This window comes from Bos javanicus, chromosome 12, assembly GCF_032452875.1.
Source record: "Bos javanicus breed banteng chromosome 12, ARS-OSU_banteng_1.0, whole genome shotgun sequence".
In the NCBI taxonomy this organism is placed as follows: domain Eukaryota; kingdom Metazoa; phylum Chordata; class Mammalia; order Artiodactyla; family Bovidae; genus Bos; species Bos javanicus.
In genome coordinates this window covers 13,267,295-13,411,473 of record NC_083879.1, presented here as the reverse complement: position 1 = coordinate 13,411,473, position 144,179 = coordinate 13,267,295, and the positions used below count along the sequence as shown (strand labels likewise).

Here is a 144,179-nt window from a genome sequence, read left to right as displayed (position 1 = left end):
GTCCAGGCACCGAGGCCTGTCTGGTGGGAAGTGGGGCCCAGAAAAGACACAGACCCTCACAGCTTAACAGAGCAGCTCGCACTCCCACCAGTGCTCCCATTAACTGAACCCTGTGAGAAACCAGCTGATAAGAAACGGGGGCATGGCCTGCAGGAGGGGCTTCCCAGGTGGCACCAGCAGTAAAGAACCCACCTGATGATGCAGGAGACCTAAGAGATGCTGGTTCTATCCCTGGGTGGGGAAGATCCCCTGGAGGAGGGCAGCACAAGCCAATCCAGTAATCTTGCCTGGAGAACCCCGTGGACAGAGGAGCCCACGGGATATACTCTATAGGTTCACAAAGAGTCGGACACGAATGAGTGACTGAGCACTCACCTGGACTGCAGGGTCAGGGCCCTGGGGATACAGAGCAGAGCAGAGAACCAGTGAGGAATAAATCTGAGGACAAGCAAGCACCTTTATAGGTTATTGTAAGAATGAACACAGACCAGAAATTTCATAGGAGAGACCTTTGTAAACTGTTAAGCTCTGTAAACACGATCAGGTATTGATTCGTAAGATGCATTTCACTGAAAACACCAAACACATCTCTCCGCCTGATCTCCTCTAACATGACTTTTACTCGCCTTCCGCTTATTATTTTCTGCCCAGTCCTCTTGTTTCTAAGCACGTCGTCTCTCTTCTTGCATGACTCTGCTCCCTGAGGCCAAGTTCCTGGCTGATTCATCTTCATAGCCTTCCATATAGATTTCTTGTAGTAGATGCTTAAGTTTTGGAAGAAGGAAGGGGAGGTGGGAAGAAAGAAAAGAAATTTCAAAAAAAAAGGAGGAGGGACTTCTTTGGTCGTCCAGGGGGCTACATCTCCGCTCTTGCAATGCAGGGAGCCCAGGTTCAATCCCTGGTCAGAGAACTAGGTCCCTGCATGTTATAGCTAAGACCTGGCACAGTCAAATAAAAATACATAATTTTTAAAAAAGAAGAAAAAGGAAGAAAAGTGTGGAGGAGGAAAGAAACGTCATATCCCGAAATTAAACTTACAATATAAAAGATGACTCCCGTATGAATGGCACTGGGACAAAGATTCTTCATTACAGGGACCAACCCAAATGTTAGAGGCTGTTTAGCATCCTTGAGCCCCACCCATTAAGGGCTGCTCGTTTTCTCTCCTCCTGACAAACACATTTCAAACTGCCCCTGGGAGCTGGCTGTGCATACACTCCATCAGGCCTGGCCTCAGGATGGGCTTAGGCATCTCTTCTCCCAATGTCCCAATCCCTCATGCCTCCCTTTGACTTTGTTTTTTAAACTTCTTATATTATATTGGAGTATAGTTGATTAGCTATTAATCGATGGTTATTAGTTGATAACATCACCAACTCAATAAACCTGAGTTTGAGCAAACTTTGGGAGACAGTGCAGAACAGAGAAGCCTGGCATGCCAGCAGTCCCTGGGGTCGGACACAGCTTAACGACGGAACAAACACAACGACGTCATTGATTAACAATGCTGTGTTAGTTTCAAGTGTACAACAAGTGATTCAGTTATACACATCTATGCAGAGAATCTGTTCATTTTCAATTTCTTTTCCCAATTGTTACAGAATATTAACAGAGTTTCCTGTGCTATACAGCAAGTAGGTCCTTGTTGGTTATTAATTTTAAATAGAGCAGTGTGTACATGTCCACCCCAAACTCCCTCTCTCTTCCCTCCCCCTCCCCCCTGCACCCTCAACCCTAAGTTCATTTCTCCAAGTCTGAATCTGTTTCTGTTTCATAAATAAGTTCGTTTGTATCCTTTTTTTTAAAGATTCTGCATGTAAGCACTATCGCATGGTATTTCTCTTTTTCTGTCTGACTTACTTCACTCAGTATGTCACCCTAAGTTTGATCTTGCATTTGATTTTATGACAGAATTATTCATTATCATGTCAGTTGAGGGAGAGAGTGAATAAGTAAAGTGTAAGTGTTCTCAATCAATATTCATTACCTATATGCAGCCGTCAACTGAAAAAAAAAATTCACAACGTGAGGGTTGTGAGCCAAATTTTATCTGGGGCCTAATGAGGACTGTAGCCCGGGAGACAGCCTCTCAGAGAGCTCTGGGGCACTGCTCTGAAGAGGCGGCGGGGAGGCCAGCATATACATATATATATGTAAATTTAATGAAGGGGGGATACATACAGTCAAGCACACACTTGAGCAGAAAATTGCTGCTAGTCACAAGGAGGTTGCTATTAATCACATGGAGCAGATGTCTCCAGTAATGCCTGTAGTGCTTTTCTAGATAGAAGATGCAAGAAATTGGGTTCATAAAACTTTCTCCTGGAAATATCGAACTACCTGAAGTCCTGTCCTGCAAGTTTTTCCAGAGCACAGAGGGCCTCCTTTCTGACTTCTGCCCTGAACTCTTTTCAGAGTGTGCTCATGGTCACTGGCTGCGGTGACTAGAGAAAGAAACTTAATCCTTGTAGAACCAGATGGCGACTCACAACTTCTAGTCGGCACAAGAGACATAAAGTGAGCCAAAGAAAACTAGGAAAGTGAGTGCTGTCATAGCAGAATCGTTCAATTCAGACAAAACTAATTTCACTCTCCCCTTGGCACAGGGCCGTTCATTTATTCAATCAACAAACCTGTTAATCCATTACTGTAATAGGGTAATTATGTTCGATGCTGGATTGTTATTGTTGTTGTTCAGTCACTCAGTCATGTCCAACTCTCTGCAACCCCAAGGACTGCAGTACACCAGGCTCTCCTGTCCTTCACTACCTCCTGGAGCTTGCTCAAACTCATGTCCATCGAGTCAGTGATGCCATCCAACCATCTCATCCTCTGTCATCCCCTTCTCCTCCTGCCCTCAATCTTTCCCAGCATCAGGGTCTTTTCCAATGAGTCAGCTCTTTGCATCACGTGGCCAAAGTATTGGAGCTTCAGTATCAGTTCTTCCAATGAACATTCAGAGTTGATTTCCTTTAGGATTGAAACTGGTTTGATGTCTTTGCAATCCAAGGGACTCTCAAGAGTCTTATCCAGCTTCACAATTTGAAAGCATCAATTCTTTGGTGCTCAGCATTCTTTATTGTCCAACTCTCATATGCGCATATGATTACTGGAAAAAACCAAAGCTTTGACTATATGGACCTTTGTCAGCAAAGTGATGTCTGCTTTTTAGATGCTCGATATATGGAGATAAATAGGATACAGTCTCTGCCTGGAGTTTCTGATCCAGCGATGGAGACATTAAATCTATGTTAAAAGCTCTGATGGTGGCAAAGAGCCTTAAGGACATTCCAGACAAGTCACTGGGCTCCATTTCTTTATTCAGGGACGCTCTGAAAAGGCCTGGGCAATGACTGATCCAAGCTGTAGGCTTCTAGCAGCTTTCCATCCCATCCACGCAGTGACTCTGGGGTAGGGACAGAGAGAAGCTTGTAAGTTTCCTGAGGTCATGAGATACCTTAAGTCACAGGTTAAATTCAAGTCCTGGAACTGCAAAACCCAGAAATAAGCAGGCAGCTCGTACCAGAGCACAATCCATTTCATGACTTGACAAGATGATCTCTGTTTGTCTTCTCCACACGGCCAGCTGAAACATTAGCTTCTCTGTGGCTTAATCATGCAGTTGTTATTGCTGCTTTCCAAAATGAGGCATCACACGGATACACAAACACGTGTGCGGAAAGTATTTATGGCCTCTAACAATGAAATACATGTCAAAGCAAGCTCTCCCACTGAATGAATATACTTACAAGTGTCCCTCCACCCACCAATTGTTAAGAAATAAGGGTCCAGGAACGGCAACCTGACCCTACAGAGACGTATAAAATAAACAAAGTGAATTAGTCCTTGAAGATGAAAGGGTGTGTGCTTGGAAGTACTTAAATTTCCGCTCAAATTTCAGATTTCTCCTGCTTGAACTGTGGATGTTGAGTGTGATTCATCAGGGCCTCGCTCTTGTTTCAGGCTGCAGACATGCTGAGAAATGACCCAATAATCCCAGAGGAAGATGAGCCCATCCGTTCTCTGAATTCTCAGAAACTCAATACGTGTATCCACTAGGAGAAAAAGGTTGTAATAGCTCCTCACGGTGGCCCGTGGTGTCAGGAGTTTCCAGCCCAGGACTTGGGATCAACAGACACTGCGTCAATGACTTTGCCTATTAATTGATCTGGGGCCTTGCCCCTTACGGAGCTTTATGTGAACATCCCAGAGTCCACATAAAACAGGGAGCTGTGCACACGTGTGCATGTGTCTTCACGGGAAATTCTGTGATTCCCTCCTCTGCTACGAAGCCTGTATTTATAAACCCTTCAGGCATAAACAGAAAAGAAACTTCAAGTGAGACAATAAGAAATTTGAACTTATTCTGTAAACTGTAAAATGCATGCTAGTGATGGTTGTTAGTTACCATTTTCTTATTAGTGCCTGTTAAAAAATTCTCTGCTTGTCACTATCAGTTATCATGATCAACATATAAACAGCAGAATATTTTTTTAGTTAAGAAGCTGCAACTTGAGTTCCTCTAAGGGCAAAAGAGCTATCTTTGTTCAAGGAAAAAAAAAAAAAACTTGGAATATTCAGGGCAGAGGTAAAGCCTCAAGGATTTTGTCATAAGCAGACAGAGGGATAAAGGTAAGGGAAAAGGCAATCAGAAAAGAGAGACGAGGAGAGGGCTGGAGGCTAGGGACTGTGGAGTTCAAAGAACTTTTAAGAACTGGATGTATTATATTTTGATCTAAGTTGTGCAGCACTGTATTACAAATCCCTCTCCTTGCCCTACAACTTCAGAAAGCTGTCTGCCTACCCAACCTTAGAGATTAGAGGTATTTGGGAGAGCAAACACAGCAGGGCTGAGAACTTCCATGGTGGTCTAGTGGTTAAGACTCTGCATTTCCAATGCAGACGGCACGAGGTCAATCGTTGGTCGCAGACCCTGCATGCCAGATGGAGCAGCCAAAAAAAACAGGAAAGAAAGATAGAAAAGTGGGTGGCACCCAGAATGGGGTGGCTGTGTAGAAAACCACCAGGGAGCACGGGGCAGTGAGACAGCCCCTGGAACGGCCCCTGAACCACAGCAGAGCTGCAGGGCCAGGGCTGCCAGGGGAAAGGGGCGGAGCTAATGGCGACACCGCAGGTCTGGCCCTGTTCTGCATGCTTTGCTTGCAACAGCTCGTGAATCGTCACCCCAACTGTAAAAAAGAGCATGATTATGCCTAGTCTACAGATGAAGGAACAGAGGGGTTCAGTCACCTGCCCAGGATCACACAGGGAGTCACAGAGTACCCAGATGCAGGATCCGGGCACATGGACTCCTGGGTCCCTGCCTTTGCTCACTGTGCCCTGAAGCCAATGTCAATCACGACTCAAAAGTCAATAGGATGCCAGCTGACATCTGGGCTGCAAATTCCTTGTGACTGTTTTCAAACTGATTCAATCAAAGGTCGGGCCATGCTTAGATGGTGTCCTGAGTCTGCTGGCACTTCTGGAAACCAGATGTCAAGTCAGGCCTCCCCAACAAGCCCCAGGAGCCTGTGGGGGTGACAGTCCATTGGGATGACCTTTACATGAAGACCACGCAGCACTACCATTTCTGGGAGCCAGAGCAGAGTATGAGGGGGAACAGAGGAACAGATAGTGGCGCAGGAAAAAGGCAGACCAGACACAGAAAACTCTCGAGGAAGCCTGTTCACGTCTAACCTCCAAGGTGCAGGCCGTGTTCATAGTCAGCATGTCTTTTCTTGGCTGAGTAGGCTAGCCTGAGCAGGGTGGGTCCCCAGGGGCTTGGAGTGGTCAGTGGGGGCCTCTGCCTGTGCCCCGCAAACACCAGGGAGCAGGAAACAGATAGTGTCAGAGAGAGAAAGCGGAGTCAGGTCCGCAAAACAGTGAGGCTCTGAGGAGGGAAAATAAAGACAGAAGTGTGCGTGAACCTCGGGAGAGAGACCTGCAGAGAGCAAGGGCTGTCTGTGTTTGTGGCTCGAGCCCTGTGGCATAGGAAGCCTGGGCCAACTTAAGAGGCTCAGGCCCACAGTGACAGTGGCGATTCCATGGCTATAGTTGATTCTTCGGGAAGCTTGCCTTGCTCAGCCTTTGGGACGCTCAAGCTCTCCAGTGGAGACCCGTGGGTCTACACTGCTGCTTCCAGAGCAAATGTCCTCTGGAAATGAAACTTTCTTAAAGCCCCTTTAAGAATCCTGAGATGAAGAGAATTGGGAAGATGGAATCAGACTGCGCGGGAGGCAGGGAGGTGGCTTGACAAAGAAGTTATTTCAGGGCTGTGTGAAGGCCTAGGGTTCCCCAACACTTCCAACTTCCTCACTGGCACCTGAAGCTGCTCTCTCAGAGACGTCTCCTCTTCCCAGTGGCCTTCTTCATGGTCTTGAATGTATCAATCCCCCTGCTATGAACCTGTAGCCATAGCTTCCTGGTTACCCAGACATGGCTGGAATACGTGGAGTCTTTATGTGTATTCAGTGCTGGGGAGAGAGGCTAGAACACTGGATGTGAGGGACTGTTCTCCTCTTCTCCTTCACTGCCAATCCTTCCCATCCTAGGGAGCAATCAGAGGCCATCAAATAAGCAATACAAACTAATATGGGTTTAATGAAATGAGGGCCTTGGATTGACAGTATTTTGCCTTAAGGACTCTCTGGGCTCTGGCAGCATAATTTATTCATAACTTGCTACTCCCCAGGAAGTGAAAACAGATGGTTTATCTGTTTCCAAGTCGGAGGTTGAAGGACTAAGATCAATAAGCATGATCCCATGGCAAACACTGCCGTATGGTTCCACTCCAAATCCCACTTCCCTTTTGCCCGCCTCCCACTGTGAAGAGTGAAAATGCTAGAGACTCATGTCCCAAGCCTCCTTTGCAACGGAAGGTGCTGCTAAACGGAACTATGCTTGGAGGTATCTGGGAAGTATTTTCCCTTCCTGATCAAAGGAGGGAGGCCCACAGGGAGAACACTCTTATGTGACCCTACTTTCTGCCTTTTGTCCAGGATCGGGTGAGCAGGTGGTGGTGCCTAGAGCTGTGGCAGCCACGTTGTGGCCATGAGAAGGCCAGAGAAACATATGAGATGACAATCTGGTGTCTTTATGTCACAGAAATTCTAAACTTAGCCAGAAATCACCTACCTCCAGACTTTTTGGTGAGTAAATTAAAAACATACTTATTGCTTAAGCCCCTGCTATGTAGGTTTACTTTTACTTGTAACAAAACACATCCTTTTTAAATTTAGTGGCAGTATATACAGCAGCACAAGTAATATATTCAGTTCAGTTCAGTTCAGTCACTCAGTCGTGTCCGACTCCCTGTGACCTCATGAATTGCAGCATGCCAGGCCTCCCTGTTCATCACCAACTCCTGGAGTTCACTCAAACTCATGTCCATTAAGTCAGTGATGCCATCCAGCCATCTCATCCTCTGTCGTCCCCTTCTCCTCCTGCCCCCAATTCCTCCCAGCATCAGAGTCTTTTCCAATGAGTCAACTCTTCACATGAGGTGGCCAAAGTACTGGAGTTTCAGCTGTAGCATCATTCCTTTCAATGAACACCCAGGACTGATCTTCTTTAGGATGGACTGGTTGGATTTCCTTGCAATCCAAGGGACTCTCAAGAGTCTTCTCCAACACCATAGTTCAAAAACATCAATTCTTCGGTGCTCAGCTTTCTTCACAGTCCAACTCTCACATCCATACATGACCACTTGAAAAACCATAGCCTTGACTAGACAGACCTTTGTTAGGAAAGTAATGTCTCTGGTTTTGAATATGCTATCTAGGTTGGTCATAAATTTCCTTCCAAGGAGTAAGCGTCTTTTAATTTCATGGCTGCAGTCACCATCTGTAGTGATTTTGGAGCCCCCAAAAATAAAGTCTGACACTGCTTCCACTGTTTCCCCATCTACTTCCCATGAAGTGATGAGACCAGATGCCATGATCTTAGTTTTCTGAATGTTGAGCTTTAAGCCAACTTTTTCACTCTCTGCTTTCACTTTCATCAAGAGGCTCTTTAGTTCCTCTTCACTTTCTGCCATAAGGGTGGTGTCATCTGCATGTCTGAGGTTATTGATATTTCTCCCGGCAATCTTGATTCCAGCTTGTGCTTCTTCCAGCCCAGCGTTTCTCATGATATACTCTGCGTATAAGTTAAATAAGCAGAGCAACAATATACGGCCTTGACGTACTCCTTTTCCTATTTGGAACCAGTCTGCTGTTCCATGTCCAGTTCTAACTGATGCTTCCTGACCTGCATATAGGTTTCTCAAGAGGCAGGTCAGGTGGTCTGGTATCCCCATCTCTTTCAGAATTTTCCGCAGTTTATTGTGATCCACACAAAGGCTTTGGCATAGTCAATAATGCAGAAATAGATATTTTTCTGAAACTCTCTAGCTTTTTCAATGATCCAGCAGGAAGAAAATAAAAATAAGACTGTGAGCTTTAGTTCCACAAAGTTTCATAACTACTAGTTAAGAAATATATCATCTATTCACTCTCAAGTCAAACCCCAAATCACTGGTCTACCTGAAAATGCTAATTAAATGTCCAGTCCTATGCATTAGATCCAAAAGAGTGTGCTAGGCTTTGAGATGTTTTTCCAGCCTTAAAGGTGCTGAAGGCAAACATGGATGGATCTAGAGATTGTCATGTCGAGTGAGTTAAGTCAGACAGAGAAGGAGAAATATCATATGACTTCCCTTATATGTGGAATCAAAAAAGAAATGATACAAATGAATTTACTTATGAAACAGAAATTGACTCACAGACTGAGAGAATGAACTTAGAGTTGTGGAGGTGGGGGGCAGGGCTAGTTAGGGAGTTCGGGACAGTCATGCATACACTGCTATATTTAAAATGGACAGCCAACAGGGAGCTACTGCAGAGCACAGGGAACTCTGCTCCATGTTATCTGGCAGCCTGGATGGGAGGGGAATTTAGGTGAGAATGGATACATGTATATGTATGGCTGAGTCCCTTCGATGTTAATTGGCTACACTCCAATATAAAAGAGAAAACTGTAGAGAAAAAAGAAAAGAGGTGGAAAGCCATTTAAGAATTTAAATTAAATGGTGCTTTAACATGGGGTGTTTTTGTTCTGGCCTCGCCACACTTGCGGGTTCTCAGTTCTCTGACCAGGGATTGAACCCACGCCCTCTGCAGTGAAAGCTCAAAGTCCTAACCACTGACCTGCCAGGGAACTCCTTTTTCTGTGTATCTTAAAATGCTTATTATTGACTTAAGGCCAAGATTATTTAACTACCTTGGCAAGCTAGCAGTAGAATTGGGAGACTGGTGACAGGCTCTGAGATCTGTTCTAGAAAAGGATTCCTTCCCCAGATCTGACGGTTGTGAAAAATTCCCCAGGCCCCTGTGCTGTTTATCATCAGCAAACACTTGAGGATCCCTGACAGTGATCTGGATGTGGATCTGGGCTGGAAAGCAGTCTAGTGCTGTGCCTGTATCATAACAGATGTAATATATGCTGACTCACAGCATCAGCGCTTTATCAGGAATAAATGGAGAGTGATTCTGGGCTGAGAGGGTAAAGGGATCAGTTAATGGAAAAGAGAGCCTGCTTAGGCACATATTCTGAAAACTACAGACCAAGAGCCAGAAGAGGAGTACCAACCATGAATAATGAAATCACACATCCAGAGGTCCGGATGAAATCAGACATTCTGATGATTTCTTTTTAAGGAAAATCAAGGTTTCCGCCTGGTGCTGAAAACTTTGAAGATAAGTGCTCTGAAGGCAGAGCGAGGTTGCGATCCCATTCAGTGGAGTAAGGTGAACTTTCAAAACTGGGTTCATTTAAAAAGCATGCCCCAGAGTTTCCCACCAGCCAAGGAGGGTCGGAGTGGCTTTCCCTGCCTTTGAGGAACATTTTGATCTCCCATATTTGGTTGTTCCATGATGTCAGGGGGTTATAGAGACTGAGCTGGCCTTACCTGAAGACTTCATTGGGGACTTAAACATCCCAGTCCACATTCTAACCAAGAAAATTCCCACTGTGGCGAATATTCTCAGAAAAACACAACTAGTCCACCATCAGAGCCACAACCACGCCCTAGGAAGTACGTATCTGAGTTCCCACTCACTCCCCAATTCATTAGGCTGCACCCCACCTTCTATCCACCCTCAGCTCTAAATAATGACAGGTGGTGAGTGGGTGGGGAAGCGGGGAGACTCCCTGTCCAGGTGGGCCTGGTTCCATCCACGTTTAGCACGGGAAGTCCTACATCCAAGGCAGCTCCACCAGTCAGGGGTAAACTGGGATGACTGGTCCCCCACTGAGGTTCCCAGTACCCTCTGAGGGATGCTTGCTCTCTCAGCAGCTCTGGATGTGGGTTAGCCCCTGCTCTTCGAGAAGACTCTCTGCCCCCTTGGCTTCCATTTATTGTATTTAATTTGGGGCTGTGCTGGGTCTTCACTGCTGCATGCAGGCTTTCTCGAGTTGCACCAAGCAGGGGCTACTCACTAGCTGCAGTGCATGGGCTTCTCACTGTGCTGGCTCCTCTGGTTTGGAGCACAGGCTCTACAGCGCATGGGCTTAGCTGCCCAAGGCATGTGGGATCTTCCAAGGCCAGGGATTGAGCCAGCATCCCTGCGTTGCCAGGTGGGATTCCCAACCACTGGACCACAGAGAACCCCACCTTGGCTTTCTTTCCCCTTCCCTCTCTCCTATCTCCTTTCTTTACCTCTCATTTCTCTGCTGACACCTTCCTTCCAGCCTCTACAGTGTCAGTGCTTCTCACAGTTCTGTCCTTAGCTTGCCTTTTCTCTTCCCAACATGCTGGGTTGAATAGTGTCCCCCTAAATTTATATCCTCCCAGAACCTCAGAACATGACCTTGTTTGGAACTAGAGTTTTGGCAGATATAACTGGTTAAGTTAAAATTCTAGTTGCTCAGTCATATCCGACTCTCTGTGACCCCATGGACTGCAGCTTGCCAGGCTCCTCTGTCCATGGAATTCACCAGGCAAGTGAGTTGCAACTGGCTTCTGCAACGGAAGTTAAGATAAGGTTGTGGGCAAAGAATGTTGCCTGCCATCAAGCCATCAGCCACTGCTGATGGCCAGATGGTGCACCCTGAGGGGAATTCAGGATGGAGAAAAATAGGATACTGGCCCTAGAAAGTTAAGATGCATATCAAAGGAATAATTTCAGTGAACACAGACTCTGGCATCTTCCCACACACAGAAAAGCACTCAAACCATTAACTTGAGATGTCTGTTTTTTTGCAACTAGCATTAATCTTTTAATGTCCAACTACATGTTTTTTTCCGGCAAATATTCCTATATATCCTGGCTCCTTCCTTACCTCTGGGGAGCAGTTCCTTACAGCTGTCTGAGAGGCTGTCTCCCAACCTATAGTCCTCAGTATGGTCCCCAAATAACATACAATTTGCAGCTTTTAGGTTGTACATTTTTTTTTCAGTTGACTAGGAAGGATCTTAAATTCAGTATGATTAATGTCCTTATAAACAAGGAGACAACCCACAAAGACACGAAAGGAAGAAGGCCACATGACAAGTAGAGGCAGGGACTGCAGCAATGCCATTGCAAGCCAAGGAACACCAACATTGCCAGTGTTAAAACAACAGGCCCAAAATGGAGTCACTTATGCTCAGCTCCATGTCACTAAACTGAGATCTAATACTTACAGTTTCAGCCTCTTCCAGAGATGGAATTTTAAGCCAATCAGGAATCAGCTGTTCACTCCAGTGAGGTCTTCTGCTACATAGACACGTGCCTTCCCCTAAAGGACAGTAACCTTGCAACAACCTGCGGCTTCTTTGTCTCGTATAACCTCCTTGTTCCCACATCCTTCTGCCTATGAGTCTTCTATTTTGTACAGCTCCTCAGAGCTCCTTTCTGGGGTGCTGGTCAACTCATAAATCATTGACTACAGTCAATAAAGGTCTTTAAAGTTCAGTTTGTCTGAGTTTTTTTGTTTTTTGGGTTTTTTAGTACAGCAGCTATCAGAAGGTAGGAAGCAGCATGGAAGAATTCAGGAGTTCTCAGAGGGAACAAGGCCCTGGTAACAGCTTGATTGCAGACTTCTAGCCTCCTGAACTGTGTGGGGGCGGGGAGTTTCCACCTCTTGATGCCACTGAGTTTGATAATTTGTCACAGTAAACCTAGGAAACTTCACAGCCATCATCTTAAGTAATATAATTTAGTCGCTAAGGTTTCAAGCCCATCTATGTGTCTGTGACCTCTAGCTCTTAAGTGCCAGCTGGGAGCTCTCTGTCCCTGAGTTCTAGATCTGCTTTCCAAGCACCCACTTCAACAGCAGACACCCTGGATCTCTGTGTCCTGCATGCTCTGCCCTTGTAATGTGTCCAGCTTTGAATTGATCTCTGCCATGTGCCTGGTCTCCCTCGACACTTTCTTTTAACATTGGCCGTGCTGGGTCTTAGTTGTAGCATGCAGGGTCTTAGTTGCGGCAGGCAAACTCTTAGTTGCCGCATGTGGGATCTAGTCCCCTGACCAGGCATCTAACCCAGGCCCCCTGCAATGGCAGTCAGAAGTCTTAGCCACTGGACCACCAGGGAAGTCCCCAGTCCTCAATAACGTTTTTAATCTAGGTTAGTGGCATCACCAAAACCTGCCTCCCCAACCTTAAACCTTGATGTTACCCTTGATTATTCCTCCTCCCCCTCTCTCTACTGGAGGAGGAATGGCAGCCCACTCCAGTATTCTTGCCTGGAAAATCCCATGACAGAGGAGTCTGGAGGGCTGAAGTCCATGGGGTCTCCAGAGTCGGACACGACTGAGTGACTAAATCACTGCCACCTCCTCTCTCTACATTGCTGTTGTTTAGTCGCTCGGTTGTATCTGACTCTTTGTGACTCTGAAGCCCACCAGGCTCCCCTGTCCATGGTGTTTCCCAGACAAAAATTCTAGAGGGGGTTGCCATGCCCTTCTCCAGGGGACCTTCTCAACTCAGGGATCAAAACCATGTCTCCTGCATTTGCAGGCAAATTCTTTACCACTGAGCCACCTGGGAAGCACCTCTTTACACCGATCTTACCATTAAAACCTCACAATCCTACCTTGAAAGTCCCTCTCTGTAGACTGTTGAGTGAAGCGGAGGGTGTCCGGTCAGAACCCAAGTGACCACCACAGCTACATTTCAGATTTGTGTCTGATCTTGTCTGAGATCCTAGAGCGCCAGGCAGGTGGCCAAGATCCAGCAGGCACCAGTTTGGCTAAGAGGTTTGCATGACTTTGTGAGGGTATTCCTGGCTTACTTAGCCTGTGGGGCTTCCCAGGAGGCACAGCGGTAAAGAATCTGCCTCCCAATGCAAGAGACATGGGTTTGATCCCTGGGTCAGGCAGATCCCCTGGAGAAGGGCATGGCAGCCCAATCCAGTATTGTTGCCTGGAAAATTCCATGGACAGAGGAGCCAGGCAGGCCACAGTCCATGGAATCACAAAGAGTCAGACATGACTGAGCATGCACGCACGCACAATAGCCTGTGATTACAAAGCAAGGTCATATTTCCCTTTCAGAATCCAAATTCTTATTGCAGGAGACCTCATCCTGCTTGCCTGCAGGAAATGGTTCTTTCTCAAAGTGTCCTCCTGCCATTTCTAGAAGTCCCTAGAGGGTGTCTCATCTGTATTCACAAATCAAACTGGCACCTGCTGGCACCAGAATGTGCATTAGCCGGGGCCAGCTTGGCCATGTGTCAGAGGCCGTCAAAAACTAGCCTATACAAGAGAATAATTGACTCCCGTTGTTAAGAAGGAGGCGGAGGCTCTAAGCCTTAGCACCATCTTCTGAGAAACCTCCGCGTCATGAGAGCGAAGCAGAGGAAGAAGCAAATGCACAAGCTGAAGTGCCAAAGAAGAAAGATGAGGCAGAGGGCCAAGGAGACTTTATACCCACAGAAGCCACATGAACAGAAACAAGGGAAGCCAGAGGCCAGGGATGCTGGTACGAACTGTTGCATTATGGGGCTCCCCTGATGTCTCAGACAGTGAGGAATCTGCCTGCAATGCAGGAGACCCGGGTTCAATCCCTGGATCAGGAAGATCTCCTGGAGAAGGAAATGGCTACCCACTCCAGTATTCTTTCCTGGAGAATCCTGTGGACAGAGGAGTGTGACGGGCTACAGTGCATGAGGTCCCAAAGAGCCGGAAAAGACTGAAGCGACTTGGCATGCACACATGCATGCCTACAGTCTAGAACCTGTCTCAATGGGTTTGGAACATCTGGAGCTATTTTGATGGCCTCAACTGCCTTTGAGAGACCCACCTTGCTCATATCAAAGCGGTCCCTTTTGGTCCTTCACCCTGGCACTATGACATTCTGGACTGTTCTCAGCTGTGGCTGCATGGAACACACGTACAATGAACCATCTTTCTTGTAAGTCAGGAAGAAATGAGGAGGATGCTGAGGATTTTCATGTAACTGAAGTAGTAGTGGAGGCGGCCGGACCTAAAAGACCAAACCAACGCTCAGCGCCTCCACGACACTTCTTCTCTTCGCTGCTCTCATTCTCTCATTTCTGCTGTCTTTGCCCTCTTTTATGTACGGCCTCATTTTTCCTCTTCATCTGCATGGCCCAGAACAGAGCTACATGAGTCAACCCCACGGATTTATGTCTGTGTGCTTAGTTGCTCAGCCATGTGACTCTGTGGCCCTGCGGACTGCAGCGCATCAGGCGCCTCTGACCATGGGATTCTCCAGGCAAGAAGACTGGAGTGGGTTGCCATGCCCTCCTCCAGGGGATCTTCCCCACCCAGAGACAGAACCCAGGTCTCCCAACCCCAGGGACAGCCTCTGATTAACTCTGTATGGGTCTCAGATCCAAGCCTAGGCTGAGTGCTGTGTCCAGGGAGGGGGTGGGGGGCACATGGCCATTTCTGCAGCTTGGAGGCAAAGTCGGTACTGGGAGAAAGCGGGTGACAGCCTACTACAGCAGCTACCATGAGGCACCACACGTGTCTGCCTTTGGCATCCTCTCTTGGGTGTTTTTCTCCACCGCCTCTAAAGCCACAGGGAGGTAAAGCCGCATCACTGCCAATACCACTGGAGAACCAGGGCATACATAGCACTACTTAAGGTCCAGGGGACTGAGCGCAATGCCGAGAAGAGGGCATTCTTTTATGTGACAACTCAGTCTGCCCTCCAAGGACACCACAGTGAAGACGGCAGTTACATACAGCACAGGACGTGGGAGGAAGTAAGAGCTTGCCAGTGTCCAGGGTGTGGATCTACGGCCGGAGGAGGTGGAAGTCATTAGAACAAGGTCAAGGACCACGGGCCAAGGCTGTCCTCAAAAACAGCTGTTCAGGCAGCACCGTATGAGACAGAGAATTGGAAACTCAGAAGTCAAACCAGCAGGTTGAATCCTATTGGCCCACGAGTTCTTCTAAGAAGTTGGACTATGTGTGTGTGTGTGTGTGTGTGTGTGTATGTGTGTGTGTCTACTTACAGGAGTGGATAATCCAAGTAAGTAAGCCCATCAGCTCCAGGTGGATTCAAGATTCTGTAACGTTAGAATCTCTGGCTCTGGCTCTCCTTCTCACAGCACCACTGTGATGACTCCCCAGAAACACACTGTAATTGTATCATGCCATCCAGATATGCTGGGACGAGCATTTATGTGTCTGGACAGAAGTCAAGGGAGATTAAGAAGGGCTTATGCCAGAGGCAGCTTCCCTGACCAGCATAAGGAGGCAAGACGTGAGAGGAACTAGAAGGGGCTGGTCAAGTAAATAAATCCACAGCCAGACAACAGAACACGACACATAATTAGGAGTTAGGCTGCAGGGGAACATATAATGATACGGGACATGTCAACAACACAATATGAAAAGAGCAGGATATGAAAACTGAAGCAGCAGCATAATCCTAGGACTCTCAAATGTTTATTACGTTTTTGCATGCTTTTTTGTATCTATAGAATTTTTCTTTGGGGATTTCCCTGGCTGTCCAGTGGTTAGGGGGGCTTTCCAGGTGGCACAGTGGTAAAGAACCTGCCTGCTAATGCAGGAGACGCAGGAGATGTGGGTTCGATCCCTGACTCAGGAAGATCCCCTGGAGGAGGAAATGGCAACCCATTCCAGTATTCTTGCCTGGAAAACTTCATGGACAGAGAGCCTGGCGGGCTACAGTCCATGGGTTGTAAAGAGTCAGACACGACTGAGTGACTGCACACACACACACACACACACACACACACAGACTAGTGGTTAGGACTCCATGTGCCTAGGGATCAGGTTCAATCCCTGGTCCGGGAACTAAGATCCTGTAACCTGGATGGCACAGCCGAAAAATGAAACAAAAAAAATAAATAAAAATTTTCTTTGGACCTGGTTACTTGAAGAAGGATGAAATCTTGATTGGCACTATTTGGGAAAAAAATAACACTAAAGCTCAGAAAGATGTTTCTCAAGCTAGGAGATATTTTTAAAAATTATTCCTGCCCTTCCCATCCCCTGGCACTAAATCCAGTCCAAGAGTTATGCCTGAAAAGTCAAGTCTTTTTTCCCTTTCCTGCCCCTACTAATAGTTAGGGCCACCAGGGTCAGAAAGTCCCAGGGTGGAATGGGATATGGGACGGACACACACACACACACACACACATTGTAAAGAAAGAGGCATTTCATGGGGACTTGAGAAACAAACTCCTTAACTTAATGGTGTTCTATAAAAACTGATTACTGAAGAAAATAAATCATAACGAAAGCAACATGACAAAGGACGGCCATCTGTTGTGAACATCATAAAGGAGATTTCTGCTTGGGGAAGGAGGTCGAGCCTAATTATCTCTAAAGACTCTTCTGAAACTCAAATTCTCTGAAATAGTGAGCCCATAAAAAAGGAAGTACAGAGGGGAAAGGAAGAAAAACACTCCACTCTGCTTTGACATATATTCTGTGACTTCTGACACCCCTCTCAGGTTGGTAAACTGGCCCCCCTTTTTTAAGTTCCAAAAAAACATACGCAGTTATGTAGTCTGTTTCTCCTTGAAGAAAACCTGGCCATCACCCTGCTTCAGTCCCCTTCTCTCTCTCTCTCAGTCCCTTGGACGGTCCTGATGGCAAATTCCGCTCCCCCTTCTCTCTGCCAGCCAACCCAGCCTGATTTGCTGGTTGTTGTTCAGTCACTAAGTCATGTCTGACTCTGTGACCCCATGGAATGCAGCACACCAGGCTTCCCTGTCCTTCACCATCCCCCAGAGTTTGCTCACACTCATGTCCATTGAGTCGATGATGTCATCCAACCATCTCATCCTCCGTCTCCTCCTTCTCCTCTTGTCCTCAATCTTTCCCAGCATCAGGGTCTTTCCCAGTGAGCTGGCTCTTCACATCAGGTGGCCCAAACATCAGTCCCTCCATTCACCATGAACAAGTTGTGGTCCATGGAGGGGGTTTGTAGTATGACGCTTCTATTAACCACCAGATGCCTAAAGGAGCACGTTCTCTGAGCCTTTGAAAAGGGCTCAGCTTCACTCCTTCTCACTCCTGGACCCTGGTCCCCTGGAAAGTGAAAGTAGCGAAAGTGAAAGTCGCTCACCCGTGTCTGACTCTGTGACCCCATGGTATACAGTCAATGGAATTCTCCAGGCCAGAACACTGGAGTGGGTAGCCATTCCCTTCTCTAGAGGATCTTCCCAACCCAGGGATCGAACCCAGGTCTCCCTCATTGCAGGTGGATTCTTTACCAGCTGAACTACAAGGGAAGCCCAAACCAACAAGCCAGTCAGGAGCTCTGGTCCCCCGGGGGAGGAGTCAAGTTTCATGGAGCAGCTAGGGTTATCGTTTCATTGCCCAACACAACAGGAGAGTCATAGAGCACAGCTCAGGCTGGGGTGGTCGGGACTTCATGCAATGTGCGCCACCTACATATTTTAAGCCAATATGTTTACGTACGGTGGCATGGGTTTGAAGAGTTATTTATTAGATCTAAGATATTTTTTTCTGGCTTGTTTGAGCAAAAGGATGGAGGAAGAGGGAGCTGGTACCGGCTGACAGTGAACAGGCATATTTGAGGTGCTTATCTTACCTCATCTCAGGCTGCTCAAGAGCTGTATTTCATAGAGTGGGGTCTGAGTATCTTAGCTGCTTGAATATCTTGCCCAGGATTATGCAGCCTATAAGTGGCAAAGCCAGGGTGAGAACCAGAGTTGTCCATTCCTTGCGGTTTCTTTAAGCAACTGAAAAACTAAGATTTTGTTAACTGTTTCTCAGTGTCACATCATTTGGAAAAAAACAGGAATGAGTGGATGTGAAGGTCAGGCTTATGCCTCAACAATGTTTCAGTTTAAATTTCAAGTTACATGTAATTAAATTGTATAATTCAAAATATAATGATGCCACTGCATTAGCAAGATAGACACACTTAGTGATGCTTACTACTGAACACAAAAGAGCCATTTAATTTAAACAAGATAATTCAAACGTTTGCTTGCCTAAAGCTCATAAAATGCCATTTCATTAAATCATGTTTTCATTTATGTGACTGTTATATCAAAGCTATTTTAAGTTATAAAAGTTGGAATCGTATGGTGGGTTATTTTTAAATGATGAACATATAATGAAAAATACTTTTACGAATAAAATACACTTGGCTATATTAATTTATTAATTGATTTAATAAATGATGATTGAGCACCTGCTATGTTCTAGGTATGTAGGATATAGTAGATTTCTTCCACGGAGCAAGTGGAGGGAAACAGAAATTGTAGGAGGTTGAATAATGGCCCCCCAAAGATATCAGTTCCTAATCCCTAGACCAAAATATATGGCAAAGCAGTGGAGTGTCTTTCCTCATTTCCCTCTCTGTATGTTCCTTTTTTAATGGGCTCATTCTTTCATAAAATTTTCCGAGGAATCCTTAGAGATAATTAGGCTCAACCTCCTTCCACATGCAGAATTCTCCATGTAAATGTCACCTAACGTGGAAAGAATATCTTTGTGGATGTGATTAAGTTAATGGTGTTGACATGGGGAGATTATGTTGGATTATTAGAGTGGATCCCAAGTGCATTCACATGTTTTCTTCTAAGACAGAAGGAGAGGGAGATTCTGACGCTGTCACACAAAAGAGGAAGTAATACGATGGCACAGAGAGACGCTGGCCTTGAAGACTGGAGTGATATGGCCACGAGCCAAGGAATGCCAGCGGCCATCAGGAAGTGGAAGAGGCAAGAAGAGAGTCTCCCAGAATGAAACACTGGCATTTGCAGCAACATGAGTGGATCTAGAGATTATCCGACCAAGTGAAGACGGACGGGTCACGGTGGAGAGTTCTGACAAAACGTGGTCCACTGGAGAAGGCAATGGCAAACCACTTCAGGATTCTTGCCTTGAGAACGCCACAAACAGTATGAAGTAAGTGGGAAAGAGAAAGACGAATACCATGGGATATCACTTATACATAGACTCTAAACTATAACACAAATGAACTTATCAATGAAACAGAAACACATTCATAGACACAGAGAACAGACTTGTGGCTGCCAAGGGGAAAGGCGGGGTGGAGGAGGGATGGGCTAGAGTTTGGGATCAGCAGATGCAGGGATCAGCAGATAAACAACAGGGTCCTACCGTACAGCACCAGGAACTACATTCAATACCCTGTGATAAAGCTAGTGGAAAAGAAGATGGGAAAGAATCATATATAACTGAGTCCCTTGGCTGAAAGCAGAAATTAACATGTAAATCAACTATACTTCCCTTGCCTTTGGGCTTCACTGGTGGCTCATCAAATATATTTAAAAAAATAAATTTTAAAAAATAAGAAGGAAAGAACATAAATGGAAAAGTGATAAATACCTGCTTTAAAAAATTTTTCCAGGGACTTCCCTGGTGGTCCAGTGGCTGAGACTCTGTGCTCCCAATGCAGGGGGCCCGGGTTCAATCCCTGGTCAGGGAACTAGATCCCACAGGCTGTGACTAAAGGAGCCGGCATGCTGCAACCAAGACCTGGGGCAGCAAAAAATTAAAAAAAGAGTCAGGGCGGGGGGGCAGCAAAAAGAAAAAAAAGTGAGAAAGTTTCCCAAATAAACAAAAACAATGCATTTGTTAAAAAAAAAAAAAAAAAAAAAGAACAAGATTCTCCTCTAGAACCTCCAGAGGAATATGGCCCTGCCGGCTGACACCTTGACTGTGGCCCCAGGATGCTTTTGACACCTCGACTGTGGCCCCAGGATGCTTTTCTTGGATCTCCGTTCTGAATAACCATAAGAGAACACATTTCTGTGTCACCAGGAGTGGTCACTTGTTTCCATAGCGTTGGGAAGCCAATACATACCCACGCACGTGAACGTGATGACATTCGTGGCGACTGATGAGTTGAGAAATGTGATAAACGGAGGAATCCCTTCAGAGGACACAGCCCAGGCAGGCGGCTCCGCGGTGAGCATTGCAGCAGGGGCCTGCGAGCCTGGAGCAAGGCGGAGAGAGGCCGGCGGCCACGTGGAGGCTCACAGATGGGCGGGGCTCCGGCGGCGTAGGGGGCACGTGGCTCCAGCGTCATGGGGAGCACGTGCGGAGCCAGGGAGATGGAAGCCAGGCGGCCGGGGCACAGGGCTGTGAGACGCTGTCCGAGAGACTGTGGCCACTTCATGTAGGGTCTGCTGAACAGGGTAAGGAACCTGGGGTTTAGACTGATGAACTGTGAAGACTGGAAGATTTCAGAAGAGTGATGCGATGTGCTTTCCATAGTGTAGACATCACCATGTAGAGTGGATGGTGAGAGCAAGCAGAAAGGAGAGACAGCAGTGGGGTGACTATTGCAGGATTTCCCGGGCTGGGGGCAGAAATGCTAGTGGTGACCTCGGTGCCCCATCTAGCTCTGGAAGCCAGCTCCACCCCTGGGGGCCCCTATCTCAGTGCCGTTAGCACCGCTTCCAGAGACCCAGCCTCCTGCTATCATTACCATCTGGTGGCCTCTGATTCTGTGACAGCCCAACCATCTCTGCCTTTCTGGCGACCCCACTTTTGCTCTGGCTCTCCTTGTGGTTTGTCTAAATGAATAGATGACAGCCCCTGGTTGTATCTAGGTCTCCCTTTTGTTGTTGCTGTTCCATATTTCTGTAATTTTGTAGTTTCATGAATCCATATTTTTTAAATTGCCTTTTATTAGAGTATAGTTGCCTTAAAATGCTGTGTTAGTTTCTGCTGTGCAGCAAAGTGACTCAGCTATGTATACACATATATCCCCTCTTTTGTGGATTTCCTCCCCATTTAGGTCACAGCAGAGCACTGAGTAGAGTTCCCTGTGCTGTACAGTCAGTCCTCATTAGCAGGTCTCTTCCTTATTAGCTGGGTGACCTGGTAAATTACCAAACTTATCTGTTCCTCACTTTCACTATCTGTAAAATAGAGAAAACAGTCATCTCTTTTCACAGGAGTGTTGAGGGGATTACAGAAGGTAATGGACGCAAAGTGCTGAAAACCATGACTGTCTTCATAATTTTACTATTATGTCTTCTTCGTTACCACCATCAGCATCCTAATCTGCCCTCCTGGCCCACCTCCACACCGCTGCGGGATTAATCTCTAAAGGTCTGCTGGATCAGTGTGCTCTCTTCAGTAATCTTCCATCGCCGCGAGATGCCTTCCACAAGAAGCTGGAGCTGCACAGCCTGCCTTTCAGCCCTGGTCCTCTGTCAGTCTTCCCACCTCCCCACTTACTCCCTACACCCAGCCAAACGGTAAACCTCACGTTCCCCCTCACTTTCATTTAACCACACAGGCTAGATTTGCTTTTTCACTTCCGAGCCTCTGCTCCTGGGGTTTCTTCCGTCCCTCCTTCCCTCCCCAGGGTGCGTCCTCTGGTGCCTGCCTACATTCCATCAAAACTCAGTAACTTCTGTGCGCTTCTCAACCTTCTCTCCCTGAGTAAGCTCACTGATTTACATCTCTGTTGTTGCTCAATCGCATCTGACTCTTTGGGACCCCACGGGCCGCAGCACGCCAGGCTTCCTTGTCTGTAGGTTGAGGGTGCACCTGGAGAGCCTCCTTCCGACGAGCTCTCATTAGGAGAAAACCTGGATCAGAACACTTTAACCTGAGGCAGTGCACCGGGCCGGCTGCCACATCTTACGCCATGACAGTGAGCATCTCCCCGTGGCCTCTTGAAGGTCTCAGGGTCTTGGAGGGACAGGACAGTGAGTGTCCACTCTTCCTAAGAGTCAAGACCCAAAGCCAGCGATGGCAAACACACCCCTCTCCCCATGCAGGGTTCTAGAATGAGGTCATGTGCTCTCTGCGGAAAATCCAGACTTGTCTCACCAAGCAAACTTCATGTATGGCCTGCTGAGGTAGTCAGCCCACCCGCAGCTCCCCTGGGGCCACAGGGTGGAGTCCGTGGCCCACCCCACGCAGCAGCTGTGATGAAGAAGAAGCAAACATTGCTGCACACCTAGGCTAAGATGTGCGTTACCAGATTCTCAAAGTAACCCTCAGAAAGGCACAGTGCGGGCGTGGGGTCCCTGTGCTGAGACCTGGGAGGGTCACTGTAGGGATGGTTGGTGGGGGGGCAGGATTCAGGGCCAGAGCTAGGTGAGCGGGGGTGGGGAGGTGTGGCGGGACAATTCCCTCATGCAGGTCTGAAAGGTGTAGGAGAAAGAAATGTCTACCTGGAGTTTCAGCTCTAATCTTCTTTCTGTTGTTTTTCGGTCACTAAGTCATGTCTGACTCTTTGCAACCCCATGGACTGCAGCACACCAGGCTTCTCTGGCCTTCACTATCTCCCGGAGTTTGCTCAGACTCACGTCCATTGAGTCGGTGATGCCATCCAATTCAGAATATTCTGGAGGGTCTGTCTGGTCGTTGTTTGTCCTGCCTCTCTTCCAGGGCATTCTTAGCTGCACCGTCTATGGGGCTGCACAGAGTTGGACACGACTGAAGCGACTTCACAGCAGCAGCAGCACCCAAAGCTCATTTTCATGGAGGGAAGGAAATTTCCACCCCAAGATCAGAAGGAAGGATTGGGATGCAGAGTTTAGTTCCCTTTCTCATCATCTGGGCCCTTTGACCAAAGGAGGGGGCACTGACCTGATGGATGAGCAGAGAGAGAAATTCCTGGGCACACATCCCACATGCCCATGGGTGGGGGTGCTTCCCTTAAAAGTAGGGGACAGGTTCAGTCCCCCTCCTTCTCTCAGGCCAGTGGTCCATCGTGTTCCCAGGGGGTGGAGATGGGGGTCATAGACAAGCTTGCCTTTGGGGAGGGCCAGCCAGCTATCTGCCCTCTGAGTCTGTTCTCCTCCTCCTGTGAGTCACTGGGGAGGCTGGGCTGGCCCTAGTTCTAGGGGAGGGCGCAAAAGGGCACATGTTGGTCCTGGACACTCACACTGCTGCTGTCCAGAGTGACCCAGGAGCCCTGAACTTGTCACTGAGCCCTTGCTGGGCCCACAGTCAAGTAGATCTCACCTTCTGTATCCCCGGGTAGCAACCTATACCATCTCTGGAAAGGTTAGAACCCAAACGAGACCTCCACACTGTTAACCATTCAGGACAGAACTCCACGTATCTACATTGTCACCTGAGTTACTGGACTTCGTGGGGGCCGAAGCATCGAGGGGTCCAGGGAGAGGTGGATCTCGTCCAGCCCTTTGAGTAGGTGACTTCTGAGATTACCTGTTGACACAGATGCAGAGAAGAGACTCACGAATAGGAGATGGCAGGGAAAACTCCAGATCTGGGTGACAATGTGACTCAACTTCCTGATTGCCCTCCAAGGGTTGGCCAAGATGACCCTTAAGAACAGAAAACGAAGGGACACTTTCATACCTACACAATGCATCTAATCCCTTCTCTAGATCATAAACTCTTCATAATCTGGAGCTCTGTTTGACTTATCTTTGCATTCAACTGTGAAGCATTGAACCTGGCATAAGGTAAAAGTTAATACCTGGATTGAGTAAGATGTGTCTGTGGATGATAAACTTAAGGATGAGGCTGATGGTGCGCGCTCTCTCAGGGTCTAAAAAAAAGGAAATCTCCCAAAATGTCACTGCTGATCTCCTTTGACTAAGAAGTAAATGACAGCACCCAATGGAACCAGAATCTTTAAGTACAAAGAAGAGGTAAACTGTGAAAAGAAGGACAAAGTCATTAAAGGATTCGGGACCCTTTCTAACTCGTTTGTTTTTCTTTCTCTTATCTCCCATATATTTTCTTATACATCTTCAATAAGTGTTTGCAATATGGATCCTTATTAACCCTTTACTCTGCTGGTTTTGGTTCATTTAGGGACACACATGCAAACATATATATGCGATGGTCCCTCTCAACCAAGTATTGGAGAAGGCAATGGCAGCCCACTCCAGTACTCTTGCCTGGAAAATCCCATGGACGGAAGAGCCTGGTAGCTGCAGTCCATGGGGTCGCGAAGAGTCGGACATGACTGAAGCGACTTAGCGGCGGCAGTAGCAGCAACCGAGTATCTGCTAAATTGCTACTCAGAAACAAAGATCCAATGAGATTAATATCATACATCTCTTCCAAGGCACGGGGTCCTCCTGTTGTGGCCTCCTAGGTACCCAGGGGTTACCCAGATGCCAGCTGTTTCCCAGCCATTAAGAACCAGGTAAGTTAAATTGATGATCTGAGGTTCTGCCTCGGGGCATTAACCTCAGTCAATTATTGAAGTTACTGCTAGTTTTGAAGTAGTGTTTGCTTTAAATCTCCACTAATGTAAATCTCACAGGCAGGGAGGGTCCCTCAGCAGCCATTCTAGCTCCAGTGAGAAACCAGAAAAGATGCTAAGAAGTTAAAGAGGTGGTAAAGACCAAGGTCTCTTGTTTGACCAACACAGTAGTCATCTTCAACCTCAGGGACAAGACACAGACTTCTGTTTCACTCATTTCGTGGAGGAGCCACTACTTAGGGTTTCAAAGTATGGCATAATATTCATTTCTGCACATTGTAAATGAGATTATATAGTGTTATAAATAAAATACATACATCAATCTAGGCAGTCATTTCTCCCTTGTTAATTCTAACATTTTATTTGTATTTAATATACCACTGAGATCTAAACTCCTAAAATGTATTCATTCAACCCATATTTACTAGCGTGCTCTGTGATCTGTGTTAGGCAGTGGGCTCTGGGGATGCTTACGAGCTCCTAGACTCTTGAATGAGATCAAATTTGCTCACAAGTAAATGCAGTTGTGATTCTGCTGTACGGGCCATAAGGTCAAACCATTAGTTTGCCAGGGCTGCTGTAACAAGTACCACAAACTGGGAGGCTTAAAACAACAGAGGTTTGTTCTCTTAGAATTCTGCAGGCAGGAAGTCTAAACCCGAGGTTCCAGCAGGGCCGTGCTCTCTCTGAAGCCCCTTAGGGAGGGTCCATTTCTTTTTCTCCCTAATTTCTGTTTGCTGTCAGCCGTCCTCAGCACTCCTTAGCATGGAGGTGTGTTGCTCCAGGCTCTGCCTTTATCATTGCGTGGGGTTCTCCCTGCGTGTTTCTCTCCATACTTGGCTTTTTTGGAAGAACACCAGTCACAATAGGTTAGGGGCCCACCCTACTCCAGTATGACTCCATCTTAACTGATTTCATCTGCAATGACTCTTCTTTCCAAACAAGGTCACATCTGCGCCGGGGGGTTGGGACTTCAACACCCCTTTAGTGGGGGACACAGTTCAACAATAGCACAGGGATCTTTAAAGCTTGATGCACTCTTGTGAATGAGGGAAAAGCATTAAAACCTTCTGTGTGTGTGTGAATCAGGGCATAAAGGCAATCTGGCCCATCTTGCCAACAGGTCGGGATTCCCCACTGATTCTGGTGAGACCTCTGTCCTCTGAGCAGCAGGGAAGCCCTTCCAGAAAGCACTGGGGTCCACCCACTGGGACCATGGGCCCCTCTCCTCTCTCTCTCCTTTCTTCCTACATCTTATTTCAAACCCTCGAATGTACTCTTTCAACACTAACCCATCCTTTCCCAGGGGCCTTGAAACGTTCCAATTCCAGTAACTACTAATTTGAACAAAACTGTGTGAGGAAGCCTGTCGTGGGCAGGCTCCTCGGACAGGTGACTGCAGACAAGGAGGTTTCCTGTATGAACTAAAAGCTCACCCCCGCTCATGAGCACACCAAATCACAAATACCCGCCAAACAACCACTGGCACAAAAGATCAGAAGCTGCCCCCCAGAAGATATTCTATACCCAAAGACAACGCAGACATCTCTACAAGCTGGTGGGAGAGGTGCATGTGCCACCTCATCAGATTCTATGCCCCCCGGGTGGGTGGCCCACAAACTAGAAAACAATATCACAGAAGTTCTTCCACACAAGTGGGAACGCCGAGCCCCTCAAAAGGCTCCCCAGCTGAGGGCTCTGGCGTTGGGAGGACCTTCTAGGGGAGGGCCACCTTCAGGCTCAGAACTAGAGTTCTCCTTGAGGGAGAAGAGTTCATGAGATCGAGAATGAGAAAAGCCCTTTGTAAACTCTGATAACTAACAATGGGTTATTTTGATGATCTTCATGTCCTGTAGCACCTAGAACAGTGTGGTCATTACCAGCTAAAAGCTCCTGTTGAAATTCCCCACGAGGAACCAGTGGACAGTGAAGTTAGGACTCTGGCCACAGAGAGGGCCCTAAGAGCAGAGACCAAGAGCTCTGGTGGAAAAGCTCTCTAGCCTGCTCTCTGCTCCTGTCCCCACTCTCAGTTCAGCCTAAGTCATCACGTGTTTATGAATCTAACACATTAGTGTTTGAGAAGCAAAAACCAGAAAAGTGTTGACATCAGGATGATGATGTCCACGACTCCAAAGAGGAACATCAGGGCAGACACCACTTCCTACAGCCCTTATGCTGAGTGTGAGACCGCATCTTCAAGATAACCTCATAGTCACTCTCCGAATAGCACCTTCTCAAAATCTATGTGATAAGATACATGTATAAATACACACAGATAATATATAGATATAAATATAATGTATTTATAATATATATAGATAATATATAGCTATAGATAGAATTATAGAATATAGTTATATATTCAGTAACAATTATATGCAATTGTTATAATATGTATTATAAATATATTTAATATAATTTAATCTAATTTTATTATGCTATTATAATACACAATTTAATAGAAATGTTAGTATGATATAATATATATAAGTAATATATATTTATAAATTTATTATATATTATACTTTAAGTTCAGTTCAGTCGCTCAGTCATGTCTGACTCTTTGCGACCCCATGAATCACAGCACGCCAGGCCTCCCTGTCCATTACGAACTCCCAGAGTTCACTCAAACTCATGTCCATCAAGTCTGTGATGCCATCCAGCTATCTCATCCTCTGTTGTCCCCTTCTCCTCCTGCTCCCAATCCCTCCCAGCATCAGGGTCTTTTCCAATGAGTCAGCTCTTCGCATCAGGTGGCCAAAATATTGGAGTTTCAGCTTCAGCATCAGTCCCTTCAATGAACACCCAGGACTGATCTCTTTTAGGATGGACTGGTTGGATCTCCTTGCGGTCCAAGGGACTCTCAAGAGTCTTCTCCAACACCACAGTTCAAAAGCATCAATTCTTCAGTGCTCAGCTTTCTTCACAGTCCAACTCTCACATCCATACATGACCACTGGAAAAACCATAGCCTTGACTAGACGGACCTTTGTTGGCAAAGTAATATCTCTGCTTTTGAATATGCTATCTAGGTTGGTCATAACTTTCCTTCCAAGGAGTAAGCGTCTTTTAATTTCATGGCTGCAATTACCATCTGCAGTGATTTTGGAGCTCAAAAAAATAAAGTCTGACACTGTTTCCACTGTTTCCCCATCCATCTGCCATGAAGCGATGGGACCAGATGCCATGATCTTCATTTTCTGAATATTGAGCTTTAAGCCAACTTTTTCACTCTCCATTTTCACTTTCATCAAGAGGCTTTTGAGTTCCTCTTCACTTTCTGCCATAAGAGTGGTGTCATCTGCATATCTGAGGTTATTGATATTTCTCCCAGAAATCTTGATTCCAGCTTGTGCTTCTTCCAGCCCAGCGTTTCTCATGATGTACTCTGCATAGAAGTTAAATAAGCAGGATGACAATATACAGCCTTGACGTACTCCTTTTCCTATTTGGAACCAGTCTGTTGTTCCATGTCCAGTTCTAACTGTTGCTTCCTGACCTGCATATAGGTTTCTCAAGAGGCAGGTCAGACTATAATATAAAATTTAATACAATTTTATGATATGAACTTTTAATTTAATACTACTATTTTCTGGAGAATGGGTACACACTCCAGTGTTCTGGCCTGGAGAATTCCATGGACTGTATAGTCCATGGGGTCACAAACAGTCGGACATGACCGAGCGATTTTCACTCACTATAATTATATATATATATATATATTTTTTTCCAATTACTTTTTTTTCCTTTGGCCATGTTGAGTGGCTTGCAGGATCCTAGTTTCCTGACCGGGGATCAAACCTGGGCCCCAGTACTGGAAGTATGGAGTCCTAACCACTGGACCACCAGAGAATTCCCTCTTTTTCAATTTATAAAGTTTTTGCAGTGTGCATGGCCAAGCACATGGCAGTAACAGACTCATAACCAAGTTCTGCCCAGGGCCTGAAGCCCCCATGACCTCACAGCAAGGCTGTCCCAAAGCTTTCTCTAGTAAGGTGCTCAAACCACACTCAGCTGCCTGCCAAGCTCAGGCTTTCAGAAATGGCAAGTTGTGAAAAAGAAAGTCTGGGGCAGGATTAGTGTCCCTGGTCTTGACTGGAAGTTTCTTCAACATTACTTAGAAACTTCTTGAAGTTTCTCCAGTATTCCTTAGCCATATTTCACAGGCTAGCTTAAAAAATAAAGTCAAACCTCTCAAGGAAAACATAACATTCTCCCAAATACAAAACGTGTACAAAATATTAATCTCTGACTTTAATTGTTGGAAGTTCTTTCCCCCCCAGTAACTATCCATAAAGCCCTCAAGATGGGAATTAATAACCAATCTCCATTTCTTCCCAGCAGATTCCAGCACTTTATTTTAAAATTCTGAACCTTGCAGGGCCTCCACCCTAGCAACATACAGCATTAAACCAGCAGCAGCAGCAGTTCAAGCTTCAAACCCCTCACGCAGGATGTGGAGATAAATACATCCAAAACCTGCTCCGTGACGGATCCTACACAAGACCCCTGGAATAATCCATGCTGTCATTCTCAAGGTGGCCTCTAACAAAATTTATGTCCAGGCATAACAAGCTCATATTTTCTAATCCAAATTGCAGTGCAAGTCCAAAGAATGTATTCATTTGCATGAAATATTCTTTCCAAGAAGTTCCTCCCAGGTGTGGAATTTTAAATGTGCTTCTCTCAACAGGCAAGGCAGACAAATGGCTTTGGCTGGTCAAGGGTTATATTTCACACAACCAGGATATTTCAACGGTTTCTTATTTCATGGGATCAATAAACAGCCCGGCTCATATGCATAAACCTGTCTGAGCCTCACCAATGCTAACACAGGCCATTTCTTGAGCTTCTCCCAAGGTGGAGCCTTAAAAAATCCTGACACCACTGAAATATATACTGTAACGAAAACAATAAAAGGATGAAGATGAGAGAGACAAACTCAGCACTGGACGTGCCCTCAAGACAGTTGTTCAGTGCAGTTCAGGCTCCGCTTCTTGTGCAGAAGAAACACAGACCAAATTTAACTCTGTCAGCAAGAACAAGCCCCGACTTTTAACACAGTCATCTTTGCCCCAGATAGGACCTGAAAGAAAAACAGCCTGTGGGAGATGAATTAATGTGACAGGGCAATCACTGTTAGTCATAAAACCCCTTGAAGGACCTCGGATCTGCAGAAGAACACAAACGCCAGGAGCGTTTAAAGGCTGGATCTCCATATACACACTTCCTTCGTGTTTGAGCTCCCGGTGGCTAGGCTGGGAACGCATTCAACCTCTTAGCCAATACCTGTCCATGAACACCAGTTACCGGCTTCGTGGCCTGTTCATCCCCGAAGGGCCAGAGGACACGGGCACTCCCACATTTCCCTTGATAACCACATTTCCTTCTGGAAGCAGAATCAAGGGACGATGTACCATCTACTTCCTGAAAGAGGTTTTCTGGGAACATGTACTCTTTTCAAAAACAGGGTGACTTTCTAAGAAGTTCTTGTGAGAAGACAGGATCAGAGCCAATCTGCCATCCTCTTTCACTGGCATATTTTTCATTCTTCTCTGGACACTCCATCCCTGTATTGCTGTGACTGAAAACATTGGGTTGGCCAATAAGATGTTGTGGAAAAACCCCAACTTTTGGCCAACCCAATACATCAGCCTTAAGACCCTAAATCTGGGACGTGAGGCCTTCCATTGGGCTCACTCTGCCACTACCTTTCCATCAGATCACAAGGAAGGGCAGTTGAGAAGACCATCTTGGACTTCTGCAAATATATGCATCCTGGCATCCCTGCTGCTCCAACCTTTTGACCCCAGAAGATTCCTTTATCAGTACTGTGCTGTGCTTAGTTACTCAGTTGTGTCCGAGTCTTTGCGACCCCATGGACTGTAGCCCGCCAGGCTCCTCTGTCCATGGAATTCTCCAGGCAAAAACACTGGAGTGGGTTGCCATGCCCTCTTCCAGATCTTCCCAACCCAGGGATTGAACCCAGGTCTCCTGCATTACAGGCAGATTCTTTACCATTTGAGCCACCAGGGAAGCCCTTATCAGTGCTGGTGTTGGCCAGTTAGCTGAGTGACCATCGAAGACAGGAAAATAGAAAACTCAGTGTAAGAAAATAGATAGAGGAGTGCATAAGGCCATCAGTGACAAATGCCACACACCAACACAACAGCATTCTTGGACTCCCTAAACAAATGGGAAAAGGGAATTGGAAATAATAGTATCCAGCAGCAGATATTTACTGAGAGTCTACTGTGTGCCAAACAGTACTCTGGTCCCTCAATGTAGAGAGACACACACTTGATAGAAAGAAGGCTTTGACCTTGAGGACTTTGAGAATAAGTAGAAAGGTGGGTGTTTTTACAGCACAATGGCAGAGGCTCTGCAACACAGGCGGAACGGAAATCCTGTGAGAGCAGAGAGAAGTAGCTGAGGTTTTCCGAGCAACCAGAGAAAGGTTCTCCGAGGATGTTGATCAGTTACAATTTTTCTTTTTGGCCACACCCAGCAGCTTGCAGGATCCTTGTTCCCTGACCAGGGATCAAACCCAGGCCCACCGCAGGGAGAGCACCAAGTCCTAACCACTGGACCACCAGGTAATTCAGAATTTTCAAGGACAAGCTGGCCTGACAAACCAGCTGTGTGTGTATGCAGCTTAACCAGCTCCTTAAGCCAGCAGGAGTGTTACAAGTCAAACTGATCCGGGTTTAAACCAAGGCTCTGACCCACTGGCAGGCTTCCCTGGTGGCTCAGATGGTAAAATATCTGCCTGCAATGCAGGAGACATGGGTTCGATCCCTTGGTTGGGAAGATTCCTCTAGAGAAAGGAATGACTCCCCACTCCAGTATTCTTATCTGGAGAATTCTATGGACAGAGGAGCCTGGTGGGCCACAGTCCATCAGGTCACAGAGAGTCAGGACACGACTGAGTAACACTGACGCACTGGCAGGCTGTGTGGTCCTGAGCAAATCACTGAGCCTCAGTGAGTCCCTAGTTCTAAATCTGCACAATGAGGAGAATACTACCTCTCTCATAGAATTCTTCTAAGGATATGACCTCACAAAACGTACAAAATGCTGACTACAGAGTCCAACACATCTGAGCCTTTCAATGCAAATTCTATTGTTTTTTACTGTCTTTGTGTTTTGGTTCTTGAACTGAACGGATCACATTTAAAAGAGAGAGTCCCAAAGGAGAGAAGACCGCTAGAGATTTTTTTCCCCTCTCATTTTTGCATTAAAAAAAAAAGAAAAGAAAACAAAAACAAAGAACATGATGCAGCTCCCCAAGGCACTGCATTAGTAAAAGCAAAGAACTCGAACTCACTGCTCTTTCCTCTGAGCCTGTTAAGAGTCTAAGGGGTGTTTGAAGAGTTCTCCATGAAGAGGCAGCCTGCCACCAACATCTCATTTCACTATGCCTGATTGGGTGATGACAGCCCGCTTGTACAATCAATACTGATTTAGGATAGTAGACTGTGTATTCCCCACTCTGCACATCAGGACCCATATTGATCCTCAGGGCTGCCACTGTTTTGCTGGCAAAATCACGATTCCTATTCTATGCCTAGTGAGGCAGGTTTGGGGAGGCAGACGGGGGCCTGCTGGTAGTTCTCTGGGGCAACTCAGAGGCTGGAGCTATTAGTTGAGCCGGCACCGGGGGAGGCCAAGGAATCAGCTCCCCAGGGGCAGAGCTGCCCAGGCCAATTAGTGTAACAGGAGGGCACTCTGGCCTGGTGTCCATAGCATCGCAGAGCAGCATTGATTCAGCTTCACATCCTAGGCTTGATAGACTTAAATAAAAAGATACCGGATGTCAAGTTAAAATTTAATTTCATATAAAAAAATGAATTTTCTAAAGTGTAAGTATATCCCCAATATTGCATGAGACATAACACTGCACTATCCTAAAAACTGTCCATCGTCTATCTGAAATTTAAATGCACCTGTATTTAAGCCTCAAATATTTCGTGGGGCATATTTGTATTGAAAATTATTCACTGTTTATCTGAAATCCAAATTTAAGTGGGTCTCCTGTTATGTTACATCTGGCAGGGCTACCGCCTGCACATACTCAGGCATGAAGGAAACTGACAGGGCTCTGTCTGAAGCACCCTGCCATCTAAAGCAGTGAAGCACCCTCAGGAAAAAGTCCACACTTCTCCAGCTGGCACGCCAGGGGTTCCACGGTCTGGCTCACTCTTTGCCACCCTTTCCTCACTCTTTCCCAACAAGGCCCCTCCATTCCAGCTGAGATCGTCCTATTTCTGACCTCCGAAAGGGTCCAAAATGTCTTACCATCCCTCACTCAGGGACGAAGATTTGCAACGCCCTCCCAGCTCCTGTTCACAAACCCACATGGCCCCCCACGTCTCAGGACCCGCTCCGATTTCCCCTCTTCTCTAAGGATTCTAACCACACACATCCCGCCCCCCATAACCCCAAGGCAACGACTTCCTTCTTGACACTTGGTGCTTTCTCCTTCACTCATGTGGCCTTGGGTCACGTGGTAAGTTTCCCGTTTCCTGGCAAATGTGAAAAGATGGCTGTAATCTACAAGGTAAGACATGACTCAAGCCTTTCTTCTTCCGCGTCTGTTCTGCGCTCCCACGCGCCTGGCTGGTGGATCAAGTAATCCCAGGTTCCGTGGGGGCTCCCAAGATGCCACCACACGTGACTCCCAGGCTTGCAGCACGTGGGGGTCAGGGTGGGGCAGGGAGCCACGCTCAGCCCTCAAGTCTGAAAACGCCCGCCATCACCTAGTCCCGCCGTAGGAATGCGGATGAACACATTCATGTCGAGCTTTTACCGCCCTGCTCCAAAGGATCACCTTGGAGGAGCCTCCATCTTCAGAAGGAAACAAGAGCCCTTCCCAGTGCCCGTGGACCCTCCCTGGTCCCCCTCCTTCCCCTCTTTCTTGGGGCGTCTCCATTGCCAACCTTCACTCACGGCGGCGCCCCAGTGCATGCTTCCAACAACACAGCATGCACGCGCCCTCGCCGTGGTCTCCACCTTCGCTCTCCTTCTGCCTGAGCCATTCTCCGGTCTGGTACCCACACAGCTCAGTCTCCCCACTTTCAGGTCCTCACATAGTGTCACTTCAGCGAGGTGTGCACTGACCGCCTTGTTTATAACCGCAGGATACTCCCCAGAAACCTCCATCTCGGCTTTTTTCTCCTTGGCACTTATCATCAGGGAAAGTAAAGTCGCTTGGTCGTGTCCGACTCTGCGATCCCATGGACTGTAGTCTACCAGGCTTCTCTGTCCATGGGATTTTCCAGGCAAGAGTACTGGAGTGGGTTGCCATTTCCTTCTCCAGGGGATCTTCCTGACCCAGGGATCGAACCCAGGTCTCCTGCATTGCAGGCAGACGCTTTACCCTCTGAGCCACCAGGGAAGCCCTATCATCAGGGAATATATATACATATATATATATATATATATATATATATATATTTTTTTTTTTTTTTTTTTTACCAGCTTTTCTTTACTATCACTCTCCACACTGGAACATAAACTCCATGAGAACAGAGATGTTGTAATTTGTTTGTTTCACTGTTGTATTCCTAGTGTCCAAGAGATAATAGTCAATAAATATTTGAGTAAGTCTATTCCTGTGTATTACATTATACAAAAACTTATAAAAAAAAAACCTGTAACCCCACCTAGTTTATTTCGTGACATCCACAGAATGCCCCTCCCTCTAGGGGACTGTATTCTAGTGAATGAAGAATGGATGATCAAACAGACAAAGGGAGTGCCTCACTGTCCTAAATACATAACAGGTACTTAGTGAGTACTTGCTGATGGCATGAAAAAGGCAAATTCTAAAAATACATACCTCCTTAGAGAGAAGAGAATCCTGGAGAAAACCGTGCTGACCTCTGCAGCGGTGAAGACACCATGAGGAGTAACTTCCTCCCGGAGAGGTCGCCCGCCCCCTTTGCCACGTGCCCTTGACCAGAAGTGAACACGGAGCTTCAGCCTCTGGCCGCGGAGCAGAGTGAACAGGCCCCGATGGGGACTGAACCCAGACGGTGGCCTTATTAGCACCAGCTGCAAGCAACCAGCCCCACAGTGACTCTGCAACACAGGAAATCCTAGGATGCAGGGCCAGGAGCGTGAAGCAACTAGCACACCTGTAAACACTGAAATATTCACAGGAGACGCAGGTTGTAGCGAGACTGCAAGAGGAGGGCGCGGAGTGCCGGCGGGGCTCCGGCCTGCCTTCCTTGGCACCTGGGGGGCCCCGCCTCTGCGCGTGTTCAAGGCGGGCCTGAGGGCTCCCCGGTTGAGGACCAAGCAATCTGTGCAGTTTCGCTGCAGTTGCTGTTGTTCTGTTGACTATTAAAAGAAAGTTCTGTTTTAGGAGAAACACCTTGCAAACACCTTGGACGCTAGGAGACTTAATTTTCTCCCTGTTTGACCCTTAGCAGATGTATCAAAGGCTCTTTATTTCTTTTTGGTCTTTTTGGCCAAGCCTCACAGCATTTATGATTATAAGTGAGAAATATATTTAAGGGCCTAGATCTGATAGATAGAGTGCTGATGAACTATGGAATGAGGTTCGTGACATTGTACAGGAGACAGGGATCAAGACCATCCCCATGGAAAAGAAATGCAAAAAGGCAAAATGGTTGTCTGAGGATGCCTTACAAATAGCTGTGAAAAGAAGAGAAGTGAAAAGCAAAGGAGAAAAGGAAAGATATAAACATCTGAATGCAGAGTTCCAAAGAATAGCAAGAGATAAGAAAGCCTTCTTCAGTGATCAATGCAAAGAAATAGAGGAAAACAACAGAATGGGAAAGACTAGAGATCTCTTCAAGAAAATCAGAGATACCAAGGGAACATTTCATGCAAAGATGGGCTCAATAAAGGACAGAAATGGTATGGACCTAACAGAAGCAGAAGATATTAAGAAGAGATGGCAAAAATACACAGAAGAACTGTACAAAAAAGATCTTCACGACCCAGATAATCACGATGGTGTGATCACTCACCTAGAGCCAGACATCCTGGAATGTGAAGTCAAGTGGGCCTTAGAAAGCATCACTACGAACAAAGCTAGTGGAGGTGATAAAATTCCAGTTGAGCTATTCCAAATCCTGAAAGATGATGCTGTGAAAGTGCTGCACTCAATATGCCAGCAAATTTGGAAAACTCAGCAGTGGCCACAGGACTGGAAAAGGTCAGTTTTCATTCCAATCCCGAAGAAAGGCAATGCCAAAGAATGCTCAAACTACCGCACAGTTGCACTCATCTCACACGCTAGCAGTGTAATGCTCAAAATTCTCCAAGCCAGGCTTCAGCAATATGTGAACCGTGAACTTCCTGATGTTCAAGCTGGTTTTAGAAAAGGCAGAGGAACCAGAGATCAAATTGCCAACATCCGCTGGATCATGGAGAAAGCAAGAGAGTTCCAGAAAAACATCTATTTCTGCTTTATTGACTATGCCAAAGCCTTGGACTGTGTGGATCACAAGAAACTGTGGAAAATTCTGAAAGAGATGGGAATACCGGACCACCTGATCTGCCTCTTGAGAAATTTGTATGTGGGTCAGGTCAGGAAGCAACAGTTAGAACTGGACATGGGACAACAGACTGGTTCCAAATAGGAAAAGGAGTACGTCAAGGCTGTATATAGATAGTCATCCTGTTTACTTAACTTATATGCAGAGTACATCATGAGAAACGCTGGACTGGAAGAAACACAAGCTGGAATCAAGATTGCCGGGAGAAATATCAATAACTTCAGATATGCAGATGACACCACCCTTATGGCAGAAAGTGAAGAGGAACTAAAAAGCCTCTTGATGAAAGTGAAAATGGAGAGTGAAAAAGTTGGCTTAAAGCTCAACATTCAGAAAATGAAGATCATGGCATCCGGTCCCACCACTTCATGGGAAATAGATGGGGAAACAGTGGAAACAGTGTCAGACTTTATTTTTCTGGGCTCCAAAATCACTGCAGATGGTGACTGCAGCCATGAAAGTAAAAGATGCTTACTCCTTGGAAGGAAAGTTATGACCAACCTAGATAGCATATTCAAAAGCAGAGACATTACTTTGCCAACAAAGGTCTGTCTAGTCAAGGCTATGGTTTTTCCTGTGGTCATGTATGGATGTGAGAGTTGGACTATGAAGAAGGCTGAGTGCCAAAGAATTGATGCTTTTGAACTGTGGTGTTGGAGAAGACTCTTGAGAGTCCCTTGGACTGCTAGGAGATCCAACCAGGAGATCCAACCAGGCCATTCTGAAGGAGATCAGCCCTGGGATTTCTTTGGAAGGAATGATGCTAAAGCTGAAAGTCCAGTACTTTGGCCACCTCATGCGAAGAGTTGACTCATTGGAAAAGACTCTGATGCTGGGAGGGATTGGGGGCAGGAGGAGAAGGGGACGACAGAGGATGAGATGGCTGGATGGCATCACTGACTTGATGGATGTGAGTCTGAGTGAACTCCAGGAGTTGGTGATGGACAGGGAGGCCTGGCGTGCTGCAATTCATGGGGTCACAAAGAGTCGGACACGACTGAGCGACTGATCTGGTCTGATCTGATCACAGCATTTAGGATCTTCGTTCCCGGACCAGGGATGGAAGCTGTGCCCTCTGCAGTGGAAGTGGGCATCTTAACCACTGGACCACCAGGGAAGCCTCCCCATTACCCTATTTCTAAAAAGTGGTTAAGGCAACCTTCTTCAAACCTCAGCCTTGGCAGCCTCCCCAGGTGGCTCTGTAAAGTCAGGGATCATTTAGCAAGTGAAGGGGAGTCTTCAGATTCCCTCAGAGAGAAGGGCCATGCCCTTCACCACCCACTCCTTTGCCTATAAAGTGTTCAGAGAACCTTGCCCGACCCTGAATCTGATTCATCCAGGTGGTTTTCTTGGTACCCCCCCATACAGATCCAGAGGCGAGGATGACATTGCAGCTACTTTGTTTGGAAAGTGAAATCCTGGAGAGGTGGGAGTGAGAGGGCTAAAGGAGGACAAGGCAGGGAGGACAAGAAGCAGCGTGACACCAGGGTGCTGCCCTGCACACCGTTTCTCAGTGAGGGGCTGACTCTGGCTGCATCTTTGGAAATAAGGTGGTCACCAAGAGGGTCTTAGGAGGCCTGCAGGGTTTGTGTCCAGTACAGTGGGGATCTCAGAGTTCTTCCTACTTCCAAACTTAGGATAAAACTGCTATACAGAATACTTGTTGGGATCCGTTTGTCATGCCTTCTGGCTATGAGTTTCTTCATTTAACTGCAAATCAGGTCTGAGGTTCACCTAGAGTGATTCTGCCAGATGGCCACCCTTGCCCCCTTATGCCGCACATGATTTAGCTCTTTTAAGAAACCATTTTCCAGATCCCTCTTCCTTTGATCCAAGCAGAACCTTTTTTCCTTCCCTCCTACTTGCTCCTCAGCAGAGGACCAAAGGTCTCCAAGGTTCTAGTGAGGTCCTGGCTTCAACACTGTGGCTCTGAGTGATACACAAGCGTGGAGAAAGACCACTCAGCCTCTCAAGGGAGGAATTGCAATCGAGGTGGCTCCAGTGGGAAATGGATCCCAGCTGAGACAAGAGATGGGGAGAATTTGGCAGTGGCCTATCTAGGGCTGTGGTCTCTCCTCATCATAGCCTCCATGTTCCCCAAGGCTTGAGTGCCATGATGTTCACCAAAGTCTCTGACTAGAAGCCCAGTCCAGGGATTTCCCTGCTGGTCCAGTGGCTAAGACTGTGCTCCCAGTGCAGGGGACACAGGTTCAGTCCAGTAGAGGAACTAGATCCCACATGCTGCAACCAAAGAGCCCACAGTCCACAGCTAAGACCTGGAGCAGCCAAATAAATAAATATTAAAGAAAAAAAAGTCCAATCCAGAACTTTATCACAGCATCCCTGTGAGGGGCTGGTGAGATACTTCAGTGACATGGCAAGTCACTGATGTCCATGGTTCTCCAGAACATTAGATACAAGACAGAGGAGGTGGTTCCAGATCTATTTAGCAATTCCTTTCAAAAAGATGATGGTATATGCATGTTTTTCTGGAGAGCATATATATTTTCCTACCATTTTCTACAGACCATTTATTGCTTTGCACTGGATCACACCTAAGTAGGGGTGTGTCTGTATGGTGTGTGTGTGTTATTAGGGATTATGAGCTCAAATAATGAAGTGTTAAAGTGAAAGTGTTGTGTTTGACTCTTTGAGACTCCATGGATTGTAGCCTTCCAGGCTCCTCTGTCCATGGAATTCTCCAGGCAAGAATACTGGAGTGGGTTGACATTCCCTTCTCCAGGGGATCTTCCCAACCCAGGGACTAAACCTGGGTCTCCCACATTGCAGGTAGAGTCTCTACCAGCTGAGCCACCAGGGAAGCCCCTCAAATAATGAAGCAGGAATAAAATCTGAAAAAAAATTCTTTACCCTGGTCCCATGACAGCACAAAGCAAATCAATGCTGTAGGGTTATTTCAGAGGCAGCAGATGAACAGAAATCTCTCTGCCATCACCCTGTGCTCAGAAGACACGGGGACCCTTCCTGCCCTTTAACTCTTCTGCCTACAAGACCCATTATGATGCTTTTTTCAGGAGGAATGAGAAATTACTTTGGTTTCCCTGCATCTTGTTCTATTTTTATCTAAGTTTGAACTGTTCATTCAAAAATAGAAACAAAGGATCACACAAGATGCATGCAACTAGCTCTTAAACTTACCAGTGAAAAACTGGTTATGAAAGAGCTTAATGTTGTTATTCCAGAGAGAGAACCCTGGTTGCTATGGCGAGGAATCTTCTGTCAATCACCCAGATGAAGTTGGCTCCTCGCACAAGAAAAGCCTGTATTAGAGCTGCGGTTTGAATATATTTGCCACTGAGCTTTGACTCAAATGTTTAACTTAGTGGACAGGTCTGTGTTTTATCAATTGGAATACTGTAGACTTTAAGTGTAGGGCTTGTAGAATGCAGCTAAGTGAAACTGCAAGCTCTCAGAATGGGCAAGGTTAACTACCAGGCTAGGTATCATTTTCGGGGAGGGGAACAGGTTCGATCACTAGTCAGGGAACTAAGATCCCACAAGGCACCAACATGACCAAAAAGGATTTGGACAAGTATCAAGCTAACCATGACCAGCAAAGGAGAAGCTCCAAAGAGAACACTAGAATGTGTGGTGTGATTTGGTTTGTAAAATGGGAGTTCTTGATGGATTCCTTGATTGACTGATTTTTTGAAAAACTTTCAATGATTTTGATCTGTGGTGTTTACAGCTTAATGATCTGCCATTCTTGTTGAAATTTATTCAGGCAATAATCCACAAGAAATTGGTTGTTTTCAACCGTTTATGACTTGTTATTTAACATTTAACAGAATGGCTATTTATTTTGGAAACAACCAATTGTGAGAGGTTTATTGCTATTGTAAACCATAATCAACTGCTTGTATCATTACTAGTTTCGCAAGAGATAAAATGGGCAGCTGCAAGCGGAAAATTGTCAAGTAGCTTTAAACATTTGCATTTGTGATTGTACACGGGAGCTCCTTCACCTTGAAGTTCACCTGCGTTTACAGCAACACGGCAGTTGCCTTCAGTAGGAAATGTTCGGTGTTCTGCTTAAAATCGGATCCAAATAAGATAACACTCCTGAAGCTCTCTGCAATTTTTTTTCAATTACTTACATGAAAAAGGAAGACACAATTTGGATGAGCTAGGACAATGCTGTAGATTACATTTTGTTTATCCCAGTATCGCAGGAGGAATTGCGTTTCACTGCTTTTAGAGAAATCCAGCCAGTGGAGTCATTTATTCCACCGAAACCTCAGAGAGCTCCTTCTGTCACCAGGGTTTACTGTTTCAGCACTTGATGCTCTGCTCTAAGACTCACCGGCGGTGGACTAAGACCCAGAACGTGATTAGAGCTCTGAATGGCCCTTCAGCCCAGAGTCCCCAGGAGCATCTCATGGTGACCGTGATTTATAGAGGACACCAAGGTCATCAAAGCCATACAGATTCTCTTGGGCAAGCTTGGTCTGCGTGGTCTGGAATTTCTGGTGGTAACTATAGAGTCCTAGCGTTGACAGGGGTGTGGAGGGAATGACAGGGGCTGAAAACCCATCCCTAGTAAATGAGTATCTGGGCCCTGGTACAGTAAAACCAAGTCTGTGACAGTGTGCCAATCATGATGGCTCTCTGAGCCCCAGTTCCCACCTTTAAAGATGGAGATAATAGGGCTGCCCTGGTAGCTCAGTGGCAAACAATCCACCTGCCAATGCAGGAGAGACAGGTTCGATACCTGATCCAGGAAAATCCCACATACCTTGGAGCAACTAAGCCCGTGAGCCACAACTACTGAGCCTGTGCTCTAGACCCCAGGAGCAGCAACCACTGAAGCCCTCGTGCTGCAGAGGCCATGCTCTGGAACAAGAGAAGCCACTGCCATCAGAAGCCCGTGCGCCACAATTAGAGAGTAGCCTCTGCTTGCTGCAACTAGAGAAAAGCCATGAAGATCCAGCATAGCCAAAATAAATACATTAAAAAAATGGAGATAATAGTACAACCTCCCCTACTATAAAAAGGTTATCCCGAGAAACAAAGAGGGGAAGAATATATACCAAAAAACAGATAATGAGTGGGTTCAGATAAAGTGCAGCGCTTTCATTATAATCATTTTATTCTTAGTTATTTTGCATGCTTAAAAGCAGACTACATCTGTAAGACAGCTGCTGAGATTTTATTTCATTACCCTGGCTGTTCCAAAATTTGTCTTGCAAGACTTGCCAGGTGACTTTCTCACCACCAGTTTTTCCAGGCAGGACCCCGTATACTGTATTTGCTTTGTAGGGAAAAGGGCTGATAGAAGGAAGATGCAGTTTTATCTTGGGCCCAGGAACAAAGAATCCATTTACTGATGGGTGGCCCTGCCCTACGTCACCAACCAGTGTCTGGTGATGCTGTGGTGGAGGCCTGGGGGGCATGGTCCTTAGTAGCGGCTGCACTCCAGACCACAGCCCCTGGAGGGGTGGAGAGGATTCTAGGGACACAGAGAGCCCAAGACGAGGGAGAAGGGAGGGGCAGAAACACACGCACAGAAAGACAGAAACCTACAGAGAGAGCAGGGGGTGGAGAAAAAGCAGCTCTTCGGGTTTTCCCAGGAGACTGAGAGAGGCCCTGGTTCTTAGCTGCAGGACTCACCAGAAGGAAGGAGGGGGAGCCACAGAAAGACAGCTGGAGGGTGTCTTTGTTTGGGATAAAATTGCTGCAAAGGGCAAAGATGACAAGCCTGGAATTCTTTTTTTTTTTTTTTTGTCTCTCCAAATCCCTATGGCTTAAAGCCAAGAGGCCTAAAAGAGCCTGAGAAGGTTGGCAGCATCCTCAGGCAGGGAGTGTGCAGTGGAGGCTTAGCACAGCTCCCTGTGGGTAGAGGGCTGGGGGCTCTCAGGTGCCAGACAGGTCCCCAGGTCCAGAGCCTTCCCTTCCCTGCCCTACAGGAAGGGAGACCGAAGCCACAACATGAAGGGATGCCCAGGGTCCCCGATCTTTTATTATCCTGCAGATTTCCAGGGCAAAAAATAACAGTAATCGCCACCTCATACTTAGTATTTAGGTGCCAAAGTGAAATGAAAGTCACTCAGTCGTGTCCAACTCTTTGCAACCCCATGGACTATATACATTCCATGGAATTCTCCAGGCCAGCATACTGGAGTGGGTAGCCTATCCCTTCTCCAGAGGATCTTCCCAACCCAGGGATCAAACCCAGGTCTCCTGCATTGCAGGAGGATTTTTTTTACCAGCTGAGCTACTGGGGAAGCCCACATTTAGGTGCCAAAGACCATCCTAAATGTTTTCCTTGCATTATCTCACTTAGTCCTTATACAGTCCGTGAAAAGTCAAAGTGTTAGTTGCTCAGTCAGGTCTGACTCTTTGCAACCCTATGGACCATAGCTGGCCAGGCTCCTCGGTCCATGGCATCTTCCAGGCAAGAATATAGGAGTGGATTGCCATTGCCTCCTCCAGGGGATCTTCCCTACCCAGGGATTATACCTGGGTCTCCCACATTGCAGGCAGATTCTTTACCATCTGAGCCACCAGGGTGAATAGTGGATGTCACTATTTCACAGGGTGAAAGTCACTCAGTCGTGTCCACCTCTTTGCGACCCCGTGGCCTATACAGTCCATGGAATTCTCCAGGCTGGAATACTGAATTCTCCGGCTGTTGTGTTCTCCAGGGGGATCTTCCCAACTCAGGGATCGAACCCAGGTCTCCTGCATTGCAGGTGGATTCTTTACCAGGTGAGCCATCAGGGAAACCCCTACTGTATCCATGAATAGGTACTGGTATTGCCGTTTCACAGAAGGAATCACCTCTATCTGAACATTCTTAACCCCTCTGATATCTATAACAATATTTAAGGAATTTTAAAAGAAAAACATTCCCATAGCACCAAACATATGTCCCCTATTTTGCATAATTCGTTATAAGGAGCTCATATACTTTAGTCCCATCTTTTACACACCTGCACCATCACATCATCATCATCAGTGTCTCCCTCACCCCTTGGGTGAATGATGTCTGGGATGAAAATAATCTGACTGTCCTACATCAGGTCCCTTGGAGTTTGCATTAGATCCATGTCAACCCAGTGAATTTCGCTGGGTGCTTCCAGTATGCTGAGCACTATGCTAGGTCCTGGGTGAGCACATAGCCCCTGCCGCTAACACACGCTCTGCATCCCTTAGGCAGACTGTCCTGGCCTGGGCTGCAGAGCATGGTCCAGGTCCCGGAAAGACAAGGATGACGGTGAGGACTAGATGCAAACACTAGACACAAAAGCCTTCACTTTTGTTTCCCCTGAGTCAACCTAAAAAAGCAGTGTAAAGGGACACAAAATGAAGACACAGGAGAGTAAAGGGGGCTCCCCGTGTCGCCGAGGCTTCTCTCAGGGCACACCCAGGGCTTCCTGGTCCTGCCAGCTGGTGTGGATTTGAGGTCCATCAGGATGGAGAAGCATATGACTGCTGCTCCACTGCCTTTGTACTCTGACCATCAGCCACCAGAAAGGATGGGTGTGACCAAAGAAGGCAGTAGTCCTGCCACTGAGCCTGGAATTTCAAGGTTTTCAGCCAGTGTGGCTCAATGGAACTTTCTCTAATGTTGAAAATGTTCTCTCTTTGCTGTACAAAATGGTAGCCACGAGGTGAATGTGGCTACTGAATATTTGATACGTGGGTAGTGCACCTGTGTGGATCACAGCAAACTGTGGAAAGTTCTTAAAGAGATGGGAATACCAGATCACCTTACCTGTCTTCTGAGAAACCTGTATGTGAAGCAGCAGTTGGAACCGGACATGGAACAACAGACTGGTTCAAAATTGGGAAAGGAGTACATCGAGGCTGTATATTGTCACCCTGCTTATTTAACATATGCAGAGTATATCATGTGAAATGCTGGGATGGATGAAGCACAAGCTGGACCCAAGATTGCCAGGAGAAATATCAACAACCTCAGATATGCAGATGACACCACCCGAAAGTGAAGAGGAACTAAAGAGCCTCTTGATGAGGGTGAAGAGGAGAATGAAAAAGCTAGCTTGAAAATTAACATTGAAAAAATAAGACCATGGCATCTGGTCCCATCACTTCATGGCAACTAGATGGGGAAAAATTGAAAACACTGACAGATTTTATTTTCTCGGGCTCCAAAATCACTGCAGATGGTGACTGCCGCCATGAAATTAAAAGATGCTTGCTCCTTGGGAAGAAATGCTATGACAAACCTACACAGTGTATTAAAAAGCAGAGACATTACTTTGCTGACAATGTGAGAGTTGGATCATAAAGAAAGCTGAGCACCAAAGAATTGATGATTTCGACTAGTGGTGTTGGAGAAGACTCTTGAGAGTCCCTTGGACTGTAAGGAGATCCAACCAGTCCATCCTAAAGGAGATCAGCCCTGAGTATTCATTGGAAGCACTGTTGCTGAAGCTGAAGCTCTAATACTTTGGCCACCTGATGTGAGTGACTCATTAGAGAAGACCCTGATGCTGGGAAAGATTGAAGGCAGGAAGAGAAGGCGGCGACAGAACATGACATGGTTAGAGAACATCACTGACTCAATGAACATGAGTTTCAGCAAACTCCGGGAGACAGAGTAGGACAAGGAAGCCTGGTGTGCTGCAGTCCAGCGGGGTCTCAAAGAGTCAGACACTACTTAGCGACTGAACAACAATAACAGATTTTAATTTAATTGCATATGACTTAAGTTTCTATTTAAACGGCCACATGTAGCCGCTGCCTACCGTATTGGACAGCACAATTCCAGGCTTTGAGATTCCTGGAGGCCAGCACTCCCTCTGTCCCATTTGCCTGGCTGTGCCTCTCGGTCACTCTCCGTGGACAGACCTGGAATGTGTCCTTACGTGCTCGTGCAGCCCTGATTTTCGCAGCAGTTTGACTTCCCTTCCCTCTGTGCGTAGGTGGCGGGAGGCAGAGTAGAAGAGCTCTGTGTGTCAGGCAGGTTCTTTCTTTAACAACTGGAACCAACTCAGGCTGATCTAAGCAGAAAAGGAACTCATTACAGGGATATTGATGAGCGCACAGAATCATAGAGAAGGCAGAAGAGCCAGGTTTGGCATCCTGCAGCAAGCACCGTGGCTTGGATGGACTTGGAGGGGCGGCGGGTAGGGTGGGGGGGTGGGGTGGGGTAGTCACAGCCTCCATTACTGATGCTTCTGACATCAACCACCAGCTAGCACAGGCCAGCATGCCAGTGCTGCCCTCAGAAAGTTAGCCACTGCCAGTGCCCTCATTTGGGGGCAGGCTGGTGGAGGCTGGGTCATTTGCCCATCTGCTGGCTACAGGGGAGTCTGGCGAAGCAAGGGGTTGCCATTTGCAGTTTCTACAAAGGGAGGTAGGGTCCACCTCAGCTCAGGGAAGTCCACAAAGCTAAGAAGAGACTGAGATGCTTGGCGATGAAAAGAAATGAATATTCCTTCACGAACACCATGTGCCACTACAACACGTAACCAGATCTCCACTGAAGTCATCAAGATCTGCAATGACCCTGATTCAATGAATGAAGCCCATCTGTGAATCTAACCAAGCCAACACTGTACTGGCCGCCCAGCAGAACTACTTTCTCCAAAGGGCACTCAAGTGTGACGCCATGACTGAACAGGAAAGGATGCTGTACGACACAGCCCCGTGCAGTGTATGATGTCTTTTCTAAAGATGTTGTGGAGGACATTGTTCGCAACCCCTCAACAGAGCTGAGCTGGCTGCCATAAAGCTTAGGGTAGACGCAATGGCCCACCTGAACCTGAGTAGAAGAACGCACAGCATGGAATTTATGCACAAACTTCATTCTTTGTTTTTTCTTACCTAATCCCTATTTTCCTTTGATTTTGTCACCTAAAGTAAATGGTTTATTTTACATTTTAATTACACATTTGTAATCGACAGTATCTCCTTTTTGGAACATGTCAAAATACAAATACATATAATAATATGCACCCACACGGTTGCGCCAAGAGGTCATCTCACTGTGCTAAGGACACACGAAGAAGGGCCAGTGGGCTCTCCTGCAAAGCCAGAGGGGAGGCAGAGCTGGGAAAGCCCCAAAAAGGGGGCGCCCTTTGAAGGATGGAGAGGTACATCTATTGCTATTTAGTCGCTCAGTTGTGTCCAGCTCTTCTTCAGGCTCCTCTGTCCGTGGGATTTCTCAGGCAAGAATACTGGAGTGGATTGCTATTTCCGTCTCCAGGGAATCTTCCTGAGCCAGGGATGGAATCCACGTCCCTTCTGTCTCGTGCATCGCCTGCATTGGCAGGTGGATTCTTTACTGCTGAGCCACTGGAAAAGCCCCAGAGAGGTAGACATTTACTCGCAAAAAGGACAAGGCAAGGGAGAGCCTTTCAGGCTGCGTGAGCAAAACCAGTATTGAATTCTGGTTTTCAGCTCTTCTCAGCAATAGCTGGTGCAATCTGGAGGTGAGCTTTTCACACACAGGCTCCTGGATGGTTTCTCTGACTCACGTTCTTATCTTCCACAGCTTTCCTATTTCCCAGAGCGGGCTGGGAAAGGACTCCGAGGCTAAATGAAGAGGCTCTCCACTGGCCCTGCGTGGATCCCATCTGCCCATTTGGCTGCCATCCTCTTGACAAAGGTCTGGCACAGCAGCTCATGCCTTTCCACCAACTGCGGGTGGCTTTTTTCTTTTTTTCCCACTAACTCCCAAAGGAAACACCCAAATAAATCCGCCCTCTTTGGTTGATTGAGCAGCCAAAGGAGCTTTCTGGAGAACCAGTGGTGCCAGAAACCAATTTAATATCCTTGTTTGATAGGATGAAAGGGCACACAGATAAGGAAATAACAGATGCGGCCTTCAGGGGGCTTCAGGAGAGCTTTTGACTCTGCCCACGTGATGTTCCCACAGCAGAGCAAAGTGGCAGGGTCGGGGTGGAGTGAAATACGGAGGGAAGTCCGACTTCTTAGAATCTTGCTGTTTCCCACAGAGGCGCCATCAAACGGTAGCATTCTCTCTTGCCCCCAGACCTGATGCTGTCTCCTTTTAACACACAGTGTTTATCCTCTTTGCTGTGATACGTGCTTAAAAAATACTGTGGATCTGGAAATCCATCAAAGACGTCTAAAGAACGCCTGAAGATCTATAAGGCCTTTTCCAGTCCCAGCGCCAGCTTTTGAAGTCAATTTGTCACCACGCCTCCTGTTCGTTGCAATGGATGCGTCCTCTGGCGTCCTAAACGCAACATGACAAGTGACTAATGTCCTGAGAGGTGAGGCAGGTCCTTGGACTGTGATCAGGTTGGAATGAATGACCACCCCGAGGAGACGTAATAAAATTTCCAGCATCCAAGTTCTGGCCAGGACCTAAGGTTTTGAGAACTCAGGCTAAGAATTTTAAGGGCAAGTTTTGGGCTCAGCTGGGAATGTGCCCTGGGAGGCAGCAGGCTAAGGGGAAAGAGATCCAATTTCAAGGTTAAAACGCTGAGAAAAGTGCTTCAGCTCTTGAGTGCCCTCTTCCTGGATGAAATGGGGATAAAAATACCTAGCTCCCTGGTTTCTGTAAGGACTGAAGAGCTAATGAATATAGGAAATGTTTGGCACGACTCTCAGGCCAGTAACTGACAGCTATTAGTATTGTTGCCAAAATCTTGGCTCCCTGTCCACAAGTGCCAAACGGAAATAGGGAGACAGGATTTGGAGGAGATAGGAAGACTGGCTTTATTATTTTTGCCAGGCCAAAGGGAAACACGGCAGGCCAGTGCCTCAAGGACTGTGCAGCGCCCCCACCCCACTTTCTTGGGAACAGGGAGAGGTTTTATACCCTATTGAAGGCCTAGCTCTTGTTTTCTCTTGCAGAGTTTCAAAATGGTCACAGCTGGCATCAGATGAATCAGCAACTGCATCTTGTGTCCCTGAAGTTAGGAGCCCATGACCTTCTTTTGGAAATGCAGAATGCCACAAGAGAGTGTAGGGGGAAAGAGTGCCTGGTGCCGAGTGTCATCTATATGGGTCAGAGAGTAATTAGCTTTGTGAAGGACAAGTCCAGCTGCAAGCGTTTGTTAGTAACAGCTAAAGAATAACCAAGATTGTGTAACTCTTGTAGGCCTTTTTGGCTGTTACATGCCAAAAGCTGTTCACTCATTTGTGTTTTTGCTACAACAAATTCCTCCATGTTAGTGACTCCCTCCATATAATGGAGGAAAGGAAACAGGCATTGTTCTTGTCTGGCTGAAAACCAAATTTTCAGTTTTGCTCCTCTTGAGAAACATCAGCTGCGTGCTCCAGGTGCCCATCTGTCTCCCATATCAGCATTGTACTTTGCTTTGCCATAAACCTGGTCATAGGACTGTTTTTTTCCTTCTCTAAATTCTCTTGAATTTTCAGCTATTTCTCAGTATTGATAATCAGTTATTTTAGTAAAGCAATTCTAATTTTCATTATAATCTCATTATAAAATAGTATAATTTTTCTGATTTCCAATTGAGAGATCTATATATTTCTCCATAGGCATCTCCTGTACTATTTCTGCATATTTTTCCTTAGGCAAATTCCTAAGGCTCTATGTTAAGATGTACTGGAAGGAGCCTCAGAAAAAAATGAAAACAGTTGATATCAGGATGTTGGAATTACAGCTGACCTTTGAACAACATGGGTTTGAACTGCATGGATTGACTGTACATGGAATTTTTTCAATAGTAAGTACAGTGCTATGTCATCTGCAGTTGATTGAATTCAGAAATGCAGAACCGCTGACAGAGTGCTGACTATAAAGTTGTACAAGGATTTTCCACTGGAGGTGTGGTGGTGGATGGGGATTGGTGCCCAAGGCCCTCATTTTTTCAGTGGCCAACTGCATTGGTAATTTGTTAATCATTCTTTAAAAAAAAAAATCCATTTAGGGACTTCCTTGGTGGTCCAGCGGTTACGAATCTGCCTTGCAATGTAGGGGACACAGGCTGAATCCCTAGTCTGGGAACTAAGATCCCAACGTAGCAGAGGAACTGAGCCCACACGACTGCCACACTGCTGAGCCCCACTCTGGAGCCCGTGTGCCTCAACTCGAGAGCTCTCCTACTTCAACTACTACAGCCCACATGACGCCAGCTAGAGTCTCTGTGACGCAACAAAAGCTCCCACATGATGCCACAAGGATCCTGAGTGCCATAACTAAGATCTGACGCAGCCAAATTAAAAAAAAAAAAAAAATCCATTTATTTTTGTTGTAATGTCTTGAAAGAAAAAAACAGCAAAGCCAAAGAGAAAGGACAAAGAAAAATGGACATTTTTGGGAAAAGCTACCATGTAGACACTAGGCTGGTATATCACTATCTACAAAATCGTTAAACTCCCCAAATAACTCTTAGAAGTACATATTATACCCATTTTATGGGTCAGAAAACCAAAAGAGAGGCGACAAAACTTCCACCAGGTCACTCTGCTAACAGAATGTGGATCAGGGATTTACACGTAGGTCTCTGTGCTGCCGGAGAAGGCAATGGCACCCCACTCCAGTACTCTTGCCTGGAAAATCCCATGGATGGAGGAGCCTGGTAGGCTCCAGTCCATGGGGTCGCTAAGAGTCAGGCACGACTGAGCGACTTCACTTTCACTTTTCACTTTCATGCATTGGAGAAGGAAATGGCAACCCACTCCAGTGTTCTTGCCTGGAGAATCCCAGGGACTGGGGAGCCTGGTGGGCTGCTGTCTATGGGGTCGCACAGAGTTGGACACGACTGAAGTGACTTAGCAGCAGCAGCAGCAGCTCTGTGCTGCTTCTACATATTCCATGCTCCTCAGAGAACAGCAAATCCAAAGGGCCTCAGAAAAGGCTGTGTCTTGCCCAGGCACACAGCTCATTAGCTGCAGAGCTACAGGACCAGAACCCATGTCTCCAGCCCCCAGATAACAGGAACTCAGGTGTGTTCTTTGAGGAAAAATTGCCACCTTTAAATATATTTTTAAAGAAGAGAACACAAAATTCTCAAATAAATCTTGATGGGATAATGTAGGTTAGGCATGCAGTATTATCAGAAAATGCCCTGATAATAACAGATTTGTTGTCCTTGCCCCTCTGAAAGCACTTTGGATGGGTGAATGCAGGTTCCCAGGAGGCAGCACCATAAATATCAGCAGCAGGAAGAGCAACACCAGGTACGGTCATCCTCTGAACTCAGATCGCATTGGTAACACGTGTGGGTGTGTCTGCCTAACGGAGTGGGTGGAGGACCAGACCACTGATAACTCCCCGTCAAGTGAAAACAAGACATCTTCACACAGAGCCCAACGTGTTGCAGATCCCATTAGAGCAGTGCAGCTGGCTTGCAGCTGTTACCTGGCAGCTCCACACCTGGCTCTGTGAAACACACTAATTGGCATCAAGGTTTAGCCGGACACCTGATTGGCTGGGCTGCAAAGGAAAATTTTAAGCTCATCAGCGTGGTAGATTTGCAGCCTGGAACACATGCAGAGCATTCTATGCACAAGAGAGTCTGAGCTTAACATCAGCGAACTCATCCACTGAGCCCCAGAGAGAAAACTTAAAAATAATGCGGTATTACCCAAGACAGATTTCGGTGAATAGAAGAGCTCCCAGACCACCTGCAAAATGGAGCAAAGATTCATGCCTGGAGCTGGAAATAAAAAAATACCAGCCTCAAAGTCCATGCTATTAGGCCATGGGTGAGGCACCTTGCCCATTTACAAACGAGAAAGGTTCAATGCTCTGGTGACTCTGTGCAAAGGCAGAATGGTTCTTGGGTGAAAAATCAATGTTGCTGTTCCCTGCAAAAATATTACTAATGCCTTGAACAAACACGTCTCTCCAAAGAGTCCTGAACAGTCACTGCATTTCTCCTACTCGGTTCTCATCCCTTTTTCATTAGTCTTACCATCTCCCTCCATGGGCAGGCGAGCGGGAGGTCTTCCACGAGAAAGCAGGCGAGGCAGGCTGGGCCGCCAGGCTGGGCTCATGAACGGACCAGGAGGAATGTCACCCGGCTGCCCCAAGGCCGCGAGGGTCCTGAGGCATAACTGGTGCGAGAGTGAAAAAGAAAAAAGGCCAAGACCAGGAGAGGACAAAGCCGATGGGCTCATTAGGAGAGAGAGGGACGCTCGCTGCCACTGTGGATGTGTAACTCCCAGACAGCAAAGACCAAAAGCTGTCTTGGGCTGAGGCAGCCTTGGGAACGAGAAACAGTGTTGCTGGGGGTCAGATGGGGGACACACAGCCTAAAATTAAGCCGAGTCAACTGCCACACATCCCCTCACTGAATCCAGAAAGTCGAATCCTTATTGTAACTGAACACTAAAAATCGTTAAACCTCTTTCGGTTGATCGATTTGTCCCCTGAAGCCAATTTATACTATGGTAATTCCATCGCCGGCCCTGAATGGGGCTCTGAGCAATTACCACCTGACCTGCTGACCTCTGCTAACAAGGTATTCACGGCTCCAGATATTTCCAGCCAGTTTAGCCCAACTGTTCTTCTTTCCCCAGGCGTAACTGTCAGCCAGGCTATGGGAGGAAAACACCCTACTCCCTTGATATTAAGAAATACAAAAGGGAGGACTTCCCTGGTCGTCCAGTGGTTAAGACTTTGCCTTCCAAAGCACTGGGTGCAGGTTCGATCCCTGGTTGGGAAGCTCAGATCCCACATGCCTCACGGCCAAAAAAGCAAAACACAAGCAATATTGTAAAAATTTAATAAAGACTAAATTTCAAAAAAAAAAAAAAGAAAGAAACACAAGAGGCCATCAGACCTCTTGACACTGGACACCACTCAGAGCCCTAAGAGAAGAAGCTGTAACCGACAGCACATTATCCAGCCACAGACCAGACCCTGGGAACCCATCCTTTAGGCATTATTGCTCTGTTTAAACGGAGAAAGTGCAGGCAACCCACTCCAGTACTCTTGCCTGGAAAATCCCAGCGACAGAGGAGCCTGGTGGGCTGCCGCCTATGGGGTTGCACAGAGTCGGACATGACTGACACGACTTAGCAGCAGCAGCAGCAGCAGCAGCAGCAGCTCTGTTTAAAGAAATCAATCCAAAAAGGAAGATGGTGACACATTAAGATCTAATTTGTTTCGTATTTCCACAGAGTATATGGAGGACGTGGCTGCTTCACATACATCTTGAACAAAAATTCAAATTAATAATTTCATTATTTGCATATTTTCAGGTTTTCTCTGATTTTCCTCATCATTAAATTTCTTAACGTCGAATATCCCACACACCATCAGTATGCTTACAGTTCTCGTATCATGGTACTATGTACTCCATTATGTCTGTACGGGAAACTGATGTTCCATACATAAATCCCATCAGCACAGTCAAATATAACATGCTCACCGATTCCGCATATTGTGCTTAAATCACAGACTGCTGTGAAAACATATTCCTCCCTGACAAGACAGGATCCAAGGTTGCATTTGGCGGCAGGCACTCTCTTCGTGTTATGTTGGCCCAGCGCAGTCCATCCTCTTTCCTCCACTGGCCCAGCGAGGTCCGTCCTCTTTCCTCCACTGGCCCAGCGAGGTCCGTCCTCTTTCCTCCACTGGTTTGAAAACATGTCACAGGACCGTGTCTCACGACAATGTAAGACTCTTCCGGGGGTGTGTGTTAAGTGATGGCAACACACTCCAAAGGTCTAACTGGCCTTGGAAGAGAAGATAATTAAGCTGTGGCCATCCCCTGGGGGGTGTGTGTGTGTGTGTGTGTGTGCGCCATCCCCTGGGGGTGTGTGTGTGTGTGTGTGTGTGCGTGTGCGTGTGTGTGTGTGTGTCGGGAGAGGAGAAATAGGGAGCACACCTGTCTGGACTCTCCCCGTCAGACGCTGGAAACGGCCTCATCCTCCACTCACATCAAGTATGGGATCCTAGCGTGGGTGCAGACATATTCAGTAACACATGCCAGGGGTGGCAGTCGGGCCGTGTCAGCATTTCTATTACCAATGCCTGTGTTTAGAGCTCTTTATGCAGTCCAGAGTGCTGCAGGCCAAAGACTGACGTGAAGATGTGCCGTGTCTGCCGTGCGCTCAGTCGCGTCCGACTCTCTGTGACCCCGTGGACAGCAGCCCACCAGGCTCCTCTGTCCATGGGATTCTCCAGGCCAGAATACTGCAGTGGGTTGCCATGCCCTCCTCCAGAGGATCTTCCTGACCCAGGGACAGAACCTGCGTCTCGTGTCTCCTGCATTGGCAGGTGGGTTCTTTACCACTGCACCACCTGGGAAGCCTCGGACCAAAAAAAAAAAAACAAGGAAGCAGAAACTGCAAGGGAAGCCCATCTGCCTTATGAGGTGAGAGGTAAATACTAAAATTAGTTTTAAAGTAATGTGGGGCTGATTTCTGTGTTTTCCCTTGCCTGTTTTGGTATGAGAGGTGAAAACCCAAGTTTCACTCATGGCTTCTGAGAGAGTCCACAGGTCTATGACTTTGGTTTCCGATAGCTGCCTTTAGAAGTGAACCCATCAATACTGTGTTCTGAGAGATGATGGGCCCAGCATCTCCTGCAGCGGGGAGGGCTGGAAAGAAACTAGAGTAGGGTCTGTATGAGGGCTCATAGGGCAGATGAAGTTACATAACACATAGGTTAGTGTCTTTTCTTCAAGAGTTGTACGACAGAAAAGTTGAGTATAAATTCAATTTTAGCAAGTCAGATTTAATTGATTGTATTCAGAAAACAAAATAGATGAAACTATCTTACAGTTTATTCTTTATAATTTTAAAGCAAAACAAACATGGTAGTATTTATTATTAATTTACTTTCATATATCAGATTAAAAAAATCTGCTTACAAAGAGGAAAACAAGCCAACAAAAATGCAGTGAGTACAAAATGCAGTGAAATGGAATGCAAACTGAATAGCTAAGTACCAAGAAGCTGAGGGACAAAGCACAAATCAGATCCGAGGGGGTCAATGAGAGAAGGTTGCATTTCTGTGTACACACTGCTCTTTCTGAACACTGCCATCCAACATTCCAGGCCAGATGGGAGAGGCAGACTGTGCAAACAGAGTCCGACAGCTCACCGCAGGAAAAAAAATATTAGATATTTTCATCCTACTCCAGAGGCATGGAAGCCAAAATGTAAACAGTTTTAAAGTCAACTGTTGGTTATCCACATTCTAGAAGGAAAGAAGAAAGGCACTGATAATCTAAGAGCAGATAAATAGAAAGGAAAATGAGTTGGCTTTGGAATGCTCTTATTTTTTGAATGTAGGAATACCCATGTTCATGGAACTCACAAAGCTGCCATGAGTATTATAGTAATGAGGTGGTAGAAATCTCCTCTAGAAATTAAACTTTTTCACCATTTGATTAGAGCAGGTGAAAAGACAGAAAGTTAAGTGACAACCTTAAAGACCCAGTCAGATTGACGACTCAGGTTCTATGGGTCAACTCAACTCTTTGTGCAAAGTGTAATTTTGGAATTTGGCATAAAAGCATGGCATGAACCAATAACCCAGTCCACACTTGGGAATACAGGAAAGTAATTTTGAAAAGTTCTACTGAGCACTCAATTCCCTTTCAAGGTGTAAGTTATCTTTTTTTAGTTCAGTTGCCTCTCTAACCTTTTTTCATTGCCTTGCTACGTCTTTCAATAAATGCAGGCTTCTTATTCTCACCTGTATTATACTGAGCAATTTCTCCATTTCTCTTCTCTCCCCAAGGTCTGCTGCTTCACTTACGTAAGCTGTTTTCTGAACCTTGCTCTAGACATTCTCCTTGAAAGCTTTTGCCCATGAATGTTTCAAATAAAATATCAACAAAGATTCCTCCAGCCCCACTTTAAGTTAGAGAAGTACACACTGCTAAACTCTACAACTGAACTTTTCCTGTGAGTGGTTGGATGGACACCACAAGCTTCCAAGCCAAAATGAAGGACATTAACTACTCCCTGCTCATGCCAAGTGATGCTAGATCCATCCATAAGCCTGCTTCCCAAACTATAGCCCAAGGTCACAACCATCAAAAGATGAGCCAAGAGCTTCTCCAGGCCCTTCCTTCTACCATGATTCCCATTTACCTACAATTAGTGCAATGAACCCTTGGACAGCAAGGTCAATCCAGTCCATCCTAAAGGAAATCAACTCTGAATATTCACTGGAAGGACTGATGCTGAAGCTGAAGCTCCAATACTTTGGCCACCTGATGCAAAGAAAAAAGAAAAGACCCTGATGTTGGGAAAGACTGAGGGCAGGAGGAGAAGGGGGCGACAGAGGATGAAATGGTTGGATGGCATCGCTGCTCAATGGACATGAGTTTGAACAAACTCAGGGAGATAGTCAAGGACAGGGAAGCCTGGTGTGCTGCAGTTCATGAGGTTGCAGAGTAGGACATGACTGAGCGACTGAACAACACACGTGCTTCAGAGTCAAGCCAAAGTGGATTTGGATCCCAGTCTTACCATTTACTAGCTATGGATTCTTGGCAAAGCTCTTAAACACCTCTGAGCCTTTGTTTCTTCATCTCTAAAATGGGGATAATAAAAGTACCTATCTCTTAACAGGTGCTGTGAAAACAGAGAGACAGTGTGGGCAGGCTGCTTGGCACAACAGTTTCCGACTGTTGATTTAATTTTCCACGGGCATTCCCCACGCTCTAAATTGAGGTGAAGATTTGAAATTTATGGTCAACATCTAGCCTGAGTGATCCTATTCTGCCCATGTGAAATTAAACTTCCTCTTGATGTTGGATATTGCATATCTATATCTATATAATAGTCTGTTCAGACTTAAAATGTTGACCAGTGCTGCCAGGCACTGCTGAATAGAGCAGAGCAGGGCAGGGCTATTATGACAGGAAGAGAAATGAACAGTACTTAATGAACTTCCATTTCAATTGAGCAGGGTTTTTAATAAAAAAAAAAAAAAAAAAAGGAAAGCTTTTTATAAATTCTTTGCTCAGCAACAATAAAAAAAAGGAAAAGAGCACTCAGCTGGGAACAATAGCTACTCAGCTCATAAAAATCATTAGAAGGAACATTTTCTTTGTCTACCAAGTCCAGCAATTTCACTGGTGGGCAGTGATCCAGATCACTAAGATTCCACCTAAAAAATGAGCCCAGAGAATCTTCTCAAGTTTTCCAGCTAGTATATTAACTAATCTCCTAATGTGTCTAACTCCACCGTAAGTATAATTCTGTCTCATACTTCATGGTCTATTTTTGACAAGCAGATGATACTGACCTGGTGCTAACAGGACATGCCCTTTGGGCTGCCTTTCCATCAAGAGGGAGGCTTGGTGCTGGCACGTCTCCTGTACTCTGCTGCTAGCAAACCCTCCTGGCAGCCAGAGGCCTTTGTTCAGGAGGTGCTGGGCGAGGTGCAGAAGGCTTGTGGATGGCGTGGTTCCCACTGTGTGAAATGAGCTGGCCTCCTTGGGTACTTCACTTCTCACTGCAGCCTCTGGAGTTCATCCTAAGGGGGTGGAGTCATAGAAACTGTATTTTTGACATTAACAGCCTGGCTGATTCATCTTCCCCCACAATGTCATGAAGCTACCTTAAGCTAATCGCCAACTAATCGCCAAATGTGTTGCAGATTCAAGGTCCCCCATGACAACCAGAGGATTTCTATACTTGGGATAAAGTATGTTATTTCTTATGACCCTGCTGGGTAATCACAAACATACCCAATCATACAAGTCTTAGAATTTCTTAATTCAAAAGCATCGGGGGGTGGGGGGTGGGGCAGATTTCTCTAAGAACCTGTTCTTCCTTCTGTTTGAGAATCCAACACATTTTAAAAATGAGCCAATTTTGTATTTTCATTGCCTGATAAAGTAAATATTCTATTTGCTGAATAACCAAAATGCACTTCAAACCAAAACGAAATGATTGGAAAATTAAATAAAACAATGTCTCCCACAATGAACACACTTTTGTCTTTATTAAACTTCTACTTTTGACTTCAAGCTAGAGACTGGCACCATCAACCATACTATACATGGCATTCTGTGCCCCCTTTAGATAACTGTCCACTTGACTTACACTTTCTCTGGAATATGGGAAGTAACTGCTTTGTTTTCAAAAGGTCTTTCCTGCTCCCTCAGACTGCTTCTAAGATGTAAGAATAAACAAAAACTGCATCAACAAAGAACTTAATTAAGAAGAATCTGCAATAACAGCAAATATATAAAGGCAATACTTACTGAAGATTGGTAACCATTCAAGTAAGCTTTCTACAGATAATAAGGAGTTGATGATGGGTAGCCGCTTAGCCAATTTCATAAGTATTCTGGCATTTATAAGTATTCTGAGACTGACTACTGAATTAATATCTACCTAAAATAATAGTTGTATCACCTGAAACTACACCAGTTGGTTGAACTTAAATTCGATATTCCTGGAGAATTTTTTAAAGGCAAAGCCTTAGCTGATTTGATTGGGGCGGGGGGAGGGGGGGCGGTGAAAATCCAGACCTACTACATATTAAAAGTGATAACCGCTTGATGGTCACTAATTTTTTCACCATTCTCTGTATGTCTTCTCCTTTTGAATCTTGGGGGGCTCCATGAGTTTTCCATCAAAACTGCCAGTTTTCAGACTCAGGCTGAGTTTGAAGCTTCCTCTTCCTGTCTCTTAGACCCCAGCTGCTGTGATGCGATTAACACCTCTGTACAGGGGTGTGGAGGCTCCAGGCCGACACCCCCAGTTAACCTCCAAGCCAAAAGTTCCAGTGGATGCTTCATGAGTGGAGATGAACTGTCTCCACCATGCACTACTTAGATGGAAAATTCAAGAGTACAATCAGTGATTACTGGAACATATACCAAACCTTATTTCAAGGTATTCTCACAGAGGGGATACTGAAAGAAGCAATAATTGCATTTTTTGAGCATTTGCTATATGACTAAATGCTTTATTTATACAACCTTATTCCATATAACAACCTTTTTCAGTTCAGTTCAGTTGCTCAGTCGTGTCCGACTCTTTGCAACCCCATGAATCGCAGCATGCCAGGCCTCCCTGTCCAGCACCAACTCCCGGAGCTTACCCAAACTCACATCCATCGAGTTGGTGATGCCATCCAGCCATCTCATCCTCTGTCGTCCCCTTCTCCTCCTGCCCCCAACCCCTCCCAGCATCAGGGTCTTTTCCAATGAGTCAGCTCTTCGCATGAGGTGGCCAAAGTATTGGAGTTTCAGCTTCAGCATCAGTCCCTCCAATGAACACCCAGGACTGATCTCCTTTAGGATGGACTGGTTGGATCTCCTTGCAGTCCAAGGGACTCTCAAGAGTCTTCTCCAACACCACAGTTCAAAAGCATCAATTCTTCGGTGCTCAGCCTTCTTCACAGTCCAACTCTCACATCCATACATGACCACTGGAAAAACCATAGCCTTGACTAGATGGACCTTTTTAGATAGGGTTATTATTTTCTCTATTTTATAGATGAGGCAATTAAAGCCTTGCAGATTAATTGCCCCAGATTATGTGATAGGAGGATAGTACTTAAAACCAGGTGTCTGATTTTTGGGCACACACTCAACAGATAAATGAGAATAGAATGAAGGAAATTTCAAGCTAGTGCTGGGGACTTAAATTTTCATGAACACAGTGTGGACTAGAAAATGATGTCAACTAACAGGTATGTTCTGAGGGTACCCCAATATTGCATAACATAACTTTCAAAACTAGTGGTTACATTTTTTGAAGCATAGTATTCAAAAAACATTTTTTTTAGTACTTACAACTTTCTGATGTCTACAAAGTCCCAAGTGCTCCACTCTTAAGGAGGTTACAAAGACAAATGACAAGATTCTTGCTCTAAAGGTTCTTGTACTTTTGTAGAAGAAATAAGTCATGTCACACAAAGAGTTGTTTCACAAGTTACCAAATGTGAAGAATAAAGTGCTACGGGAATGTATTCGTTCATTTAACAAATATTTATTGAGTGTCAATGTAGCAGTGACCAAGACAGATACAATCCTTGTTCGCTGAGAGCTGACAATTCATGGGATTACTTTTGCTGGAAGCACCAGAAAAGGAGAGACAGACTTTTCAGCTTGGCCTTCAACTACCCCCAGGCTTTGAACACGTGGAGATCTGGGTATCAGGAGGGCACTCAAGGTACCGGGGCAGCAGTGGGCCAGAAAACATACTAAAGCACAAAAAACTGTGACACACAGGGGATTTTAAAGCGAGAGCCGTATTTCAGTGACCCTAAGAATCAATTTCAAGTCAGGCCATCCATTATTTCATGTACCAAAGGAAAACACGGTTAACATTTAGAGCAGTGGCTCTCTACCTGGGGCAATTTTGCCCTCCAAGGAACATTTGGCAACATCTAGATACATTTTCGGTTGTCACAACAGAGGGGGCGCTCCTGGCCTTTCGTAGGTGCAGGCAGGGATGTTGCTAATCATCCTACCATACACAGCAGAGCCCCCCACAAGCAGGAATCAGCAGCTCAATGAGTCAGTATCACCAATGCTGAGAACTCCCAACTACAGGATGTCGTAAAATGAAAGATGCCTCTAGACTATTACAAGAGCGTTTAAGACAGATGAAACGTGGTAGTTCTGTTTACCTGGGATGAGCCCAGCGTCGTAAAGCAGTACAAGAAATATGCTGGTATTCTGACTCTCTCTTTTCTCCCTTTTAGAAAAGTGATGATAACCAGGGGCTGTGTTGAGGGGGAAAAAAAAAAATAATTGAATGCACTGCACATTACAGGGCCAGCCCTTCCAGACTGTGTTCATCCGTTACTTTGGAGAAACCCTGCACTCCAATGAACTAATATACCCTATTTCTGCTAATTCTGACTCACCCATCATATGGTATATCTCATTGTTTTTAAAGCCCAGCTCTACGCTACTGATTCTATGACACGCCCCCCTGATGCCCAGTGTAAAATAGTCTTTTATTTTGAACTTCTTTGCCTATCATCTGTGCCTCTCTAATAGTACTCCTGTGGTTTATCTTTCCTCTAAATTCAAGTTCCTTTGGGTCACGATCTGTGCCTGGTTCACACCTGGAACTCCTGAGGACCCCTACAGTGCCTCACCCGCTACAGGTGGTAAATAAATATTTGTAGAATGCATAATTGAATAAGTACACAGCACCAGAAGACTATATAATTAAGTACGAATCCCTCAGACTTCTCCCAGCAATTTCCAGGCTTTCCTCACAGGGCTCATTCTGTAAACCTTTAATCATTTTAGCAGCTCTCCAAGTTCTCATGCTACAGCCGTGGGATCTCTGGGAGAGCAGCGTTCTTTCCTAACCACTGCTTTACAAAACACCCTTTAGTAAATTCCATCAAGCTTCAGTTCACTTTCCTGGGGTGGCAGTCAGGGTTTCGTCTCATAACATTTAAAGCACTTCACATAGGCAGAGTGCTAAATTCCTTTGAAGAAACAAGGGACAATGCAAGCATAAATATAAGCAGCAAAAAATTCTACACTCTTGCTCCCAAATTCCAATTATATTACTGATAATGATACTGCTGCAGGGGCTGGGGTCGGGGGAACTTAGTAGTAGAAGTCTTCAAATGTATGACTATCAGAGAGAGGAAGAAAATGAGGGGGAAAGATCAGTGCTAGAATTTCCATGTGCTCCTTTGAAAGCGAATACAAAGCTAGACTGTTCATCTTTTATTATCACATAGCTCAGACACGGAAGAAATGGCTGTGGTCAGTGCACATATGAAATTGTGAATGCCACGGTTTAGACTAATGTGCAGGACAGCTTTTATAAGGTCCCCCTTCTTCTCCCTCAGAGTGGTCCTTGAGCATCCATCAGTGTTTGGTGGTTGCTTCTAGCAGGTCTTTTGCTTCATTAATTTTGGTTGCTAAGTAAGGAGACCCACCTGAGAGGACAAAGAAAAGAAAATGGATTAAAGGACACTTCACTACTGACATTGTTTAAAGTCTCAAATAAAGAAAAACACTCAGTTAGATGTCTCTGATATTTTCCCACACATTCATGCCCCGACAAATTATTTTATAAGCTCTCTAGAAATCACAACAGTATAAATTAAACTCGTTCAATGAAGCACTACAGATACCTAACAGTCAAGGATAATCTCTGAGAAAAATAAACTTATGATCAGGAGTAATTTAAAACACACTCAAACATTTCACTGGTCAGACATTACCTTTCAAATGCCAAATATCTGACCAGAGAATTTTCTGAAGTGGATGGTTAGGTAAATAAAATAACAGTCCTTCTCCAAGATGTAATTTTTTCTGTTTGTTTTTAAGGAAAGAACATTCTTCTATGAAGGAAGTTATCTTTCTGAAGGAGGTGAAGCAATCCAAGGGTGCCTTCAAAGTTTTATCAAACCATACATTTTCATAAAAATAAGTTAAAAAGGCAACTATATACTACTCAGCTCTAAAAGTATTTCACTAATATTGGTCAATATTAGTAAATAATATGATAATAAATCAGTGATAATAAAAATAACGTTAAAGGGTATGCCCCCTGCTCTCTGACACAGTGCCATCAGAATACTTATGGAGCACAGACAGCGTCACTGCGCCTTAAATAAAATGAAGTCAGTTTTCATAATTCTTCACAATGAATTATTTCTAACTTGAAGAGCAAGAGGAAAACTGAGGTGAATTTCAAATTCAGAATCGTTATAAATGACAAACAGGAGCTCCCTTACATATAAAAATACTGGCCCCAAACTGTCACACTAAAAATATTTAAGCATCATACACCTTCTAACTTCTAGTCCTGAACACTTTCATGCTTAACACTCAAGCTAACAGTCCAGCTCACCAGTCTCTGTGTTTGTTTTTTATTTTTTATTCTCCCCCTTGAGTACAAATGATCCACAGCTGTTGAAAACATCTTAAGACCTGAGTGGTTCACAACAAACCACACACACACAAAACATCTAGACAGCAGTGGCGTATGCACTGTCCTGACTTTATCTGGGCCTTTTACTGATATCACACCACCCATTTGAGAAGGAAAAAGGAAGCAGGAAATGAATCAGCAATGGAAGGGTGGCACTCAAGGAGCTATAGTTAGCTTTCCACCCTTGAGGAGATCACTGACATTTTCACATCAAGATCTGAATTGTTATAAGCACTTACGGAATGAATATATCAGAGTGTCCTTGAATACACAGTAAGAATCAGAAATGAAACCAATGCAAGTTTCCATATGCGCTTGGTTATGAAATAAACTGATATCAGGATTATCTTTGAAAATGATCTCAGAATTAGGTAATGTCACTCTTGGTGATAAGCTGTTTCCATTTTTAGAGTTACCAAGGTAATGCCAGGCATCTTGTATACCCTCCACAAATATTAAAATATTAATTGAACTCAAACATAACCTTTAATTGATTGAAATGCATTCTGGATATTTCAATCATTGGCCATAATATGCTCAGTTAGCAGAAAGAAAAAAAAGAAATGCACAGCAAGATCGAAAGTCTCATTAAACATTATATTTATTGATGGCAATGCTAGAGGAAACGACTGACAGTTTACTCAGAACAACACTGAATTCCCCTCACCCTCTTAGTGAGAGGGACACTGGACTTTTCACTTACGTGCATGGCTGAAACTCTGGGTTCAGTTCTCATTCTACCCTTATTCTGTATTCCTAAAACTGGGCAAAGTTCCTAAGCCAAAAATTACAATTGCTATACTCCCTTTGGGGGCTTCCCTGGTGGCTCAGTAGAGTCCACCTGCAATGCAGGAGACCTGGGTTCGATCCCTGGGTCGGGAAGATCCCCTGGAGAGGGGAATGACAACCCACTCCAGTATGCTTGCCTGGAGAACTCCATGGACAGAGGAGCCACAGTCCACGGGGTCGCAAAGAGTCGGACATGACTGAGCAACCAACACAGGTGCACGCACACACATGTACATATTCCCACTGAACAGTGCTTGGTTCAAATCAGCATCTGTCAGTGGGAGGCACTCCTGTGAAATCTGGAAAGCGGAAAAGAGAAAGGCTTTCTTGCTGGGCCTCTTTTTACTGCCGCTAGCAAGCGGGATCGTGGTGCTGTGAGGGCAGCAACTACGCTTTTTGTACAGCCCTAGCGGTGGTCCCTGGGGTAGTCAGTGAGGAGCTCCTCTGACAGAGCAGCTCTGTAATTACCAGCGGAGCCACTTTTGCAAGCCAAGCCTAAAATTTACTCCTTTAGACCTCCCAACAATTTATAACCATTCATTTCCTGCACTAAGTGCTCTTCTGCTTAAAACACCTTGTTTCTGGCACTAAATCTCAACTGACAGAAAATATATAGGATACATATCCTTTATTTAATGGAAAAATACACTTTTGAATCTTTCAGTCCTGTTCAGATTTCTTGGATTCCATTTAATCAGAAAACTCACCCCCAAACTCGATCTCGGAACCTTTGTACTTTCACTATATGACTACTGGAGCTCTTCAGCTTTGGGCTTTCATGGACTATTAGGTTTTAGACCACCCCTCCCACTGATACCAACTAGAACACTTCAATACAATTCAAACACAGCAGTATGAAGGCACTGGAGGTCTACCAAGTCAGCCAGGACTTGAGTGTCAAGATCCTGGAGATAAGGAAATGTGCTGTGATCAGTCCAACATTCTGCGCTGCTTCTTGTCTTCAAAGAAATCAGACACAAAATAGTACATACGATACAATTCCACTTGCATGAAACACATCTACAGTGGGAGAACGTAGAATGGTGACTGCTCAAGATGGAGCAGAGACTAGCAATGAGAAAGAACACCAAGGAACCTTTTCAGCTTTGAAATGTTCTACGTCTTCATTATGCTAGTGTTACATGGGGGTATGTATTTGTCAAATCTCATCAAACCATGCATTTAAATATACATTTTATTGTATGCAAATTATATATCAATATGGTTGATGAATAAACTAACCAGCAAACTATATGTTGGTTACAAGATACCATCTTTTTTTTTTTTTGAGACAATCTTTCTAAAGCAATATAAAAAGGCATACACCAATGAAAGTAAAGTTGGCACTGGTATGCTAATTATCAGATGAAGTACACTTTAAGGCAAAATCCAACACTAGCAATAAAAGGGAGAAATTTCGAAGTGTTAAAAGGGCCAATCTTAAATTTGAATATATCTGATAACATATGATATGCAGATGATACCATCCTTATGGCAGAAAGTGAAGAACTAAAGAGCCTCTTGATGAAAGTGAAAGAGGAGAGTGAAAAAGTTGGCTTAAAGCTCAACATTCAGAAAACTAAGATCATGGTATCTGGTCCCATCACTTCGTGGCAAATAGATGGGGAAACAGTGGAAATAGCAGCTGACTTTATTTTCGGGGGCTCCAAAATCACTGCAGATGGTGACTGCAGCCATGAAATTAAAAGACGCTTACTCCTTGGAAGGAAAGTTATGACCAACCTAGACAGCATATTAAAAAGCAGAGATATTACTTTGTCAACAAAGGTCCATCTAGTGAAGGCTATGGTTTATCCAGTAGTCATGTATGCATGTGAGAGTTGGACTATAAAGAAAGCTGAGCGCCAAAGAACTGATGATTTTGAACTGTGGTGTTGGAGAAGACTCTTGAGAGTCCCTTGGACTGCAAGGACATCCAACCAGTCCATCCTAAAGGAAATCAGTCCTGGGTGTTCACTGATGTTGAAGCTGAAACCCTAATATTTTCGCCACCTGATACGAAGAGCTGACTCATTTGAAAAGACCCTCTTTCTAGGAGGGATTGGGGGCAGGAGGAGAAGGGGACGACAGGATGAGATGGTTGGATGGCATCACCGACTCAATGGACGTGAGTTTGAGTGAATTCCGGGAGCTGGTGATGGACAGGGAGGCCTGGCGTGCTGCGGCTCATGGGGTCGCAAAGAGTCGGACATGACTGAGTGACCGAACTGAACTGATAACATAGGTTTAAGATATATAAGAAAAACAAGGACAGAACTAAAGGGGGAAACACATGAATCCATAATCAATGAGAGATTTAATATACCTCTCTCAGTAATCCATGGAAGGGTTAGATAAAACGAAATACTGAACACACTTGATCTAAATGACATACAGAAAGCACTCCACCCTACAACTGCAGAGTGACCTCCATTTAAACAGCACACAGAACACTTACTGAAGTCAACATGTGCTGAGCTCTAAAGCAAGTTTCAACAAACTTCAAAGACTCAAATCACAATAAGCAGTGCTACCTGAATTCAGTTCCATGGATCAGTGCTGGGGTACAGGTGTTACTGAACCACAGTGAGAGTTACTGAACTAAACTAGGTTTAGAAACTGAGAGCAAGTGTTCAGCAAATACTACAGCCAAACATAATACCGTGCATCTGCAGATTCTAATGATGAAAAATTAGGGCTTAGATCTTGTATGTCTTTTTATTTCAATTTTATAATAAAATCATTTTTGTTATATTTTACAAAAGTTACCAGCCCAACAGAGATTGGGAAAACAAAAAACAAGTCCTCTATCAAGACAGTTTGAGAAGTACCGATACATGAATTAACAATGGTAGAATTAAGCTGAAAATCAATAATACAGATAGGGAATTACAATGTTTGGAAATTAATCAATATACTTGTAAATTACCTAAGCATCAAGGAAAATATCACAACAGAAATTAGCATTCAAGATAATTAACCAAGCCAAAGGTTAGATTTCTGAGAAAAACTAATTAAGTTCCTAGCAATGCATTTAAAATTTAAATGAAATAAATTCTAAGAAAAATAATGTATCAAGATAAAATGATACAAGAAGAAATGGAAAAATCAAGAGAATTGTAACTATTTAAGAAACTGAATCTGTAACTAAAAACCTTCCCACAGATAAGAATTCTGGCCAGGATAGGTGTATCAGTAAATTTTTCTGAAAAAAATAGGAGAAAAAGAAAACATTTTAATTCTTTTTATGAGCAGCATTCTTTGAGACAAACTCTGATAAAAAATATATCACAAGATAAACACAGATGCAAAAGCAAATATCAGCTTATCAAATCAGACTAAATTCATAACCAAGTTAGGTTTATATGAGAAATCCAAGACTGGCTTTAACATTAGAAAATTAATCAATTTAATTCATTACATCAACATAAGGAAGAATACATGTATAATCACTTAAACAAATGCAGAAAATGTACACTCACGATAAAAACTTTAAGTAAGCTAAGAATAGAGGGAAACTTCTTTTATGTGAGAGGAAGTTATCAAAAAAAATATAGCAAATATCATACTTAGTAGTAAAATGCAGAAACCTTTGGCTCTGAGATCAGCAACAAGGAAAAGATATCTACTATCATTTCTATTTAACACTTTATTGGAGTTTCTGGCCGTATATTATAATCAATGTCCCCCTCCACTCCCTCCCCCAAAGGACTAAAAAGAAAGAAACTGTCATTCGTCATAAACTGAATGACTGAGTAAGCAAAAAAATCAAAAGGCTCTAACGACAAAATCACAGAATTAATAACTAAATCTAACAAAATGGTGGATATGACAGCAATTTAAACAAAAATTAAATTTTTATGCCCTAGAAATAAGTATATAGTGTACACTTTTAAAACAACACAATATATAATAGCATTTGAATAATCAACACCTAGGAACAAATCTAACAAATGATGCATAACTACAAACTGAAAAATCTCATTGAAATAAAGTAACCTAAATAACACCCAACAAAGATGTCCTTTTCATTATAGGGGACTGGAAGGCAAAAGTAGGAAGTCAAGAAACACCTGGAGTAACAGGCAAATTTGGCCTTGGAGTACAGAATGAAGTAGGGCAAAGGCTAAAAGAGTTTTGCCAAGAGAACGAACGCACTGTTCAGGTATGACCTAAATCAAATCCCTTACGATTATACAGTGGAAGTGAGAAATAGACTCAAGGGACTAGATCTGATAGACAGAGTGCCTGAAGAACTATGGACGGAGGTTCGTGACATTGTACAGGAGACAGGGAGCAAGACTATCCCCATGGAAAAGAAATGCAAAAAGGCAAAGTGGTTGTCTGAGGACGCCTTACAAATAGCTGTGAAATGAAGAGAAGTGAAAGGCAAAGGAGAAAAGGAAAGTTATAACCTCTAAATGCAGAGTTCCAAAGAATAGCAAGGAGAGATAAGAAAGCCTTCCTCAGCAATCAGTGCAAAGAAATAGAGGAAAACAACAGAATGGGAAAGACTACAGATCTCTTCAAGAAAATTAGACATACCAAGGGAACAATTCATGCAAAGATGAGCACAATAAAGGACAGAAATGGTATGGCCCTAACAGAAGCAGAAGATATTAAGAAAAAGTGGCAAGAATACACAGAAGAACTATACAAAAAAGATCTTCACGACCCAAATAATCATGATGGTATGATGACTCTCCTAGAGCCAGACATCCTGGAATGTGAAATCAAGTGGGCTTTAGGAAGCATCACTACAAACAAAGATAGTGGAGGTGATGGAATTATAGTTGAGCTATTTCCAATACTAAAAAATGATGCTGTGAATGTGCTGCACTCAATATGTCAGCACATTTGGAAAACTCAGCAGTGGCCACAGGACTGGAAAAGGTCACTTTTCATTCCAATCCCAAAGAAAGGCAATGCCAAAGAATGTTCAAACTATCGCACAATTGCACTCATCTCCCATGCTAGCAGTGTAATGCTCAAAATTCTCTAAGTGAGGCTTCAACAGTACGTGAACCGAGAACTTCTAGATGTTAAAGCTGTATTTAGCAAAGGCAGAGGAACCAGAGATCAAACTGCCAACATCCACTGAATCATTGAAAAAGCAACAGAGTTCCAGAAAAACATCTACTTCTGCTTTATTGACTATGCCAAAGCCTCTGACTGTGTGGACCATAACAAACTGTGGAAAATTCTTAGAGAGATGGGAATATCAGACCATCAGACCTGCCTCTTGAGAAATCTGTATGCAGGTCAGGAAACAACAGTTAGAACTGGACATGAAACAACAGAATGGTTCCAAATCAGGAAAGGAGTTCATCAAGGCTGTATACTGTCACCCTGCTTATTTAACTTATATGAAGAGTACATCATGAGAAATGCTGGCCTAGATGAAGCACAAACTGGAATCAAGATTGCTGGGAAAAATATCAATAACCTCACATATGCAGATGACACCACCCTTCTGGCAGAAAGTGAAGAAGAACTAAAGAGCCTCTTGATGAAAGTGAAAGAGGAGAGTGAAAAAGTTGGCTTAAAGCTCAACATTCAGAAAACTAAGATCATGGCATCTGGTCCCATCACTTCAAGGCAAATAGATGGGGAAACAGTAGAAACAGTGAGAGATTTTATTTTCTCGGGCTCCAAAATCACTGCAGATGGTGATTGCAGCCATGAAATTAAAAGACGCTTGCTCCTTGGAAGGAAAGTTATGACTAGCCTAGGCAGCATATTAAAAAGCAGAGACATTACTTTGCTAACAAAGGTCTGTCTAGTCAAAGCTATGGTTTTTCTAGTAGTTATGTATGGATGTGATAATTGCACTATAAAGAAAGCTGAAGCTGAAGAACTGATGCTTTTGAACTGTGGTGTTGGAGAAGACTCTGGAGAGTCCCTTGGACTGCAAGGACATCCAACCAGTCCATCCTAAAGGAAATCAGCCCTGAATATTCATTGGAAGGACTGATGCTGAAGCTGAGAGTCCAATACTTTGGCCACCTGATGTGAAGAGCTGACTCATTTGAAAAGGCCCTGATGCTGGGAAAGACTGAAGGCAGGAGGAAAAGGGGACAACAGAGGATGAGATGGTCAGATGGCATCACTGATTCGATGGACATGAGGTTCAGTAAGCTCTGGGAGTTGATGATGGACAGGGAGGCCTGGTGTGCTGCAGTCAATGGGGTCACAAAGAGTCAGACACGACTGAGTGACTGAACTGAACTGAAATAAATGAAAGGATGTCTTGTACATGGATTTGAAAAATCACTATTGTAAAGATGTCAATTTGCTCCATACTGACTGACAGATTTATAGTGATCCCAATCATATATTATCACCCTGCTTATTTAACTTATATGCAGAGTACATCATGAGAAACGCTGGGCTGGAAGAAGCATAAGCTGGAATCAAGATTGCCGGGAGAAATATCAATAACCTCAGATATGAGATGACACCACCCTTATGGCAGAAAGTGAAGAGGAACTCAAAAGCCTCTTGTTGAAAGTGAAAGAGGAGAGTGAAAAAGTTGGCTTAAAGCTCAACATTCAAGCTTTAAAACTAAGATCTCAAAACTAAGATCATGGCATCTGGTCCCATCACTTCATGGGAAATAGATGGGGAAATAGTGGAAACAGTGTCAGACTTCATTTTGGGGGGCTCCAAAATCACTGCAGATGGTGACTGCAGCCGTGAAATTAAAAGACGCTTACTCCTTGGAAGGAAAGTTATGACCAACCTAGATGGCATATTCAAAAGCAGAGACATTACTTTGCCAACAAAGGTCCATCTAGTCAAGGCTATGGTTTTCCTGTGGTCATGTATGGATGTGAGAGTTGGACTGTGAAGAAAGCTGAGCACCGAAGAATTGATGCTTTTGAACTGTGGTGTTGGAGAAGACTCTTGAGAGTCCCTTGGACTGCAAGGAGATTCAACCAGTCCATTCTGAAGGAGATCAGTCCTGGGTGTTCTTTGGAAGGACTGATGCTAAAGGTGAAACTCTAATACTTTGGCCACCTCATGCGAAGAGTTGACTCATTGGAAAAGACTCTGATGCTAGGAGGGATTGGGGGCAGGGGGAGAAGGGGATGACAGAGGATGAGATGGCTGGATGGCATCACTGACTCAATGGACATGAATCTGAGTGAACTCCGGGAGTTGGTGATGGACAGGGAAGCCTGGAGTGCTGAGCGACTGAACTGAACTGAACTGAATCATATCCTAGGAGGTTTGTGTGTGAATTGTGAATGTGCATATGCAAACTGATGAGGCAGTTCCTAACTTACATTAAAATGTAAAGGGCCAAACATAGCCCACCCCTCACAAATCTTAATAACAAAATATATAAAGAGTTCATATACCAGAAATGAGGATTTGTTATAAAGCTAGATAATTAAAACATCATGGAGATTGGCACAAGAAATTAATCAAGGGAAGATGAAAGGAAATAGAGAAATAATTCCAACAAATAGTGCCAGACCACTTGGTTATCCAAATAAAAATAAGTGAAACTTTACCCTCGTCTCACACCATATACAAAATCCCATTCTAAGACGTAACTAGGTAAGATAATAACGTCTGCAGAAATTGACTTCATGACTTTGAGACAAGCAAAAATTTCCTAAACAATAAAAGCAATAATTATAAAGGTAAAGTTTCAACTATAACTGATCTGTAACAGTATTAAAAATTTCTATTAATGTATGAACGTCAATAAAGGTGGGCAAAAACAAGCCAAAGAGAAAAGATATATGTAATACAGTGGACTCATATCTAGAACAAAAGAGTATAGGATGTTCCCAAAAGTCAGGTAACAAAAGAGAGAAAAGAAACTGCAAAGAAAAAACGGATAAACGGCAGGATATTCATCATGTAATGATGGAGAAGGCACTGGCACCCCATTCCAGTACTCTTGCCTGGAAAATCCCATAGACAGAAGAGCCTAGTAGGCTGGGGTCGCGAAGAGTCGGACACGACTAAGCGACTTCACTTTCACTCTTCACTTTCATGCATTGGAGAAGGAAATGGCAACCCACTCCAGTGTTCTTGCCTGGAGACTCCCAGGGACGGTGGAGCCTGGTGGGCTGCCTTCTATGGGGTCACACAGAGTCAGACACGACTGAAGCGACTTAGCAGTAGCAGCATTCATGCAATGAAATACTATGCAACAAAAAGAATCAATGAATTACTACAGGATTCACTGCTGCATGAATGAATTTCACAAAGATAATAAAATGAGGAAAGGCAAAGCATAGAAGACTACACACTTAGATGATATATATATATAAAGTTCAAGAACAGGCAAAGCTTATCTATGGCAATAAAAACTAAAACAGTGGTCATTGGTGAGTGGGGAGTGACTAGAAATGTACATGAGGAGAAAGCTTTGTGCAATTTTTTTTTTCATTAATGTATTTTTTAATTGAAGGATAACTGCTTTACAGAATTTTGTTGTTTTCTGTCATAATCTGGGTACTGGCTACGTAAATGGATTCACTTCACGATAATGCATCGAGCTGTATATTTAATGAGCTGTGTACTTTTATGAAGGTATATTTAAGTTTTTAAAACTTTATTAAACACTAGAGATATGTTGACCTCCGTGAAGTCTGATGATACTACCAATTAATACTATCCAAAAATCACTGGGGCTCAGAAAACCTGTGATGAAGACCATGGTGATGAGGATAGTAATTAGGCATTATTCGAATGTATTATTTCCTTTCGTTCATCCAACTATCCTTTGTAGTTGCTCAGTTCTTATTTTCCTTACCTAAAGAGACTGAATCACAAAGAAGTTTAGTTACTTGCCCAACCCTAGCCACAGAGTTAAAATGAGGTAGGGTCAGGACTCCCAGGAAGGTTACCATACCATGCTGTCTCTCACTTTGGTTACATAATTATTTGTTTATTAAATTTCTACCATGTTAAACATTTGGTTGTTGTAAACCCTTTCTACTTTCTTCAAGCCTGTAACTCCATCCTGGGTCCTCCTCCTTCCTGAGTGTGCTAAGTCACTTGGAGACTGACCCTATGGACAATAGCCCACCATTCTCCTCAGTCCATGGGATTCCCCAGGCAAGAATACTGGAGTGGGTTGCCATGCCTTCCTCTAGGGGTCCTCCCAACCCAGGGATCGAACTCGCATCTCTCATCTCCTGCATCAGCAGATGGGTTCTTTACCACTGTGCCACCTGAGAAGCCCTTTCCTTCTTGGGAAGATTGTAAAATCACACCTTGTGGTTTACTTTTAAAATATTAATATATGCTTATCTACTCATTAGATAGTACATATCTTGAAGAGAAATCATGCCTTAGATCTCGCTGAGTACACAGCAGGGACTTGAGACGTGTGTCCCTGATGGGGAGAAGGAAGTGGTGAATCGCCATTCCCTTATCTTCTTGCATCAAGGACCAGTTTCACTAAAGTAAAATCACTCCAGAGAGACAGAAAATAGAACAAACAAATGTGTTAGGAGTGGATAAACATCTCTAGAAAGAAACATCTGAAAAACATCTGGGTAAAAAAAAAATCCTAACCAGCACAAGAGAAAACAAGCAAATAGTCTACAACTAGCAACTGCTGCCAGGTTAGGTACAGGCAGGCCTTATCTGATCAGACTTTGATTTATTGCACTTTGCAGACACTGAGTTTTTACAAATTGAAGGTCTGTGGCAACCCTGTGTCAAGTAAGTCTATTGGTGCCATTTTTATAGCAAGTTTATTTTTTAATTACAGTATGTATATACAGTTTTTTACAATTTACTTATTTATTTTAATTGGAGGCTAATTACTTTATTGTGGTGGTCTTTGCCATATATTCAATCAGCCACAGGTGTACATGCGTTTCCCCGTCCCGAACCCCCCTCCCATCTCCCTCCCCGTCCCATCCCCCTGGGTTGTCCTGGTGCACCGGCTTTGAGTGCCCTGTTTCATGCATCGACCTTGGACTGGTCATCTGTTTCACATATGGTAATATACATGTTTCAAAGCTATTCTCTCAAATCATCCAACCCTCACCTTCTCCCACAGAGTCCAAAAGTCTGTTCTTTATGTCTGTGTCTCTTTTGCTGTCTTGCATATAGGGTTGTCATTATCATCTTTCTAAATATGATATATATGCATTAATGTACTGTATTGGTATTTTTCTTTCTGACTTACTTCACTCAGTATAATAGGCTCCAGTTTCATCCACCTCATTAGAGCTGACTCAAATGTGTTCTTTTTTATAACTGAGTAAATTATTTCATTGTACACACTGTTTTTTAAGCATAATGCTATTTCACACTTAACAGACAACAGTATAGTAAAAACATAATTTTTCTATGTGTTGGGAAACCAAAATATCTGTGTGACTTGCTTTATTGCAGTATTTGTTTTATTGGGGTGGTTTGGAACTGAATCCAGTATCTTTGAGGTATGGCTGTATAAGTTATTACTAATGTGAGTTTCATAAAAAAATACACCAATTTGAAGATTAAGTTCTCTTTTATCCTTGGGTCTTCTTTATACAGATTTACATATTTCTTAGGCTTCCTCTGTAGCTCAGTTGGTAAAGAATCTGCCTGCAGTGCAGGAAACCCAGGTTCAATCCCTGGGTTGGGAAGATCCCCTGGAGAAGGAAATGGCAACCCCCTCCAGTATCCTTGCCTGGAAAATCTCATGGACAGAGGAGCCTGGTGGGCTGCAGTCCATGAGTCACAATGAGTCAGGCACGACTGAGCGACTAACACTTATTTACTTACACTTAACTCTGATTAAAACATGAATTTCTACATCCCAAGTCTGTAAGACTGAAGTAAAAAGCATTGCCATCTGCTGATTTGAAGGGTTCTTAAAGTTCACCCACCCTTCTTAAAAGAAAGATGTTAAAATCATGAAGCAGCATATAGGAGACTGACTTCCAGAATGAGGAGTTCCACTGACCCACTTCCCAATGCAACTGGTCAATACTATATAATAAACTCCCAACCACTGGAAGCCTCTAGAAACGGTCTTCAAAACAAAAATAAAAAAGAATTGAAGTATGAAAATTCAGTAAGAGAGGCAGGAGTCTGTGGGAAATAACTCGTTCCTTTCCCCCTCTCCACTCAGCAAGGCAGAGACTCCACACTGGACTGCTGCAGTCAGAACACAGGGCTCCCTCCCTCCCCAGCTCCGGCACAGAGGACTCATTCTGGGAAGGGCTGGGTGGACCTGTATATTTCACTTCCGGCCCCCAGATCCCCAGTGCTGAGGCTCAGGCACAGGAAAGTGGATCAGAAGCTCTACCCTGGGCCTGGCTCCCTTAGAATAAATACTGGGACCTTGAAAACTCTTTTCCTAGTCCTCAAGGCATGGTGGTTCCAAACAGGAAAGGCATTCTGAGAAGGCCTTAGGCTACTTCACTAAAAGAATCCAGCCAGTTACTAAACAAATAAACAAACAACAATAACAAGCCTTCATCATCAGTGAAAGGGTGGCGGACCAGAGCTGCTATAATATATAATCTAATATATTCAGCTTCTAACAAAGTATTTCAAGGCATGTGAAGGAGCAGGCAAGTACGGCAGTACGACCCATGTATACATCATGAAAAAAGCCATGAAACTACCTGTGAGAGTGACCAAACGTTGGATTTATGGGAAACGATTCCAAAGTAGCCATTATACATTCACAGAACTAAAATTTTACGTTATACATTCACAGAACCATACATTCACAGAACTAAAAGTTTTTAAAAACTTACTAGAAGGGCTCAAGAGAAGATCTGAACTGGCATAAGACAGAACTAGTGAACTTGAAGATACAGTGATTGATAGTATGTAAGCTGACATCAGAGAGAAAAGGGAATGAAGGGGAAAAAACCATAACCTCAGAGAAATGTAGGACATCGTGAAATCCATAAATCACATGAAATGGGAGTACCAGGAGAGGAAAGGAGGGGGAAAAGTCTTTAAAGAAATAGTAGCTAAAAACTTTCCAAGGTTATTGAAAAACAATAACCTACATACCCAAGAATCTCAAACTCTAAGTAGGATTAATCTAATAAGACCTAAAACACACACCATAAAAAAATGCTAAAAGTCGAAGACAAGGAGAAAATATGGAAGGTATCATTAAATTAAATAAACAGAAAGGCCATTAGATTGAGGTGGCTTTAGTGCCTTAGCAGACTATATAATCAAACTAAACCCTAAGCCAATAAGTCTCTCAACATTAAGAGATTAAAACCCAAGCACAACTAATCACACAGAGCCAACTAGGACTTTTCAAGTAAAGCAAATTCTTATGCTATAGCCAATCAAGTAATTCCTTGTTTGCTCTGCCTCTTCCATGGAAGTCTTTCCTCTAGAGGGCTCCTCACCACTTCCAGTTTGGTGCTGCCAAATTCAAGTCAATTTTTGCTCAAATAGACTCTTAAAATTTTTAATATGCCTCGGTTTACCTTTTAATAGTAGCAAAAGAAAGACAATGTGTCACTTATAATGGAAGCCCAATACGATAAAAGGCTAATTTAGCAGAAACCATGGAGAACAGGAAGGCCATGGAATAACATAATCACAGTCCTTAAAGAAAAAGCTGTGGACCAAGACCCGTTATTCAATAAAGCTGTTATTCAGAGACAAAGGTGAAACAGCATCCTAGATAAGCAAAAACTGAAAGAATTTACTGTTAACAGATCCACTTTAGAATAAATAAAGGAAATTCTTTAGGTTAAAAGAAAGTGACCTCAGATGGTAATTTAAATTGATATCTACAAAGAGTACTAGTAATATAACTGTGTAATTATAAAAGACAATATAAATGCCTAATTTTGTTTTTTCTCTTAGCTGATGGAAAAAGTAATGGTATAAAATAATATGCATAAAACATATTATTGGGCCTATAACATATAGAAATGTAATACATGCATATTATATGTGCTATTAATAGCACAAAGGAGATCTGTAAGAGCAAAGGTGTTACAGATTGAGAAAATGACAGGAGACAGTAATGCTTCTAACAATGTACTGTTAGGCTTGTGACATTAGCAGATGTTATATGTATAACAATAATACCATAAAAGGGGGAAGTATTGAAGTATTATTTCTATATATAGTACAAGAATTAAGCTTGTCTAAATCTGAAGCTAATTCTGAAAACTTAAGATGTATATGGTTAGATCCTAGAGCAATCACTTTAAAAAAACCCTCAAAAATAATGAAGTAATAAAATCAAAATACTACATTAGAAAATATTCACTCAGTACAAAAGAAAACAGAAAGGAAGAAAAACAGAGGGGCAAAAAAGACACGAGACAGAAAACAAAAAGCAAATGCAGACATAAATCAAACTATATCAATAACATATGTGAATGGATTAATAATCCAATTAGTCATTACACTGTCAGGTTGGATTAAAACAACATGATCCAACAATAGTCCTTTTACAGGAGACAGATTTCAAATAAAATAATAAAAATAATTTTATTATTTTGGCTGTGCTGTACAGCATGCAGTATCTTAGCTCCCTGAACAGGGATCAGATTTGTGCCCCTTGCAGTGGAAAGACTAAGTCTTAACCACTGGACCACCAGGCAAGTCTTGAGACAGAGCTTAGATTCAAAATCACAAATAAAAGAATTGGGAAAAAATGTATCATGAAACACCAACTATGGAAAAGCTAGAATGGCTATACTCATATGAAATTTTATAACAAAAAAAGTTACTAGAGATATAACATGGACTTCATGCTGCAGTCCATGGGTTGCAGAGAGTTGGACATGACTGAGTGACTGACATGACTGAGTGACTGAACAACAAAGAGATAGAACAATTATACTCAGGTGGTGCAGTGGTAAAGCATCCTCCTGCCAGTGTAGGAGACTCAAGAGAATAGGGTTCAGTCTCGGGGTCAGGAAGATCCCCTGGAGAAGGAAATGGCAACCCACGCCAGTATTCTCGCTTGGAAAATCTCATGGACAGAGAAGCCTGGTGCACTACAGTCCATAGGGCCACAAACAGTTGGACAAGACCGAGTGACTGGAGTGCACATGCATGCCTGTGTGCACATAAACACACACACACACACACACACTCCTAACAGAGCATCAAAATACATGAAACCAAAACGAACAGAGAAACAGACAATTCAACAATAAGAATGTCCTACTTTCAATAAAGGATAGAACTAGACAGAAGGTCAACAAGGAAGTAGAAGACTTCTACAATGCTTAAACCAACTGGACCTGACAGACATCCACAGAACACCCCACCTAACAACAGAATATCCAGGAGGAATCATATGCTAGGCCATTAAACAAAGCTCGATAAGTTAAAAGGATAGAAGCAATACATTATCTTCTCCAACTACAACGGAATGAAATTAGAAATCAACGCGTGCATGTGTGCTAAGTCACTTCAGTTGTGTTTGACTCTTTGAGATTCTATGGACTGTAGCTCACCAGGCTCTTCTGTCCATGGGATTCTCCAAGCAAGTATACTGGAGTCGGGTGCCATGCCCTCCTCCAGGGGATCTTCCCTACCTAAGGATCAAACCTACATCTCTTAGGTCTCCTGCATTGGCAGATGAGTTTTTACCACTAGCACCACCTGGAAGCCCCTAAAAATCAATAACAAGGACAAATTTGGGAAATAAATACTTATGGACTACAATTTAAGTAGTGCTAAGAAGGCAATTATAGCTGTAAATGTCTGTATTAAAAAAGAAAAAAATCTCAATAACCTAAACTACAAAATTAGACAAATTCCTCAAAGGACATAAATTACTAAAACTGTCTCAAGAAGAAACAAATAATCTGATAGACCTATTACAAGTAAAGAAACTGAATCAGTAATCAAAAATGTATGCAAAGAAAACCCAGGTGCAGATGGTTTATGGAGGGGGAAGGAACAATTTTCTAACTCGTTTTATAAGACCCATACTATGTTGATACCAAGCCAAACAAAGACATCACAAGAAAACTACAGATCAGTATTTCTTATGAATGTGAATGTAGAAGACGCAACAGAATACTAGCAAACTAAATCCAACAACACGTTAAAAGTATCTGCACACCATGACTAAGTGGTATTTTTCTCAGGGATGAGAAGTTGGTTTAACAGCCAAAAACCAATTAATGTAATTCATTACATCAACAGAATAAAAAACAAAAATCTCATAATAGCCTTAATAGATGCAGAAAAAGCATTTGACAAAGTCCAACGTCATTTCATGATAAAAAGGCTCAATAACTCGAAAGGAACTTCCTAATTTGATAAAGGTTATCTATGGACAGCCCACAGTTAATAATACCACACTTCGCCTAATACCCATTATTAGGCAACTGGATGCTTTTCCATAAGATCAGAAACAAGACAAGAACGCCCCCTCTTACAACTTCTTTTCAATACTGTACTGGAAATTCAAGTCAGGGAAAAATGGGTAAGAAAAAGAAATGAATTGCATCCATATTGGTAAGGAAGAAATAAAACTATTCACAGATGACATAGTCTTATAGTTAGAAAATCCGAATGAACCTACCAAAAAAAAAAAAAAACCTACTGGAATAAACAAGTTCAGCAAGACTGAAGGATATAAAACAAATGAATGATATTCCTATACATTCACAATCAAAAAATAAAGTTAAGAACATAATTTTATTCACAACAGCATCAAAAAGAATAAAACACTTTGGAACTACAAAATATTATTGAAAGGAATTAAAGGTCTAAGTAAATGAAAAATCATCCCATGTCCATGGATAAAGAGATTTAACATTAAGATCTCAGGCAACACTCCCTAAGCTGACTCACAGATTCAACAAAATCTCTATCAGAATTCCAGTCAACTTTGTCAAAACTGACAAGCTGATTCTAAAATTCACCTACACCTGCAGGGGACCCAGAATACCCAAAACAATCCTACAAAAGAAGAATAAAGTAAGAGGACTCACACTTCAGAAAATGAAAATGTATTACAACGCAAAGGTTGTCAAGACTGTGTGGGGCCGGCACAGGTCGGTGGAACAGAGCTGAGGGGAGGGGACAGGGTGAGGGTGCGGCCAAAGGGTGACAGGGTTCCTTCTGAGGGGGTGAAAATGTTCTAAAACTGACTATGCTGACGGCTGCACACATCTATAAATACACTCAAGACTAGTGAAGTGTGAAGCACAAGCTGGAATCAAGATTGCCGGGAGAAATGTCAATAACCTCGGATATGCAGATGACACCACCCTTATGGCAGAAAGCGAAGAACTAAAGAGCCTCTTGATGGAAGTAAAAGAAGAGAGTGAAAAAGTTGGCTTAAAGCTCAACATTCAGAAAACGAAGATCATGGCATATGGTCCCATTACTTCATGGGAAGTAGATGGGTAAACAGTGAGAGACTTTATTTTTCTGGGCTCCAAAATCACTGCAGATGTTGACTACAGCCATGAAATTAAAAGACGCTTGCTCCTTGGAAGAAAAGCTATGACCAACCTAGACAGCATATTAAAAAGCAGAGACATTACTTTGCCAACAAAGGTCCATCTAGTCAAGGCTATGGTTTTTCCAGTAGTCATGTATGGATGTCAGAGTTGGACTATAAAGAAAGCTGAGTGCCGAAGAATTGATGCTTTTGAACTGTGGTGTCGGAGAAGACTCTTGAGAGTCCCTTGGACAGCAAGGAGATCCAACCAGTCCATCCTAAAAGAAATCAGTCCTGAATATTCATTGGAAGGGCTATTGCTGAAGCTGAAACTCCAATACTTTGGCCACCTGATGCGAAGACCTGACTCGTCTGAGAAGACCCTGATGCTGGTAAAGATTGGGGGCAGGAGGAGAAGGGGATGACAGAGGATGTGATGGCTGGATGGCATCACTGACTCAATGGACATGGGTTTGGGTGGACTCTGGGAGTTGGTGAAGGACAGGGAGGCCTGGCATGCTGCAGTCTATGGGGTGCCGCAAAAAGTCGAACACAACTGAGCAAGTGAACTGACTGAGTGAACTGTACACTTTAAGTAGATGAATCATATGGCACTTGAATTATATCTCAATATAATTAAAAAAAAATAAACAGAGACAGAAGGCTCTGAAGAATACTTAGAGTCTGATTCAGTTTATCAGATCATTAGAGAATCACAGAAACCTAGAGTTGGAAGTCCTAAAGGGTTCTACCTATTACACATTACAAGAATACGTCCTATTATACCTCTGAGAAGAAACTAGTCCAACAGGTTTTGATCTCATATGACCTTTTCTGCTTTGCCTGAACATCACTTTTTCCACTGCTGAGTGCCAGTGCCTAGAACACTGCCCAGCTCCCAATTTATTGTTCAGTTGCTCAGGCGTGTCCGACTCTGTACGACCCATGGACTGCAGCACACCAGGCTTCCCTGTCCATCACCATCTCCTGAAGTTTGCTCAAACTCATGTCCACTGAGTCAGTGATCTCCTTAGAATTTTTAGGTTGACTATCAATAATACTGCAACTCTCTCCTCTCCAAATGCTCTCCTCTCTATCCGTCTCCTTAGTATGTTTTATTAAAAGCCTTTATCATGTAGCATTTTCCATACTAGCCTTTACTGCCTAATTACCCCCCAAAACTGACTGGCTAGTAATACTAGAATAAATGAGTGACAAGTACAGAAGGTTGTGGAAATATTCAGTCTTATAATACAGATACTGTATGCCCTTTAATGCAGCTTAAGAATGCACTGACTTATTTTTAGTGGCTTTTACACTGTTGAATATTATAGCCTTTGAGATAAAAAAATACCCATAAGACTCTCTTTCATGTGAAACACTGCCACGTCTCTTTCCTATATTTATACAGTTGATTCTAGGGACCTAAAAGAATATTATATTTATCCTTTTTGAATTTAAATTTTGTCGTTGTTCAGTCCTGTCCAACTCTTTGTGACCCCAAGGACTGCAGCACACCAGGCTTCCCTATTCTTCACCATTTTCCAGAGCTTGCTCAAACTTGTATCCACTGAGTTGGTGATGTCATCCAACCATCTCATCCTCTGTCGTCCCCTTCTCCTCCTGCCTTCTCTCTTTTCCAGCATCAGGGTCTTTTCCAATGAGCTGGCTTTTCCCATCAGGTGGCCAAAGTACTAGAGTTTCAGCTTCAGCATCAGTCCTTCCAATAAATACTGAGAGTTGATTTCCTTTAGGAATGACTGTTTTTTTTTTTTTTTTCCTCAGTGAAGTCCAAAGGACTCTCGTCGTCTCCAACACCACAGTTTGAAAGCATCAGTTCTTCAGTGCTCAGCCTTCTTTATGGTCCAACTCTCACATCCAAACATGACTATTAGAAAAACCATAGCTTTGACTATACAGACCTTTGTAGGCAAAGTAATGTCTCTGCTTTTTAATATGCTGTCTAGGTTTGTCATAGATTTTCTTCCAAGGAGCAAGCAAGCATATTTTAATTTCATGGTTGCAGTCACCATCTGCAGTGATTTTGGAGGTGAAGAAAATTAATCTCTTCTAATTCATAGATCTCTCTGCTGCTGCTGCTGCTGCTGCTACTAGGATGCTTCAGTCATGTCCGACTCTGTGCGACCCCACAGACGGCAGCCCACCAGGCTCCCCCGTCCCTGGGATTCTCCAGGCAAGAACACTGGAGTGGGTTGCCATTTCCTTCCCCAATGCATGAAAGGGAAAGTGAAAGTGAAGTCGCTCAGTCATGTCTGACTCTTCGAGACCCCATGGACTGCAGCCTACCAGGCTCCTCCATACATGGGGTTTTCCAGGCAAGAGTACTGGAGTGGGCTGCCATTGCCTTCTCTGATAGATCTCTCTAGTTGATCATTTTTATTGATATACTTTTTGATCTGAGACCAAAGAGTTTGAAAATTGTTACTTTCCTACAAAATACATGTGTGTGTGATAGTTACTCAATCGGGTCTGACTCTGAGATGCCATGGACTGTAGCCTACCAGGATCCTCTGTCCATAGAATTCTTCAGGTAAGAATACTGGAGTCAGTTGCCATTTCCTTCTCCAGGGGATCCTGCCAACCCTGAGATCAAACCCAGGTCTCCTGCATTGCAGGCAGCTTCTTTACCATCTGAGCCAACACATGGATTTCAAAAAATAATTACTTTGTATACCCAAAGAAGGCCTGAAAACCAAAAGGGGAAGAGTAAATTCCTAAAAGAGTAATCCTGGGGGTCCACAGTGCACACCTTGCTGAGGCTGCTACATTAATGAGAATGAACAAACAATTGTTCCACATTACAATAGGGATGAATCCCATAGGGACAATGTTGATCGAAAGCAGCCAGATGCACATGACTAGATATTCAAGACACAAAGCTAACCCATGATATTATGCATCAAGATAGTGATTCCTTTAAGGTTGAGGTAGACTGAAAGTGATGTTGCATGGTGAAGCACTTTAAAGAATTGTCTTCTACTTTGTGGTGGACCAATATTTTACAAAACACAAAGGTATCCCATACTTGATGTCACAACAATGTCAAATGGGTATAAAGATGTCTGAAAGCTTACTATTGATTTTAGTTTTTGATTTCTTGCACACAGCTAACAAACTGGCCTGGAATGAACAGGCCAACTACACTTTGAGAAGCACGGATTAGGTAGTCTATGAGAGGTTCCATAGTTTTTCAAAGTTAACTTAGTCTGTTTTCCTTTGTACTTTTGTTAGGCATTAATGTCAAACTACTGATTTCAAGTTACCTGGGGCTTCCCTGGTAGCTCAGCTGGTAAAGAATCTGCCTGCAATGCAGGAGTCCCTGGTTCAGGAAGATCCCTTAGAGAAGGGATAGGCTACTTACTCCAGTTGTCTTGGGCTTCCCTGATGGCTCAAGACGGTAAAGAATCTGCCTGCAATGTGGAAGACCTGGGTTCAATCCCTGGTTGGGAAGATCCCCTGGAGAATGGAATGGCTACCAACTCCAGTATTCTTGCCTACAGAATTCGATGGACAGAGGAGCCTGGAAGGCTACAGTCCATGGGGTCGCAAAGAGTTGGATGTGACTTTCACTTTCACTGACTTCATATGGGCTTCCTTGGTGGCTCAAATGGTAAAGAGTCTGCCTGCAATGGAGGAGACCCGGGTTTGATCTCTGGGTCAGGAAGATCCCCTGGAGGAGGGTATGGCTACCCACTCCAGTATTCCTGCCTGGAGAATTTCACGGACAGAAGAGCCTGGTGGGCTACAGTCCACGGGGTCACAAAGAGTTGGACACAACTTAGTGACTAACACCACTCCTACTGACTTCATAACAACTAGCCTTTTTCTCCAGTAATTTTTACAACTATAATCTAATTAAAAGGTATTCTAAAGGCATCAGATCAAAGATCTGAGACATTTTTACTGCATTAACATTTTTTCACTCAAAGAAAAGGCAAAATTTACTTTTTACCAAAGTACATCTGAATGCTCACTTAAAATTGGTTACAAAAAACTTACTTCCAGTCATTTCCACACCTAATTTTTCTGGTGTTACTTTCTCTGCCCAAGGTGATAATGAAATATGTAACAAATTATCGTAGATCACACATTTGAAGTTCTAGCTTTTGTTTTACCAGCTGGTGGCAAAACCAAGAGAAAAGTCATTTGGGGTAGGGTGGTAGCGGGGAGAATATTCATGAATTTCAGAAGCACTGGGTAGACAAGTCAAGTTTTTTTAACCACCTATATAACACTCAAGGGTGAGCTGGCCAAAGCAAATATGGTGAAGAATTATAAGAAGAGGAGGCAAACTGAGAGTTGCAGATTCTCAGGTGCTTAGTTGCTCAGCTGTGTCCAAATCTTTGAGACCCCATGGACTGTAGCCTACCAGGGTCCTCTGTCCATGTGATTCTCTAGGAAAGAATACTGGAGTGGGAAGCCATTCCCTCCTCCAGAGGATCTTCCAGAAACAGAGATCACACCAGGGTCTCCTGCACTGTAGGCAGATTCTTATGGTCTGAGCCACCAGGAAAGCCTGCCCATTCTCACACTTCCCTGGTCAGAGAATTAGATCCCAAACGCCACAACTAAAATTCTGTGCAGACTAATAAATAAATAAATATTCCTTGAAAAAAAAAAAAAAAACTACTAGAGTTAGAAATCAGAATATGTAAACCATTGTAAAAATAAACAACAACAAAATCCATTATCTTCTTCCCTTTAAAAATGAAGCAAAACAACCTTCCCTTTGAAGGGACAGTTTTCAGATTTATGATTATCTCCCAGCTCCAACATACATGAATTCTTTTCCCTCAAGTAGTTGCAATATTCCTTAAATCATCATACTTTTACTAGACCAGGAATTCTTAACTATGAGTATATGGATGGGTTTGAAGAAGTCTAAGAACTCTCTGAAACTCCAAATGTTGTAAAATGTTGGCTGAATGAGCAGCTATATGGACAAGATGTCTCCAGTTGTCAACACATCTGTTATTGACAACTGTTGATTAAAAGCATCTTTCTTTAGTTAAAAATGTGATCCAAATAGAGAGATAGGGTTCTTCATTAATTAAACAGGTATATAAAAACATTAGGAGAAGGCAATGGCAGCCCACTCCAGTACTCTTCCTGGAAAATCCCATGGACGGAGGAGCCTGGTAGACTGAAGTCCATAGGGTCATGAAGAGTCGGACACGACTGAACAACTTCACTTTCACTTTTCACGTTCATGCACTGGAGAAGGAAATGGCAACCCACTCCAGTGTTCTTGCCCGGAGAATCCCAGGGACGGGGGAGCCTGGTGGGCTGCCATCTATGGGGTCGCACAGAGTCGTTCACGACTGAAGCAACTTGGCGGCAACAGCATAAAAACATTACATCATAGACCCAAAAAAGGCATGTGAAAAATCCATTCATTTTGTAGTGATAACACTGACATTTAGAGAGATTAAGGGATGTTCAAGTCCATGCTGCTAGCTAGAAGGCAAAAATCGGGGAATAACACTTCTGCATCCATTCCCTCCCACAATGCCACCATACTGGAGGATATTAGTAAGCACATTACGGGGAGCCAACAGCCCCACTTCTCTTAAATATACAATCTCAGAATAAATAATTCTTTAACCACTACTGGCTCATAATAAACATACACATTCTTTTTTTTAACTGAAAGTATCTAAAAATATATATTCTTTTAGAAACATTTTAGAGCTTAATTCTTTGCCAGTAGACACAATCAATAACTTGTCAATCATCTGAAAGACATAAGTGCTTGATCCCCCTGCAATCAATCAGAGAAGGCCACACACTTGACCTGGAAGGGATGGAAGATGTTTAGGAGACAGAAAGCTTCAAGTAGGCCCTTAAAACACATTCGTTTCTAAGTCAATGACTCTGAAAGCCCACAATGCAAAGTAAATTAGTTGAATGGATCTTTGAGTAACCGTTGAAGCTGTTTAGAAATTTTAAGCAAAACCTCTTTTCAAAGTTTAGTCTCTGGTTTATTCACATGAAAGAATAGCAAGTGCAAAAACCAAAGGAGATGATATTTAGTGAAAAGAATTTTTATAGTAAGTAATTAAGTGAGAAAGCTGAAAAAGAATGCCTTATTTTGGAGTTAGTTAGGATGGAGAGGAACCCAAAATTTGCTTTTAACATTTTTCAAAATAATTCGTAAATTAAAAGTCTGTAAGGATACAAGAAACCCTGCACTCTCTGCCCCCCCAACCCGCCACCCCCACTTTTGACTCCTAAAATACAGTGTAACTTTCTACCATCTGTTATTGTAGAGCAGAAACAGTAATGAACATATGGGCTTTCTCTCTCAAGCAGCTGTAGTGTAGTTAAAGTTATAATAATTGTCTTTCTGTAAGATAAATTTACATTAAAAACCTGGCCAGTGAAAAACAAATGGCTCAGCCTTAGAGCCTTCCAAAATAAAATTAAGAAACTCAGCATCATGTGTGACATACATGCAGAGATTTAGAGAATATTCTCTAAATCTTGTGCTTTTATGTGTAAGGTTAAACAAATACAATTCATTATGCCCAAATCAGTTTACACAATCAAAGAGTCCATAATTCACCTTTCTCTTTTCCATCAAAATGCTAGGAGCCTCAAACAGGGGTTAGATAAGTTACATATAGAAATCAGGAACTAAGTTCTCAAAAGTTGATAACTATAAATCTATCATTTCTGTGAGTCACTGAACTCCAATCTAAAGGCTCATTTATTTATAAGAAAAATCACAACACGTGTGACACATAAATTTCCATTTTAACTATTATCATTTATAATGAGTTTAAGTAAACAAAGAAATTCAGAGCATATTCTGATTCACGTATTATGAAAAACAGCAATTTTACCTACCTTTATCTGGGTGATTCAAAATCATGATTCTCCTGTGAGCTGCTCTAATCTTGGCCTTGCTGGCAGATGGGCTGTAAAAAGAAAGTGCTTATAACAAATAGCGTCAAATACAGATTATAAATTAACAGTTTATAGGAGTTTCAAGAAATTAAAAACTAATGAGAATTTCACCATCTTGTGGATAAATATAAAATTACAGCTTGTCACTTCATTCTACCAACCATCAAAATAAATCAGATTCAATGCTGCATGTACCTTTCTTCAGTCCTTTGTCTCAATTAAAAAAACACATCCACAAGAACTAGGACAAGAGGAGCGAAGCCCAAGGCCAGGTCCTGCCCACTGGCTGCTGCACACAGTAGGGTGTCGCTCCAGGACCTTCCCCCAGACTGAGAGAAGAAATACAGCTCCACCCACCAGAACACCGACACAAGCTTCCCTAACCAGGAAACCTTGACAAGCCACCTGTACAAACCCACACACAGTGAGGAAACGACACAATAAAGAGAACTCCACAAACTGCCAGAATACAGAAAGGACACCCCAAACTCAGCAATTTAAACAAGATGAAGAGACTGAGGAATACTCAGCAGATAAAGGAACAGGATAAATGCCCACCAAACCAAACAAAAGAGGAAGAGATAGGGAATCTACCTGATAAAGAATTCTGAATAATGATAGTGAAATTGATCCAAAATCTTGAAACTAAAATGGAATCACAGATAAATAGCCTGGAGACAAGGATTGAGAAGATGCAAGAAAGGTTTAACAAGGACCTAGAAGAAATAAAAAAGAGTCAATATATAATGAATAATGCAATAAATGAAATTAAAAACACTCTGGAGGCAACAAATAGTAGAATAACAGAGGCAGAAGATAGGATTAGTGAATTAGAAGATAGAATGGTAGAAATAAATGAATCAGAGAGGATAAAAGAAAAATGAATTAAAAGAAATGAGGACAATCTCAGAGACCTCCAGGACAATATTAAATGCTACAACATTCGAATCATAGGGGTTCCAGAAGAAGAAGACAAAAAGAAAGACCATGAGAAAATACTTGAGGAGATAATAGTGGAAAACTTCCCTAAAATGGGGAAGGAAATAATCACCCAAGTCCAAGAAACCCAGAGAGTCCCAAACAGGATAAACCCAAGGAGAAACACCCCAAGACACATATTAATCAAATTAACAAAGATCAAACACAAAGAACAAATATTAAAAGCAGCAAGGGAAAAACAACAAATAACACACAAGGGAATTCCCATAAGGATAACAGCTGATCTTTCAATAGAAACTCTTCAAGCCAGGAGGGAATGGCAAGACATACTTAAAATGATGAAAGAAAATAACTTACAGCCCAGATTATTGTACCCAGCAAGGATCTCATTCAAGTATGAAGGAGAAATCAAAAGCTTTTCAGACAAGCAAAAGCTGAGAGAATTCTGCACCACCAAACCAGCTCTCCAACAAATACTAAAGGATATTCTCTAGACAGGAAACACAAAAACAGTGTATAAACTCGAACCCAAAACAATAAAGTAAATGGCAATGGGATCATACTTATCAGTAATTACCTTAAACGTAAATGGGTTGAATGCCCCAACCAAAAGACAAAGACTGGCTGAATGGATACAAAAACAAGACCCCTACATATGTTGTCTACAAGAGACCCACCTCAAAACAGGGGACACATACAGACTGAAAGTGAAGGGCTGGAAAAAGATTTTCCATGCAAATAGGGACCAAAAGAAAGCAGGAGTAGCAATACTCATATCAGATAAAATAGACTTTAAAACAAAGGCTGTGAAAAGAGACAAAGAAGGTCACTACATAATGATCAAAGGATCAATCCAAGAAGAAGATATAACAATTATAAATATATATGCACCCAACACGGGAGCACCACAGTACATAAGACAAATGCTAACAAGTATGAAAGGAGAAATTAACAATAACACAATAATAGTGGGAGACTTTAATACCCCACTTACACCTATGGATAGATCAACTAAATAGAAAATTAACAAGGAAACACAAACTTTAAACGATACAACAGACCAGTTAGACCTAATTGATATCTATAGGACATTTCATCCCAAAACAATGAATTTCACCTTTTTCTCAAGCGCACATGGAACCTTCTCCAGGATAGATCACATCCTGGGCCATAAAGCTAGCCTTGGTAAATTCAAAAAAATAGAAATCATTCCAAGCATTTTTTCTGACCACAATGCAGTAAGATTAGATCTCAATTACAGGAGAAAAACTATTAAAAATTCCAACATATGGAGGCTGAACAACACGCTGCTGAATAACCAACAAATCACAGAAGAAATCAAAAAAGAAATCAAAATTTGCATAGAAACGAATGAAAATGAAAACACAACAATCCAAAACCTGTGGGACACGGTAAAAGCAGTCCTAAGGGGAAAGTTCATAGCAATACAGGCACACCTCAAGAAACAAGAAAAAAGTCAAATAAATAACCTAACTCTACACCTAAAGCAACTAGAAAAGGAAGAAATGAAGAACCCCAGGGTTAGTAGAAGGAAAGAAATCTTAAAAATTAGAGCAGAAATAAATGCAAAAGAAACAAAAGAGACCATAGCAAAAATCAACAAAGCCAAAAGCTGGTTCTTTGAAAGGATAAATAAAATTGACAAACCATTAGCCAGACTCATCAAGAAACAAAGGGAGAAAAATCAAATCAACAAAATTAGAAACGAAAATGGAGAGATCACAACAGACAACACAGAAATACAAAGGATCATAAGAGACTACTATCAACAATTATATGCCAATAAAATGGACAACGTGGAAGAAATGGACAAATTCTTAGAAAAGTACAACTTTCCAAAACTGGACCAGGAAGAAATAGAAAATCTTAACAGACCCATCACAAGCACGGAAATTGAAACTGTAATCAAAAATCTTCCAGCAAACAAAAGCCCCGGTCCAGACGGCTTCACAGCCGAATTCTACCAAAAATTTAGATAAGAGCTAACACCTATCCTGCTCAAACTCTTCCAAAAAATTGCAGAGGAAGGTAAACTTCCAAACTCATTCTATGAGGCCACCATCACCCTAATACCAAAACCTGACAAAGATCCCACAAAAAAAGAAAACTACAGGCCAATATCACTGATGAACATAGATGCAAAAATCCTTAACAAAATTCTAGCAATCAGAATCCAACAACACATTAAAAAGATCATACACCATGATCAAGTGGGCTTTATCCCAGGGATGCAAGGATTCTTCAATATCCATAAATCAATCAATGTAATACACCACATTAACAAATTGAAAAATAAAAACCATATGATTATCTCAATAGATGCAGAGAAAGCCTTTGACAAAATTCAACATCCATTTATGATAAAAACTCTCCAGAAAGCAGGAAGAGAAGGAACATACCTCAACATAATAAAAGCTATATATGACAAACCCACAGCAAACATTATCCTCAATGGTGAAAAATTGAAAGCATTTCCTCTAAAGTCAGGAACAAGACAAGGGTGCCCACTTTCACCATTACTATTCAACATAGTTTTGGAAGTTTTGGCCACAGCAATCAGAGCAGAAAAAGAAATAAAAGGAATCCACATTGGAAAAGAAGAAGTAAAACTCTCACTATTTGCAGATGACATGTTTCTCTACATAGAAAACCCTAAAGATTCCACCAGAAAATTACTAGAACTAATCAATGACTATAGTAAAGTTGCAGGATATAAAATCAACACACAGAAATCCCTTGCATTCCTATACACTAATAATGAGAAAACAGAAAGAGAAATTAAGGAAACAATTACATTCACCTTTGCAACAGAAAGAATAAAATACTTAGGAATATATCTACCTAAAGAAACTAAAGACCTATATATAGAAAACTATAAAACACTGGTGAAAGAAATCAAAGAGGACACTAATAGATGGAGAAATATACCATGTTCATGGATTGGAAGAATCAATATAGTGAAAATGAGTATACTACCCAAAGCAATTTATAGATTCAACGCAATCCCTATCAAGCTACCAACAGTATTCTTCACAGAGCTAGAACAAATAATTTCACAATTTGTATGGAAATACAAAAAACCTCAAATAGCCAAAGCATCCTGAGAAAGAAGAATGGAACTGGAGGAATCAACCTACCTGACTTCAGGCTCTACTACAAAGCCACAGTTATCAAGACAGTATGGTACTGGCACAAAGACAGAAATATAGATCAATGGAATAAAATAGAAAGCCCAGAGATAAATCCACGCACATATGGACACCTTATCTTTGACAAAGAGGGAAGAATATACAATGGATTAAAGACAATCTCTTTAACAAGTGGTGCTGGGAAATCTGGTCAACCACTTGTAAAAGAATGAAACTAGACCACTTTCTAACACCATACACAAAAATAAACTCAAAATGGATTAAAGATCTAAACGTAAGACCAGAAACTATAAAACTCCTAGAGGAGAACATAGGCAAAACACTCTCCGACATACATCACAGCAGGATCCTCTATGACCCACCTCCCAGAATATTGGAAATAAAAGCAAAAATAAACAAATGGGACCTAATTAACCTTAAAAGCTTCTGCACATCAAAGGAAACTATTAGCAAGGTGAAAAGACAGCCTTCAGAATGGGAGAAAATAATAGAAAATGAAGCAACTGACAAATAACTAATCTCAAAAATATACAAGCAACTCCTACAGCTCAACTCCAGAAAAATAAACGACCCAATAAAAAAATGGGCCAAAGAACTAAATAGACATTTCTCCAAAGAAGACATACAGATGGCTAACAAACACATGAAAAGATGCTCAACATCACTCATTATCAGAGAAATGCAAATCAAAACCACTATGAGGTACCATTTCACACCAGTCAGAATGGCTGCGATCCAAAAGTCTACAAATAATAAATGCTGGAGAGGGTGTGGAGAAAAGGGAACCCTCTTACACTGTTGGTGGGAATGCAAACTAGTACAGCCACTATGGAGAACAGTGTGGAGATTCCTTAAAAAACTGGAAATAGAACTGCCTTATGATCCAGCAATCCCACTGCTGGGCATACACACTGAGGAAACCAGAAGGGAAAGAGACACGTGTACCCCAATGTTCATCACAGCACTGTTTATAATAGCCAGGACATGGAAGCAACCTAGATGTCCATCAGCAGATGAATGGATAAGAAAGCTGTGGTACATATACACAATGGAGTATTACTCAGCCATTAAAAAGAATACATTTGAATCAGTTCTAATGAGGTGGATGAAACTGGAGCCTATTATACAGAGTGAAGTAAGCCAGAAGGAAAAACATAAATACAGTATACTAACGCATATATATGGAATTTAGAAAGATGGTAACAATAACCCGGTGTACGAGACAGCAAAAGAGACACTGATGTATAGAACAGTCTTATGGACTCTGTGGGAGAGGGAGAGGGTGGGAAGATTTGGGAGAATGACATTGAAACATGTAAAATATCATGTAAGAAACGAGTTGCCAGTCCAGGTTCAATGCACGATACTGGATGCTTGGGGCTAGTGCACTGGGACGACCCAGAGGGATGGTATGGGGAGGGAGGAGGGAGGAGGGTTCAGGATGGGGAACACATGTATACCTGTGGCGGATTCATTTTGATATTTGGCAATACGAATACAATTATGTAAAGTTTAAAAATAAAATAAAATTAGAAAAAAAAAAAAAAGAACTAGGACAGGGAAATCATAGTCTATAGACGATTACTTTGAGTGTGAAAACTTGTGCTTCAAGCTCTTTGGGGGGAAGGCAGTACGTATGATGTAACAAATAGGTATCTGAACTCTAGAGCTACCAGACAGCAGGATTTTAATCACAGCACTGCCATGAAGGATGGGGTGTGTGTGCTCACACACTCAGTCAGGCCTGACTCTTTGCGACCCCATGGACTGTAGCCTGCCAGGCTCCTCTGTCCATGGGATTTTCAGGGCAAGAATACTGGAGTAGGTTGCCTTTTCCTACTCCAAGAAGGATGGGGTGCCCTTGGCCAAATTTTTTACCTTCTCTGTGCTTCAGTTTCTTCATTGTAAAACAGAGCCAGGAACAACATAGTCCTCATAAAGTAATTACAAGGGATTAAATTAGTTAATGCCAACAAAGTGCTACAACAAGGTCTGGTGTTTGTAGCAAATGTTACATAATAGTTTTTACTATTATTATCTTTCAACAGAACATCTCAAAACTCTTCATAGCTCATTAATTTATTTAGTTTTGTGAGAAATCTAGGGGAAAAGCTTGGCTGTGAGAGCCTAAACTCTAAACAAAACTTGAAGGAGAAAGTTAAACAAGCCTAAAATTATCCGTGTAAAACCTAATTTATTCAAGTAGTGGAAATCCTTCTTTCTAGTACGTCTTCCAGTCAAGGAAAAAAATTTACACTAACAGTAACAAAATCCTGGTGTTTCTACTTAACATTTACACTAGCTTATTAAGATCTTTTTCTGGGCCTCACACGGAAATAACAGTGGCTAACTCAAAGCACATGGCGGTTGCTATGGAACTCAGAACAGTCTGTATGGAGGAACCACACAACAGGGACCAGTAGCAGGTACTATTAGAGACATTCACACACTGGTTTAAATCCATTACTCACTGCCCATAAAACTGTGTCTTGCTTACTTAACTCTCTGAGTTATAATTTTCTCATAAGTAAAAATGTACATTAAAAAAGTGAAGTATAAATAATCTAATCTAGCATTTCTCGAATGACTCAAAAAACTACCATGAATATCAGTTAAGTGGAAAGAAATTCCCAAGGTCTGCGGAGGTTTGCTTGCCCTTCTACTAATTGGTCATAAAATGTTTAAATTCTGCTTTGAACACCACATTCCTTGCTATCAGTTGCCAATCCTCCACTCGCAGGATTCTAGTCTGAAGCTGTTACTTGCCAGTTACTTGCTGCTTCTAATCTCCTGGGGTTAAATAACAGACCATCAGACATGTTAAAAATACACTATCAATTGCTACACAAGCTTATAAAGTATTCTTCTATAAAGAAAATACGTAAGTCTTAAGTTAAAGGGGAAGCCAAAAGAAAAATAAAAATATATCTTGAGACAAAGAAACAACCTACTAAAACTTCTGGGATGCAGCCAAAGCAGTTCTAAGAGGAAAGTTTATAGTATTAAAATCCTACATTAAGGGGAAAGAAAAGAACTCAAACAACCTAACTTTACACCTTAGGGAAGTATAAGAACAAACTAAGCCTAAAATTAGTAGAAGGAAAATAAAAATCACAGTGAAAATAAATGAAATAGAGACTAAAAGACCAAAAAAAAGAAAAAAAAAAAAAAATCAATGAAACCAAGAGCTTTTTTTTTTTTTTTGGAGAATGTAAAGAAAACAGACAAACCAGAAGCTACACTCACCAGGGAAACAGAATTCAGGTAACATCAGAAATGAAAATGGAGAGATTACAACTGATACAACAGAAATACAAAGCTAAGAGGATAAGAGGTGTACTATACAATAAGAAACTGCAAACCCTGGAAGAAACAGATGCATTCCTAGAAACAAAGCACCTACCTAAGTGAGGGAATCTCAGTTCTTAAACAAAGCATTAAAAATTAAATGTAGCTCTGATATACCTCCAGCACAGATAATTTCACTATGAACTGAAAATGGAACTTGAAATACAATTTTGCCCAGATCAGGGATTTCAAATTGCTCCCTGGAATGTATTTGACTGAGAGTAGGGGATTAGGGTGCCTAGAACAGAGCAGTGTTCCCTGATCCTGCAGCAAATAGAGCAGCCTTGGTTTCACCTTTTTCTACTACTAGTCTATTAAATAACATTTAAAGAGAGTTCCACAGAAGTTTTTATAAAGTCTGAATATCACAAATGTATGTGTACTTTCAGAAAATAGCAGGTATAGTTAAGTTTTCCCAAGCAACTCAGTAGAATATTTTAGGCTTTATTCAATATGGTAAGAAAACATAGAATCATCTAGTAACAAAGAGAATTTCTTTGTTTTTAAACAGGGTATTATCAGAGTCAGCTCCATTTTGTCTTTACCTACTTGTCATACAGTCTAAATCATTTGGATTCCAAGACCAAGGAAAATGGAACCACAGCAATGTATTCACATCTTAAAAGAATCTCCTCAGAACAACACTGCCTGACTGAAAGAAAGGGCTGCTGCTGCTGCTGCTTCTGCTAAGTCGCTTCAGTCATGTCCGACTCTGTGTGACCCCATAGACAGCTGCCCACTAGGCTCCTCTGTCCCTGGGATTCTCCAGGCAAGAACACTGGAGTGGGTTGCCATTTCCTTCTCCAATGCATGAACGTGAAAACTGAAAGTGAAGTCGCTGAGTCGTGCCCGACTCTTAGTGACCCCATGGACTGCAGCCTACCAGGCTCCTCCATCCATGGGATTTTCCAGGCAAGAGTACTGGAGTGGGGTGCCATTGCCTTCTCTGAAAGAAAGGGCTAGAGGAAATAAATTTTACCTTTCTATTTAATGTGTTAAAGGCAAATATTTAGACTTTGCACTCAGGAGAGAGACAGGAAGAGAGGGGACCAACCTTTATTCAGCACCTGTTCTTTGGTAAGCTCTTAAAAAAAAAGGACTTCCCCGGTGGCTCAGACAGTAAGGCATCTGTCTACAATGTGGGAGACGGGGGTTCGATCCTTGGGTTGGGAAGATCCCCTGGAGAAGGAAATGGTACCCCATTCCAGTACTATTGCCTAGAAAATCCCATGGACAGAGGACCCTGGTAGGCTGCAGGCCATGGGATCGCAAAGAGCTGGACATGACTGAGCGACTCTACTTTCTTTCTTTGATAAAAAAGGTACCACTCAGGGCATTTTACATTATTCCAACAAGGCAAAGTAGTATTAACTGCAAATCAAAAATGAAGGAGAAGTGCATAAAAGCTAAAAATCAGTGCCTCCATGATAGAATCAGAATCTGTTTGCTTAGCTGGTATCTACTGAGTAGTTACTAACTGCTACGTTTATGCTAAAAAAACTTCCTCTGTGTTAGTTTTTGCAGCAGTCCTATGCAGTAGAAACTAATGCAGAGACTGAGGCTACGCAGCTAACAAGTGGTAACACTGATACTTGTGCCCAGGTTCACTGTTATCAGAGTCCTTGCTGTGAGTCACTCAATTTTCCTTGTGAAATTCTGTACACCTTCCTGCTCACTGGAATAAAACTTAATAACCATGTATTTTAAGTCAACTCCAAATTATCTACCCGAAAAACAGGAGGAGTACCTTGGATGATATTAAATGATATCCTCAAAAACTTTTGTTTGGATTAGTAATGTACTTTGTGTACACATATCCAGAATGAGATGATATGGGGACCTCAGAAAAATAACAGAGGCATTCAGAATAATATTAAACCAAAGAATAGTTAACAACATAGCTAATTTAACAGTGTGGTTCCCCTGCTTAAAATCATTCCTTGTTTTTGTATGCTTGGTGAGAAAGCTCATCTCTTCTTATATTTAAATGAAGCCCCAAGCCAAACTGACCTGTTTCTCCCCTACCCACCTTTTGTGTTGTTTGTTTGTTTGTTTGTTTTGATTAGTCATAAGAAATAACAAAATGTTTTGGCTTTAAATATCTGCTAACCTAAAGAGATTTAAAAATTCTGTCAATATAAGACTTCATGATCTATTCTGCCTAATTATGTTGACTAAGTCACCGTAAGATTTGTCATAGGTAACATACTATAACCAACCCAAATAAAATTTTGAGTGAGCTCTAGGGAACATAAACAAATATAGATACTGGTAAATCTATGCTAGGGGATGTATTCTTAACTCTCAGTGTTAAATGATATCATACAGTAATCACAAAGGATTATTAACTATCTCCTACACTGTCCAAAGTCAGACAATAAATGGCTACTAAGGTGAAATAAGTATAATAAAACATCAGTTCAGTTCAGTCGCTCAGTCGTGTCCAACTCTTTGCGACCCCATGAATCACAGCACGCCAGGCCTCCCTGTCCATCACCAACTCCCAGAGTTCACCCAAACTCATGTGCGTTGAGTTGGTGATGCCATTCAGCCATCTCATCCTCTGTTGTCCCCTTCTCCTCCTGCCCCCAATCCCTCCCAGTATCAGGGTCTTTTTCCAATGAGTCAACTCTTCGCATGAGGTGGCCGAAGTATTGGAGTTTCAGCTTTAGCATCAGTCCTTCCAACAAACACCCAGGACTGATCTCCTTTAGGATGGACTGGTTGGATATCCTTGCAGTCCAAGGGACTCTCAAAAGTCTTCTCCAACACCACAGTTCAAAAGCATCAATTCTTCGGCACTCAGCTTTCTTCACAGTCCAACTCTGACATCCATACATGACTACTGGAAAAACCATAGCCTTGACTAGACGGACCTTTGTTTGCAAAGTAATGTCTCTGCTTTTTAATCTGCTGTCTAGGTTGGTCATAACTTTCCTTCCAAGGAGTAAGCGTCTTTTAATTTCATGGCTGCAGTCACCATCTGCAGTGATTTTGGAGCCCCCAAAAATAAAGTCTGACACTGTTTCCCCATCTATTTCCCATAAAGTGATGGGACCAGATGCCATGATCTTCGTTTTCTGAATGTTGAGCTTTAAGCCAACTTTTTCATTCTCCACTTTCACTTTCATCAAGAGGCTTTTGAGTTCCTCTTCACTTTCTGCCATAAGGGTGGTGTCATCTGCATATCTGAGGTTATTGATATTTCTCCCAGAAATCTTGATTCCAGCTTGTGCTTCTTCCAGCCCAGCGTTTCTCATGATGTACTCTGCATATAAGTTAAATAAGCAGGGTGACAATATACAGCCTTGACGTACTCCTTTTCCTATTTGGAACCAGTCTGTTGTTCCATGTCCAGTTCTAACTGTTGCTTCCTGACCTGCATACAGATTTCTCAAGAGGCAGGTCAAGTGGTATTCCCATCTCTTTCAGAATTTTCCACAGTTTCTTGTGATCCACACAGTCAAAGGCTTTGGCATAGTCAATAAAGCAGAAATAGATGTTTTTCTGGAACTCTCTTGCTTTTTCTATGATGCAGTGGATGTTGGCAATTTGGTCTCTGGTTCGTCTGCCTGTTCTAAAACCAGCTTGAACATCTGGAAGTTCACGGTTCATGTATTGCTGAAGCCTGGCTTGGAGAATTTTGAGCATTACTTTACTAGCATGTGAGATGAGTGCAATTGTGCGGTAGTTTGAACATTCCTTGGCATTGCCTTTCTTTGGGATTGGAATGAACACTGACCTTTTCCAGTCCTGTGGCCACTGCTGAGTTTTCCAGCAGTGGGAGCAATTTGCTGGCATATTGAGTGCAGCACTTTCACAGCATCATCTTTCAGGATTTGGAATAGCTCAACTCGAATTCCATCACCTCCACTAGCTTTGTTCGTAGTGATGCTTTCTAAGGCCCACTTGACTTCACATTCCAGAGCGTCTGCCTCTAGGTGAGTGATCACACCATTGTGATTATCTGGGTCGTGAAGATCTTTTTTGTACAGTTCTTCTGTGTATTCTTGCCACCTCTTCTTAATATCTTCTGCCAACAGAATGGGAAAGACTAGAGATCTCTTCAAGAAAATTAGAGACACCAAAGGAACATTTCATGCAAAGATGGGCTCGATAAAGGACAGAAATAATAAAACATGCTAGGTGTCAAATTGTGGAACTACAGAAGAATTGCAAAAGAGATTCCATGTTATAATTGAAAATATGATACAAATCAAATAGAAAACTGAATTCAGAAAGAATTTAATGTCACAATAAGGGATTTTGATAATTGCTTTAAAATTTTAGTGTTCAAATACAACAGCTCCTTGTAAAGGAATAAAGGCACATCACAACTATGCCTGATTTTTTTTTTATCAGTAGTAGGATAATCTCTTAGACTCAAGGTTTGAGATGTAAAACTTTCCTATTTTCTCCTCTGCCTCCTATTCATAATTTAAAATATAAGGATAATTTTACTGTCACATTTTCTCCTTTTTCACGACAAACTCAGCCACAGAACAAAATAACACTTACGCAGGACACCTACCTTACACCCAAAATGAGACTTGCTTCTCGCCTACTCATTTTCTGTTCAAATCCTCCTTTATAGTAGGATGAAAAGCTCTGAACAGGGAAAAAATAGCGAGAAATGATTAGTTCCACGTATGAAGGGGCATGACCTCGACCCCACCACACAGCTGCAGTGGGAGTGACAGATTTTCCAGAAGTCAACCTGGAATTGTGGTGGGGTAGGGCAGGAGAGCACTGGACAAGGAACCTGGGCATCACTCAAAGCACGTCAGCAATGGTTTCCACTTTCCAGTATGTCAATGTTCCTACACTGAAGGAATAAAAGAGACCGGTAGAAACAAAAGGCTTCAATTTTTTCTAAGCTCTACAGGGACTTTCTCAATGGATAACCTTGACCAAGTTACTGCTGAGATGACAGACATCTTTTTAACCTACAACACTGGCTGACTGAGAAAGAGGAGGAGAAACTGACAAAATAGAGAGGACATCAGGAGAGCAGACAGGAAGGCCAAGAGGGAGCAGAAGACTCCCTCTTGGATTGTAGGGTCAGTGTGGCTGGAGAGGCCCGAGCAGGGAGGAGAGGAGTGGCAGGGGAGGGGCTGAGGCCACGGGGAGGGCCCTGGAGGTCGGGAACGATGGGGGCTTTACTCTCAGGGGCAGGATGGCCAGAGCACTGGGCACCCAGATTTGACTTGGACGACTCCAGGGCTTCCCTGGAGACTCAGTGAGTAAGAATCCGCCTGCCGGTGCAGGAGACAGGGCTTTGTCTCTGATCTGGGAAGATCCCACAGGCCATGGAGCAACCAAGTCCACAGGCCACAACTACTGAGGCTGTGCTCTAGGGCCCGGGAGCCACAACTACTGAGCACACGGCCACCACTAGTGAAGCCTGTGCACACTAGAGCCCATGCTCCCCAACACGAGAAGCCCACACAGCAACCAGAGAGCAGTCCCCACGTGCTGCATCTACAGAGACGCCCACGCAGCAAGGAAGCCCCGCACAGCCAAAAATAGATGCATACATGAGATTAATTCAAAGGATTACTCTGCTGTGCGGAGACAGGTACAGAGTAGAGGCAGGAGACCAGTAAGAGGGCACAACCATAATCTAGGCAAGAGACAGGGGTGGTTTGGAGCAAACTGGTAGAAGAGGAAGAAGTCAGAGCCGTCAGATTTGGGGTGGATATGGAGAGCAGAAATGACCTTTGCTTGGACTGAATGTGGAATATGAGAAAAAGCAGGGAGAGATGACGTGGTAAACACTGCCGTGTTCAGCACAGAGCCCCCTTCAGCAGTAAGGCACTTGCTCCTCAGACCCCAGGGCTGCTTCTGGCAGACAGCACTCTGCTGTCAAACTCCAGCAAGGGCCTCGGCTGAAGAATGCCACGCCCCCTTCCCAGGGCAGCCTCTAGCTGACGACCGGCTGACCTCATGGTACAAACACTGGAGTTCTCCAGGGCTCAGTCTGTGAGCTCCTTTTCTATATTTACTTCCCAGGTGATGTCATTTAGTTTCATGGCCCCTTGCCACAACCTGGGACAACCACGATGAGTCACCTGAGAGTCAGAGCCCCCACCCTGTGCCCCCCACCGGCTGCCTCAACCCTTGCTAAGACTGCACTGCAGCCTAAATTATCCCTCCATCCTTCTTCCCTTTCTTGCCTTCTGGAGCTGTTGATCCTCAGAGCATTCTCTAATAAACTAACAGCTTGCTAATCTGTGTCTCATTCTGCTTTCCAGAGAACTTCAACTGCAAATGACTGCAAGGTTTCTGGCCTAAACTGCCAATTATTGACTTAGAGGAGGAATGGTTATTTGTTTTTTGTGGGTAATGGATATCAGGAGATTGGTTTTGGTTATATTAAGTTTCAGATGTCTACTATGTATGTTAAGTGGAGGAAATGTCTGACCTGGGGATAACATTGGGGAATTATGAGTACACAGGTGGTATTTAAAGCCATGAGACTAAATGAGATCACCTGGAGCCGGAGTGTAGCTAAGAAGTAGGAAGACTGAGCCCCAGAGACTGCAACATTCAGCAGCAGAGAAACGGAGGGGGTCAGTAACAGACACTGGGTAGGCCCGGCAGTGCGGGGGAGGAGAAGCAGGCGCCCCAAGTGACCAAGTGGAAACAGTTTCCAGGGCTTCTGACAGGCCAAATAGGAGCAGAGCTGAGGCTAGACCTCTGGATTTAACCTTTGCTGGATGGCATCACTGACTCGATGGACGTGGGTCTGGGTGAACTCCGGGAGTTGGTGATGGACAGGGAGGCCTGGCGTGCCGCGATTCATGGGGTTGCAAAGAGTCGGACACGACTGAGCGGCTGATCTGATCTGATCTGAAACCTAAGGCTAAGTGAAGGGACTGGGCATGAAGGTTTGATTAGAGTGAGTTTAGGAGAGAACAGGAAGAAAGGAATGGGAGACAGCAGAGAGACACAACTGTTTTCAGGAGCTCTCAGAGAAAACTGCATGCGTGAACTCAACTTTACCAAGGAAAAACATACATACATGACTGAATGTGCACATGTTTCTAAAATGTGAACTCTTTCCTAAGGAATGATAAATAAGTATGTGCTTGCATAAAACAAAATCTGAAAGTATATACCCCCTCAGTGTTATTTTGGGGTGGTGGAATTATGAATATTATTTTCTTCATGTTCATTTATACTTTCTAAATTTTCAACAATGAACATGGTTACTTATACAATTTTTTTTTTTTAAAGGACTAAATAAAGGAAACCAAGGAAATTACTAGAGTGTAAAAAGAGTCCCAGGGAGCCAGATCTGGTCATTTATATAACTTGTTCTTTTTGACCAGCTTGTCATAAATTTCCATTGGTAATAATCCCCTGACAATCCTTCAACAAATGCTTTAGCACCTAATATGTGCCAGGAACTTTTCAAATGAGGCAAGTGAAATTCTGTCCTTCACCACACGGTTGTTCCTCTGTCTGTGTACCAGTGCTGTGAGGAATGTAAGGTACCACCCCAAACTCCAAGTAATTAACAATCCAGTAAGAAAACAAAAAACAATCTCCTCCTCCAAACTGGAAGGGAATCAAATCATTTAAGTACACATATTAACATGGACAAATTATGTATATATACACAAGCACACACACACACACAGGAATATATAAAAGAATAAGAGCTGCATAGGGAATATACATACAGGAGCAGGGCTCTAACAGAGGAAGAACAGCTGGCTTTAAGGTTTCCCTCAAGCAGCTAAAATTTCTACTAGATGCATACCTTACTCCCTAACATTTCTATGAGTATCTACCTTTGGGAGTTCCAAATTTTGAAGTGTTCAGCATACAATAAACATAAATTGATGATATTTCATGAAATGCCATTTCCACTATATTCACAAAGTTCACTAAAGCGGCTATTACATCCAAACAAACTTTTTACTTTGTTTTTTTTCCAGGTAGAAAAGGTGACTAAGACAAGGTTAAAATCTAGCATCTGGATGAGGCTCAGACCATAAATACTGACCTGCTTTAAAGTAAGTCAATCTGTAAGCACACAATCATCACGATCCTTCTGAAGGAACTAGATCATTTTTGAGGACAGACATTTAATATTTGGGGTTATATATAGAAAAGTAGACAGAAGACAAAATCATGCCTTCTAAACTCATATGGAGTTTAGGTTTTATATTACATAATTTTCCATTGAAATTGGAAGCCCTTTGAAGCTTACAAATATAACATACCAATACTGCATTACATTATTAGCTTATATAGAAACAGGCAGTGCAGAACTGTTTTCTGACAACATTGGTGGGTCAACAAAAGGGTAAGATTCACAAAAAAATGTGACTACAATAAGGAACAACTATATCAAACAGATGGAGTAGACAATTATATTTTTCTAATAGAATTTCCAAGAACAGAAAGAGTGGGATTTATTCTGTTGTCTATTTGAAAGATACTCTGATCCTTACAAATTATTATTTGTATTATTTTACTCATAAAATATATAAATATATAAACAAAAGTCAAAATAATTTTCTTACTAAAATTAACATTGAATGCTATAGTGCTGCTGCTGCTGCTGCTAAGTCGCTTCAGTCGTGTCCCACTCTGTGCGACCCCATAGACGGCAGCCCACCATGCTCCCCCGTCCCTGGGATTCTCCAGGCAAGAACACTGGAGTGGGTTGCCATTTCCTTCTCCAATGCATGAAAGTGAAAAGTGAAAGTGAAGTCACTCAGTCGTGTCCGACTCTAGTGACCCCATGGAGTGCAGCCTACCAGGCAGCCTACTAGGCTTTTCCGCCTAGAAAATCCATGGGATTTTCTAGGCAAAAGTACTGGAGTGGGGTGCCATTGCCTTCTCCACTGTAGTGCTATATATTATAAAAAATGATGTGAAATGAACCAAGTTAAATGAAAGTCTTCATTAGCTAATTTAGTCAATCACTTGAAACATAACAGTCCTCCAAACAACCAGAAAAATACATCATTCCATAGTCTTAAGAGAAGAAATACCTTTTACATTTAACATAAAGTATAAACCTTAATTATATAGAATCATCTATTTGATTTATAGATCCACAGAAGGATAGTTTTAATTAGTGTTATTTCCATGAATTTCACCTAACCATAAAAACAATTTAAGTCCAATTTTAAAAACTTGTATTCAAGTAAAAAGGCAAATTCACAAATAGAAAAATAAAAGCCTCAAAAAAAGATGAACGACTTGGGTTTTTCTCCAGAAAAAAATTAGGGGTAATTAGACAATAGCTGAGTCAATAAACATACATAAATACTTTAAAAAATTAAGTAAAAGGCTCTGATTCAAAATAGCAGACTGAATAATTAGTCTTTTACTTTGCAAAGGCTCTTTGAAATGAGAAATGAGGTATTTTAAACAAGAAAAATCCACAATAGGCCTAGAAAACAAGAAATGGAACAAGTACCAAAGCAGAAAGTTCAAAGAAATCCTGAAAGGTTGAAAACAGGTAAGACTGCACTAAATACAGAAAAATCACAGCAACCCAATCACCAGAGGAAAGAAAGAAGAAAACACTAAATTCAGGGTCAACAAACACAAAACATAACTTCAGGATAATTAACTGAACCAGGACGGCAGACAGACCATTCCTAACTCCATTAGTACAGGGCATGAGGGCTGCCACCTGCCACCTCAGCCCTCAGGCCAAAAAAGAGAACCGTATGCCTATAATGCATCTTAGTGTACAGAGCAGGTCCCAAGGGAAGCAGAGAGGCTTAGCAACAGACAACGTTTCAGAACCCAGAGGGCTGAAGAGAGGGGCATTTATACCAAGGAGTAAAATTCACACAATACTCAACCACTCCTGGGTTCTGCAGGTTCCCAGACAGCCTCTGGGCTCCTTGCTTCCAACGAGATGTGACTGTGGACATAACCCACCTCCGTGCTCATAGCACACTGCCAATCCTCTCATTCAATTAAACTGTTGAAGCCAATCTACCAAACTGCTGAAAGAGGCCACGAATATGAGTTCCAGGAGCAGAGACACATTGGAAGGAAAAAACCTAAGAAGATCTTACAGAACAAACAGCTGTATATGTAAAGAGGGAAAGAAACAAACTCTCCATACATTCCATGTGAAAGAAACTATTCTAGGCAACATTCCAGAAAAATGGGGCCGAGGGAAGTATGAGAAAAAGAAAGATGAGATATAAGAACAAACTGATGTTAAAGAATAGAAGGAGCAAATACACTTTGAGAAAAAATGAAGAGAGAGCCCATAGGAACCTGAGTCGAACCTTCTCCTTTGAGTGACAGGAATTAGTGACAGGAATTTATTGGCGCGTGACTGCAGTCCCTATCTGTTAGTAGCTGGTTCAATAATGAACAGAGTTATAAAATCAAAACACTGGAAATGCCAAGCTTATGAACTTGGCTTTCTGAGATCAATGTCAAGGGAAAGTATGCATATTTTTCATTCTTCAATTTCCCTGGAACAATTAATGTTTAAAGAATTACTTTTAAAAACTAATATCTTCACTGAGGTTTAATTACGATGATGATAGATACTCCAAGAGGCTTCACTGCAAACTGGATGAGTAGTACTTTGTGGAAAAGAGGCCAGAAGAAAGCCACTTGTCTTAACTTGAAGCCCACAGAGGGAAGGGGAAAGGGGGGCCGGGTGTGTGTGTGCATCCCTTTCCTCTTATTAAGAAATGCTGGGGCCGCCTTTCAGGATACCCGTGACGGTCTCTTAAACTAGGCCACCTTATCTGTGAGCCTCCACAGAGCAGTGAAACGTTTCTCATTGTCTTTCTCTCCCTTCCTTTACAACGTTAAATAATATAATTCTACAAAACATGACTCTTTTTATAAGTCTGTCTACTGAAGATCATCAAATAGGAGAGAAATGATTTCTGAAAGTCTCCCAATTTACTATACATAAACATGTAGCAGTAAAGGATGAGATGGTTAGATAGCATCACTGACTCAATGGACATGAATGTGAGACTCTTCAGGAAATAGTGGAGGACACAGGAGCCTGGTGTGCTGCAGTCCCTGGGGTTGCAAAGAGTCGGATACCACTTAGGGACTGGACAACAACAAACGTGGAAAAACACTTAAACATTTACGTCACTATTTCCAGGCATACTGCTCTATTTCCACTGACCATCACCTAGTCCCTGGACTGTCTCAATGCCCTTTCAACACATTTCACAGCTTCTCCTCTGGCTTATTCTAGTCTGTTGCCCTCCTGCTCATAACCTTCCAAAGGCTTTCCATCAGACTTAAAATCTGCAGTCCTTGTCACAGTCGATTTGGCCCTAAGTGATGTGGGCCCAAATGACCACTATTCCTTCCACACACTCATACTGGAGTTACTCCTACTGCTAAACTCATTCCCACCTCAGGATCTCTACAGCATTCCCACCACCTAGGAAGCTCTTCAGATGTTCACATGGTCTGTTCCCTTCTCAGAGAGACCTTCCCTAACCTATCTAACACAGACTCTTCTCTGCTGTTAAAAAATCAACCTCTTACTCTGATTTGGGTGGCCCAGTGGTAAAGATTCCACCTGCAATGCAGGAGACACAGGAGACACAGGTTTGATTCCTGAGTCAGGAAGATCCCCTGGAGGAGGAAATGGCAACTCGCTCCAGTATTTTTGCCTGGACAATTCCATGGACAAAAAGGAGCCTGGTGGGCTACAGTCCATGGGGTTGCAAAGAGTCGGACAATTGAAGTGACTAGGATGCATGCACCCTGATTTAGTTTTTTAAAGAAAACTAAACTTCTAACTTCAATACCTCTACATATTATATTATTATATATCTTGCTGCTGCTGCTAAGTCGCTTCAGTCGTGTCCGACTCTGTGTGATCCCATGGACTGCAGCCTACCAGGCTCCCCCGTCCCTGGGATTCTCCAGGCAAGAACACTGGAGTGGGTTGCCATTTCCTTCTCCAATGCATGAAAGTGGAAAGTGAAAGTGAAGTCGCTCAGTCGTGTCCGACTCTTAGCGACCCCATGGACTGCAGCCTACCAGGCTCCTCCGTCCATGGGATTTTCCAGGCAACAGTACTGGAGTGGGGTGCCATTGCCTTCTCCCATTATATATCTTACTTATCTGTTAATTGTCTCCACTAAAAAGTAAACTAGAGGGCAGTGTCTTTATCTGGTTCATGACCACCTCGCACTCCCCACAATTGCGTCTAGTATGGAGCAGGTGCTTCCCTGTGGCTCAGCTGGTAAAGACTCTGCCTGCAATGCGGGAGACCTGGGTTTGATCCTGGATTGGGAACGTTCCCTGGAGAAGGGAAAGGCTACCCACTCCAGTGTTCTGGCCTGGAGAATTCCATGGACTGTACAGTCCATGGGGTTGCAAAGAGTCGGACATGATTGAGCAACTTCCACTTTCACGCAGTAGGTGCTTAATGAACATTGGTTGAATGAATGCTATTAGTAAATACCTATTAATACTTAAGATGAAATATAAACAGGAAAGCAGAAGATAAACACATGCTCCTTCTAATCACAGACATGCATTTTCAATCGGCAAAATCACTTATAGTTCTTTCGTCCCTGAGTTTAATTATCTGTCCACTTGTCATCCTTTTAAAGTATGGTTATTGTTCATAACTAAGCCTCAGGGGCCTATAATGCCTTTGCTGAAACAAGTCACTCATTCTCAAATTGCTGTAAGCCAAGCTGATGTATCCCAGATCTTCTGTTTCCCAGAAGTCAGTGTTAATGCTGCATTGCTTCCGTGAGCTTTCTGGGCATGGTCTCCAGGCGTCACAAACCCCAGCTCACTAGGCTATATAGCTTCTTAGATACCTACTACCATTCATTCTTCACTTAGATTCCACTCAGCAGAGTAGCCGTGATGCTGGTAGATGGATGTATAAGCTCTATAGGGTTTCAAAGTTGGAATCATATAATTTCAAGTTTGAGACAGCCAGGTGTGGTGGTACAAGGAAGCTAGTTTCAAATTTCAAGATGAAATAAATTTGGGGGTATACTCCATCTGGACAGGGACCATGTCTGTTTTGTTCACCGGCTATGCCCAGGCCCTGGCACAGGACAATCACTGAATGAATAAATGAACACTAATTAAACAAGGAAAGTAAATTATCTCAGAGTTGATGTAATACTACTAAAAGGAATATAGTAATTAGCAAAGTCAGGAATAAGCATAGATATAATATGCCCAGGAAACTTCAAAGTAAGTTTAGATTTCTAACTAAACTATTTTTTTTAACTTACAGGAGTTGAAATCTTCTTCGCAGTTTCTGTGATTACTTGTCCTAGAGGTTTCCAGATCTGAAATGCGTAGCGACCTAAATATAATAGTAACAGGAATAAAGGCAAATACATTTTCTGTAATGAAAGCCAATACCCACAAGGTGCTCACCATAGCAGTTATTTATAGTCTACTTTATATATGTTAGTTTAATAACTATTTCAAAACCTACCAGAAAGCCAAGTCATTTTTTCAAACTTCTAATTTGTTAAATGGAGGACAGATTTCATTTTAATTACTCCAATTAAAAAAAAACAATTCTATTGCTTCTCACAATGATAATCACTTTGAAATATATAGAAAACAAGTCATGTTTATGATCTATACAACACAGGACTGCTTTTAATGAAGTTACCGCTAAAGTAATAAAGCAATTACGTAGGAAATATTTATAAAGAATGTGTTTACTATCAATTTCTCACAGAGGATAACCAAAAGCTTCTTTTATTTTAGTACTTTTCTTTCTTAGTCACCCTAATTATCAAAACCCCTCTGAGACTAGACAACTAAGAATCAATAGCAAAACAGGTCCTAACCAGTTTTGAGGGCACAGAACAGGAATAAAATATCATCAGGCCAATCAGACTGTGTGTCCTAACCAGACTGTGTGTCTACTAATACTAGTGTCTCTTTTCTAAAAGCTATGATCCTCTTAAGTTTCTAACCACGTTATTTGCAAATTAAGATTTCTACTGGGAAAATTCAACTACATAGATTTCTTATAACAAGTTATCTGTCTAAATATACTGTTATTCCTGTTCAGACAACATGCTATAGTGAAAAATAAAGGACGCTAGTTAGACCTAGGAAGATGTGAAGTAGTCAACCTAAGTAGGAGACAAAAAGCTCTTGAAACCAAGGAGAACGTTAACGTAAAATTAAAAAAGCTGAAACCCTAACTCGTCTAAATCTCTTATCACATAGAGATCAACTTTCATTTGATTCTTCAATAGTATAAAATATGGCTTTTCAATTCAGTTCAGTCGTTCAGTCGTGTCCAACTCTTTGCAACCCCATGGACTGCAGCACACCAGGCTTCCCTGTCCATCACCAACTCCCAGAGCTTGCTCAAACTCATGTCCATGGCTTTTAAAGTGTCTCAAAATTACTTCAAAACCACAGTCATGCAATCTTGATGTAAAAAAGCAATCAAAGGCTTCAAGAACTGACATTTGGACATTTACTTTAACCATAAAAGAGAAGACAAAGTTCTAACAGTCTAGGAATACTTTTCTTCTAAATTCTACACTTTAGTTGTAGTTGACTATGAAAAAGAAATGCCTGCTATTTAATATTTTACTTAGTAAAATGAATTTGGCAACAGTGTAATATGTATGCAGTACATATACCAATTCTTCTCATTTTAGAAAGAAGACCTTGGCAAAAGCATATCTTTCTCTAATTTCAAATAAAAATCTTACATTTGAATTTGAACTATGCCTATTCTTATTTTACATTCAAATATAAGATTTTTATTTGAAATGAGAAAGACATGCTTTCAGAAAACTAAGATCATGGCATCCAGTCCTATGACTTCATGGCAAATAGATGGGGAAATAATGGAAACAGTGAGAGGCTTTATTCTTTTGGGCTCCAAAATCACTGCAGATGGTGACTGCAGCCATGAAATTAAAAGATGCTTGCTCCTTGGAAGAAAATCTATGACCAACCTAGACATATTAAAAAGCAAAGACATTATTTTGCCAACAAAGGTCCGTCTAGTTAAAACTATGGTTTTTCCAGTAGTCATGTATAGATATGAGAATTGGACTATAAAGAAAGCTGAGTGCCAAAGAAATGATGCTTTTGAACTGTGGTGTTGGAGAAGACTCTTGAAAGTCCCTTGGACTGCAAGGAGATCCAACCAGTCCATCCTAAAGGCAATGAGTCCTGAATATTCATTGGCAGGACTGTTGCTGAAGCTGAAACTCCAATACTTTGGCCACCTGTTGCGAAGAACTGATGCTGAGAAAAGACCCTGATGCTGAGAAAGATTGAAGGTGCAAGGAAAAGGGGATGACAGAGGACGAGATGGTTGGATGGCATCACCGACTTGATGGACATGAGTTTGAACAAGCTCCGGGAGCTGGTGATGGACAGGGAGGGCTGGCGTGCTGCAGTCTATGGGGTCACAAAGAGTCAGACCCAACTGAGCAACTGAACTGAACTGATGCCTGTTCTGCCATAGCAATTAATGCTAAAATTATTTTATGTTTATGGGCAAGTCTGTCAAAATTCCTTTTCAGACATGATACTCTTCACATGAAACCTCCATAAGTAGTTAACTATAGTTACATAATGAGACATAAGACTTTGATGGTGTAAGAACCAAGAAAAACTGAACCACTGATCGTCCTGTTTTTAAAGTTCTCACTGGTAAGGCGCTTTAAATAGAGCTGTGTGCAATTAAATATTCTGTAAAACAGAATAAAATCTTTTAAGTCTCTTTTCCTATTGGATGTCACTGTATATAACCACAATAGAATGTATTAATAGCTCCACCTACAAAGAAGATCCAGTTAAAACGATCAAACCCATGGCCCTTAGGAGACACAAAAGCTAACTGAAAAATGTAAATCTTTATCAACAAAGAAATGCTCCCAGATGAACATTTAATTAGAGAACAGCTATGTAATTTAAAACTATAAATTAATGACTGGAAGCAATAGCAATTTTACTTTAAATCTTTATAACTATTCTTTCTAAAAAGATTTTTGGCAGTTAAAGAAATCCTCCTGGGTTTCCAAAGAAATTACACCAATACATTAAGTTGAGTAATAAACACACTACCAAGGCTAACTAGCTCATCAGAAAGAACTGACACAAAATGTATAAACTTATCTGCAAGAAAAAAATAAATATGGGCATACAGAAGAGCCCCATATCACTTATACTGCTTCACATTAAAGTTTATTTTTTAACAGTATACTATAGCTCACACTAAAAAAATGTCAGGAAGATCAATTATTACAGGGGCTAGTTTCCCAAACTTTGGTAGCATTAATTTCCTTCACCACAAAGTTTATCTATACTGACAAATGTTCACAGACTATGAACGCTGTCAAGAACGGGAATGTATGTCTTAAAACCAAAAACCTCAGAAAACTGAGAGTCTTCTCAAAATTCACTAAAAGCTATTTGGAAATATTTCTCCTACAACATTTATTGATATGTATCCTTTATTTATCTTACCTGCAAAGCCAAGAGCTGCAATACCCAGCCCCACAGCTATCAAACTTCTTGCCTACAGAGGAAAAAAATGATTATCATTTACAGTGCTACATATGAGTTTTTAAAGTAAATCATTTAAAATAATGAGAACAATTATGTTAAATATCACATTTTCTTCAAGCTCTGCTCTGTAGAAGGTTTAAATATCTGCAGTGTCTATGAGATTCTATCTCCTACACATTATATTGGCTGATTTTCAGTGAACTAATTTTAGACTTCATTCAATTTCCATGTATTTGACTTCATTCTGACCAAGAGCTTTTATGTTACTTGTTGCTAAAATGTTTTCTATAGACTATTCTTAACAGTGGGTCTAGTGTATTTATCTTCCATAAATATAAAAGGCAAATATTTCCTCCTCCTTTACATATGTGAGGCACAAATGGACTCCGCTCTATTTAAAAATTTGATAAAATATGATATCCAAGTGTAGCCAAGAAGCCAAATTGTGGAAAATTAGTAAAAGTGATGAAAAGCTTAAGAACTAGCTTATTTCTACCTTCCTAGACCAAGGTAAAACTTTTAAAATAAGAGCGAAAAATCCAGAGTCTAAAAATATGAGCTCATCCAGATGAATTCTGAATTAGGTATACACTCCATATTATTCTCTGCTTTTCTCCTTAACCACCTGGGGAAAATATTTAAGTCACAACAGAAAAAGGTTTTAGGTAGCAAAGATCAATGGATGCCCCCAAGATCCATTCTCCCTTTCTTCTACAGGATCAAAAATTCCTATTTTTAGCCACACACATATTTCCAAGCGTCCCTTAGGCTTAGGTACAGCACTGTTTAGTAAATGTTGGCTTATAGGATATAAGAAGAGCAGTGCGTGCAGCATCTGCGAAGTCTTTCAGGGGGCGGGGGAATGTCCCTCCCCTGCTCCATTCCTCCTTCCTACTGGCTGCGATGTAGACATTATACCAGAAGCCGCCGTGTTGGACAAGGAAGGAGGAAAAATGAGGTGGAAGGACACTGGTCTGGACGATCATGGAGCTGCCAGTGCCCCTGGATAGCCTCTATTTATAAGAGACAAAAATAAAATTCTGGCTTCCTAAGATACTACTCATATTTTCGGTTTTCAGGTATCTGCAGCCAAATCAAAATTTTGATGGGGTCATAATTGAAGAGAGGCACTATAGAAATGATTTTGTCTGATTAGTGGTGAGAGAGGCAAATCCGTCACATCCAGCAAAGACTAAGAATAGCTACAACAATCTCACCAGTGGACAGGAATGGATTCATTTCACATCAGTGCAGAAGTCAAAAAATGGAGGTTGAGACTGGAAGGACAGTAAAACCAAAAAGCCCTACAGCTATTAGTTTTCAAGTTCTGTAAGGGAATGCAAGTCTTAGGAAATTAAACCCCTAAATATTCAACAAGAGACTCTAAAAGGATAAACATCAGGACACAAAGGCCAACCATATGAAGGTGCTCTAACTTTAACACCCAGTAGGGCTCTCTTTGGAGAAGGGCACAGCAAACCCACTCCAGTATTCTTGCCTGAAGAATCCCATGGACAGAGGGGCCTGGTGGACTACAATCCATAGGCTCGCAAAGAGTCGGACACGACCAAAGCAACTGAGCACTCATGCACGCAACGCTCTCTGAGAAATCTAGAGCTCTTTATAGACAAGATGAAGAAAGTTCACCTAGGTTTCTTCAGTTCCAGTTTTAAGATGCACCTTCTCACTGGGCAGAGCACTGGGACAATCTCAGGGAAGGAAGATTCTTTCTCTGGTAGAGGTCAAGCCTAGAGCTAGCTAGCCAGAGGGGCCAAACAGTCTTCAAGGTTCCCTTTAGGTTAAGTGAAAGTGAAAGTCGCTCAGTCGTGTCTGAGTCTTTGCGACCCCATGGACTATACAGTCCATGGAATTCTCCAGGCCAGAATACTGGAGTGGGTAGCCTTTCCCTTCTCCAGGGGATCTTCCCAACCCAGGATCGAACCCAGGTCTCCTGCATTGCAGGCAGATTCTTTACCAGCTGAGTCACAAGGGAAGCCCTCCCTTCAGGCTGCCTAGACTTAGTTACTCCTGAAACTAAAGGGAGATGTGTATTGGCTTAAAGAAGATGTTCTGGGTTGGCTGAATCCCTTTGCTGTTCACCTGAAACAGCACACAATGGGCCACCACACTGTTAACCAGCTGTACGCAAACACAAAAGAAAACGTTTAAAGAAGGAAGAAAAGGAAGTTCTGTTGAGGTGTATTTTTGCCATTTTCCAGAGCTTCCCAGGGACTACATATTTTGAGTTTCCCAGTCTTATTTTCCATTGGTTCACTTTAAAAATCCTCAGTTCAACCAAAGTACTCAACTGCTTCATGTGTGAATTTATTGTCCTTCCTTATAAACTCTACTTACTCTTTTATCTCACTAGAAATATCTATCTGTGCCTATCAAGATTTGACATATTCTCAGTATTTCAGCTTGAACCAGCCACAGAATGGGAGAACTCATTTGCAACACATAAAAGATAATAAGCACATATCCAAAAATACAGAGAATTCTTCCCCATTAATAAGACAGACAATCCAATAGAAATGGACAAAAGAGTAGGTCGGGGACTTCATAGAAAACAAAAATCTAAACAGCTGATAAACATGAATACTAATGATAACAATCACCAAACCAAAATGGTGTAGAAATATTAATACCAGAATACAAAGATCTCTGACCTTTGTGGAATTTGTTCTGTTCACCAATGAATCAAGCACCGAGCAGCAGTATCTACACTTCTGGGGTGATTCTTCCAGGATATTCTTCTAGGATACACTTCTAGAATAATAGTAATAATGTACTAAAAGGACTTAGCACAGTGGCTTGGCACATACACTTTTAAATTTGTCTGAGTAAAAGAAGACTCACAGAAGTGGTTTTTGAGGTAGGCTCTTTTTTATAGACTAATTATTATATCATTTTTACTATTCTGACTATTCAAATATATATGAGACAAAATAGTTGCCTTACTAAAGAGATTTTTATGTCAAGATATTTATATCAAAAACATTCAACCATTAGGCATTTGGTCATTTTTCACTTTAATCTAACAATATGTAAGGCTCAACTGTACTTAACAGCTAAAAATTCAATTTAATTTTCAATAAATAAGTATTGAATACGCCAATGATTGTTGTCCATTTGTCCCCCCAGGTTCATTTTCCGCTCTTCCCTGACTTGCTCTATACCTCTGTCTCCACTTAGCTCAAAAGACTACATTATCCAGTCCTCATTTGCACTCCTGCTACTGGTTGGGTTTGCCAATGAGAGGAAGTTTCACAAAACACCAAGCACTAGCTACCAATCACAGAAAAGGACTCTAAACATCTCTGCCCAGTATATCTTGGTACCAAAGTTTCGAAGCCAACCACGATGCTCAAGCACTGGATAGAATAACATTTCTTACCCAGAGAAGGGGCAGAGAAAGATCAGCTCCAGCCCAGCTGTGTGCACCAGTTTCACGGGGCTGGGGGATGACGGCTGACAAGAGGAAACTGGCCCGGTGCTCCCTTCCCCTCTTTAGCCCACACCATCCCTGGAATCTGAGATACTGAAAGCTGGGGGCAAGACTGAAACAGGAAACGATCACCCCACAAAACACAGGCTGTGTGAGCTCCTCACCTTTTGCTAAAAAAGTGCTCTGAGTCCAAGACCTCTCCTCATGAGGCCGAGCAGGGCTGAAAGCCTGTGCACGTGAAACTGCTTTTCTCAAAAGGAAGAATCAGCAGAAAAGTACCAGTGGAAGGACACAGAAAAGCAGTACCATTTATTCCCTGCTATGCCTCCTCTTCAGCCACAGCTCCTGTTCAGCGGCTCCTCCTCCACACCTGTAACTCTCACTGGGTTCTGGAGCACAGTTCCCAACCCCTTGCCTCTCTGCCTCAGTAGGTACTGTTTCCAACTGTCACTAGTCCCTGGGTCATTCATCATCCTTTCTTGTTTACCCACAACTCTGCACATAGTCCCTTCATTAAACTATGTCCCCCAAACCCACCCATTACTACTCACTGACACATGCATTAGTATACATGAGTCACTATATTATGCATAAGAGATGCAGCGTATAAGGCAAAGGCTTGTATCAAATGGGTCCTCTACAGGATGCTGAACATGGTGAGCCTCCACTGCTAATGCTAACCTCCCAAAGGTCTTTATCTTTAACCTTCAGTTCAGTTCAGTTGCTCAGTCATGTCCAACTCTTTGCAACCCAATGGTCTGCAGCACGTCAGGCTTCCCTGGCCATCACCAACTCCTGGGGTTTATTCAGACTAATGTCCATTGTGTCGGTGACGCCATCCAACCATCTCATCCTCCGTCATCTCTTTCTCTTTGCACCTTCAATCTTTCCCAACGTCAGAGTCTTTGCAAATGAGTCAGTTCTTCGCATCAGGTGGCCAAAGTATTAAGAGTTTCAGTTTCAACATCAGTCCTTCCAATGAAAACTCAGGACTAATTTCCTTTAGGATAGACTGGTTAGATTTCCTTGCAGTCCAAGAGACTCTAAAGAGTCTTCTCCAACACCATAGTTCAAAAGCATCAATTCTTCGGCGTTCAGCATTCTTTACACTCCAACTCTCACATCCATACATGACTACTAGAAAAACTATACCTTTGACTAGACGGACTTTGTTGGCAAAGTAATGTCTCTGCTTTTTAATATGCTGTCTAGGTTGGTCATAACTTGTCTTCCAAGGAGTAAGCGTATTTTAATTTCATGGCTGCAGTCACCATCTGCATTGTTTTGGAGCCCCCCAAAATAAAATCTGACACTGTTTCCACTGTTTCCCCATCTATTTCCCATGAAGTGATGGGACTGGATGCCATGATCTTAGTTTTCTGAATGTTGAGCTTTAAGCCAACTTTTTCACTCTCCTCTTTCACTTTCATCAAGAGGCTCTTTAGTTCTTCTTCACTTTCTGCCATGAGGGTGGTGTCATCTGCATATCTGAGGTTATTGATATTTCTCCTGGCAATCTTGATTCCAGTTTGTGCTTCTTCAAGCCCAGTGTTTCTCAAGGTGTATTCTACATATAAGTTAAATAAGCAGGTGACAATATATAGCCTTGACAAACTCCTTTCCCTATTTGGAACTGGAGATCAGTGGAGAAATAACTCCAGAAAGAATGAAGGGATGGAGTCAAAGCAAAACAATACCCAGTTGTGGATGTGACTGCTGATAGAAGCAAGGTCTGATGCTGTGAAGAGCAATATTGCATAGGAACCTGGAATGTTAGGTCCATGAATCAAGGCAAATTGGAAGTGGTCCAACAGGAGATGGCGAGAGTGAACGTCGACATTCTAGGAATCAGCGAACTAAAATGGACTGGAATGGGTGAATTTAACTCAGATGATCATTATATCTACTACTGTGGGCAGGAATCCCTTAGAAGAAATGGAGTAGCCATCATGGTCAACTAGAGAGTCCGAAATGCAATACTTGGATGCAATCTCAAAAATGACAGAATGATCTCTGTTTGTTTCCAAGGCAAACCATTCAATATCACGGTAATCCAAGCCTATGCCCCAACTGGTAACGCTAAAGATGCTAAAGTTGAACGGTTCTATGAAGACCTGCAAGACCTTTTAGAACTAACACCCAAAAAAGATATCCTTTTCATTATATGGGACCGGAATGCAAAAGTAGCAAGTCAAGGAACGCCTGGAGTAACTGGCATATTTGCCCTTGGAGTACGGAATGAAGCAGGGCAAAGGCTAAGAGTTTTGCCAAAAGAACGCACTGGTCATAGCAAACACCCTCTTCCAACGACACAAAAGAAGACTCTACACATGGACCTCACCAGATGGTCAACACCAAAATCAGACTGACTATATTCTTTGTAGTCAAAGATGGAGAAGCTCTATACAGTCAGCAAAGACATGACCAAGAGCTGACTGTGGCTCAGATCATGAACTCCTTATTGCCAAATTCAGACTGAAATTGAAGAAAGTAGGGAAAACCACTAGACCATTCAGGTATGACCTAAATCAAATCTCTTACGATTATACAGTGGAAGTGAGAAATAGATTTAAGGGACTAGATCTGACAGACAGAGTGCCTGATGAACTATGGACAGAGGTTCCTGACATTGTACAGGAGACAGGAATCAAGACCATCCCCATGGAAAAGAAATGCAAAAAGGCAAAATGGCTGTCTGAGGACGCCTTACAAATAGCTGCGAAAAGAAAAGAAGTGAAAAGCAAAGGAGAAAAGGAAAGATATAATCATCTGTATGCAGAGTTCCAAAGAATAGCAAGGAGAGATAAGAAAGCCTTCCTCAGCAATCAATGCAAAGAAATAGAGGAAAACAACAGAATGGGAAAGACTAGAGATCTCTTCAAGAAAATCAGAGATACCAAGGGAACATTTCATGCAAAGATGGGCTCGATAAAGGACAGAAATGGTATGGACCTAACAGAAGCAAAAGATATTAAGAAGAGATGGCAAGAATACACAGAAGACCTGTAAAAAAAGATCTTCACAACCCAGATAATCACGATAGTGTGATCACTCACCTAGAGCCAGACATCCTAGAATGTGAAGTCAAGTTGGCCTCAGGAAGCATCACTACGAACAGAGCTAGTGGAGGTGATGGAATTCCAGGTGAGCTATTTCAAATCCTGAAAGATGATGCTGTGAAAGTGCTGCACTCAATACTCCAGCAAATTTGGAAAACTCAGGAGTGGCCACAGGACTGGAAAAGGTCAGTTTTCATTCCAATCCCAAAGAAAGGCAATGCCAAAGAATAGTCAAACTACTGCACAATTGCACTCATCTCACATGCTAGTAAAGTAATGCTCAAAATTCTCCAAGCCAGGCTTCAGCAATACGTGAACCATGAACTTCCAGATGTTTAAGCTGGATTTAGAAAAGGCAGAGGAACCAGAGATCAAATTGCCAACATCCTCTGGATCATCGAAAAAGCAAGAGAGTTCCAGAAAAAAATCTATTTCTGCTTTACTGACTATGCCAAAGCCTTTGACTGTGTGGATCACAGGAAACTGTGGAAAATTCTGAAAGAGATGAGAATACCAGAAGACCTGACCTGCCTCTTGAGAAATCTGTATGCAGGTCAGGAAGCAACAGTTAGAACTGGGCATGGAACAACAGACTGGTTCCAAATAGGAAAAGGAGTACGTCAAGGCTGTATATTGTCACCCTGCTTATTTAACTTATATGCAGAGTACATCATGAGAAACGCTGAGCTGGAAGAAGCACAAGCTGGAATCAGGATTGCCGGGAGAAATACCAATAACCTCAGATATGCAGATGACACCACCCTTATGGCAGAAAGTTAAGAGGAACTAAAAAGCCTCTTGATGAAAGTGAAAGAGGAGAGTGAAAATGTTGGCTTAAAACTCAACATTCAGAAAATGAAGATCATGGCATCTGGTCCTATCACATCACAGGAAATAGATGGGAAACAGTGGAAACAGTGTCAGACTTTATTTTTGGGGGCTCCAAAATCACTGCAGATGGTGACTGCAGCCATGAAATTAAAAGACGCTTACTCCTTGGAAGAAAAGTTATGACCAACCTAGACAGCATATTCAAAAGCAGAGACATCGCTTTGTCAACAGAGGTCCGTCTAGTCAAGGCTATGGTTTTTCCAGTGGTCATGTATGGATATGAGAATTGGACTGTGAAGAAAGCTGAGCGCCGAAGAATTGATGCTTTTGAACCATGGTGTTGGAGAAGACTCTTGAGAGTCCCTTAGACTGCTAGGAGATCCACCCAGTCCATCCTAAAGGAAATGAGTCCTGAGTGTTCACTGGAAGGACTGATGTTGAAGCTGAAACTCCAGTAGTTTGGCCACCTGATGTGAAGAACTGACTCATCTGAAAAGTCCCTGATGGTGGGAAAGATTGAGGGCAGGAGAAGGGGACGACAGAGGATGAGATGGTTGGATGGCATCACTAACTCGATGGATGTGAGTTTGAGTGAACTCCAGGAGTTGGTGATGGACAGGGAGGCCTGGTGTGCTGCAGTTCATGGGGTCGCAAAGAGTCGGACATGGCTGAGCAACTGAACTGAACTGAACCTCAAATGGTCCAAAATAAGAATATCATTTGTTTCCTAGAAAAGAATATTTATTTACTACCTAACAGTTTTTCATTCACTAAAAAGTTAATGGAATTTTTTTTCAGACATGAATTTAGATAGCTCTTCCCAGGTGGCTCAGTAGTAAAGAATCTGCCTGCCAAGCAGGAGACAGGGGTTTGACCCCTGGGTCTGGAAAATCCTTTGGAGATGGCAAGGGCAAGCCACTCCATTATTCTTGCCTGGGAAATCCCATGGACAGAGGAGCCTGGCAGGCTACAGTCCACGGGGTCACAAAGAGTCAGACACAACTTAGCGACTAAACAACAATAACAACAAGCTCCCCCAACCCTTCATGTATGTGAATGACCCAAACAGAAAAAAGTAACCATCTAACTGCAAATACAGGAAGTAGGAGGCACAAGAGAGTCTATCTGACATCTAACCAAGTAGTTCAGAGAACTCTCAACCATACCTGTATCTGTCCTTAAATTTTTTAAAGTATAAAATTACATCTAAGCTAACTGAGGTTTAAAAAAGGAAATAGCCTATGGTTCATTTAGCATAATTGTGTAAATAATAGAGAATTCCATCAACATCTTCTCTACTTTACCACTGTTGAAAAAATTTCACATTTGCTTTATCACTATGCTATTTCACATTTATTTAAATGTTCGTATTGTACCGTCAGGCTAACAGGATCTATTTTATTTCTTTTATAGACACAACACCATATTTGATCTAGTGTCAAGCACAATGATGTGCTTCAATTTCTATTTTGAATGTTTTTTAAACAATGATGCTTCAAAATTAAATTGTCAGTAACAGAACAAAACGTTGAAAAGACCATTTAAAAGCAAAATGCAGAACGAGGCATGGTGTTAGTAACACTAGTACTGTAATTTTCCACCAACCAGGCAATAGCCAGGTTAAATGTCCAAAACTGCTTTCATGCAACCAGACTGACATCATGCTACGCCTGTGTTTTTATAGAAACTAGAGAAATGTTCCTATTTCTTTGACTTTGGAAAATTAGAATATGTGCTGAAAAGAAAAGAAATAAGGCAGTGTGATTTAAAAGGACAGATATGTATACACGTGTACTCTGGCCTGAGCTAAAACTGCCATAGGTGTCGTACATATGTAGGAGATCAGTCAGTCAGTCAGTTCAGTTCAGTCGCTCAGTCGTGTCTGACTCTTTGCGACCCCATGAATCACACAGCACGCCAGGCCTCCCTGTCCGTCACCAACTCCCGGAGTTCACTCAGACTCACGTCCATCAAGTCAGTGATGCCATCCAGCCATCTCATCCTCTGTCGTCCCCTTCTCCTCCTGCCCCCAATCCTTCCCAGCCTCAGAGTCTTTTCCAATGAGTCAACTCTTCGCATGAGGTGGCCACAGTATTGGAGTTTCACCTTTAGCATCAGTCCTTCCAAAGAACACCCAGGACTGATCTCCTTTAGAATGGACTGGTTGGATCTCCTTGTAGTCCAAGGGACTCTCAAGAGTCTTCTCCAACACTACAGTTCAAAAGCATCAATTCTTCGGCACTCAGCCTTCTTCACAGTCCAACTCTCACATCCATACATGACTACTGGAAAAACCATAGCCTTGACTAGATCGACCTTTGCTGGCAAAGTAATGTCTCTCTTTTGAATATGCCATCTAGGTTGGTCATAACTTTCCTTCCAAGGAGTAAGCGTCTTTTAATTTCATGGCTGCAGTCACCATCTGCAGTGATTTTGGAGCCCCAAAAATAAAGTCTGACACTGTTTCCCCATCTATTTCCATGAAGTGATGGACCAGATGCCATGATCTTAGTTTTCTGAATGTTGAGCTTTAAGCCAATTTTTTCACTTTCCTCTTTCACTTTCATCAAGAGGCTTTTTAGTTCCTCTTCACTTTCTGCCATAAGGGTGGTGTCATCTGCATATCTGAGGTTATTGATATTTCTCCCAGCAATCTTGACAGTAGATGGTAAATGTAGATGCCACACAAGGTGTTTTCATTGGTTTTAAATATCCACAAGACTGCCTTCAGCAAGTTTTAGTTTTGTAACATTTTCTTTGAAGATTCAGAGGGCTGGAAAAGTAGCTAACATTTTTCAAGTAAAAGATCTAAATGAATTCTTAGATCCATTTTTTTTTTCCTACGTAAAATTATGCTAGCACGTATTTATAACAACTTGATCTTTTTTATAAAAAAGGTATGTGTATCTAAAATTTAGATCAGTTACAGTCAGGTAAAAATTCTACCCACTAATTATTTTACAACTGGTCTAGGCCAGTGTTTTGGGAAAGTGGTCTATATAAGGAAAACAGAAAAATTCTATTCATGCCAAATTTGGAAATTTGGTTTTTAGCAATCCTATCGTGGTCACCAGGGAAAACAAAGATGATATGTATGCACATAACAAACGTATGTGTTACTGGCTAATGGTATTGAATTAAAAGTTTTAAAAATTCATGACAACTTCAGATATTTCTCAAAATGCCAAACAGCATAGTTTTCGTTGCATCCCCTATGACTACAAACAACACATGAATATTTTAGATTTTAAAATGTCCAAGCGTATGTATAACAGCACTGCATAAATTAACAAACAGTATATTCCCAGTGAAATTGCTGATTGATTTCAAAATGGTTGCAGAGTTACCATAAAGAATCCTTTGCCTAGCTAGACTGCTAAATCTGGCTGGAGAAAAGTCTTACATCTACGCTAAAGAGCACCACTATAAAACTACGGTTTCCGCTGTTGGCTGGGCTTTCGCCCTCTCCCTCACCCTTGACTCACAGCACTCCCCATCCCTCTTTGCCAATACTGTATTTTACTTTTTTCAGTCTCCATCTGTGAAGCGAGCATGAACTTCCTCAGTCTTTCATCCCTTCAGCCTTGAATGGAGACTCCACGGGCTTCAGAGTTAATCAGGTGTGGGCTCTAATTTCAACTCAATCTTGACCAAATCTGGGACCCTAAGCTGATGTCTCTAGGCCCATTTCCTCATCTATAAAATGGGAATATGAAAATATACATTACAGGAAGCTCAAAATGATAATGAGAAAAGATCATGAAGAGCAGCCGATGCACCGTGTACACATGGCAGATGTCTGTGACTGTGAGTCCTTCCTTCACTCTCACATTTTCACTCCTAATCCTTCCTGTTCTTCTATGCTCAGTCCTCCTGGAAAATCCCTGCTTATTTTTCAACAAACAGCTTTAAGGTCACCTCATTTCATCACCCATCTCTTCACTCAAGTAAAACATTTCAGTGACCCCAAGGTACTGGGTTGGCCAAAAGGTTCGTTTGTTAGAAAAACCCAAACAAAACTTTTGGTCAACCCGATACTTAGCAGTTCTATTACAGTACATAGCACATTCTTTATTAATAATAATAGTTTGCCTATTCCTTTCTCTATTTTTAGAATTAGACATATGTTTTATTTATTTAATGGAAAAGCATTTTATTTTAAATACAGCAGTTTGTACATACCAATCCCAAACTCCCGACCTATCCCTCCCCCAACCTTTCCCGATTTACCTATTTTAAACCCCTTCTAAAATGTGAGCTTCTGGATGTAGGGACTGCTTATCTCTAGATTTCCAGTCTAACAAAGTAGTTAGTAACAGGAGAAGGCAATGGCACCCCACTCCAGTACTCTTGCCTGGAAAATCCCATGGACGGAGGAGCCTGGTGGGCCGCAGTCCATGGGGGCACTGCCAGTCGGACATGACTAAGCGACTTCACTTTTACTTTTCACTTTCATGCATTGGAGAAGGAAAGGGCAACCCACTCCAGTGTTCTTGCCTGGGAAATTCACAGGCAGAGGAGCCTGGCAGGCTACAGTCCATGGGGTCACAGAGGTGGAAACAACTGAGCATACACACACACACACACAGTTTCTCAAAAATTAATATAAAGGGATGAAAATGATCTTAAGCAACATCCTCACTACCCAGATGCCTTTTGGAACTTGTATTATTTGTTCTGTGTATTGGTGTCTGCTAGTGAATGGAATTATGATTGAAATGGGAAAATATAATGCAAAATGACAGTTAAATTTAATTAAGAAATTAACACATAATCATGTTTCAAAATATGCTGGACCAGGTAAATACATCCAAAAGTCTCACAGAAGACAAAGAAGATGAAATTAAGGGTCTGTGCCAGGTAAATTTCATTACAAAAATTTAAATGAATACAATTCACATATCCACGTAGAGAAATAAGGAGGAGTAACTGAACTGCTAAACAAAGAAAAATACCAAAACTCCCAATAAAAAAAGTCAGGCATTTTTTCAGCCATTTGGAGGCTTTCTCCCATCTCTGAGTATTTCAAAGAGACGGACAACAAACAACAGAAATCAGAAAAATATACACAGAAAGTGATACATGCAATGGAGAAAATGAAGCGACCAGAGAATTCACGTGTGTTTATACAATGAAAGCAACAAATTAGTGAACAGAGGAAGCTTCACTGAAAAGGTGACTTTTGGGTGGCGAAAAATAGGAAGAAAGTGTAGTCATGTCAGTATTTAAGGAGAAACCATCGTGGGCAGAGGCAACAAATCCGAAGCCCCTAAGGCAAGCGTGTATAAACTGCTGTGCCCACGAACACTCAGGAGGCCAGCACGCACAAAGAAAGGAGAGAAGGAGGAACAGAAAATGAGGGCAGAGAAGCAACATGGACAGCAGGTTGCGTCAGGCCTTAGCATCAGCATAAGGACTTCAGTTTTTCAGAGTGCGATAAACCATGTGTTTTAAGAGGCCTAAGACTTCATACGTACAATTCTAAAATGGTTATTAGTTGTCATGCTGAGAAAAGACATGTCAAAGACAGAGGCACTGATGAGCTAGGAGTCATTTAAAATAATCCAGGAAGGAGATTGTGATAGCTTGGACTGAAGTGATTAGCCATGAAGTTGGGGGGAAGTGGTCAGATTCTGGATATATTCTGAAGATAAAGCCAATAAGATTTGTTGAGAGACTGGATGTGAGGTATAAAGGAAAGAGAAGATGATGAACGAAGAAAATGTGGTATGCATGTACAATGGAATATTATTCACCCATAAAGAGAAGGAAATTCTAGCATTTGTGACAACATGGATGAACCTGGAGGATGTGTTCAACTCTTTGTGATCCCATGGACTGTAGTTCACTAGGCCTCTCTGTCCATGGAATTCTTAAGCAAGAATACTGGAGTGGGTTGTCATTCCCTTCTCCAGGGGATCTTCCTGACCCAGGGATCAAACCCAGGACTCCTGCATTGCAGGTGGATTCTTTATTGTCTGAGTCACGAGGGAAGCCATAACACAAAATGAAATAAAGTCAGACACAGAAGGACAAATTACTGATTGACCTCACATATATATGTAGAATCTAAAAAAAAGTCAAACTCATAGAAGCAGAGAGTAGAACAGTGATTAGTGGGTGAAATGGGGTAATGTGGGTCAAAATTCCTGTTAGATGAATAAGTTTTACACTTGAAATTTGCTGAAAGAGGAAACTTGAGTGTTCTCACACATATATACACACAGAAAGTAACAATGTGATGGACATGACAGATGTGTTGATTAGCCTGAATTATGGTAATCATTGCCACTCCAGTACTCTTGCCTGGAAAATCCAATGGACGGAGGAGCCTGGTAGGCTGCAGTCCATGGGGTCGCTAAGAGTCGGACACGACTGAGCGACTTCACTTTCACTTTCATGCATTGGAGAGGGAAATGGCAACCCACTCCAGTGTTCTTGCCTGGAGAATCCCAGGGACGGCGGAGCCTATGGGCTGCCGTCTATGGGGTGGCACAGAGTCAGACACGACTGAAGCGACTTAGCAGCAGCAGCATGGTAATCATTTCACAATGTGTATGTCTACGAAATCATCATGTTGTAAACCATACATACACACAGTTTTTATTTGCCAATTATACTTTAATAAAGCTTGGGGAAAGACGTCAATGTTATTGCCTTAAACAACTGGAAGAACGGAGTTGCCTTTTGCTGGAAAGTCTGTAGGAGGAAGTGGGGCAGAGGGAAGGGCTGTCATAAGCTCCTTTTTGGTCTTGCTTTTCTAAAAACATGCCACCCTGAGTTTGATAAATTAAACCTGAGCAAAGCTGTACATGAATTCCTAACACCTGGGGAAGAAAGGGTCTCGTCTACTAATGGAAAAGAAGAATGAGCAGGTTGTCTCAAACTGCATTCTTCGTTATCTGGCAGTGGTTCAATTCTCAAGGGTTAATCACAAGCAAATCACTTTCTGCTGAACTCGGTGTTTTATGTGGCCTCATTACTTGGTTCAATTTCTCCAAAGAAAGCTCTTTGAATTTAAACAACAGCAAGTGGAAAGGAGAAAAAAGGGAAGAAATAAGAAAGACTGCTGGCAAATCAGCAGAATTGGAGAAAGAGGTATTGCACATGCAGATCAAAAGAAGGAGAGGATTTATATTCCAGAAAGAGGGGCAGACATGATACAAAGACATTTAGGAAGAGAATTTTTATTTTTATTTTTTTTACAATTATCCTTCCCTAAAATTTCAAGCTGACATGAATTTCACAGATTTTCATATCTAAATTGGACCAATCCACATTAATCTACCTGGCCCTTCCCATTACATTGCCCAAAACAAATACACCTGCACTTTACTCAAAACACCAATTCTGTAACTAATTGAAGTGAAAAACTTAACCTAAGTAAAAGAGAAAAAACAATGCTAGTGACATCTTACTTGCTCAATGTTAAAGTCACTTGTTTTAAACCAGAGGCAAGCATTCATTTCTACAGCATGACTAGAGAGGAAATAAAAGGGCAAAACAGAAACAAATCAAAACAACAACATCCGGAAGCAAAGACAGTCAGAAACAAAACCCTAGGCTCACGCCAAGCGAGTGCTTCTCCACTCTCTAATGTAACTGACAACAAGTTCCCCAAACTTAAATCCTTGCTGTAACTTGTGAGAAAGTGCTGCTGTGCATTCATTCAGGGACCTAATGATATGAACCTTGTCTCTAGTAACACAAGCAGGTATTCTTTGTTCACATTAAATGTGACTAGTCAGAAAGTCCTGTCTCAGTACCAGCCTAGTCCTGGTGGCCCTGCAGAGCATCAGGAGCCCCTGGGCTCATCATAGGTTTGCCAAACCAAGCTGCACATTCGGCTTCAAGTTCTCAAACCCAAGGATACTGTGATGGTTCATTTTATGTGTCAATTTTACGTGTCAGGTCAGTCCATTAAATCCCAAGCCAGGTGTTGGCATATTGGTATTTTGTACATCAGGCTGACATCTATATTCAGCTGACTTTATTAAGGAAAGGGGTTTCTTTGATCATGCAAGTGGCCTCATCCAATCAGTTGAAAGGCCTTAAGATGAAAAACTGAGATTTCCCTGGGGAAGTAGAAATTCTACTCAAGAATGAGCTGCCGTCTGAAGGTTTCCACCCTGTGGGCCTGCCCTACAGATTTTAAACTTGCCAGCTCCCACAACTAGGTAAGCTGATTCCTTTAGAAGTAATACAAACAACTTAGCTCAGTTTCTTCGGAGAACCCTGAATGATACGTATTTCTGCTGTGTTTCAGAACCAGAAAATACTGCTTTTAGGCATAATCCTTGACTCATTCAAGATAAATAAATGTTGAATTTGTGACATTTAATCTGGGTGCTGACTACAAACCAGGCACTGTACTAGGGGTAGAGATACAGATTAATAAGATCATCTCACAAAGGTTACAAACTGATTCACAATCTCAAAACAAAACATGTGGGTTCTCAAAAAGTATTTATTTATTCATAAATTTATCTAATTTCTTTTAGAACTTATTAGATTTTTTTCACCACTGCTCATGTAAAGATAGCATTAGTGACCATAGCCGCTAACACATCAGGATGTCAGATAGATAGATATATATACATCAGTTCAGTTCGGTCGCTCAGTCATGTCTGACTCTGAGACCCCATGAATCGCAGCACGCCAGGCCTCCCTGTCCATCACCAACTCTCGGAGTCTACCCACCCATGTCCATTGAGTCGGTGATGCCATCCAACCATCTCATCCTCTGTTGTACCCTTCTCCTCCTGCCCTCAATCCTTCCCAGCATCAGGGTCTTTTCAAATGAGTTAGCTCTCCGCATTAGGTGGCCAAATTATTGGAGTTTCAACTTCAACATCAGTCCTTCCAATGAACACCCAGGACTGATCTCATTTAGGATGGACTGGTTGGATCTCCTTGCAGTCCAAGGGACTCTAAGAGTCTTCTCCAACACCACAGTTCAAAAGCATCAATTCTTCAGTGCTCAGCTTTCTTTATAGTCCAACTCTCACATCCATACATGACCACTGGAAAAACCACAGCCTTGACTAGATGGATCTTTGTTGGCAAAGTAACATCTCTGCTTTTTAATATGCTATCTAGGTTGGTCATAATTTTCCTTTCAAGGAATAAGCATCTTTTAATTTCATGGCTGCAATCACCATCTGCAGTGATTTTGGAGCCCAAAAAAATAAAGTCAGCCACTGTGTCCACTGTTTCCCCGTCTATTTCCCATGAAGTAATGGGACCGGATGCCATGATCTTAGTTTTCTGAATGTTGAATTTTAAGCCAACTTTTTCACTCTCCTTTTTCACTTTCATCAAGAGGCTCTTTAGTTCTTCACTTTCTGCCATAAAGGTGGTGTCATCTGCATATCTGAGGTTATTGATATTTCTCCTGGCAATCTTGATTCCAGCTTGTGTTTCTTCCAGCCCAGCATTTCTCATGATGTACTCTGCATATAAGTTAAATAAGCAGGGTGACAATATACAGCCTTGACGTACTCCTTTTCCTATTTGGAACCAGTCTGGTGTTCCATGTCCAGTTCTAACTGTTGCTTCCTGACCTGCATACAAATTTCTCAAGAGGCAGATCAGGTGGTCTGGTATTTCCATCTCTTTCAGAATTTTCCACAGTTTATTGTGATCCACACAGTCAAAGGCTTTGGCATAGTCAATAAAGCAGAAATAGATGTTTTTCTGGAACTCTCTTGCTTTTTCTATGATCCAGAGGATGTTGGCAATTTGATCTCTGGTTCCTCTGCCTTTTCTAAATCCAGCTTGCACATCTGGAAGTTCACTGTTCGCATATTGCTGAAGCCTGGCTTAGAGAATTTTAAGCATCACTTTAGCAGCATGTGAGATGAGTGCAATTGTGCGGTAGTTTGAGCATTTTTTGGCATTGCCTTTCTTTGGATTGGAATGAAAACTGACCTTTTCCAGTCCTGTGGCCACTCCTGAGTTTTCCAAATTTGCTGGCATATTGAGTGCAGCACTTTCATAGCATCACCTTTTAGGATTTGAAATAGCTCAACTGGAATTCCATCACCTCCACTAGCTTTGTTTGTAGTGATGATTCCTAAGGCCTACTTGACTTCACATTCCAGGATGTCTGGCTCTAGGTGAGTGATCACACCATCGTGATGATCTGGGTTGTGAAGATCTTTTTTGTACAGTTCTTCTGTGTATTCTTGCCACTTCTTCTTAATATCTTCTGCTTTTGTTAGGTCCATACCATTTCTGTCCTTTATTGACCCCATCTTTGCATGAAATGTTCCCTTGGTATCTCTAATTTTCTTGAAGAAATCTCTAGTCTTTCCCATTCTATTGTTTTCCTCTATTTCTTTGCATTGATTGCTGAGGAAGGCTTTCGTATCTCTCCTTGTTATTCTTTGGAACTCTGCATTCAAATGGGTATATCTTTCCTTTTTTCCTTTGCTGTTTCACTTCCCTTCTTTTCACAGCTATTTGTAAGGCCTCCTCAGACAGCCATTTTGCATTTTTGCATTTCTTTTTCTTGGGGATGGTCTTGATTCCTGTCTCCTGTACAATGTCACGAACCTCCGTCGATAGTTCATCAGGCACTCTATCAGATCTAGTCCCTTAAATCTATTTTTATACATCAGTTACTAAATAGCAAAAAAAAAAAAAAAGAACTACTCTAGATAGGCAGCAGCATCAAGTAAACTTCCAAATATGAAAGAAATCAATGCCAGTGGCTGTTGAATCCCCCTCCTCTATTCAAACTCCCATGTCTCTACATCCCAGTTTATTTGTCTACTGTGATCCCAGATTACAACTTCATAACTTGTCTCCTTTACTGAACTGTGAGCCTCCAGAGAGCAGGAAGCAAGCGTTATTCATTTTTGTATTCCTAGAATATATGATGGGTTAAATAAAAGTTAGTGTCAACTGACTGAATGGATCAATGTGTGGGTAGATGGCCCCTAGACAGATGGCCAGTTGCTAAGGACTCTGCTTCTGTATCATAGACGGCTTCTGAGAAGAGTCAAGATAAAACTGAGGGATAGGACACAGGTGAGGATAGGAAAAGGAAGGATACAGGCGAGAACAAAGGTTAGAAGCTGGGAAACCTCAATCTTGATTCAGATTCTGCCTTAACTCACTGTGACCTTGCTGCTGCTACAGCTGCTGTTTAGTCATTAAGTCATGTGTGACTTAATGCAACTCCATGGACTGTATCAGGCTCCCCTGTCCATGGGATTTCCCAAGCAAGAATACTTGAGTGGGTTGCCATTTCCTTCTCCAGGGGAATCTTGACCCAGGCATCGAATCCACACTTCTTGCTTGGCAAGTGGATTCCTTACCACTGAGCCACTTGAGAAGCCCCACCATGACCTCAGGTCTTTGCAACTGAATATACATGTGTGTTAGAGGGCAGAGGTCATCTACAGAATATGTTAAATACAGATTATACCAGTAACCTGTGAAATATTTCAAATATCAGGACAACTTATAAAATACAAGGTCAACGTCCATCTATCTAACAATAGGAATCATCTCAAGATGATAACCCTAAGCAGACAGGCCAAAAAGGGACAAACCAAATTCTAATTAGAAAAATTAAATGAGAATGATACTGAAAGATGACTGCAGTGTTTGGAAGATATGTTAGGAAGTAAGAACTCAGGCAGGCTTTGCATCCATGCTCATTCCTCCTGACACCAGATGTGTCAAGTCTATCAGTGAGAGGAGTTCTTTGGCCTGAAGCTTCAGATATACCCACTCTCAAGAGCTTGGTCTTCTGAGCAATTCAAGGTTCATTTAGTTCTAGGGCTTCCCTGATAGCTCAGTTGGTAAGGAATCTGCCTGCAATGCAGGAGACCCCGGTTTGATTCCTGGGTTGGGAAGATCTGCTGGAGAAGGGGTAGGATACCCACTCCAGTATTCTTGGGCTTCCCTTGTGGCTCAGTGGGTAAAGACCTGGGTTCGATCACTGGGTTGGGAAGACCCCCTGGAGAAGGGAAAGGCTACTTACTCCAGTATTCTGGCCTGGAGAATTCCATGGACTATACAGTCCAAGGGGTCGCACAGAGTCGAACATGACTGAGTGATTTTCATACACACATACATATACTGAAATTAGTTTAACTTGTTCATCACTGCTATTTTATTCAATGGCCCTAAATTTAACTCTTTCAAGTTTAGGGAGTTTCTCTAATTCTACTTTCTAAAATTTGGAGAAAGGGGACTTTTTTAGCCCATTGATATCCTGTATCATTTTATTATTGTACTTCCATTAGATTACTTTTGTCCAGTAACTTCCTGAATTGAGTTCTACACTATTCCTAAATTCTAAACGAAGTTCTAAACTATTTTAGCCTGCCTTCAAGTGAGGCTTCCCTGTCTCTCTTCCTCTCACACAATCACACACTTCTGCCAATTCACCTGTTTATTGTTCTTTCTGGAAACCGTTTCTATCTGACTTTTGAAAGGTGCAAACAGAAGTACACATGATATGCTAGGAACAGAGACATTATACTTTAATACAAAAAAAGTTTCTGTTTTATTTTTAATAGTTTCCTTAAGCTGTCCAATGTTTTGTTGGCATTTCTAGAGTTCAAAGAAATAACAGAAAATATCTAGTCAAAACCCACTCTACTTCCTTCCTTTTATGCAGGTCCTAAATAGTCACATGCCATGTCTGAGATGTAGCAATGATCATCAGTGTCTGCCCTGGGGCTGGAACACAGGTACCCTAATCCCAGACACAGCCTAGGTCTTCAAGCAACAATTAAAAACTACTTCCACACTCTTTTAATAGACTATAAAAATCATTCAATTATGTTTACAGTGTGAGTTCATACTCAAAGAAACATCCCTATCTGACTTCAGTGCCTGTTCACAAAAGCCTTAAAAAGTCTTGCACAACCACTTACTGGGTAGTTTTATAAACTACCTAGAGAAAATAGTGTCAATTATCTAATGTCAAACGAGACCCTAGCACTGGTTCTTGATGTCCCCATTGCTTACAATTCCCCCCCCCACCCCACAAAATGTTACCTTCCCTCATCCTCCAACAGGAAGTTGTATGTCCAAAAGTCCTACATTTAAAATAAAACCAACCAGTTTGTTAAGTATGAAAGTACAATTACCAGTACCTCCTTCAACTTCTGGGTAGGGCCATGTGGCCATCTGTCACAGTCCAGTATAAAGGCCATTAATAGAGAGAGGCATCCATTTAGCTAATAACTCAAAGCCTTACAGGTTGTCAAGGGAGTGGTTCAATGAACATTCTCAAACTGATGCTGCAAACTCAAGTTGGGACAGTCTGTTAATTTCATCCTAGGAATCAACAGCCTTAAACATATTCATGTCATTAGGCTAAGAAAACAGAGAGGTGCATAAAAACGTCTACATGAGAATATGCATCACTGCATTATTTGTAATATATAAAACTGGAAACAATTTGAATACCCAACAATAGAATAGTTAAATAAACAAAGGCATATCAAAAATGTGCACCCACAATTAAATAATATATTGAGGAATGTTTACAGACCATGGTAGAGAATAAAAGTTACAAGACAGAAGGGTCAGCATATACACCAGGAAAGAAAAAATGGAATCCTATAAACCAAAACATTTAACAGTAGTTATATATTCTTATTACCTTTTTTCACTGAAACAAAGACTTTGTATCACAGACTTTGCAATTCAGAGAAATATGGTTTGAATTGCTCTCTACATGTCTGCAATGTAACCCTGAACAAGTTACTTAACCTCTATACTAGCGTTTCATGCTCTGTGCACAATCCTCTGTCATGGCGGACTCTCTGCAACTCCATGTACTGTAGCCCACCAGGCTCCTCTGTCCATGGGATTATCCTGGTAAGAATACTGGAGTGGGTTGCCGTTTCCTTCTCCAGGGATACCAGTGTTTCTTCATCTGTAAAATAAGGTTAATAATAACCTACCTCTCGGGTTGCTCTGAGTTTTTATGAATTAGGACATATATATACATCAATTCTTCAAGAAAATCAGAGATACCAAAGGAACATTTCATGCAAAGATGGGCTCGATAAAGGACAGAAATGGTATGGACCTAACAGAAGCAGAAGATATTAAGGAGAGATGGCAAGAATACACAGAAGAACTGTACAAAAAAGAGCTTCACGACCCAGATAATCACAATGGTATGATCACTCACCTAGAGCCAGACATCCTGGAATGTGAAGTCAAGTGGGCCTTAGAAAGCATCACTACGAACAAAGCTAGTGGAGGTGATGGAATTCCAGTTGAGCTATTCCAAATCCTGAAAGATGATGCTGTCAAAGTGCTGCACTCAATATTCCAGCAAATCTGGAAAACTCAGCAGTGGCCACAGGACTGGAAAAGGTCAGTGTTCATTCCAATCCCAAAGAATGCTCAAACTACCACACAATTGCACTCATCTCACACGCTAGCAAAGTAATGCTCAAAATTCTCCAAGCCAGGCTTCAGCAATATGCGAAGCGTGAATTTCCTGATGTTCAAGCTGGTTTTAGAAAAGGCAGAGGAACCAGAGATCAAATTGCCAACATCTGCTGGATCATAGAAAAAGCAAGAGAGTTCCAAAAAAGCATCTATTTCTGCTTTATTGACTATGCCAAAGCCTTTGACTGTGTGGATCACAATAAACTGTGGAAAATTCTGAAAGAGATGGGAATACCAGACCACCTGATCTGCCTCTTGAGAAATCTGTATGCAGGTCAGGAAGCAACAGTTAGAACTGGACATGGAACAACAGACTGGTTCCAGATAGGAAAAGGAGTTCGTCAAGGCTATATATTGTCACCCTGCTTATTTAACTTATATGCAGAGTACATCATGAGAAACGCTGGGCTGAAAGAAACACAAGCTGGAATCAAGATTGCCGGGAGAAATATCAATAACCTTAGATATGCAGATGACACCACCTTTATGGCAGAAAGTGAAGAACTAAAGAGCCTCTTGATGAAAGTGAAAATGGAGAGTGAAAAAGTTGGCTTAAAGCTCAACATTCAGAAAACGAAGATCATGGCATCTGGTCCCATCACTTCATGGGAAATAGATGGGGAAACAGTGGAAACAGTGTCACACTTTATTTTTCTGGGCTCCAAAATCACTACAGATGGTGACTGCAGCCATGAAATTAAAAGACACTTACTCCTTGGAAGGAAAGTTATGACCAACCTAGATAGCATATTCACAAGCAGAGACATTACTATTACTTTGCCAACAAAGGTTCGTCTAGTCAAGGCTATGGTTTTTCCTGTGGTCATGTATGGATGTGAGAGTTGGACTGTTAAGACGGCTGAGTGCCGAAGAATTGATGCTTTTGAACTGTGGTGTTGGAGAAGACTCTTGAGAGTCCCTTGGCCTGCAAGGAGATCCAACCAGTCCATTCTGAAGGAGATCAGCCCTGGGATTTCTTGGGAAGGAATGATGCTAAAGCTGAAAGTCCAGTACTTTGGCCACTTCACGCGAAGAGTTGACTCATTGGAAAAGACTCTGATGCTGGGAGGGATTGGGGGCAAGAGGAGAAGGGGACGACAGAGGATGAGATGGCTGGATGGCATCGCTGACTCGATGGACGTGAGTCTCAGGGAACTCTGGGAGTTGGTGATGGACAGGGAGGCCTGGCGTGCTGTGATTCATGGGGTCGCAAAGAGTCGGACACAGCTCAGCGACTGATCTGATCTGATACGTCACCTCGTATTTTTACATGCGGTAAACATTCAATAAATGGTAGCTATTTCAATTACTATATGATATTATACAATCGTTTCTTTTAAAATCAGGGGAAAAAATAAAGGTTATTAAAAAAGAAAAATCTTGGGATGAGCCCACCAGTCAGTGGTGCGCTAAGTTGCTTCAGTCGTGTCCAACTCTTTGCGACCCCATGGACCAGAGCTCACCAGGCTCCTCCATCCATGGGATTCTCTAGGCAAGAATACTGGAGTGGTTGCCAAGGGGTTTATTAATAATAACTAACTTCTCCAGTCAGAAAACCCTCTGACCTGTCTACTTTAAAATAAACTTTAAAAACAAATTCTTCAATAAAAACAAATACACCTGATCTTTGGTATCTCCCTTTTGATCCTTGAGAAGTTAATCCCTTAATTTTATCCCTCCCCTGACTGTAAGAGTGATGGCTGTGTCTCCTGCTAGCACCACCCCCGTCATGTACTCTTAGTCTTTTATTATGCCCACTTTGAATTCCCTGGCCAGTAGTCCTTAAACTCTTTCTTTTGGTTTACCTGCAACACCTTGCAATTTGCTTATTCTTTTTTCTTGGGAAATCAACATTTTCTGAAAGCTACTTTTACTCCTTTACAATAGGGTCTTTTAGTTTAAGGCCATAATTTCTGAAAGTAGCAATGCTTTTAGCTTAAGTTTCATAATACAGTATTATTTTCTTCCTTTTTGAGTTGAGATGAAATGAAATTAATTCTGTTTTGAAATTTAAGAATTTTTAAACACATCTTGAAGCTTCTGAAGGTTCTAAAAATTACCCCCCAAACCAAGACTGTATATCATTTTTTGGAACTGAATTTCATCAATTTCTGATTTCTAAATGATGGAACAGTAAAAAATATGTACAACAAAAAGTAAAAACAGGAAAAAATATGGTAATGTAAAACAGTCAAGGACTTTTAAAGTTAAAGTTGGTTTCATATCCTAGTCTGGTCACTTGCTAGCTCTATGACCTTGAGAGAGTTAATTGACCACTTTGATCCTTAGTTTTCTTATGAGTAAAATGACAAAAAGTAGTATCTAACTTCACTGGTTATTATGAGAAGTGGAAAAATATAACAGTGTTTGATTAATAGCATTCACTAAAAAGTTAGTTCATTTCCTCCCTATTTGTTTGCATATTATGAACTCAATACATTCATAGCATTAATTTTTATCTCAATTGTATATATTCAATGATCAAAAATAAAAAATATTATTAATATATGGGGGCAGGAGACAGGTATGAAAATTTGTACCTTATTAAAGGTTGAAAAGATTGAGAAGCATTGTTTAAGGAGAAACAAACTCAGAAAAAAGTTTATTAATGATATTAAGAAAGATTATTAATAAAGAAAAGACTTTAGAAGATCCCACATGGTCACACTTTTTGTCCTGGCTAAAAGTGATTTTATACTATAAGCACCTGAGACAAATCCTCCACAAAATCTCAGTTAAAAAAACTTTATCATATTGATAGAATACAGACAATAAGCAGTGCCAGAAATAGATACACTGACACTTAAAAATGAGAGTACAGCAGTCAACAACTCTAAGCTGTTTCTAAACAGTAGAATATCACAAGTTTTCTAAAACGGAAGGAATGAATGAGTTATGCCAAGTGGGAATATAAATAAGGTATCAACAAATTTGGTATCAACTCCAATACCTTGGCCACCTGATGCAAAGAGCCTACTCACCGGAAAAGACCCTGACACTGGGAAAAATTGAGGGCAGGAGGAGAAGGGGGTGACAGAGGATGAGATGACTGGATGGCACCATCGACTCAGTAGACATGAGTTTGAGTAAACTCTGGGAGACAGTGAAGGACAGGGAAGCCTGGCGTGCTGCAGTCCATGGGGTTGCAAAGTCAGACACAACTCAGCGACTGAACAACGTAGTGTTAGGCACTCAGTCGTGTCCGACTCTTTGCAATTCCACGGACGGTAGCCCCCCAGGCTCCTCTGTCCGTAGGATTCTCCAGGCAAGAATACTGGAGTGGGTTGCCATTTCCTTCTCCAGGGGATCTTCCTGACCCAGGGATCAAACTCAGGTGGCAGATTCTTTCCTGCTTGTGCCACCAGGGAAGTCCTTAACAACAACATGGCACTTACTAAAACTTCTACTTAAAATTCTCTGACAGGGGCCATAAGGTTCTCAAACCGAAACTACTACTCAGCCTTTTACAAAAGAGGTTTGCTGCTCGCCAACCTTGAGGGTGGCAGGGCTGGCTCACTCATCTCCCCGACACACCCAGCACACAGCTTCCACATACTTGGTGTTACAGAAGAATGATTAAACTGAAGCACATCGACAGACTTTAAAAACAGAGTTGGAGACTAACTATGTTATCAGAAGCATCAAGCAATACAATTCCCAAAAGTTGAAAAGCAACATCAGAAGAAGTCAGAGTATATGTATACTCTGACTATACTTGACATTTAATACATGGTCTCTTTACCATTAAAAAAAAATAATAATCAGAGAATCTCATTTATGACAGTCTTTTTTATTCATTATGTCCTCTAATCTTCCATTTTTCTTTCATCTAGTTGTTTCATTCCTCTGTTAATCATTAGGTAGAAATGTATAGAGCATAAACCATGCCTGGTAACACGTTGAGAACTGAGAGAGTAAAGATTTTTAAAACTGTCTTTGCCTGTAAAGAATATCTAATTTTAGTTTAAAAGACACATTTCCAAGAGAAGAAGCACTATTTAAATAATGCCAGCAAGTCAACAGGTGGGACAAGTCAGGTATCTGTTATCATCAACTAGTTTCAAATATTCACCAAAACACACACACACCGAGAAAAATTACTTTAAATGTTCCGCTATCATGAATCAAAGCATTTCTGAGAACAGGGAAAACAGTGCACTCCAGCAAAGCCGCTGCTGCTGGTGGGCGAGAAGGGGATGGTGGAGCATAAAAATTGTGTACAAATTCCCTAAGGCATTTTATTCTTCCAAAACAGCATAAGCAGTAAATAACCTTCTAGATAAATATAAACTGCCTGAAAGTGTTATAAAATGCTAAAACTTCTATCCTGAGACTGCAACATTTAAGTTCAAGATAGATAATAGTTGTACCAGAGGGAAATAAAAGTAAAAAAGTATTCAGCCTCAAAAAAGCAGTTGTGATGGAGAAAGCAAAGATGGGAGACCAGTCACTCTCTGAAAGTTCACTTAGCATTTATTTATAAATACACACTTATTTAGCATCTATGCCAGGCCTTGTGCTAAATTCTGGGGAAAAGAGTAGTGAGCAAGACATACACAGACCCTTGTTCTCCCTTAGTTAACATAAAGGAGAAATCCAACAGAAAAAGAACACACTCATCAATATGTTGAACCCAAGGACTTCCTGGGTGGCCCAGAGGTTAGGAGCCCAGCTGCCAATGCAGGGGACATGACCCTGGGCCTGGTACGATCACAGGTGCCATGGGGCAACTGAGCCCATGTGCCAGAGCCCATGCTCTGCGACAACAGAAGCCACAGCAATGAGTAGCCAGCTTGCTGCAAGCAGAGAAACCTGCTCGCCACAACTAGAGAAAGCCCGCGTGCAGCAACCAAGATCTAGTGCAGCCAAAAAATAAACTAAAATTTTAAAAAAGTATATGGAACTAAACATCCCTGTTTATTTATAAAGCCACTCAGTAGTAATAAAAGTTAACAGCTGTTCTTTAAATAAGCAACTAAGTGACTACCATGGTCAACTGTAATGCCAATCACAGAAGCAGGTGAGTTCTTACCCTTGAGACTTCACAACGCAGGTGCTTATACATAAACAAATAATTTTGATATAAGAAATAATTTAATAAAAAACTGTATGACTTTCTAAGGAAGTACTGAGGATGAAACAACTTTATTCTACTAGGGGACTAGAGTCCGGCAAGGTGTCACATCAATAACCTGAGTCTTAAAAAATTAAAAGGAGTTTGGCAGGCAAAGAATTTCAGATGAGGAGAAAACTACAGTAGGTAAAGTCACAGCTCAGGGTACAAACAGAGAATGGAAAATGGGGCTGGGTAACTCAGTTTATTTAGGGGTCAGTTCATGAAGACTCCTGTAGATCACAATGGTATATTTATACAATTTAAACAGTTACCACGGAAGTTTGTTGTTGTTTACTCGCTACGTCATGTCCGATTCTTTGCAACCCCATGAACTGTAGCCCACCAGGCTCCTCTGTCCGTGGGATTTTCCAGGCAAGAATACTGGAGTGGGCTGTCATTTCCTTCTCCAGGGATAGAACTCACGTCTCCTGCATTGGTAGGCGGGTTCCTTCTTACCACTGAGCCACCGTGGAAACCCATGGAAAGTTTGGACCTTGGTAAATTAATAAAAAGGACCTTGGTAAAATAATTTAAAAAATTTATAGTCCTATAATTAGGCCTGAAGTATAGAAAAATAACTGATAGCAGTGTGACGTTTAAAACTATAAAGGATCAGAGCAAAAAGACCTGTTTTTAAAGGCTATTACAACAGGCCAGGGTAGAGATGATAAAAACCAATAGTGAGAAGAGAGAAAAAGGAATTACAGAATAAGTATCTTTATGGACTGAAGATATCTTGATGGAGGTAAAAGAGAAAGAATGATGATGGCATTATTCAAGGTAGGCGACAGACAAGAATTGCCATGTATGGAGAGGGGATGTAATGAACTACACTTCAGATAAGCTGAATCTCGTATTTTTATTTGTAGGATAAAATAAACTCCTTCCATTCCACAATAACAATTACTCATTCAACAGTTTATTTTTGAAGTGCTTACCATGTATCAGGTACCATTACAAATGCTGGAAATACAGCAAAGTCCCTGTCCATGGAGCTTACATTTTAGCCTCCTCTTACGATACAGTGACAGGAACACTATTCTACAGTAAAAGGAACAGCAAGGAAATAGGGCAAGGCTGAAAATATGGGCATATAATAGACAATCCATATGATTTCTTCAAGTGAAGCTTCAAGGCAAATATTTTAAATTCAAATTGCAATTGAAAAACAAAAGTGGTCTTTTTTGGGTAATGAATAAGCAGCTGATAATTTTCATGTTTGATATGTTTTGATTTTCATGTATCAGTTTTGCTTGCACAGAAACATATGTGGCTAATTTTCTTAAAAGGGTGTGTGGGTGGGTGGGGGGGGTGTGTGTGTGTGTGGGGGGGTGTGTGTGTGTGGGGGTGTGTGTGTGTGTGTGTGTGTTCAGTCTTATCTGACTCTTTGTGACCCCATGGACTATAGCCTGCCAGGCTCCTCTGTCCACGGAATTCTCCAGGTAAGAATACTGGAGTGGGTTGGCATTTCCTTCTCCAGGGGATCTTCCTGATCCAGGGCACCAAGGGGACCAAGGGACAGAAGCCATGTCTCCTAGTGGCTCCTGCATTGGCAGGCAGATTCTTTACCGTTGAGCCACCCGGGAAGCTAGCTACACCAGCCCAACAACACTAGGAGGAATGCTCTTTGGGAAAGTACTAAAATTAAAAGGCTACCACATCATACAAACTGAGCATGGTTCAAACTGCTTCAAAGATTGTTAATATTCTTCTCTAAAATCTAAAGTTTCCTTTCTACTTGTCCATGAGAAGCAGCTTTGCTAAAACAAAGTTGACTGTGACCTCTGATTATGAAATATTTAATTGTAAGATATTTTATTCAAAGTATTACACAGGTGTTTCTGCCTATATGTTAATCTTTTTAATCTCTCAAACAGGCTAGTGAACATGAATTCTTAATCCCCAAGCTTATCTGAGACAGAACTATATATGACTACAGATACACATTTCAAAAACTTTAAAATAAGTTGCATCCTTTTAAAAAATGATATGAAAAATGTCTTCAATTCCTTGACAAACACTTTATTTTCTACTATTTTCAATGAGATGAGTGAATGCATCCCATACCTAAGTTATCTGTTCTTTGTTACACCACCTTTTGTCACCTTCCCATCACTCTCAGGACCTCCGAGTTCCCCCAAGGTTACTACTACCAACTTTCTTATCTTTTACCTCATCACGGGTCACTGCCTGCACCAACGATTCCCTACAAAAGCAGAAAAGACCCTCAGGGGCCTTCTGAAAATCTGTGAGGACATTTTGGTTATCACGATAAGGGACAGGAGGGCGGGTATTTGATGGATGGGAACTCTTGATCCTAGCAGTCCTAAAATGCATGAGACATCACTGGACAACGAACTGGATCCCTTAAGGTTTCAAAAGACTCCACTGGACACTGAGTAGGTGAAAAGCCTGCGTACGACCATCTTAGTCTAGGACTTTACTACATATAACATTTGTGTTAGTGAAGACTGAATTTTCCAGAAGTGCAGCTACCATGTAGATTGAGGAAAGATTCCACGGTTTAACCAAAACTTGTTCACAACTTGGGAGAAATTAGTTTGTTGATGACAATGGCACTTACGGTATTTTAACTGCCAGTGTAGTACATCTGAAATCAGCCTGCATTTTTGCAATCACACTCACAATGATTTCTGTGGCCTGGTGCAATATGCCAGCAACTGATCAGTACTTCACTGTGTCTTCTAATGTAATCATACTTGAGCACTTACATATTTAAATAGCAGACATGTCATTTTCTAATAAAATACTTATTGCACCTTTATGCTTCAACTAGAGCAGTAGACTGCTTTTTAAAAATTATGTTTATGGGTATTTTTTATTGACTGTAAATCTTTAGGATATTACAGGAGACTTTCATATTCGTTATAAAAAGGAGACACTGGGCTAGAAAGGTTTAGAATCACTGGCCTACACATTAGCCTCCACGTGCCTGGACTACTGAAGATGTCTCCTGACTGACAGCTTAGATTCTCTACATGCCTTTTCCGAAGTATCTACAGATGTTAAAAAAAAAAAAAAAAAAAAAATCACCATTATTATTTCTATCTCCAAAATACCACAGGGTTCCAATTGCCTTGCAAATCAGTCCAGGACTGAGATTTTTACAATTCTCCATAAAGAGATGAGCTCTACCCAACCTAATATCTTATCTGCTTTATATCACAGATAGAACACTCCATTCTGAAAGGCTTATTTCTGGGAACTATAATCAATATTTTGTAATAACCTATAAGGGGAAAGAATCTAATATATATATATATATATATATATATTTATCTCAATCACTTTGCTATGTACCTGAAATGAGCACAACACTGTAAATCAACTACAATTTTCTTTTTAAAGTTGAATAATGAAAAAAAAGAAAGAAAGCCTTATTTCTAAGGAGTCAGCAAGTCACAGTAGAAAGAGTGTTAGGGGACTTCCCTGATGGTCCAGTGGCTAAGAGTTCACGCTCCCAATGTAGGGGGCCCTGGTTCAATGCCTGGTCAGGGAACTAGATCCCTCATGCCACAACTAAGAGTTTTTCGCAACTAAAACCCAGCACAACCAAATAAATAACAGAGAGCGTTAGGATTTAGAACCTAGGTCTGCCACTTATTAGGTGAAGTACCCTGGATGAGTTACCACTTTCTGAGTCTCTGTCTCCTCATTTAAGTGACAACTGAGAAGGACCTTGCTCACAGGGTTGCGGTGTGGCATGAATCAGACACAGCAAGAACTCAAAGAGTTTGCTACTTCAAACCTTTATCTGTTTTGTTCATTTACTCATTCCAAGGATGATACCTGGTAGGTATCCAGCAGTGGTCAAGAAATGTCTGTTGAATGAAAGCATATTGTTTTCTGAAACCTTTCCAGCCCATCTGACTCTGTTCCAGAAATTTATCAGTTAATCAGGTAAGAATAAGTTGCGTGTTCTTTCGTGCATGCTAAGCTGCTTCACTCTTTTGCGACCCCATGGACTGTAGCCTGCCAGGCTCCTCTGTGCGTGGGATTCTCCAGGCAAGAATACTGGAGTGGGTTGCCATGCACTCATGCAGGGCATCTTCCCAACCTAAGGATCTAACTGGTCTCTAGCGTCCCCCACATCAGCAGATGGTTTCTTTACCACTAGCGCCACCTGGGAAGCTGCACAAATTGAGTGTTTACTAGAACAAAAGGGCTTCCCTCAGTTGGTAAAGAATCCTTCAGTTAGTAAAGAATCTGCCTGCAATGCAGGAGACCAGGGTTCAATTCCTGGGTCGGGAAGATCCTCTGGAGAAGGAAATGGCAACCCACTCCAGTATTCTTGCCTGGAGAATCCCATGGACAGAGGAGCCTAGGAGGCTACAGTCCATGGGATTGTAAGAGTCGGACAAAACTTATCGACTAAAGCACCACCACAGAAGAAAATACCCAGGCTCTGCTCTTAAGAAACAAAAAAACTCTGGAAAATGACAGGGCAACATAAAAGACGTCACAAGACTGTGTATGACTAATCAACCAACAGTAAGGACATTAAGTGCAGTGTATCTAAGGGCAAGACACATTACTGTGGGTGGGATCAGGATGGAATGTGATGTGAATAAGAGATAAAAGAGCCAAGTTTCCAGATTTTTCTCCATTAATCCATTCTTCTCACACATAGTCTGAGAGAACTTTACAGTAGCCCAAACCTGTCTCTCCCCTAAAGCTCATCAAAATGGTACCAATGTTCTCAGCATTCACCTACCTGTTTATGTGTTGCTTACCAGAAGCTTCCATGTCCTGGTACCCACCATAGGAGAAGAGCACAGATTAATAAAGTAGCCACTAACTACAGGTGGCAACTGAGTACATGAAATGTGTCTAAACTGAAAGATCCTGAAAGTGTAAGTTTCACTGGATTTCAAAGACTTAGTACCAAAAAAAAAAAAAGTAAAACATCTCATTAATAATGTTTATTTGATTTCACGTTAAGACATCACTGTGGACATACAGGATTAAATAAAAACACATTGTTAAAATTAAATCCACATACTTATTTTTCACTTTTTAATATGGCTACAAAAAATCCGTATATAATGGGCTTCCCTTATAGCTCAGTTGGTAAAGAATCTGCCTGCAATGCAGGAGACCACGGTTCGATTCCTAGGTCGGGAAGATCCCCTGGAGAAGGAAATGGCAACCCACTTCAGTATTCTTGCCTGGAAAATCCCATGGACAGAGGAGCCTGGCGGGCTACAGTCCATGGGGTCCCAAGAGTCGGACAAGACTTAGCGACTTAACTACTAGGGAAAATCTGAGAACACGTATGTGGTGGACTTCCCAGGTGGTCCAGTGGCTGAGAATCTGAGGTCCCAATGCCGGGGACACAGGTTCCAATCCCTGGTCAGGGGACTAGACCCCACGTTCCACAACTAAAGAGTTCACACGCTGCAACTAAAAACCCCGCGTGCCTCAACGTGCCACAACTAAGACCCGGACCAACCGAAACAAAAAGGAACAAAAACACATGTGGCTCGCAGTATGTTGATACTGGACAGTTTCTTTTCCCAGCTCTACAATTCAGCCTGAAGAGACCCCTTGCTATGAGCCCTGTGTCCCCTGAGCTACGACTTTGTAGGTACTACTGCTGGCATCTGAAACACTTTTCCCTCCTCACCGAGTTTGCTGCTACTCAATCTTCAGATATTAGCTTCACACCGACGGTTACACCGCTCTCTCCAAGAAGCCTCCCCTGGCCTCTCACCCTCGAGCCCCGACAGACAGGCCTGGGGTCTCCACCTAGGATGCGAGCATCCATCCCACAGCTCGTCACACAGCAACTGCTCGCCTGGTGCTGGTCCGTCTCCCCGAGAAGAGGGGAAGCTCCTTGAGGGACCCGAGAGTCTCCCAACACGCCGACTCGTCGACGCGGGGCACAGAGCAGCACGAACGCTGAATGAACGAGGGGTGGGTCAGAATGGATGAACAGCCGGGACGACCCCGGTTCGGGGGTAAAGGGGCGCAGAGGGGCGCGGGCAGGGCCTGCGGGGCTCCAGGGGGCGCCAGCAGGCGTGACCGGGCAGCTCGGAGCGGCAGAACGGCGGCAGCTCCGGTTAAGACTCACCAGCCCGCGGTCGAGGTCGGCGTCCGACGGCTGGGCGGGGGGCTGCAAGGACCCGGAATAGCGCAGGCCATCGCCGGCAGGCGCGACGCCGACCCGGGCAGCCATGGCGGCGCGGCTCGGGACCCTCGGAGCGCCGCGGTGCCTACGGGGCGGCCGCAGGGACAAACTAGTGAGGCCGGGACGCGCTCGCGGGTTTCACCTACGCCACGCCCGCCTCGCTGGTGGAGGCCGCGGCCCCAAGGTATCTCGTTCGCACCCAGCTTGTGCCATCAAGTCGTTTGTTTCCCATTTGCAGACCTCCGGGGACAAAGCCCGAGGAGCTTCCTCCCCGCATCCTTACAATCTGATGTTAGATCTGGTGTTGAGCCACACGAGGAGACATCCTGAGATCTCAGTGCAGTGACTGAAGTTCCCCGAAAGTCCCTAAGACCCACACCATACCCGCTCCCCTACACACACACCTCAACTACTGATCATACTTCTGTTTAAAACCACAATTCTCCCATCCACGAGGGCAATCAAAGTGACCATCTGTTTATTCCACCCCTTCCCCCCGTAGGACTGGCTATATTTAAGGTGAAATTACAAAGAAACTTGTTTTATCTTCCACCGACAAATGGTTTTGCGCTGACTTGGATATAGAGAGACCCACTTTGTTATTGTCCATCCTAAAGGAAATCAGTCCTGAGCGTTCATTGGAAGGACTGATGCTGAAGCTGAAACTCCAATACTTCGGCCACCTGATGCAAAGAGCTGACTCATTGGAAAAGACCCTGATGCTGGGAAAGATTGAAGGCATGAGGAAAAAGGGACGACAGAGGATGAGATGGTTGGATGGCATCATCAACTCAATGGACATGAGTTTGGGTGGATTCCAGGAGTTGGTGATGGACAGGGAGGGAAGCCTTATGTGCTGCAGTCCATGGGGTCGCAAAGAGTTGGACACAACTGAGTAACTCAACTGAGAGTGTGGGCCATAGCAGAGTGAGGGCGAGTGAGGCTGTGAAATGTGTGGTTAGTGGCTGGTTAATTTCATATATTGATGAGTGGGAGGATTATTCCAACTCTTTTTGGGAAGGGGTGGAGATTTCCAGAATTTGGGTCACTGCCCACTCCTTGGTCTTTTGACAGTGCCTTGGAACTGTCATGGCACCTCTGGGGGTGTCATTTCACTTGCTGATTGAGGATCAAGGTCTAGTCTTGTCTG

General features: G+C 42.7%; 1 protein-coding gene across 2 annotated transcripts; it reads right to left on the bottom strand.

Moving 5' to 3' along the window:
• Window positions 1-58,987: 58,987 nt before the first annotated feature.
• DNAJC15 (DnaJ heat shock protein family (Hsp40) member C15) lies at window positions 58,988-143,121 on the bottom strand. Of its 2 annotated transcripts, XM_061434496.1 has the most exons (6): window positions 142,973-143,117; window positions 109,950-110,001; window positions 106,721-106,794; window positions 98,011-98,087; window positions 85,963-86,033; window positions 58,988-60,927 (listed from the first exon to the last, which is right to left on the bottom strand). In XM_061434496.1, exons 1-6 carry the CDS (start codon window positions 143,075-143,077, stop codon window positions 60,857-60,859), a joined length of 450 nt encoding a protein of 149 aa, XP_061290480.1. In that variant the 5' UTR covers window positions 143,078-143,117; the 3' UTR covers window positions 58,988-60,856. The 2 variants fall into 2 exon arrangements, with proteins under 2 accessions (XP_061290480.1, XP_061290481.1); XM_061434497.1 differs by lacking the exon at window positions 85,963-86,033 and having other exon boundaries at window positions 60,839-60,927; window positions 142,973-143,121.
• Window positions 143,122-144,179: the final 1,058 nt, after the last annotated feature.

Coding starts and splice junctions, on each gene's coding strand:
- DNAJC15 (XM_061434496.1), bottom strand. CDS start 143,077: ATGGCTGCCCGGGTCGGCGTCGCGCCTGCCGGCGATGGCCTGCGCTAT. Junction 106,795..109,949: donor TGCAGCTCTTGGCTTTGCAG/GTAAGATAAATA, acceptor TATTATATTTAG/GTCGCTACGCATTTCAGATC. Junction 60,928..85,962: donor TTTGAATCACCCAGATAAAG/GTAGGTAAAATT, acceptor TTGTCCTCTCAG/GTGGGTCTCCTTACTTAGCA.